Below are 144,179 nucleotides of genomic sequence, written 5' to 3'. Positions count from 1 at the left end.
ATAACGAATTTTCATAGTTTTCTGATTTTGGCTCGAGCCTAGTGCTGCATTGTTTCGTTTTCTTTGTGGATAATGCATTCTTTTGCACTAGAAATGTGGTGCTACCGAAGATTGATGAAAATTAAATGCATAGACCGTGTGAGTAACGAGTAAGTGCTAAGAGAAGTGAGAGAAAAGAAAAACCTTCTGAAAACCTTGAAAATAAGACTTATTTAGCCAAAAATGGTAGTTTCCTTCATCGAAGAAAACGAAAGGCATTGATTGCGATTCGTTGCCCATGATTAGTGTATTCATAATATACAAATTATTTGGTTTTAGAAATCCCAGTTTAGACGAATGGCAATGGTCATTGTTAACCGCATTTGAAAAAGGCCAGATTGGCGCCCATGCGATGTCACTACACGTGACGTCACAGGTACCTAGTTTCTATACGAGCAGATAGGAGTATTAAATCGTCTGAGGTTACCAATGCATGCATGAGGCACAGAGCTCAAGGAAACATGTCTTAATAATCACCTATTAAATCTGGCTAAGGTCGGAAGGTTTCCTTCGTTTGATAAGGTATTTATAATCCTTATTTAAGCCAAGCGCTACCAGCTAGCAGGGTACTTTGATACCTGTTAGCATCCTGCGTCGTATCAGCGCTCAAAGCCTCGCCCCAAGGTCACCTCACTTGCGGCAGCGGGAACCAGACTGACGTCACACGGGCTTTTCCCAGCATTCATATTTAGCCGTCGCGTTTTCGCGCGCTTGAGAATTTTCACTTTTCATTTAATCGCGATAAATAGATATCGCCATTCAAAAATCTAAAAGCGTGAAATACGTACTCCAGGAGTAATAATCTTTCGATTTAGGCAATAAAAAAATAAAAGGAAACCACCCCATTATTTAGACCATGTATCTTTCTGAACGGGCATGAGAATGTCATCATATAACCACCCTTTATTTCCAGGTCCAACGGAAGCTATAAAATGGTGGAATATTCCCCAACAAAGGGAGATACTCAATAAAAAATCTACGAGCGTGAAATACGTACTCCTGGAGTAATAATCTTTCGATTTAGGCAACAAAATAATAATAGGAAACCACCCTATTATGAAGCATGATGGCCTGATGAAGACAACCGTAGCAGGTTGGGAAGACGAGTAAGAGACGACCCGAATAAGTTTCATATGAAAAGCTATAAAGGATATCAAAAAGAAGAAATACGTCACTATGAAAAGTCTAGTGGATAGGAGAGAGGAATGGAGAGCTGCGTCAAACCAATCTTAGGATTGTTGACTAATAATGATGATGATGTGGCTAATGTGTTTTTTACCTCAAACCATCCATTCATATTTTAAATATATTTTCTGCCTTCAAAACATTATTATGATTAATATCGCTAATTTAAGTTATTCTATCTTGTTCACTCCATTTTCTTTGCCTCCTTGAGTGAAATTCGCGGTTTCGTAAAAGCAATCATTTGTATGTCTCAATATCTACACGCCACTCCAAAGTTGGGAAGGGGTTTAAATCGGTCATTAGTACGGGGGTGAGAAAGAATTTTTAGGGGATGGTGGGTTTTCTTTTTCATCATAAAATTGTAGGGGGTTTTTGAGGGGGTTATTTTGTGTCTAAGGGATCAAGGGGAGAGGGTTAGCGGAAAGTTGTTGTAGGGGAAAGGAAAACTGGGGGTAGAAAAGGTTAAAAAAGAAAAAAGTGAAAGATAGCGGGACTATTTGGTGTGAGTCATCCCTCACACGTAATTCTTTCTCGAGAAGAAAGCGGGTAATGTTGCAGAGGAAAGGATTCTATAGTTAATTTGCATTTCGATTTTATTGGCGGAATTAATTCTTCTGGGTTTATCAATCAGGTGAGGCTAATGTACTGACGAACGATTCTCCTATCCACTTAAGAGCTGCACTTCCATCTGTTTACTCCAGGTCAAATACCTTAGCATATTTTTTCGTCACAGGCGGTAAATATTGGGAAAAGAATGTTTTTCACAGCGAGAAATGGCAGATCTTTTTTAAAAGTTTCCTTAACTTGATATTTTATTGACTTAGGTCATAGCAGGTTAATTACCTCGCAACCGTCTTGATAATGTCAAGAAACTTGCCGAAACCAGGGTGGCCCAAATAAAATGTTGCAGACATTTATGCCATTGACATTTTGTTTTGTTTCACATTAGCGTAGGTACAATAGGGATTATTCGGGTTTTTAGGCACATTCTCTCATCTTATATCGCATTTTTCCGTTTTTGTGGCACACCCTGCGCTCATATTTAAATAATCTTTTCTGCCAGCTTAAATAATTATTTGTAATGCCGTTTTCTCAGGTTTTTCTCGTTTTTTCATTCTAAGCTCTTTGTTCCTTGAAAATGATGTACGTGGTTCTGTATACATACTCATTTGTGTGCTTCGTTTTCTATACGCTCCTCAAGAATCTCATTTTTTTATTTTAAGGTGGTTGCAGTGGGCGGTTGTTTTGTGTCTGAGAGGGTGAGGAAGAGTTCGGAGGCTTTTGTGCGGGGGAGGAGAAATGAGAGTGGGGAAAAAGGAAGGTAAGTTTGTGAGAGACTTATTTTGGTGTGAATCACTGTTTAATGCAAGGATTTCTGAGATAGAAACCTATGACAATATATTGCGGGTAATATGTACAGGAATGGATCTTTCATGATTTCATTCTTTTAGACGAATAACAATTCAACTATTTTGGGAGCACGTTATAGGTCAACGGAAACGGCAGTGAGAACATAAAGAAGAACATTTTTAGCATACGAGGCTTTCATGAACAAGAAGGAGCTAATGAGAGGATATTTGGGTGAAAGATAAAAGAAAAGGCTAGTTAAGAGTCTTATCTGAAGTTTATCTCTTTACGGTGAGGAAACGTTTACTATAGGAAGGAGGTCGAGAGAAGACTGGAGGCATTCGAGATGTAGGTGTGGCGAAGAATGGAGTAGGTGAAGTGGACGGAGAGGAGGAGGAGGAGGAACGACGAAGTGCTGGACATGGTGGTTGCGGAGATGCAGCTTCTAGATGAGATAAGGAGGAGACAGAAGGTATGGATGGAGCGATTACTTAGCTTAAATAAATAAAAACTTAGAAATAAAATCTTGGCCCAATTCCGGGAAGGAGTGTTTGAGAATATTTAATCATCATTTAAAAAAAATTATTTCTGTTAATTTATTTTTTGACGGGGTTACATTTCGTAGAGGTTTGATTGGAAAGGACATACTGATCACCAGATCTTCCAAACATTACAGGGGGATTTGAACCGCTACATCACCTTCTCTCGCTGAGGCCTCGCTTAGATCAAAGTCACTCTTCTGATGTGTACTTCCTCTTTTAAAAGTTCTAAAATTAAAATCACTATGATCACGTTTCATATTGAAGGGTATGATTCTTAGGACATTAAACCATTGCCCCACTAATTGATTCAGCCTTTCTAACATGTGAAAAAAATTATTATTTTCTACCGTAGGAAAGTCAGATATTTATCTCAATAATTTCCTTATTCGAGTGAAAATGTCGATGGCCTTCACGTTGCAAATAAAATATCTTTATACGGGAGTGGTAATATTCCCATGCAAAGGTTTTATTTAATTGCCTGTAGCACGCTTTGATTTGAAAATAATGCTATATATTATTGATGTCTTCATCAGAGTGCAAGTAGTATAATTTGCGTATTGGAAAATAAAATAAATTCGTGCGAGCAAAAATCTCCTTCAATTTGTTTTTCTCCCCTAAGATTAACCGATTACGGGGGTCAATCACGAGAAGAACCACTCATCTCCTAAAAAGCAGATATTTCGACATCCTCTCCTAGAGCTTTTGGTCGACTCCTTATCTATCATTTTGTCACAACCTTGCAGCCATCGTTTCTCCCACACTCTAAACTAGCAAAAATGCCATTTTGGTAACAAGGTAAAGCTCTCAGTCGGTGTTATTTTTCCGGTGTTTTTTGGATCGCATGCGGAATTTAGGGGAGAAACAACAACATCGTAAGCATTTCAAGTTGCGACACTCACTATGAAGGGACGATTATGACTGACACTAAGCCGGAAAAACTTAGTTTTGAAGTTTTAGTGGGCGAGAGACAAGACGATCGCACGTGGGGACTAAAAGCTTCAAGAAGAAGCGAGAGGGAGGGATTTGAGGGCGGTGGGGAAAATGAAAGAGAATACAACCCCTCCCTCACCTCCCTCTTCCCTTTCCGAAAGAAAAGTCTTCAAAATCCCAGGACCTCTGCTAATCCCGCGTACTCTCCGGACTTAAACAGACCGTTCTGTCTCCGAGGGGAGGGGAAGACGATAAAAGCCTTTAAACCCATTTCCGTCCGCTATTGGTGGGGTGAAAAGCAGTTAGGGGAGAGTTTAGGCATGGACACACACACTCCTCATGTCCCCCCGATACGAAAACCCTCTTTGGAACCGACAGCAAGGCACCACAATAGACGCCGTGAGAACCATTCAGATACCACGTGAGGGTGACATGTGATACCCTCTATGGTCAAGGAATAGGTAGTACTCCCACTATAGCTCACGTAAGCCTCTATCAATGAGAGGTGAGCTAAATGACTGAAAGATACCAAAATATAATTCTTCGATAGACCATGCGAAACACAGCTCGCTCTCTTTCTTTACGACGTTCTCAATTCTGGTGGATTTAAAAGAAAAGTTGACGACTTATTTCTAAATTTTAAGAAAGCTTTCGACACGGTAACTCAAAAAAATAACCTTCACACAAATTGCAAACAATCCTGTTTAACGAAACATTGGTAAACTGTATACGCGACTTTCTGAGTGATCCTAAGCAAACATTAACTTCACTGAATTAGCTCTCATGTAGTTTAAGTGACATCAGGTGTTCCACAAGTAATCATAATCGCCCCCCCCCCCCCTTTTGTTCATTGTAAGCATAAATAGACTCTGCTCCCAACTTATAAGGAAATGCGTATATTTGCTGACGACGCTGTCATCTATCGCGATATAAGTGACCACTCTGACTTTGAAATTCTATCATTGGATTTTAACAACGCCCATAAGTGGAGCCAGGAGTGGGGACTAGAACTTAAGGTGAGCAAATTCACGGCGGTACATTTATTGCGTAGGTCATCCAAATATCCTCGTAAATATGTTTGGATTGTGTCAAAGTGAAGGCGACAAATCAAGTGAAGTGTCTGGGAGTTGAAATCACTTCGAACCCATCATGATAACTGAATTTATTGGCAATTTTTTTCGATCAAATGAGAAAATTTAACCCACGATTCAGCAACGCCCGTTGGCCATTGCGGCTTTTGCTTAAAAGAGATCATTTAATTATTCCTAAATGGAGATTAGCAAAAAAAGAGTCATGGTTTTTCTCTTTGATTAGAGAAAAATAATGCCAACATAAGCACCGATTTACTTGCGATCTTTATTTTATTTAAAATAGTCCTTTTGAAAGTCATAGAAATTCCTACTCTGCCTGAACTTTTGTTTTTGCTATTTTTATCAATGACTTGCCATTTGTATCCGACTTTAAAAAGAAATTTTAGAATACTTGAGGATTTAACTATGCGTATTTGAATTAAACTACCATAGGACAATCATATAATGAGCCCCTGTTCATGTGTGAGTATTTTATCTTCTGATCGCCAATTCCTGTTGATCAACAAAGTAATATTATTGGGTAATAATAATTCTAAAATTTATACAGGAAATTATCTCACTCCTTTTTTTACTAAGTGCTTCATCCATTTTGATTAAAATCTCAATTTTATTATTGTTTATCAAAGTATTCTTCTTCAATTGAAATATACTTGAACAAGTAATTCAATTAACGACCTAGTCACTGAATTTTCGAACTCTAAATACATTCCAGCAGTGATAAAATTTAGATTCATTTATTTGCTCCTTATATTTAATTCATGAAACCAGTGGCGTAATTATAAATATGCTTTAGGGGGATGGCGACCCCCCCCCCCGCAGGTAATCCGGGGGGTCCGGGAAAATTTTTGAAAAATGACATGCCTGGAAATACCTTTATACATCATTTTGGCCCTAAAATTTTAACTTTAAGCAGTTATTATACGTCAAAACTAGACAATAGTTCTGAACATCCTTTTTTTTATTCTGAGGCTTTGGGAGGAGGGATCTATCCCCTCATCCCTCCCTGAGTGAAACTGTTTTATAAGTAATCCTTTAATCCATCAACGTTTTATCCAACGAAATATTTCCCGTTTGTAAAAGAAACTCTATTGTCGAATGTGATTCAGCGTTGCGGCCACCTGGGTGGTTTTCTCTTTTGTCGAAGTGTTTTCCATTGCTCGAAATCCAACTCAATGGTTGGAACTTCCGACTAATTATCTCCTTCCGGTAGCTCGATGGGAGCCGATCAGTAACTACGAGGGAACAAATGAATAACGATTTGTACGCATTTTCGGGGGATCGGACGAAGTCTTTCATTTCGGTGAGAAAATCTCTCCAAGTCACTGTCTGGGCGCAGGAAAGCCGTTGGATTTATGCAAGCTCACGCATTTTAGCCCTTCGTTCGGAAGACGCGACAGTGAAGGTACCTACTCTTTTTACTCATTTTATTTCTCCTAGAGAATGGAGATAGTAATTTCACCCTAGTTGCCTATTTTTGCACGTATATTGCTTTTCTAAGACCCTCGAAGCTGATTATAAACGGCATTTTTAAGGTATTGTTGTAAAGTTTGAGATGGCGGGATATTCGAAAAATGATTTTTAGTGAAAGATTTAGAACGAGAATTATCGACCATTTATTTCAAATCGATTTTCTATGATGTCACGTACATCACTTTTCTTCCGCCATCAATTTTTTACCGTGAGCTAAATTTATATGGTATCGTCAAGCCAGTTCGCTCAGAGATCTGATTATTTTGAAAATGGCATCTTGTAGTATCAAGACGTTCATTCGCCTTCAAACCTATTAAGTTTTATTTTGCCCATATAGGGAATTGAAGTGACGGGAGAAGTAAGAAAGAAATTATCAGCAGAATAGCTCAGGCGAAGAGAGCATTCCACCAAAAGAGAGACCTGCTTACAGCGGGAAACTTAAATATGGAAGTAAAGAAACAATTTATAAGAACCTACATTTGGAGTATGCTCCTGTACGGAAGTGAGGCATGGGCAATGACCGCAGCGGAGAAAGCAAGGATAGAGACATTCAAAATGTGGTGCTAAAGAAGAATGATGAAGATCAAATGGATTGACCGAGTTAGTAACGAGGAAGTCCTAAGAAGAGTAGGAGAGAAGAAAAGCCTCATGAAAACCTTAACAAGAAGACGGAACAACCTTATAGGCCACATCTTGAGACATGATGGCCTGATGAAGACAATCGTCGAGGTACAAGGTGGAAGGCAAGAATGGAAAAGGAAGACCTCGAACAAAATATATGGAACAAGTAAAGAGAGATGTGAAAGAGAAGAAATACGTAGGTGTGAAAAGATTAGCTGATAGTAGAACTGAGTGGAGAGCTGCGTCAAACCAGTCCTAGGATTGTTGACCAGTGATGATGATAGGGAGTTGAAGTATTACATTAGAACAACTGTGGAAGTAGTAGGTGAATCAAGGGCATACCCAGGATCAAAACTGGGGGGGGGGGCAAGCCTTGGTAGTTCATGATTTAACATTTTAGCATAGAATAGGTTAATGAAACAAAAATTTTCAGAAAATTGTGACAGAAATTTATCATTTTTTATTATTTTTTACTTGGATAAATAATGATTTTTACTTTAATTTTCCTTGTCTTAATGTACTATATGTACTAATGTACTATATGTGTATACTTATATAATTTTTCTTCGAAAGAAAATTTGTGCAAAACTTTCGAATTGAACTAGATATATTTTCGCATCTCCTGCCCCGCACTGGGTGCGCCCATGAGGTGAATATCTGGATAAATTTTGGGCTCTATCGCATTCTCTATCACGCAAAATAAATTCTGCAGACACTTAGTAATAGAACTATTTTGATTACCTACCGATTCCTTCCTCCCGGCCACTGAAAAGTAGAATAGATGACGGAACTACGCGCTCCAAAGTGGCCATGTGGAAATCACCCGCCCTGGGGCACCGTGTTCAGTCTTAACCCACTAACACATCAAACAACCCTCTGTGATGAAAACTGTAGTTATCGACGGAAAAGATATGAAATGAATCGGATAGGAATCAAGAAATTATTGTTTGCAGTCAGAATTGCCCCAAGCAACCTTCGAATTTGGTCCTTGAGTTGCGTTGAATACGGTCCGCGATCCAGAAGTTACGATTGGCATTTTGGGGAGTACGACATACATTTAGGGTATCAGGAGTTTGCATCACATCGATAGACACTCCGAATTTTCTGCAATATGTATTTTGGCAAGCCTTGCCCCACAAATGTTCAGGTTCAAGGCAAGACACTCGAACCATAACCGGAAATAATTGAATGCTTTTTTAGTCGATGGATATTTGTTACATCCCTCGTTCTTCCGGTAATCGCGCAATGCTACCCGATATGGTCAATGTCTACTCCCACTAATCTTGCCACTCTAGACAATGTATCGACTTCTTTCGCAAAAATTGTACAATACGGGAACCTCCGCGAAGCTCCCACAAATGTTAATTTATCCTATCTGGTGCTCACCAATCTCTCCTGTCTCTGACTTCAATCAGATATACAATTATTTGCTACACCCTAAATTCTCAATTCGACATGCTTGATACATATTATTTTCTATCATAAACATAAGGGCACCTTCCCGCCACACCCGTTCGTACTCCACATACTCAGGCTATTAATAATCAAGCTTTCTATTTTCAACCGTATTTCCGACCTAACAAATTCTCTCCAGACTAATATAGATTCCTTTTCTTCATAAAGTTATATTTCCTGAGTTTGTAATTTCTCATTTAATAAAAAATAAGCAAATCACAAATGAGTGTGGTCACTGTATCGGTTTGTTTCTTGGTTTTCAAATCAGTTGATGTGAACTTTAACTAGCTTCCTGGTTTGATTTTTATTTCAATACGTGCATTAAAAATTCCAACCCAAGTCCATCGCATCCAAGCCTTCTATATCTGTTTCTGTAACTTGTTATTGGTCGTAATCGGCAAGGGTTCTAGATGTTTTGAGCCTCAGAAGTTATGTGATTGCTATTCCAACAGGTTATACATTGCTCGCGAATTTTTGCCTCATCAGTCTTTCTGGATATGGCCCAGGTTTAGGTTTCTTTTTTTTACTATTTATAGTTATTTTATACTTAATCTGAAATTATAAGACATTTGAAAATTGAATATTAGTGGCGGTCTTTCACATTACAATAATTTTACCTTACCAACGATTTCAATGCATTTTGTTTTTTTTTAACTTTTAGTGACTTCTTTATAGATTGTTGAATTTTCCAGTTATGAAAAAAATTCTCTTTTCCTCCTTCAGCTAAAAATTTCAGTTGAGTTTTTGGTTACAAATTTTTCATTAGTTTTCGTTTTCATGATAACATCCATTTTTGTGGGGTGCGCAATATATGTATATATCCTGCAAACAAATGCAAGTATATCTGATTACTATGCATGAAATTCGCAAGTTATTAGAAATATGGAAATACCAAAAGCTCAAATTTACATCCCTAACAGCCTGTTTGGTAAGGACTTGTTAGTGCTAGCCGTAAGATGATGCACTGATACAGCCTTCAACTTTACCTGGAGATGGTTGAAAGTTCTGGTTAACTGGATGCTTGACCTTGAACAGTTATTAACGATAACTTCTAACCACGTTTGGGTGAAGCGGAAGTCTGCATCTTTTTATTGTTAGCGATAATCAGTCACTTTGAAATGGGCCCTAAATGTATTGAAACCGGTCGTGGAGTGAAATTCAAGTACCGTCAACTGGAGTAACCTTGTAATGATTTCTTGGAAACAAACAAACTTATGAGATTTTGAAATTAATAATAATTTATATAAAATGGTTAAAATTACTGACAGATCATGCAATTTCAATTTAGGGCTGTTTCTCAACCACTAGCAATTTTAAGTGTTAACGACAATGATTTTTATTTTTTTTTTAATTGGGCCAAAGATATTTTAAATTTGGGTAACATTGGCCGAACCTAATAAAATCATAAAAATGTAGTTATAAACCAGTGGTGTCATGGTGCCGGAATACCGTTCCGGTACTGTTTAACAAAATACATAATAGTCAAATAACACTCTTATTAACCCTTAAACAGCGGAGTTTTTTTTCGGAGTTTTATTTTGTTTTTCCGTTATAAACTGCTTAATTACTGCCCAAGCATTCAGATAAACACTTAGTTTTAAAATTCTGTTGATTCGTTCTTGCTAGAGGGGGTGTGCCCATATGGGCACGCTAGCCGTTCCGGCCACCGGTCTGCATTCTGCAGAAGAATCGCTCGAACCATCATAATTCTCATTTTTATTGTGTGATACGCCATATATTTTTGCATTTACCTATAATACTTCTTTTATTTGACAATTTGAAGTAATTTCAAATGATTATACTTTATTTTTTTTAGGTTTAAACATTTTTTGCTGAAATTAACAGTATAAAACTCAGTTTTGAAAAGTTATCGAATGAAAAAAACATGTTATCAATGAGTTTATTAACATAATTAGTCCTATATTGCTGGTAGAGTCTTTGACAATTATAAATTGGGTTTTTCAATTGCAGAGTATGATAGTCAGAATTCCATTGAAGGTAAATAACTGGGCACTTAGCACATTCTGAGCGCTCACGGGAAGAATATTACTCATAAGAAAATCGACGTCTATGAAACGGGACAAATTGGGTATCTCTGCCATCATACCTTATGTCATCAGACTTTCTATGATTAGTTGCACTTGATTGGGAATGTTAAATACGACCACCAGGTCTGGGAAAGGTACATCTTCGTTACAAAAACACTTGTGCAATCTCTCGCCTAAGGCTTACTGCGGTGTATTTGAAGCAGAATTTTCCGTACAGATCCAGGCATTTACAATGACAGCATCAAGGAGATAGCTTCATGTGGACCATCACCATGTTTTCCTCTGATAACATTCCTGTATCTGTTGATATTTTGATCCGTGGGATCAGTTCCGCCCATCTAAATATTGTAGCTAGAGACCACTGCTGGCTGCCTAACTTGTACAGTTTTTGAGGTAACACGTGGGAATCTCGTGACCTTTGTGAGTGGGTGTACACATTGGCAAGGTGACTTGACAGTCACTACCGAATAGTCATTCTATCTAGCAACAACAATATCCCTTTCTTTCTCCCGTGCGAAAGCATGGGAGCAGCGGGGCTGCTTAGCTAGCTGTTTTTTCGATCAATGGGAAAATTTTAGGTATCCTTTTTCTCAGAACCCTCCCTCATATCCTTAAGATTTTAACTGACTTATAAGAGGGAAGCTAGTAAACCAATTGTCAAAATAAATGGAAAAGATTTGTCACTTGCTCTAGTAAATTGTCCAACATGATAAGCTAATACGAAGAGCATTTACCTACGAATTTATGGTAGTTATTTTTTTCTTCAACACTCAGTCCCTGCTATATGCTGAAGTCCACCAAGTAATCTTGAGGAGTATTCAAGCACTCAATACTATATTTTAAAGGCGAAACTTATAGGTTCACCCCGTATGAACTGTTAGCAGCCATGATTGCCAAAATATTTTATCATGGATTTATGGTATTTTACCTCGGGGGTTGGCACATAGTTTTCTGAACAAACGTACTTTATCATATTTATGAATGGCCTAAGTGTGCACATTTTTTCGCTGTTATCGTAGTGATTATTAGCTGCACAGTGAAAAACCCTCATTATATTTTGCAACCTTGTGAATGGCATTATACACCACAGTGTTTCGGACATCATCGCCACTCTCCCAAAAATTCTCTTCCTTCAGACAGCAATAACCACTCAAAAAAGAATTGAATAGAAAAGAGAAAAATAAATTTCTTCCGTCACGAACATTTCGGAAACCTCAACTTGGAATTTACCGGAAATTCAGCGAAATTCATTTCGAGGAATATATTCTCAGCGAATGACACGTCATCTCGTGCTTATGTGTACGTCTCGGTCATTTTACTGTCTCCTCCATCCTTTTCAGGACTAAAACTGACGGAGCTTGAAATGGTTGCTAGTTAACTTTCGCCTTGATTGTCTCCTTGCGACTTACAACCAGGGATTGGACTTATTAGAAAATTTGACCACGTGTTCAATGTGGTCGATGTGATCAAGGTTCAATCTACTTTTTAACGTTACAAAGTTTTCTATGCGATAAAAAGCGGTTCACAATGAGCTTCGCAATTGTATTTATCAAACATCCTTTCCCCTTCCACCATGCCCTCGATTGTTGGGTATGTATACCAGTGGTAGAAAATAGCCCTATCATTCTTCATACTAGATAGTTGAGTAAAGTATAACGTAAGCACGATGAATAAAAGTGTTGAATAGTAAAAAATATATTTTTTGTACTAAAAATTAATGGAAATATTACAAAAAAATATTGATGCCTATAAAATCAAGTGACATAAGAAAAAAATGAAAGATTGACAAAAAATTAGCGTTTTACATCGAAATTATTTGATAACAGACCCAACAACAACGTTTATAGCGAAGGACACCTGCCAAAAAAGACACCCCCGGCTACCGGCTAGCGTGCCCATATGGGATCACCCAAAAATAAATTCAAATTCCTTGTCTCATACGAAAGATATCACTATGCTTGCAAAAGAAACCGAAGTTGACAACATTCATTATGAGGATAAGATTAAATACTTAGCCGAGTATAAAAAATAAAAAGGAAAAAAATCGCATTTACTGAAGACACATCGCCATTTTTTCTCTTTTGCCTCCTCGATCAGAGTGAGTAAGAATACCTAACCTGCCACAGTCAACTGCTGGATTAAATGCTGGCCGTAAGCACACGAACCGAATAAAGTGATGCATTGTAATCATTTTAGGCAAAAACAGCATGCTCTATAATATCTGGGTTAGAATTTATACGAAATTCTTTAGACCACTGCAGCTGTGCCCATATGGGCACGCTAGCCGTTCATGGGTTAATTTTGGTGCCTCAAAACTTCTAATATTTTTTTGTTTTGGTAACATTCGTTACCAAAACAAAAAAATTGTAATAAAATGTAAATAATAACAGTAATAAAAAAAACAAAAATACTAATATTTCACTTCTAAAAAAGTTACGGAAAGTGCGTTCCGTCACTGCTAATTTTGCCATGACGTCACTGTTCTAAACCATGAGTTTGAGCAAAGATACCCCACAAAAATACCTCTTACATTAATTTCTTCTAGTACTCCCTTATTTCAACCTGTAAATTTTTAGTATTCGGGTAAAAATGAGTAATAAAAAACGACATTTCTGCTAGGAAAAATCATTACATTGCAATGAATCAAAGCATATGTAATCATTTAATGTACAAAATTTCTTCTATTCCATAGAACTGAAACCCAAACTAATTCAGCAGTGAAGCCAGTTCGGCTGCCTGTTGACTTATGAAAGAACGAAGTCGATATAGCAATGTAAATGTCAAAATACAGAACTATCTATCTTTTTACGTCTCTGGGCCACCGATACCTGGAAATGATCAAAGTTACCCCTGTTGACCACATTGTGAAAAATCTCCGGTAACTTTTAATTTACCGATTTCTTTCTCGAGTTCGGTTGTTCAATCGGCTGAGACCAGCGTCTTCTAGAGAGCAAAGGGTGTGGAAATCGTCATGAGCAAAACCTTTCCTGGAGTGAGCGAGGATAAAGCTCTTCTTCATAGTTACGGAATTAGGGATTTCGGTTGAATCCAATGCGTGATTCGTTGAAAGCGAGGACTATTTTCGTCTGCGGGAGATCGCATGAAATGTCGTCGACAACTGCGAAGTTGCACGGCTGAATACTGATTCGGGATAAGAGGAGGACGATAAAGCTCCCATCCGAGATCGTTCACCCATCAGGGTCTTGGTCTTCCTCCTGGGTGATGCTCCTTTGCGAAATCCACGCTGAATATTCCAGGCTTGACACCATCTCTACTTTCCTCCTTCAACTGCAAATTTCAGTTGAGTTATTGGTTTCAAATTTTGATTGAGTTGGCTTTTCACAGAAACTTCCATTTTTGTAGTGAGTACAATACCCATGTATGTATCCGGGGCCTACAGGCTTTCCCACCCTGTAGGCCAAGGTTCGAATCCCGGCGGTGGTAGAGATTTTTGAGAAATTTCCCGATCACTGCTTAAGTGCTTTTTGGAGGACACTTCAGGGTCAATATTGCATCCGCACATAGGGCCATTCTTTCCTCGTGTTATTAAGGAATTAGAATTGGTGTCTCGATCAATAACATTAACGACGTTATTCACTCAGACACACATTGCATTTTTTCAATTGTATTAACCTTGCATGGATTTGCCATAAGAGTTAATGACAGTTGGCAATTTTCGCCTTCGCATGATTGAGCATGTCTTTTTTGTTATTATATTAATTATGTTTAAGACCGTATGGTGTGCATATGAGTATCTTCTTTCATGCTACAAGCTGATGATTCATCATCCCTTGCCAAACACACTAGAGGTGACTCGTAGAATATTATCTAGATGTGCAATTGTGCTTGTATAAGTTATTTTGGCTATAAGTCAGATGCCAGCGTTGTATACTTTTAGATTTAATAAGTGTCCACATGGTCTCCGGTGCTCTTCAAATGCCTTCCCAGCTGTCCTCGATTGATTCCGCGACCTTGCCCTGCCAAATAATCAATAGCCAAGTGCAATTCCTTACACACATGCCACGAGCAATATCTCCAAGTTGTCACGTGTTGGTCATCCAAGTATAAGTGCGATGCCCTTCACCACAGCTGTGTGGACTGTTGTGACCCACTGGCAGTGTCCATGTGCACGGCCGATGGGCGTTTCGCCCTTGGCAATGCAGCCGGGTGTCTTGCAGTCGCCAATACGTTCGGCCCGTTAGCTTTGGCCCTCCCACGCTTGCTTTGAGCCAGGAGTCGTGCTTGGAAAAAAAGAAGAGGTGTCCCTGGAACGCCGCCGCAGTTATTGGGGATGCAATTTCGCACCCTACGCGTCAAAGCCATAAAAATTTTCTCCCGAGAAAAACACATTATGAAAGGGTTTTGCACCCTTCTGTGAGTTATTTTTTCCTCTCCCGAGCTCTAGGAGGTACAACCACGACAGTTCGTTCAAGAAACATTTTGCTCAAACATTTCAATAAATTAAGATGGATTTCATTCTTTCCCGTTGAATGGTAGTGGGTGTGAATGTTTCTCGGGCTTCCCACCGTGTTTAGACACTCACTCCATATCTGCCGACGCTTAGATGAAAAATTAGTTCATTGAAACGTTCTGCAGAAATAGAGTGCATAACCCGGTGAGAAGCCCGAAAATCTTCTCACAATCAGTTTCAAAAATTGTCTGAAGCCACTTCATTGATGGCATATTTTTTTAAATTTTATTTAAAATTCCAAATTAAAAATTACTGCTCCAAAAAGAGGGCATTTAAGGCTATTAGAACGATAAAACTTTCAAATAATGTTAGACGATCACAAAAACCCGTGCCCTGGATAGGGAAATCTACCCACGTGGGACTCGTACCCGCGACCTTAGGTTTGGCAGGCGACGTCTGTACCCCGCCGCAGCCAAGGCCGGCTACGTATAGCGATATACGATCATGTTTTTCGGGTTTCCACGGCGTTGTTTGATGCCTGATGACAATACTGCCGTAAATTAGAAATTCGTAGTTTCTGTTAAGAAAAGTGACATAAAAACGTTTTCAATAAAATGTATATTGTATGAATGTAACTATGCGTTTATGCGAGAAAGTTTGTTATCCTTGTGTACATTTTTGAAATATCAAAAGTGAATGGAATCGGTAAGATAAAAAATCACTGAATGCAAAGAAATAAATTTACTTTTCACGTATGTTTACACCAGACCTATAAAAAGAGTGTAAGATGGTAGCCCCAAAACTATTCAATAAGGGGTACATATATACTCCACAATTATTTAAGTGTTTTCTAATGTAATATATTTGAATGTAAATGGAATAAATCTATATTATTATTTTATCCCGCGCGAGTCTTCAGGTCACAATGCCGCTGTAACTGTCTTCTTGTGACGTCATACAACACGGTGGAAATCCCGATAATATGATCGCAGCCGCCTCGTAATCTTTCGCAAGAACATATATCGATTTAACGTGGCAAATTCAGCGTATCTATCAACAAAATATGTCAGTTAATGTGTGTTTGAATTGTTCTTTTCCAGATGTCTGAAACTGCATCATCAGACATCATATAAGTTGCTACGATACTAGTCGTTGGAAGACAAATATGGTCGCAATAGATAAAGGATTTCATCCCGTAGAAGGTTGATTTCTGTGGCTACTTCGGTCGTTTTTCAATTTTTTAAATCCACTTTTATGAAATGTTTTGCAGTATACTATTTGTAAGCTTGGAAAAGCATTGAAAAGTCATGATTTTAATAGATCCCATGCTGCCCTTATTACAGCTTATTTCTTCGTGAAATTCGAATCTTTTTGCCCATCGGCGACATGAGTGGCGAAGTTTGAAAACCTAAAATTATTGTGAATGGAAGAGGGAAGTACATGAAGGGAGGGGAGGCTGCCAGAATGCTTCTCAAGTACTCAATTGAAACCTTTCTTAGTCGGTAGAATGCAATAAAGGAAAGAGAAGTCTATCATAAATAGATCCCATATTCAAAATCAAGTAGCACTATAACATCAAAGAAACCTGGCATATTAACCTTGTAACCTCAGAATACACCTCGCGCTCGCAATACTACTCAGCGCGCCGCCCGGTCGGTCTGGCGGCGGCCGCGGCAGCGCATTGCACCGTTCAACATAAAACCATCTTGAAGCCAAATTCGCGAATAATGGCAAGATTTTTATTTTTCTATAGACTGTTTAGACTATATTCTTTCAATTCGCGTCAAAATCTCTGGGGGGCTCGGAGGTTCCCAAAACGATATTGCTATTTATATTTAAAAATTCAAGTAAAAATAGCATAAAGGTTAAACATTTATATTTCCAACTAGAAAACCATGTAAATTTTAAAAAAATCACCAATATATATACGCGAAGGTACCGATTTATGCTCTGTATTTTTTTAATGTTCATAAATTTTCTGAAACCTTTATTTTATGGAAGTGAACTTCTCTGAAAATGAGTGATTTTACGCCCCAGGCGTTTTTATCCCGGAGGACTCATGTTTGTCCAGTTATGCAAACTACAATGAGCCACGAAATAGCCGTAGTACTAGACAATATCATAGATCATATAGTGTAGAATACGAATAGTACTTTTAAATTTCCTTCAAAACTTTCGAAAAAATTATTTTCGGCCAGCTTTTTCCGATTTTGAACCACTGTGCGGCGTTCCGTGCGAAGCAACACAACATTGGAAATCAACTCTTTCACGCGAGCAGCGAGTCAGATACATGCTACTAAAAGGCGCGTCGACGGCGCTTCGTTATCTAATAATGAGAACGTCACTCCGACACTCCTTGTTGTCGGTTCTGCAATTAAAGAATTCCGTCTCATTCAGTGCCCTATCTCGAATCGAAATTCGGGGCCACGCGTTTCAATTCATCCCAATGTGCTGTCGACGCTCTGTCTCCTGAATCACCCGCTTGCTAACTTATGTTTTGCAACGATGCAACTTCCAGCCGCCGCCTCCGCGAGGCATGTTTTGTAAAAGGGAGATTATTTATTACCTGAGGCCTTGACCTCATTCACAGCTCCATGGCACCTGGATCCCGCATCTATATCAGTCACCTCCATTGAACGCATAGTATACGTCCCTCCTAGATTCATTTTGTATCAGTTTTAATCACAAATATTAACCCATTTTCGCCCAGAAAACTTTCTGCTTGGGATTATGAAGATATTTAGGTAATTTTATCCCACGGTCGTCTCAAGTAATCCCATGAAATATTTTGGTGATACATCAATTGTGTCTTGAAAATGTCCAGTTGCCTTGTAGCTACACTGGGTACTACGTCAGAATCTAATGTTGCTCGTCTAGTTTCTACGAGTGGCCTAGATAGGAAGGATGAATCTGCAGGGCGAGATATTTTTATATGAAGGGAAGTTATAATAATCTATGCAACGCGGGTCCCTATTTAATTTTATAATACTTGCGTAAAATTTACAGAAAGTAGGCGTTCATATTGAATTTCGGTTACGCCACCATCTCTTTTCTTCAGTGGACTTATTTCGACCGGCTTAAAAAAATATACTTGTCAGTGGATTTATTTATCGCAAGCTTGAACAGTAAAAATGTGAGAACTAAACAGCATCGAGGTATGCAAGCTTTCTTATAGAACTTCATTTGCTCCTTTTCATTTTTTAGGATGTAGCCTCATGGCTACGGTGGGAGGAAATGGGTAAAAATAGAGGCAGGCACGTAGCCAAGAGAGGGGCTTTGCCCTCTCCCCTCAACACTAAAATTTTTTGAAGTAAGTGATCCAACGTAGAAATAAATTCTCTTTCGTGTGCTTATTGTTGCATTGAAATTGATTGTCTCGTTTAGACGAGAGAGCTCTCAAACTCGGGTGTCTTGCTTTTATTCACAGAGAGTAAACATCGTGGCGACTATCGGCGGTACATCTGCCATGGAAGCCACTGGCCCAGGGGCACCTACCCTCTGACACTGTTTTTCGATATCTCCTCCTTCTTTCTTTTGCGATTTCTTTACAGCCCTTGATGAAGAGATTACACCAAGTCTTATGCCGCAGATTATGAGTTTGATATTCAATGAAAAGGGAAAATTGGCTGTTTTTAAATACATTTTTAAATAAATTTTATGCTAAATCGATTTCGAGTGTTTTAGGATGATATTTATGAAATCTTACCTGCCGACCTGCGGTTTTACGTTAAATTTAAAGAGACTATGAGCTATCCCTACTGGAAGTCTGGGGAAAATACGTTTACTATGAAACGAGACAAGATGTTGTCACCGTTGAGCAACTCGAATGTTTTCTTTCAAAGCTGACTAAGGCGCTTGGATTCCGTTCTTTCGAAAACGGAAATCTATCTTCTTCCTCCTTTTCATCACTACATTTTTTTTAAATATCGCATGCGCCACTTATTTCTTCGCTCGCTGAAATAAACGGAGGAAAAAATTGAAGAACGCGGAGCGAATAGCGGACGATGCCCTGAAGTATGAACGACGCGATTGCGCGGATTTCTTACAACACATAATTACCTTCAAATAAGTTTTTCTCTTAGTAATTACGGTGTGTTTTCTGTGCGATGCACCACGGAAAAGGTTTATTGACCAATCGATGATTTTCTTTTTTAATTTAGGAATTCTTACTTTGAGTTACATTTCATCCATTGAGTTGCATTGAAGTTAGTAGTTTGGTGGATTTTTTATCATGCAGCTATTTTACTTCACGCAGATTGATGCAATTGAATAATGCGTCGAGACAATTTTATCATAATCTGATGGGGCACAACTTAAGAGGATTTGAAGATGAGATATTTTTACATAGAGTTTTAGCATTTCTTGGGTAAGTCTTGAGAGGTGGTGACCAGATTAAGACAGTAGTCGAAGTACAGGTAGACGGTAAGAACGTAAAGAGAAGACGTCTGATAAAATACGTAAAATAGTTAAAGAAGCATGTGGAAGATAAGAAATTTCATTCTTTGCCACCGCTTCTACATGTTGACCCATAGAGGTCTCTATAGGTGTTTCCGAGAGACATAATTCTAATGTCGTTAAAGCTGTATTTTAATACTTATTTCACTTATTATAAGTGTTGGACGATCCATCTAAATAAGAAGTAGCGAGAATAATATACCCATTTAATAAAATATAAGCCCTTAGGATGGATGTCATTGAATTATGAAACATTAGAAGAGGATGATTTTTAAATCACCCGAACTAACGTCCTTTACTCGATATTTAAATGCATACATAAATCAATAAAAATCCGCCCCCACAATAGCACAATATACCTTCTGGTTAAAAAATATTTCGGCGAAAATTTATCGTTCCGATATTAAGTAGCTATCGTAATCGCCGATTATCGATACTAAAAATCTTCGTAACCCACCTGAAATATTCAATTCATATTTATTTTTCCCTGGCCTATGTGGACGTATAGGTACACAGAATGCTCGTCATGAAAAACTGAAGGATTTTCGAGCAAATATTGTTCCGTAGCAACGCATGTTCTGTTTACACGATCTAAGGCCAGTATAACCATTTGAAAGCCAGGCATTTAATGAAGATGGATGCGGTTGCTTCGGCGAAGTCCGCATTTAAAAATCCGCCTCAGATTAATCGATCAAAAAAAATCACGATTTATCTTCCGGTCAAAAAATATTTCGCCCGAAATTCATCCTCCCGATATCAGTTATCGTTATCAACAGTTAACCATGTTAAAAATTATCGTTGACCTGTATATAATGTTCAACATGGCTTATGCGGACTAAGTTGTCCAGAGAATGCTCTTCATCAAAAAGTTAGGCTTTTTGTGTTTATATTCCTCCGGATAGCAACGCGTTTTCTTTGTACACGATCGAATTTATTTACAATAGAAATCCAGAAATTAAATACAGATGGATACGGTGGCTGCGTCGACGTCCTGAGGCCAGTAACCATATTCTCCCTCCCCTTCCTCAAGTCAAAGAGCAACTGAAGCGTTCGCAAGAAGAAGAAGGAGAGGAAGACACTCGCGAACTAATCATCGATACTCGTTCAATGCCAATGATCTCTCTCCTCAATGCCTACCCCCTCACTGTCCACTTCGAGAAAAAAATTCCTGGAGCAGCAGCTGCACTCGGCCGTACGGACGGATACGGGTAAAAAAAATCAACTTAATTAAGTCGCACGGCGAACAAAAAAAATCCTCCCACTCCTCAAAGATTTCCGTTAACTTCTTTGAAGTTCCTTTGAGTGTGGTTGGCGGCGGACATTCCCTGCGATGTGCACTCTACCGTGGTGTATCGCGGATCCGTGCCGAGGGGGATTGGATGAAAAACACGACCTCGTTCTGGCACGCGCCGGAACAGGCTCCGGCCGCGTCCCAATCCAGAAAGGTGTACCCTGCGCCCTGTGCCCTATCCGCACTTCGTTCTCTTTCAACCGATGCTAGCGCCAAGGAAGAAACTGGCTACTGCGAGAATCATTAAAAAAATGAGATACGGTTTCCAAAAATGCTGATTTCGTGCTAAATCAACCATTATAAATGTTTTTGATTATAAAAATCGTTTCAAAATCGTCTTTATTGCGGTAAGAAGATAAAGATTAAATACAAAATAACATGGACAATGCATGAGCTGTTTAAGTATTAATAAGAATAAGTTGTAAATATAAAATATTCACTCGTGTTTATCAAATGAAAAGAATTCTTTGGTTTAATAAAAGGCTTGCTAAGGTGCCATGAAGGTAACAGCCGTCTAATTTTACAGACTATGGTGAGGTTTATCAGTACAGCAGTTTAAATGCGGCGTAAATGGTAATATATATATACGGTGATATAGCATTTCACTATCCAGTACCACTACCCTCAGAAACCACTGCACTTGATTATTTGCACTCTACCGTGGTGTATTGTGGATCTGCGCCCAGGGGGATTGGACGAAAAACACAACCTCATTCTGGCACGCGCCGGAATAGGCTCCGTCGTCGCTTCCAAAGATTGATAACAAATACGTTGTGGACTCCGCTTTACAATGGGTTCGAGTTGCTATGGATTCAGCATACGAACTGAACTGAAGATGCGCGCGCTAAAGTTAAAATCTCGCCGATTTTATTTCCACTTACATTTGGAGTATGCTCCTATACGGAAATGAGGCATGGACAATGACCGCAGCGGAGAAAGCAAGGATAGAGGCCTTCGAAATGTGGTGCTACAGAAGAATGATGAAGATCAAATGGATCGACCGAGTTAGTAACGAGGAAGTCCTAAGAAGAGTAGAGAGAAGAGAAGCCTCATGAAAACCTTAACAAGAAGACGGTACAACCTTATAGGCCACATCTTGAGACATGATGGCCTGATTAAGACAATCGTCGAGAGATAAGTTGAAGGCAAGAACGGAAAAAGAAGGTCTTGAACAAAATATATGGAACAAGTAAAGAAGGATGTGAAAGAGAAGAAATACGTAGGTGTGAAAAGATTAGCTGATAGGAGAACTGAGTGGAGAGCTGCGTCAAACTAATCCTAGGATTGTTGACCAGTGATGATGAGTACAATAAGAAAGAAATAAACCTCGAACTGAATAAAATACAAAGGAAATATGCTTGACTCGTCAAAAACTGCTAAGGGCGAACAGAAAGCGAAATACAAATGTTGAAGGAATTAGCCTTGGAGCCAATAGAGACTCGGAGGCAGCGCGTTAGGATTAGAATGCGTGAGCAATTGATAATAGATACCTTTCACAGCGAGCCAGAACATAAATTGAGAACACTACTGCATTTCCATGTGCGACAGATAGGTACGATAAATTGAGAGACATATTTTGCCGAACGAATAGGTATGGGAATTCGTTTTCCTCCCGAGCAAGAGAGTATGAGGGTTCAGGGCAAAACCGTCAGGGATACAACCCACCGGGGCCAGGAACCAAGCCCGTGGCCTATACGCCCGATCACCCAAGGATCGGGCGTATAGGCCACGATTGTAGAGAAAAGGAAAGAGGCGCCGCGGCGATAGGATCCCGACGACGCCTCTGGGAAAGGATAGGAGCGGAAGGAACGGGACGGGGAAAACACCTCAACGCTATAGAAGCGAAGAGGACCCTACTATAAGCGAAACCAGTCAAATCCATTAATATTCTAACGATTTTTGAGGATCATTCTATTAGGAAGAATGATCAAACGATCAGATCGTTAGATAAAGCCGAGCAATAAACGGCTGAAATAAATTATATGCGGAACTTTGGTAGAGCATGTCCTTTTTATTTGTCAACGGCTAGTATCCTGTCACCCCCCGCCATACGCCAGTTGAGGTGCTTTTAAAAGTAATGTGTAGATGTAGGTATGTTCATTTGATTAGCGCAATGGAGGAAAACGGATACAGCAGTAAGGATATCAGGAAGCGAACGTGCGCCTTAGGAAAGGAGGTGTTCGTGAATAGGTTATAGTTTATGAGAGGATCGTTATTTAAGAGTTTAAAGAAAATTCTAGTTAAGAGTCTGATCTGGAGTGTAGCGCTTTACGGTGCGGAAACATGGGCTCCTAGGAAGCAGCACGAGAGAAGACTGGACGTTTGGATGTGGATCTGAAGGAGATTGGAGAAGGTGAATTGAACGGAGAGGAGGAGGAACGACGAAGTGCTGGACATGGTGGGTGAGGAGAGGCAGTTCTAGATGAGGTACGGAGGAGGCAAAAGGTTTGGATGGAGCGAGTTCTTAGCGTGGTGGGGATTTTAAAAACATTTTTAGGAAACAAAACAGTGAAGAATGTTGGGTAAGAGGGAAGAGGAAGGAAGAGAATGGGATATTTAGTTAGAATGAAAGGAAGTAAGTCTTGTTGTGAATTCAAGAGGGAAGTCCACAAAGGGAGGGAATACTGACAGAATACTTCGTAAATACTTCAAGTAAGCCTATCTCAATCGGTGAAATCCTTTAATAATTATACAAGAAATATGTCGTATAATGTGTCATCTAGTATGTAATTTTACGATTTGCTTACAAAGCAAAATGTTTATTCTGTAGTTATAGACTTCATTTCTGCATATTCCGTTTTTTGTTACAACAGAGATATCGTAAAACGCATTGACGTTGTGATAATCTTGGGATTTTTTTTCCATATCATTCCATTTCCCCTTATGTCATACCCGATTCTTAACTTCTTCCGCTCCTTTACTCAACTTTTTGTAGCTCCATGTTCCGAAAGCTTGATGTAAAAAAATTGAGCTTCACACAAAATTGAACCCAATTCAATTTTCTCAATTTTTGCTCTCCGTTTTCCTTCTTGTCAATTAGCATGTCCTTACACCCTTTACCACAGCTTGTGTGGCGGTTACCAGAAAATTATGTAAATGCACAAGCCTTATTTTCGTCTTCCTCGTCAACTTTACTGCAATGGTGACTGGAACTGCTGAGAGAGAGGGAGAGATTGAGAGCAGAAATAAAATCCTTTGAAATCTCTTGCCGGCTTAATTACAGAAACCGGTCCTCAAAAAAAAAAAGCTCTGTAGACATCTCCGTATATCACAGCATTTGCCGATGTCGGAATGAGGATAGGACGTTGAAGTGAGTGTTGCTGGGTAAAGGGGTGATTTGAACGGGTCACGGACCTCTTGAGATTCGTGTCCCGTGATGCCTTGCGTCGCGGTCCTTTTCCCGTCGTGCTGAGACTCCGGAATGGCCCCCAGGTGACGCTAGAGGACGTCGTTATGCCAGACTTCAAAGACGCGTCGTTGGAGAAATTATTATCATGAGGCATTAGGCTGTGGGGCTTCTCTACTTTTTAAATTCTATCCCTTTTGAGTGCCGCGAGCCACATTTATTTAATTGCGTTGAGGAAAAAGCCCGTCGCTCCTGGGTCTCGGATGGAAAATTAATCGTCCCTGGATACGAAAATACTGTCCATTCTTGGCGCTTAAGAAACTAAATCACCCTAGTTGAGGTGTTTTATCACCGAATATAATCAACCAATTTCAGTTTAGCAAAGAGCTTATCGATGGCTAAGTTCTAACAACATGTATATGATATTCGATCAGATTGAGACAGGTATCTTAAACAAAATGTAAGAGCATTTAAAAAAAATAAAATAAAAGCAAAGAACAACTCTTTATTTGCAAATGAATTCTTCTTTTTCAGTTTTATTAACTTTTGGCTTTTAATTTCAGTGTGCAAGTAAAGAAATTAATCGTTTTTTCTGCTCTCCTGAAAAGTTGCTATTTTTGAGATACGTGTTGTTAGAACTTAGCCATCGATATTGGGAGAACATTTAGTTTTACGTTGAGTTGTATTTATTTATTTAAATATCCGCTCATAGGTGTTGTCTTATATTTAATTTTTTCTTGGAATAATACCTATGACGAATTAACTGTTATTGTATTAGCATGATAACATCATTAAATAGCAGTAAAGGTGTGTAGGATTTTGTTTTTTTCTTCGGTGAATTTATGGGATGATCGAAAGTAATTTCCCGCGAACCTACACAACCATTTATTGTTGCGAGTTGGACGAGCGTTTTGAGGTATTATACGGCCATTCGAGTTTTTCATTTCATATGAAATATGTCTGAAAATCAAAGTGATCTACTTGTTCTATCACCTAAATTTTGGCTATGAATCGAACATTTTAATCACATTTAACTCTAATTAACCTAGGTGGACAAAGATTTTCGCGGAGTGATTCGTGAGGCGTAGTTCATTTCCTGGGATATTCTATGTTCCACAGACCCATGTTCCCTATTTCAAATTCGCCGGTGTTTCAAATGGTGTCCTCAGGCAGGATGCAATAGCGTAGGTACTTAATTTGCACCATAACAGATGACTCCCACGAAAACTTTTCAAAACTGTCGTTTGAAACGAGCTGACGAGGAAGAAATCCCGATAAACGAAATAGTTTTTGAAAGTTATTGGTAATTTTCGGAAAATGCTTTGATTTCACCTCACGGCCGTCACTTTCCGTACTTACAACTGTCGTTCAATTAAAAGCTAAGCGTGGCGTTGCAATCTGTGTTAGCAGCTTTGCTTTCTGATTGGCTGAAGGACGGTACCTGCGAAGGTTTCAGCGACGGAAAACGGAGCTCACACTTCATTGCTTTTTCGTGAATTTTTGTTCAAAACTTATTACGACGCCCCAGACTCCATATTCCCCAAACATGGCTCTGTACGACTTTTTCCTATTTTCAAAAATAAAGTGAACCTTTTTACAATCCCATATGACATTGAAAGCGAATCGCTGACAGAGCTAAAGACTATCCCAAAGATCGAGCTTGAGAAGTGTTTCGAGGATTGGAAGAAGCGATGGCACAAATACATAATATCAAGTGGGGACAACATTAAAGGCGACAACATTTATGTAAAAGATACAGTGTCTGGCGTGATACGGTGGAAATCTTTGATATTCCGATTATTAAAACCTCTTGTCTGTTTCCACACACTTTTATTTACACCGGCCATGGTTTCGGCAACTTGTGCCGTATCATTAAACCTTGACAATGGCACAAGTTGCCGAAACCATGGTCGGTGTAAATAAAAGTGTGTGGATACAGACAAGTGGTTTTAATAAGCTGAACATTTATGTAAACGAATAAAAAGATTTTTTTAAATTAAAACTGCCTATATTTTCTGAACACACCTCGTAATGTTTATTAATACGAAGACAAGTATTATAAATCAACGTTTTATGGTGCAATTCATCTGAATTAGGTGTTTGAGAGTGAGATCTAATTATAAGTAAAAAATGATCTAAACAATTCAAACCTTAACGCTCAAATTGAAATCTAGTTTACATTAAACAATTTATTTTAGTGAATTGCTCATTTTCCTAAGTAGTATGTACTCTTCGATTATTTTGCGTAACCTAGCAAATATTGAAGATCAAAGAAATACAGAAAGAGACCGCGGAAATGCAGAGTCAGAGGTAAAAACCGCTTGGAAGAAACGGAAGGCAGTTACGATCAAGGAAACAAACGAAAAAAAAGAGAAAAAAGGCGTTTTTTTTCGTCGCCGTAAGCTTTGGCGGCGGAAGAGAGACGTGAAAAAAAAGATGACAGTCGGTGAGTGGTGGATTGAGAGTAGGTCAGGTTTTATTTCCTACGAGCGCGCCAAAGAGTCAGCCACCTTCAGTCAGCGCTTTGCGCCCCGTGAGTAATTTCTAATCCGATTCTAACCTGGACACGTCCGCGACGCGGCGCTGTCGTCGTGAAACGGATCCGAGCTGCAGTTTGCAGTTAAAGCGCGGGAAACGTGGGCGGGCGCGCCAGGGAGTTGTTTTGCGTTGCAGATCACGTGTGGCCGGTTGCCATGCCCATAGTAACGCATCGGAAGTGAGAACAATGGGCGGTGGCCCAGTCATATATGTGTGTCACCGCAATTAGTCACATCACTCGTGCGAAACGCATTTACGCGTCACCAGGAAGTCGAAATGGATAGATGGAATTCGATATATCGTAGCCACCATCTGTTGATCTTGGTTTTCTCTTCAGAGTAAATACATTCCACAAATTGTGGCCCACAATGTCCGACTGGGCTGCGATATAATATAAAGGCGAATTTGGAAACCTCAGGAAAACATGTGACATGGATTACGAGGTACGACTAATAGCTGAAATCAATCGAGTACAGCGCAGGGCGGCCAGATTTGTGGTGAGTTGTTACGACAATAAGTGCAGCGTTTCAAGTATGTTGCACGAGTTGGGAAGGGAATCTTTACAGGAGCGTAGATCGAAGTATAGGCTTAACTTACTTAGGAAATTCGAAGAAGATATTTTCTCAGATGGCGTGAATCATATCCTTCGTTTACCGTCGTACCAAGGTTCTCATAGTAATGAGCAGTCATTTATTCAGTATAATTTTATTCGGTTTTCGAAAATGTCCGCGACGCGGTTAGTCCACGATGCACTTTAAAAAATATATTTTGCAGGACAAGGTTTGTAATTGCGAGGAATACCTTTGAGCTTTTATGAAATTCATAGATCACGTCATCATGCATATACATTTCGGTTCACCCACCTTATTTCCCCGTGAAAAAAAAACAATTTGTCCGTCAGCGACACAAGTGTCGACTTTTGTAAACTTTGTATATTTTTAATAAAGATAGATTTACTTACTAGTAGATACTTTCTCGATGACGGAGTGTGTACCTTCGAAATGGTCAAGATCGACGTTGAAAAATCGACTTTGGTTCGAAACTCGAATCGATCTTGATTCCTCGATCTTCAATCATTAAAACTCGATTCCCGATTTTAATTGAAATCGATTATTCTATCACTGAACCCATGCACTCATCTCGAGTTTGGATTTGAAGTCCTATTTGACGTCAATCGTAAACCAAGCATTACTGTTCTTCGCTGTGTGAGACGTCAATTGGAATCACACGTCAATCGGAATGTTTCAATAATTTTTATCTAAAGTGCTTATTGCGCGCCTGGAAAAATGGCAGTGCTCTCTCTAATGTATTGAGATTTAAAATGAGAGAGAATTGGTTTATAGAATAAGAAGTGCTGCTGAGTAAAATAGTTCATGTTTCTCGAACTCGGCCGCAAGAATGCTGTAGGAATCGTTTGAAATTTTTATTTTTTTCTGTAATAATGGGTAGTTTCCTTCATCAAAAAGAAAACGAAAGGCATTGATTGCGATTCGTCACCCACCATTAGTGTATTCATAATATACAAATTATTTGGTTTTAGAAATCCTAGTTTATATGAGTGGCAATGTTCAATTTTAACCGCATTTAAAAAAGGCCTGATTGGCGCCCATGCGATGCCTCTCCACGTGACGTCACAGGGACCTAGTTTCTACACGAGATGATAGGAGTTTTGCATCGTCTGAGATTACGAATGCATGCATGAGTCACAGAGCTCAGGGAAACATGTCTTGATAATCACTTTTTAAAACTGCCTACAGTCGGAAAGTTTCCTTCGTTTGATAAGGTATTAATAATCCTCATTTAAGCCAAGCGCTACCTGCTGGCATGGTACTCTGCTACCTGCTAGCAGCCTGCATCTCAGCGGCGCACACATCCTCGCCCCAAGGTCACCTCACGCGGAGGTAGCGGGAGCCAGAATGACGTCACACGGGATTTTCCCAGCATTCATACTTAGTCGTCGCGTTTTCGCACGCTTGAAATTTTTCACTTTTCGTTTAATCGCGAAAAATTGATGTCGTCATTGTAAAATCTTAAAGTGTGAAATTCGTACTCCAGGAGTAATAATCTTTTGATTTAGGCAATAAAAAAATTGTAGGAAACCACCCTATTGCCTTGAATTCCGTCTAAAATTATATCAATGCTTTCCATAGTGCATAAATTATTAAAATTTTAATTGGTGCATAAAATTTTGGGCTCAAGTTGACCCCAATCATAAAAAGTAGGCACGGGGTGTTTACGCACGGGGAATTTACAACAATCCCACTTTGCAAAGCACCTGTGGGAAGAGGGACATCATAGTGACTTCGAACCGGACATTTTACACAGAGAAAAGAAGGGGAGGAAGATGGACGTCCTGGAGGAGTTGGAGATAAAAAGAAATTTGAGTTTGTGACATGCCCTTAATGACATCGTCTTCCTGAGAAATTCACCTCTCATTACCACTGCACTTAACCTTAACAATTTACCCCTTTCCAAACCGACCCTTTCCCCCGGCAGAGGAACCTTACCTGCCTATCCTAGCGTGGGCATAGTCATGCTTACCAACCATTCCCTCCCACTCCTCCCCAAATTTGCCCCCCCTGTATAACCCTTCTCCATCCCCCCCTGCCAGAATTTGGGTATTTATTGGGCTGTCGATGTAAAAAACAGTGTACTTGAGAATGACGCCTCAGCGTCGAAACGCGTCGTACCAATAAATAATTTTCCACTGAAAAGTTACCAAGGTTGTGTATTTTCATTTCCACATGGAATTTTACAAAGTAAAAACCGAATCAATTGAATTCTAAAGTAGTCATATTGAGTAGATTTATTTCGCTCTGTTTTCGCTTTGAGTGCCAGTGGCATCTTCTTTTTCTATTTCCAGATTTTGAAAAAAACCCTTTGGTTGCGACACCAAGCGGATATGAGCTCTTGCGATATCATATATTTTTAGCACTCATCGCATGAACCAGAATCCTGGCCTTTTATTTTATCTCGCCGCGGCGGAAACAGAGTAGTATCGCTGGAACATGCGAATAAGCGAGTCAATTTTTATGTCAAAATAGAATTATTAAAATAATATCTCATCCCTCTCCCCAATTCGTGCGCATCTTCACTTTCACCTTTACGACTGACACGGAGTGGGATGCGAGACGGAGAGAGAGAAAGTTCAAATCCATTCTTCCGCGTGGATTCCAAAGGGGCGTCGCGTCGGTCGCTTTGCGAACGCCGTAATCGTTTCGCAAAAATTGACTGGAAAAGGAATCTCACGGCAGATGGAGCGTATTTACGTAAATGGACGGTATTGTGTGAAGCTTGGTAGGCGCGTATTATTTTGAGATATCCCAGCATTCGATTGAAAAATTATTATCATTATAAGTCAACAATCCTAATATCGGTTTATCCTTGCTCTCCATTCCTATGTCCTATCTGCTAACCCAGTGGTTCCCGAAGTGGGCGCTACCGCCCCCCTGGGAGGCGATGCTGTAGTCTATGGGGGCGAAAGGTGCCAAGGGGGCGGCAGGGGGGGCGCCGGAGGGTCCTGACAATGTGACAAATGCGAAGGTTCCGTAACCTTCCTTTTGTCTTCGTTTTCAAGCTTCGCTTCTAAAGTTTACTTTGTTTCCCGCTTATGGAAGTAATTTAAACCATGCGTTTTCTTACATTTTAAAGTAAGAACTGTTGAAAAATATTTCCAAGCCTTTCTTGTGCAAGGGAAACGTTTGAAGGGGTTTAGTTTCATTTGGTCTATCGTTGGTACAACTTCACGACACAGAGAACTTAATTATTTATTCGTCATTTAATTAGTCATTGTTTTTAATTTAATTATTACAATGTTCCTCATTTGGTTAATTAGTATGTGATTCTGATTATTATTTGAAAGATGCCGATTAGGGGGGCTTAGAGTATAGGTTTATGGATCCAAGGGGGCGGTGGCTCGAAAAAGTTTGGGAAACACTAAGCCAACCTTTTCATAGCTACGTAGTTATTCTCTTTTATATTCTTTACAAATAATGGAATACCACAAAGTTAATCAAGAGTTAGTGAATTTTTTTCCTTTACAAACTGTCCTATGCAACTCATTCGGGACCGTCCCTTACCCTTCCTCCCTTCCACCTGTCTTTCTACGAATGTTTTCATCAGGCCATCATGTCTCGTAATGTGGTCATCTAAATTGTCCCGTATTCTCCTTTCAGTTTTAAAAAGACTTCTCTTTATCATTATTCGGCAGCATCACCTTTCGAATGCAACTTACAACGCTCTGGATTGGTGAGAGTAGAGCTCATCCCGTTCTAAGAGCGAATTAACTTCACTCATTAAGGGTATAAGGACGAATTTATTCCACTAAGCAATCTCGCAGCACTTGTTTGATTTTCTGTTCGGGTTGTCCGAAGGCTTTCACCGTAATTTGAACCATGGCCGCTTCGAACATCAGTCAAGTGCTTTTTTTCAGCCAGTTAACTCCTCTTTTTGGTCTATTGCAGCATCATAATATGATTACACAATTAGAAACGAAATATCGCATTAGAAGTTAGAATTTGTGCGTTAAATATTATTGTAAATCTCTTTAAGAAAAATTGAAAAAAATTACTTCAAGCAATTTTCTAAAAACTTTCCATGCAATTTATATTTACCCATAACACAGACCGATGATAATTTGAGCAATTTTTAGAAGAAGGCTAACTATCTTTTTATTTTTATAGTTTACATTGCCGCTAAATTGATTAACCCTAATTTGTAATTTATGGTTCTTAAATGCAATGTCACGAGGTCAACGTAGTTTTAATAATTGCGTGCTCCTGGAGGACAAAAATTTCCGTGTCAACCACCCTAAAGGGGATGCTCAAGGCATAAGGGGTGAAAAACTGCGTGATTCACCCCTTTAATCCTTGCATTCAATTAAAGCCAATTCCTCAGCGGGAGAAGATAATGCTTATGAGTAATGGAAACAGCAGTATTCCCTAAGGATAGTTTTAGTAATTTCTAGCCAAAAAACCTTTGAACTGTACGCCAGAGCATAACGTTGTCTAATTCATCACGCAAGCTATAGGCAACTATATTCCTTCATAGTTAAGGCAGCGTTTGCCGCTTACGGTAGCCATCGATTCGTACTGCGTTCAAAGTTGAACTCCTGCACTTACGATACTAGATGGAATCGAGATCGACCAGGACCTCTATTGATTCGTATACTTAATCTTCGCAATCGTTATAAGCACTAAAAAGTTATGGTACTTTTTCACTCGATTTATTCAAGACGACCGGTTTCGTCGAAGAGGCGACATCATCAGGTACATAAATCGTTATTTTTACAGTTATTTTGTTGTTGTTTATCCGGTTGCTATTACGCGTTGGTAGGGGAGGGTTGCGTTGGGGTTGGAGCATTACTCAGCTTCAGGGGAATTTCCAAGAGTGGGGAATAGTTGACAAAAATATTCTCATTTGCTAAAATTCCATTCCTGCTGTGCTTCCTAATCTTCAACTCCTCCAAGCAGTCCATCCTTCTTCGCTTTTTCTCAAGGTGGAGAATTTCCGGAACAAAATCGCTCCTGTGGTCACTCTCCCATAGGTACTTCGCAAAATGCGATTTTTCTATCTCCCCGTTTCTCAAATGTCTTCCGTGTTCCTCTGTTCTTAATCGGAACGAACGTCCAGTCTGGCCTATGGGTCTCACAGTCACTGCACTTGAGTCTGTAAATGCCACTTCTATCATTTATGTCTATTTTATCTTTCGTATTGCATAATAACGCCCCTAAGTTAGATGTGTTATAATATGCAATTTTAAATTCTTCTCTAGGAAAGAGGTTTGCGGTTGCCTGTGAAATATGTCCGTAATAACTCAGTTTGCACCAGCGTTTCTAATGCTCATTATGAATGGATGATTGGTATAATATTAGTAAATAGTAGTATTAGTATTGGTATATATTGGTATTCGCAATCATTGTCCACACGTATGAATCCAGCGTAATAGTTGTCTGCTATAGTATTCAACTTTGACGAGTTTACAAAATTATTTCCTTCATTCACATGTCACTCTTCTTCTTTACTTCATCGCCTTATATTTTCCTTGATGTTGGCGACGGCAGCACTATCAAGACGGCTAGGCCGGCTCGCCAGCTTGGCTGTGTGGCGTATGCTGAAGTTGGAGGCGAGTCTCGCGCCAGCCGCACGAGTTCACCGGTGGCAGGCAGTCGGAAGCAAGACAGTCAGTCGCAGTCGGTCGCAGTGGTCGCAGTCGTGCGCCAGTCGAGCCCCAGCCGGGGGAATGGAACTCGCCACAAAACTGTACTTGTGGAATTAAAGATTCTTTCGTTCTGAACTCGGTGCTTATGCATTTCTTATTCGCAACATTTTGTTGGTCCTTCGGGCCGGATCCATTGGCCGCATGTTAATGTAATACGTTTCGTAGTCACGTTTAGTGCCGTAATTCAGAATCAATTCGCAAATTTTTCATCACTTCGCATATCAACAGCTGATTTCATCGCATCACGTCCATACCTTCGGTCAACGAGCTTCGAGCAGCTGGGGCAGCCATTTGCATCGCATACTCATCATCAATATCAACTTCAAGCTGGTTTCATTCAACGACGTTGGCACGCAGTTTGTGAGTTGAAAGGTCTCCTCGTTTCGGTAAGCAGTGAGTGCTTCCCTCTTATTATCTCGTTAATTCCTCTATGGTTTTTCCTACCACTGTTACCCAACCTATTAACCCAATAAGGCATATGCTTTCGTTGTAGATGAACTTTGGGGGCAGTAGTCATATCACCTGTGTGAACAAGTTACTGTCAACTGCCGTCATATGTCGTTCAAATGGAAAAATTAAGGGAATTGACTTATAAACGTGGTCAGATTAAGGCTAAGCTGACCAGATTTAAGAATTTCTTAGATACCAGTTCGGAAGACGTGGATCTTATGCAATTAAAGGTACGCTACGAGAAATTGGAGGAAATTTGGCAAGCATTTGAAGCCGTACAATCAGAAATTGAACTTTTTCAAGAGGATACCTCTACTGAAACTAATGAAAGAGACTTGTTTGAGGAGTTATACTATGAATTGTCTGCTCGCGCACAGTCCGTTCTTCTTGATTCTCAATGTGAAGAAAATGCTGGCAAGTTAAATTCCCGACGGTTAACTGATCAAGTCAAATTGCCAGTCATCAATTTACCATCCTTTTCGGGAAATTACGATGAATGGATGAATTTCTATGATACTTTTCGTAGTTTAATACATGAAAACGAAGCACTCCCGAGTATTCAAAATTTTCATTATCTTCGTTCAGCCTTGAGCGGAGAAGCATTTCAAGTTTTGGCATCATTGAACGTGTCAGCTGAGAACTATAAAATCGCATGGGATCTTCTGACGCAACGCTACGAAAACAAGAGGTACTTAATAAGCAGGCATGTGAAGGCTCTCTTTGACATGACAAGAGTTGAAAGGGAGTCATCATTTTCTTTACGAAAATTACTTGATGAAACTAATAAAAATATCAGAGCTCTTACGGCTTTAGGTCAACCAACGCACAGTTGGAATGCGATCATTTTGCATTTAGTTACCAGTAAATTAGATGCAGTAACGTACAAGGATTGGGAATCCACACTTTTCGGTAATGAATTGCCTGACGGTGACGCACTGATAAATTTCTTACAGCATAGATGCCAAATTTTAGAAACGGTTGACGTCCAGCGTGGGACTAAGACACCTTTAGCATCGTTCAATAAGAACAAACGGAGCTCATATGCAGCGCATGTTTCAATTAATTTAAAATGCAAACTTTGTAGCAAGACTCACCAGCAGCTCGATTCTGTAAATGTCATACCTGTGCTTCGCGTGGTTCGAACCACAGCGGAGTTCTCACGCCTCTCACCGTGAAAGACGTTCAAGCGATCCTGTAAGCCTGTGTCGTGAGATGTTTGACGGATTGCGAACGATCACTTAAGTTTCTTATGTTGGTAGCTGTGCGGACGCGAGGAACGAATCAGAATCTCCGATACAAACTTACTTCAGCGGCCAACTGCAACTTCAGTTACCATAGAGAAACATATACAATGCCGTGGAATATTCACTCCCAAAGTAAATAATACTTCTTTACTCAATTTTGAGTGAGGTCTTTTCTTTTAAAAGTACCTATTATTGATAAGTTACGGTTGCTTAATTAGTTTGTAGCTATAAACTGTATATTACCTCTTTTATATGTTGTCAAGTGCTGCGTATCGAAGTCAGTTATCACGTAGCGGGCTCGTAATTGCACAATTAGCTCTTATTTCCTCATAGTATGGAGCTAATGCTTACGCGGAATGATAACAAGTGTTATTTTATTATTTAATAATGGTTCATTCTCGTATGCGTTTGAGCTCTCATCATTTCAGTGCATAATTTTAAATGCGCTGTGGTGCGTATACATATGTGTCTGATTGTGCAAGCACATGCCACTATTCACGATTTATACTGATGAAAATGTTTATGGCGCGAATACGAGTAGATTATTAACAGTTTCTGCTAGAGGGCGAGATGTTTACATGTCTTAGTATTTCTATTGTGTCAACAGAAAAACGAATCATGTTGGTCGTGTTACTGAACGGCAGCAATAATGCATGGAAGAGATGGAATAGATGATCAATGTTTATCTTAACGTACTAAAGTATGCCCCGGCAAGCCATCTAATCGTCTACGAATTAATCGTGGTGTGAACTCAGTGATCCATCGCCAATCTCACGTCTCGCAGGGATTGTTGATATCGCGTATCTGCCGCCGAAGTATGTGCATCTATTGCCTCCGTCGACATTGATGCTCATGCAAAAGTAGCGGAGGTATGTAAAGAGCCTCCATTCTCGTTAATAAAAACAAATCGAAGGCTTGAACTTACGAAACAAATATTAAATAAATCTGTTAACATTCAGTACCGCACAATACTTTTACCATTGGTTCTACTCCAAATTATTATGAACATTAAGTTGTGAGTATTTTACTTGTACATTATAGAAGATGCACAAGTATAAGATAATTGTCAAACCCTCAGCGCAAGGTTTAACTTCCCACCAACTTCAATCGCAATGAAGGCCAATCAATTTAAATAGGACGCGAATGTAAATTTAACTTTACGCATTTCTTTTATTTGTTTTTAATACGTATTACTTATGGGAAGTGACAATATGAAATAGCCACCATCGTAATTAATGAATAATGTGCTATTAATTATCAATCACAGCGTAAATTCATAATGAAAAATTAGAGCGCATTGCCGCGACGAAGCTACCACGGGCCCTCTTGGGCGTGAATACTTTCACGGACGCGGCTGTGAGAGTGACGTCACTAAAAAGTTTCAGAATCGCTCCAGCGTCAAAGCCGTGAATACATTGACGAAATCCGCTTGTGACGGCCATATCACATTTACAGAATCGAGCTGCAGTTGTATCAATGCAAATCATTTTTGAACAAATCAGTTCCAGATAGACTTGCTGATGCCAAACGATTAAATTTATGCATTAATTGTTTGAAATCAGGTCATCATATTAAGGATTGCACGTCAAGCTCATGTAGGACTTGCAATCAAAGGCACAATACGCTTCTTCACCTCTCTCGTCAACCATCATCAGGAAACAGTGATGTTCAAGGTGAAGAGTTAGTCACAAAATCTCAGCCACTGACTACATCATCTCAATCAGAATCGTCTTTATCATGCTTAACTCATTCTCAAGAGAAGCAGAAAACAATACTTTTGTCGACTGCTGTTGTTTGGATCTATGATTTTCAAGGAGAAAAACATCTTTTCAGGGTTCTACTTGATTCAGGATCACAAGCGAACTTCATTTCGGAACGAATGGCACAATTCTTGCAATTGAAACGAAAAAAGGGCTATTCATCAGTGAGTGGTATTTCAGGTTCGGAGACAAAGGTTTATCACATAGTTAATGCAACACTGTCATCCAGAATTGGTGGATACAATGTATCTTTGGATTTCTTGGTATTACCCAAAATTTCACGAGATATTCCCTATCTTCACATAGATATATCAAGGTTGCAGCTACCATCAGACATTCAACTTGCCGATCCAGATTTTCACCGCCCCCAGAGAGTGGACGGATTGCTTGGTGCAGAAGTCTTCTGGGAATTGCTGTGTCCAGGAGAATTCAGGGCTCATCCAACCATACCAACACTTCGGAATTCAACATTGGGCTGGATATTTGGAGGAAGAATCAACAGCAAAGAGGTAATTAATGAAACCCACAGCTACACCAGTTCATTCATCACCATAAATGAACAATTACAACAGTTTTGGCAATTAGAAGAATGTCCTACAATGCAACAAGTTCATTCACCAGAGCAGTTAGAATGTGAAGAACACTTTATCAACAATTTCAAGCGAGATAAAGAAGGGAGATTCATTCTAAAATTGCCCTTAAAGGAATCTGTTACACAGTTAGGTGAATCAAGAGACATTGCCATTAGGAGATTCCTGTTGCTGGAGCGTAGATTACAGAGGGATAGAAATTATCGTGCTGCATACATAGCATTCATGGATGACTACGAGAAACAACTTCACATGGAAGTCATACCAGATCCAGAGAGTAAGGGAATCACATACTACATTCCACATCATGCTGTCATTAAACCCAGTAGCTCAACAACCAAGCTAAGAGTGGTTTTTGATGCTTCCTGTCCATCATCTGGTGTATCACTAAATGACGTCCTGATGGTGGGACCTTTGGTCCAAGATGATATTTTTTCCATTTTGAGCAGATTTAGACTGCACCGTTATGCAATAACTGCAGATATTAAACAAATGTATCGCCAAATTAAGATAGATGATGATGACACAAATTTACAGCGGATTATTTGGAGGTCTACTCCAGATTCCCCATTGTTGACTTACCGGCTAAAAACCGTAACTTATGGTACATCATCAGCACCATACTTAGCCACTCGGTGCCTTCGGCAGTTAGCCTACGAGGAAGCAAGGGAGTTTCCTCTAGCATCAGCCATTGCATTGAAGGATTTTTATGTAGATGATTTAATAACCGGGGCTGACACCTTTGAAGAGGCATTGGAGATACATCAACAAATTATTAGTATGTTCAATCGTGGCGGATTTCAGATTAGAAAATGGTGCACAAATAATGTAACATTGTTATCAAGAATCCCTGAATCTCTTAGAGAAATAAATTATCATGTGCATTCAGATGGTGACTTCACAGTGAAGAGCTTAGGTTTAGTTTGGAAACCAGTTCAGGATATTTTTTGTTTTATTGTAAGGCCAATTATTCGACAATTTCCATTCACCCGACGCTCAGTGCTTTCAGACATAGCACACCTGTTTGATCCTTTGGGATTTATAGGACCTGTTATTATTAAGGCTAAGATATTTCTTCAAAGGCTATGGGAACTCAAAGGTGATTGGGATGATCCTCTTCCAGCAACATATCATGCTGCTTGGTGCCAATTCAGGGAAGAGTTACCATTGCTGGAGAAACTTAAGGTGCCTCGCTGGGTGGATTTTGCAAATTCAAGGAAAGGATCAATGGTTGACCTACATGGTTTCTGTGATGCTTCTGAGGGGGGATATGGAGCATGTGTATACATCAGAACTTCCTCTAAAACTGGTTATAACGTACATTTATTGTGCTCCAAGTCCAAGGTTTCCCCCTTGAAGAAGATATCAATACCACGTCTGGAATTACTGGCAGCTAAGTTATTATCCAAACTGATTTACTCTGTTTCAAGGGCTTGTAATTTCGAGGGAAAATTTTCACTGTGGTCTGATTCACAGATTGTATTAACTTGGCTATCTGGTCCTTCATATCAATGGACAACTTTTGTTGCTAATAGGGTTACTGAAATCAATGAGCTAACAAAGGAATGTGTTTGGAGGCATGTCCGAAGTAATGAGAATCCTGCAGACCATGTATCAAGAGGCTTATCACCTCAGGAAATTCTGACAAATGACACTTGGTGGAATGGTCCCCCATGGTTATCATTACAGGAGGATGCCTGGCCTGCAGCTACAATTTTGGTGTCACCATCTATTCCTGAACAACGGAAGAAGACAACAGTCTTCTTAACCACTTGCAAGGAGTTTGATCTGCTGCATAGATATTCATCGCTAGACAAGCTACTAAGAATTACAGCATATTGTTTAAGATTTTTTCATAATTCGTCAAGGTCATCAGTTAGATTCACTGGTCCTTTGTCCGCACAAGAGGTCAATCAAGCCATGTTGCAGTTAATTAAGGTGGTGCAAAGACAGATGTTTGCACAGGAGTTTAGAGAATTATCTAATGATGGAGAAGTGGGAAGAAGATCGAGACTCAGAACACTCAGCCCATTTCTTGACACCAATATGATAATCAGAGTTGGTGGCAGAATCAAGGCTTCTGAAGAATCCTATGATACCAAACATCCAATTGTCTTGCCCGGTAATGATTACTTGTCGAAACTGATCGCGATGAAAGAGCACCTCAAGCATTTACATTGTGCACCTCAAGCGCTGTTGTCATCACTTCGATTAAATTTTTGGCCTTTAAATGGAAGAACTCTCGCTCGAAAGGTGGTTCACCAATGTCTTAAATGTTTCAGATGCAATCCTAAGGTTGGTGAACAGAAAATGGGAAATCTTCCTAAGGAGAGAGTTCAACCCAGTCGTCCTTTCCTGAACACTGGAATTGACTACTGTGGTCCTGTCTACATTAGAAGTCGTAATGGTAGAGGCAGTACTACATTGAAGGCATATATTGCTGTTTTTGTTTGCTTTGCGACAAAGGCAATTCATCTCGAACTAGTTGGTAACCTGACTTCTGAATCATTTATTGGATGTTTGAGGAGGTTCATGGCTCGACGGGGAAAATGTGCCAATTTGTACTCTGACAATGCTACTAATTTCAAAGGTGCACACAAGGAGTTGCACAAATTGTTTACTTCAGCTTCTCATGAGGCTAAACTCAACAAATTCTTAATTGAAGACAACATTAAATGGCATTTCATACCTCCCAGAAGTCCACATTTCGGAGGTCTTTGGGAGGCAGGAGTTAAATCTGTAAAATTCCACTTAAGGCGTATCTTAGGCGAGGCTCATCTCACCTATGAAGAAATGTATACTTGTCTTACATTAATCGAAGCATGCCTAAATTCTCGTCCTTTGTGTCCTTTATCATGTGACCCAAATGACCTTAACCCATTAACCCCAAGTCATTTCCTAATTGGTACTGCACTCACTGCTGCTGCTGATTCTGACCTTAGAGAAGTGCCACTAAACAGACTTTCTAGGTGGCAATACGTCCAGCAGCTGCATCAGCATTTTTGGGGCAGGTGGTCCAAGGAGTACTTAACCGGTCTTCAGCAGCGGACATTGTGGATAAAGAAGAAACCAAATCTAAGTCCAGGGGATTTGGTGATGCTGAAGGAGGAAAATCTTCCTCCTTTGAAGTGGAACTTGGGCCGAGTCATCGAAGTATATCCCGGAGAGGATGGACTAGTTCGAGTGGCTTCTGTGAAAACTGCTTGCGGCGTTTGGAAAAGAGCAATATCCAAACTGTGTCCCCTTCCCATTGAAGAGTAATTTCTTGTTGTAGTTTTTTTTCATTTATTGACAGTGTTATTTATATTTTCAGTCGCCATCCTCTAATTCGCTCAGCTTGAATCGAGAGTTGCAGAATTTTCTTTGAAAGCGATGCTTTCAAGGCGGGCGGGATGTTGGCGACGGCAGCACTATCAAGACGGCTAGGCCGGCTCGCCAGCTTGGCTGTGTGGCGTATGCTGAAGTTGGAGGCGAGTCTCGCGCCAGCCGCACGAGTTCACCGGTGGCAGGCAGTCGGAAGCAAGACAGTCAGTCGCAGTCGGTCGCAGTGGTCGCAGTCGTGCGCCAGTCGAGCCCCAGGCGGGGGAATGGAACTCGCCACAAAACTGTACTTGTGGAATTAAAGATTCTTTCGTTCTGAACTCGGTGCTTATGCATTTCTTATTCGCAACACTTTCATTACCCAATTTCTCGACAATCTAGTTTTTTTTTACCAATATCAAAAAGAAACAGTATCAGGGAATAGGATTTTTTAAATATCAATACAGTAATGATAATATAACCCGCAGCATGTATGAGTTTTACGGCTTTCTGAGTGGAATTTTATTCTTTCTTACACTATTCTATGAGCAATATTTATCCAATTAAGTAAAAGAGATTAAAGTTAAAAATTTCTTTGAGTTCTGGGGGGTGTTTTATCCCCCCTCGCTGCGCCGCAGATTAGCACCACCTTGTCCTGAAAAATGAACTTTTCTATCAACGCGTTTTGCCTTCTTCATAAAAACTCATACCGACAATATTAAATTATTTGGAAAAAATTCGTCGTTTTTTTGTTGTAAATTTGTTGTTAATGTGAGCGGTTTTTATGGTTCAGATACCAGAAGGCTAACACAGGTGATTACAATCCAATCTTGTTATAACGGGTACGAGAGTATGCTAAAAGCTGCTGGACATGGTTGTAGAGGAGGAAACTTCCAGTGGAGATACAAGGGTTGTAGAAGGTTTGGATGGAGCGAGTGCTGAGCGGGGAGGGGATGTTGCAAGCCTTATAGGAAAGGAGGAGAGAGACAGGGGAGGAAGAGTTGATGGTTCATGGATGGAATAAAGAGTGGAGTTGGTCTTAACGTGGACTCTAAAAGAGGAGGATAGCAATGGTCTATTCCACGTGGATAGTGTACACCAATGAATGAAAATTCGAGGTGCACTGTAAGGGAGGTGCAGAAGGAAGTGTTTCCCTTGACAGATAAGGGAAGCAAACGTCTGAATGAAATTGAGAGTACGTAAAGGGGTGTCTTAGGACTTTACGTTTACAGCAGCTTAACTTAATTTATCTTGGCTCAAATAAGGAGGTGAAAACTTGGGATGGTCATTAATTGAGGAAATCACATATTTTTAACTAAACATTTCCAGTAATAAGGAAGGTGAAAAAGTGCAATGATAGTCAAATGAACTCTCAGAAGTTCTTATAAATCAATTTCATGATTGAAAGACGGTCTGAGCTGTGATTAGTGGAATCTTTCACTTATAGCTCTAAGAAATATTAAACCAAGTAAAGTTTTTGTGAACGGTGCTTGAGTCTGTCACGTGAATCTCTCATCCAATGGCAATTTGGCAATCCCTACAAGAGATCTCATTTTGCACCAATGTTACAGATGTGATGTTATTTTTTCACATTGATCTACTGCAAGTATTTTTGCCTCGAGGCTGCGATTTTTTCTAAAGCCCTTAGGTAAAAAAAACTTGAATGTACCATGACTGAAATTCGCCGTGAAAAAAATCATGCGAATCAGCCGGTATTCGAACCCGGATCTTCCTTTTTCCAGCGAGTTATCTTATTCCATCTTCTTGATTGCCACGTGCAATGCTATCGGGAGATCCGTGTTTGAATCCCGGCGGAGCTAAATGAATTTTCACAGGCGAATTTCATCTTAGGTGCATATAATTTTGTACCTGTACGCCTGTGCAAAGTCACTTGTTCTATGCAGTGCTTAAAAAATTATATTTGGCAAACTCTTTTCGGGTTTTCTCTCGGGGACAATGTCTCCATGGAGGCCTCAAATATCTCGTGTCAAAATTGTTAATTACTGTTTTAATCAGAGCCGCCATAATTTTAAGTTGAGCAGCATCAGTCGTGTTTAACATTGGTAATAGATGGTGCTTGCTGGAACCAAAAGATAATATCGTTGGCACATTATAACTTGGGTATAAAAATCTTAATACAGCATATTTCCTTATTTAGAAATAATAGCGGGCGGCATATTGATATTTTTGGGCAGCTTGTTGCCAGAAGATGATATGTATTCCGTAAAAAAATTGGAGAGGAAGTAAATATGTTCGCTATTATGTGTGTAGAGCGTATGATGAATTCTCAGAGAGTTAAAACGATGCTTTAAAGTAATGAGAGGTAGAGGATTGTTGGATAATTAAATGTGAATGAGTATTGAAGGAAACAGAGGTGATGAATTTTAAGCCAAACCCGATCGAAATCGTGACTGTTGCAATATTGTAGAAAATTGTTTTCGAAGTAACATCATCATAAATAATGTAATAATGTAATCTTATGAGTCTTCACTTGCTTCCATATTTGGAGCAAATATTTTTCGGCGAAATGAGTCACCAAAAAATAATTATATTATTTACAAAAGGTATTAAAAAAAACTATATCTTCCATTCAAAGGTCACTTTTTTCTTTAATTCATCACCTTATTTTGTCGTATTATTTTCCGAATTCCGATAATTCCTAGTTTTTGTTGTAAAGATAAAAAAACTATATTGGTTCTTATCAAGCTGTCATTATTATCATATTTGATAAAATTTACTTCAAATCACCGTTTGCATTTTGTTCCGGTTAACCATTTCCTTGTGTGTCTGTTTTTGAAAGGGAAGCTGAACCTCTCCTAATTGGACGTTACATGATAATGATAATTGATATCAAGCTTTCGCTACTGGACAGGGTAGATATATACTTCCCATGCCACACAACTGGTCATGGCTGCGGAATACCAAATCGAAATCTCGGGAAGATGAAAAACGAAAATATCATCTCGCCAGCGATTATCTGTGTCTCACGGACGTGGGGGGGGGGAAGGGAACACGCACAGCATCTTTTTCAGATAAAAGAAAATTTTCCCCGTTAGGAAGGAGGAAGAGGATTCCAATTAGGTTAAAAACAAAGAAAAGCTGTGTCTCTCCCTCTCTTTCCCCTATCACTCCCGGGGTTGTTTTTAAGTCGGACAGTCGTGAAAGTGCCTGCCCTAATCATAGATGCTCCTCGCGAACGCTGCGATGCCGTCTTTTCCAATTTTGCCCGTCTCTCTCCGCTTCGCTGCAAAACTGGATGCTCCGTCGCTGTGTATGGAAGCGGTTGACGAGCGAGCTGACAATTGAATGGCGAATATAAAAAAAACAAGAGACGACTTGTCGCCGTCGTCATCTTTTTGGGTCAGTTCGTCTTGAGAAAGTTTTCTTTCTATTCATCCACCAACTGTGTGTTTTCGTTGATTTCTTAAGAATTTTTCAGTCGGCACTAGGTTTGGGGAGCAGAGTCTGATGCTAAAATGGAATCGTTCGTTCGAGCACCTGCAGAGAGAGAAAGACTTTTTAAGTTTTCAGAGCGTGAATGGTTATTGTTTCGACTCCATCATTTTATTCGCTCACCCCCTGCCGCCCGCATCTCGGCGAACAACCAGACAATGCCTTTGAACAAACTGCGGGGGTTGTTCGAAAAGTAAATCTCTAATTTTTCAGACAATTGTGGAGCAGCAATTTAGCAATTAAAAATAAATGTCATTACGGACTGTTAGTTTGCGCAAGATAAAGGCGTAGACCTCCAGGTTTACTTTCAAAATAATAGATATTTATTAATGATACTAACTCGGGTAATTTGGCGTTAGGAGTTAGGTAAAAAACGAAAACTGCATATCTGTAGGGACTATCCGAATCTTATGAAGAGGGAAACAGCATCTTTGTTACATACATTTATGCCTTATCTTACATATTTTTTGTTTTGAATAAATTAATATACTAATACTGTCCTTAGTTTTCATTTATTCCTATTAATGGAAATTGTAATAAAAGAATTGGGGCATTAATTATTGTCTTATTACTCTGATTGAAGGTAATAGCGGCATTGTATATATATTTCATAATATAATTAATTTTTTATAACTCATTCTATCGAAAAATTCGTATTCAAAACAGAGAAGCTTGGTATTTTTAAGTAACATTATGACACTATTTGAACTGATGTTACATCGAGAACTGGCCCTTCGAAACATAGGCATCGAAATAATTTCTGTTTTTAGCAGCTTTTGACCTCTCAATGGATAATTTTGAGGCATTCGGATTTCATTCTAGGCTCCTCGCTGTCACCCATTCTGTCATCAGCAGTTTGACTAATTCTGCTATCTAAAATATGTTTACTTTACGCATTTCAAAGTTACTCTGGCGGTATTACTTTCATCCATCCTTCATTTCCAGTAGTACAAAGTATGATTTATCAGTATGAGCTTATTAATTAATCAGCCAATCCATTTATTTTATACCTACATATTGCTAAAAGTAGGATATCACCTGGTGGTAACATGAGAATTGAAATAAATGAATGAAAAGCCTAAGAGGAAAGTAAAGTAACAGAAAATACACTAATAGTATACAGACAAAACACTAGTATGAATACTATAATACTTAAGAACGAAATTTTAACCAAATTACTCATTTAAATTATACAACGATCCCTAATGAATCACAATGATATCAACCAGGAATCGAAAATCATTTACTTTTAAAAATTTTAATATTTTCGGGACAGATCTTAAAAATGTCTTCAGTTAGGTCATTACACTCCTATATTCTCCCTCTCTGCAGGAAGGATTCCTTCAGAATATCCTTTCCTGCTTCTTGCCATTAATTTTGAATTTGAGATCGTCCTTCCAAGTTTCATTCCAGCTTTTGACATATTACCCTCTAAAGCAGATCTTTTTTTAAATGCTTTGTAGACCCCAACATAACCTAATAATGATTATCCTTAATTTCTTTGGTTTATATACCGTAGCCTAATATAGCTTAAACACCCTCGAAAATCTGTGACACCGTCCCACTTTTATGCATCCTTAGAGTATACCTAGCTGCCTTTCTTTGAACTTATTCAAGGTTTGAAACATCTATTTTACTCTGAGGATCCGAAACTGGAGTAGAATATTCTAACACAGGACGAACCAAAGTTATTTAGACATTTCTTTTGATTTTTTTTGCACTCTCCTTCATATTTCTCATGGCCCAATGCAGCTTTTTCTATGAATTTCCCACCACCTTATCAAACGTGGGGGTATGCTACAGAGCAACTTTTCTATAACGGTTTCCATTCGTTGGCATTGAATTAATTTTCATGGTGGAACTCTTTTCGTCCGTATTTAAATACTCTTCACATTTATTTTACCTCCACACTATAACGATGTGAGATAGCCAGCGTTTCTATGTTTACATTACTCGGGGAAATCAGGAAGGGATAGACAACGTATCCTTTATCCAATGTTTTTATCTCTAACACTCTGGAATATCATGCACGCATTTTCCTACGCAGGAAACATATCCTATGCATCCAAAGTAATGTTTTGTGCGCGATGTGGCGAATTACTGATTGATATTCAACGAAGATCCGCTTAGCATTCTACTGGCAGAAACGGATAAGCCGCCTGAACATTTTTGTACCTGCAGATCCGATATGTGTACGATTCCAATGAAGCTCACAACTGCACCATGTATTTGCTTTTATTCCATGTTTTGCATAAGTTTTATAAATTCTACCTTGAAAGCGTGACGGTTCCGCATTGAATAAAATATAAGCGTTTTCTTCAAGGCTTTCTTGGGCACAGAACCCATCTACCGAAAGCATTATCCCCTATCATATATTTTTAAGCGGATTAATTTTATAGATAGGTGGACATTAACAGCTATGGTATTATGCCTAAGTTACCTGCTAATATAAGCTGTATTGATATTTGTATTACAGTATATTTCTAGGGATAATTACTAATGTATAAGAATACAAAGATCACTAATTTAGATGCAGATGATAGCGTCGTCAACAAATACACATATTTTTCTCCTAATTCGGGAGCAGAGGTCAAAAACTGGGCCGATTACGCTTCCTTGTGGAACACCTGATGTCTTTTGAACTACATCAGCGTTAATTCCGCCAGCAACTACTATTTGCTTTCAATCACTCAGAAAGCAATTAAATGTGATGAAATAGCAAAATAATTGAGTTTCTGGAATATATAGTTTTCATTTTACTAAGGAAAAAATGCTATTTTTGCTGCAAATCATATTTTTCCCTAACTTTAACTTTACCCTCAATGAGGCAAAGGTTAACATAATCGTGTTGAGATGAAACTTTGGCAGTGTCAATTTTACTCTAGTAGTCAAATTTTAGGAGAAATATCGGTCAAATTAGGAAATCAATCGAAAATTGGTTTTATTTTGTGAAAATCCTTACGTATCTTACTCCAGGCGAATGAGAACCAAATCCTCACGTGAAATGTGATCCTTACATCTCTCTCCTTTAAGTTTTTTTTCGTACCTCCCGAGAATTCACCACGCAAATCCGTATTTCCCAATGAAATGGAACTGTGATTCTCGTGTAGGGATGCCAGACTGATGCACTCACCATTTTACCGTTGCTTCCCTTATTCTCGTGGCAGTGTTTGAGGTCGCACAAGAAATAATTGTCATGGCGGAGCAATCCATCGAGGATGGGAATATGCGAGTGAAAAAGCGGGCTTCGGTAAAGTCACTAAGCCGTAACGTTTCATTTCATCCCAGCTCATCTGGTGTAATTATATGGGATTATTCTGATCTCGGTCGAAAATTAAATCACCATTAGCCTTCCACGAGCCATTTATACTCAAGACAATTGTCTTTAAATAATAATGTATGCTGTGAAATTTCTCCACTATTCTCCACTCCAACTGGTGAACTAGATTAACCTCAAGATACAGAAAACGGACATTTTTAAGGAATCCTCCCAGCATATCAGAATAAAGGTGTGGAATTAACAACCTGAAGAAATTTTTAAGATCTTCCCCCCATTTTAAAGAGAAATTGTTCCTGGAATCTTGGTTTATGTCATTTTGGTTCATTAGGGGGAGTTGGAGATTGGGTTATTTGGCTCAAATGTTTTTTTTAGTAATATGGTATTGGTTTTAGGGTATTTTTTCCCTATCATTGATGTATTTTCTGTTCATTCACTTTGTTCGTAGGTAGGTAGGCAGGCTTTTCGTTCATTTACTTTAATGTTCATGTTCAGGCGACAGCCTATTCGTAGCAATTTGTATTAAAAAGATAAAATACTGCAGCCTTTCATATCTCACTCTCCTGAGCTAGCCCTTCCGTCTCGCGATGCTCGTTTTCCTTGTCTCTATCTTTACCTTCCCCAACTAAGAGACATATTCTGAAATGAAGTACCGTTTCGTTCCGTACTCCACTGCAAATCTGCTGTCGCTTCTACACCTGCGTACTCTAGTCTCCATGTTCTCGTTCATTACTATCAATTTGCGCCACTTTGATTGCTTTATTTAATTCAGCTTCTTGTGTGTGCATTTAAAATTTTTAAGACAGTTTCTGTATTCGCCTAAAGTGGAATTAGGATCCTATTTATTCTAAATAGATTTTTTTACGTGTGATAAATAACAATTGATTGCAATACCGAGGACATTGAGCCTAGGGAAAGCCGAGGAATCGATATTTTATTATGACCTATTACCACCAGGTTAACCACGCATCTATTATAACATAAGAATAAATATACAAATTTGTTTTCAAGGGCTCGTTTTTTAACGTTTTATCCTCGAGTTATTCGTGTAATTCCATTCTTAAATTAGTCGTTCTGTTCATTCGTTTGTTCATGTTCCTTATTCTTTCCAACGAGATTTCAAGCCAGATGGACTCATACATAGAATGAGACTATTTTCATCCACCTTAATGACCTATCTTGTGTTTTAGTACCGTAATGCGATTTATCAATCGTATTATTATTTTATTATTCATTGCTGCAAGTAGGCTATTGCCTGGTGGCGGCATTACATGTACATGAATGAATAACAAATGTGTACATACCAAGTTTCTATCAGTGTAATACAAAGTTTAGAAACAGAATAGACACCCATGGTAAAAATAATACACTAATTCTAATCTCATACAACTAAGAATTTAACATTGTCCCAATTAACCAATTTCAAGCATCCCATTAAATGCATTAATTCTAATATAATATAACTAAAAATTAACATTGACCCAATTTCACACTCTCCCTTTTAAACCACAATGTAATTAATCAATAAGTGATGAGCACTTCTTCCTAAAATTTTTTGCATTTGCAGGGAAGATCTTAAAAGTAACTTCAGGTAGGTCGTTCCACTCCTTTATTCCTCTATGTAGGAAGGATTTTCTCAAAATGTCTGTTTTCTGTTTTTTAAACTGTAATTTTGAATTTATGATCTTTCCTTTCTATGTTGCAGGGTGAGTCCAGCTTAATACCTATTTCTTTCCATACCCGTATAACGCAATATGCCCGATTAACGTTTTTTAATCGTCGGGAGGAAAAAGTGGACTACATCACTGAAAAGTGCGTCCATCTCTTTTAACAGGTATTAAAGTTACTGCATAGTAATTATAAATATATTTTATTGTTCATAATGGCTTTTTTGCAGAAACATAGCACTCATCAATTACATGCATACAACTCGCTTTGCTCGCTGGGGGGGCTCTGCCCCCCCTAGCCCCCCCCCGAAAAAGGCCTGCGGCCTGTTTTGCTCCCTGTGGGAGGTCTTACACTTTTTGTTTGCTACTTGTTACTTAAGGATCGTTTACTTTTAAGCTGGCTAGCTTAGGTATAAGCAATATTTCCACTTTCACGTAAAACGAGCGCATGGTACGTAGGCTACAATATGAATGTAAATATTTATAAAGAGAAACGTTTTTCTGAGGGGCTAAAAAAGTAAAATAAATTTCTACGAGTTTCTCTAACTTATTCAATTCAAATAGAAAAAAAAATTGAGACCACGTTCCACTGTAACACCCAATGCATACGTAATATCATAACATAACGACTTTACGAATTACAATGAAAAACACGTTTATTAATTTTTTTCCACAAAACTCAACCAAATTCTTGATATAAGAATAAGATGTAACAGCTGTTCCCCTTCGTAAGCGAATTACGTAGGGACTGAATATCAATATCTAGAAACAAATGCGCCTTAGCATGAATTGGGGCTAGTATGACGAATTTTATCGAAATATTATTGATCGTGATCGCGAATGATTTCACTTCAGAAATACCTCTATTTAAAGTTTTAATGAATCGGGATACACAAATATCTCAGCTTTAATATCCAACGCAATGCGCAATAAATCTGGTGAGTAACGGATCACAGCCTTTGGTGAACAAGACATTGTGAATGTCAAGATTTCGATAATTTTCACAGTTGAATAACTTAGTCACTCAAGGAAACGTGATTTTCGCAAGACAAATAATTGAATAAGAAATACCTTTATTTGCACTTATCTTCCATATTGTTTTATTCACTGCCTATTCACTCCTGCAGCTCACGGATAACATTGTACATTAAAAAAGACATTAATGGAAAAAAGAACGTAAACAAAAATAAGAAGTTATCACCATCACAAAAAATGAAAATAAAATCATTTTTACCTACCTATATTATGTAAGACTTGTTTAAAAGTCTTTCTACTACAATCGTGTATCGCCAACAAGATACGAACTATAGTCAACAGCACGAATCATATTTCTAAATTGGCATTTAGTGCACTTGTTAACTTTGAAATTAATAAGCACCACTTTCCTACCTTATATTTCTCCGCTTTTCATTTGAATGCGCTTTGATTTAAACAGATGTTTGTTCTTGCGGAAAGAAGACGCAAAGAAATAGACACTTCAAATGTTACTTTTTAAATTTCCTACCTTATCTTTCTCATTTTTTCGTTTTAATTCCTTTATCTTCTTTCCCAATTTAGCTCCTCTTGTTTGCATAAACAAATATGTTGCTATGATTATTCGTTTGTATGTCTGCCGCGCCGCCATTGGAATTTCGTGGCCATTATTTGAACTAATCCCCATACTCAATTTTATATGAATAGACACATAAATAATTGGAAATTTATTGTTTTCATAATTTTTCCTGGGGTTTCAGACAGTTTTTGAGGGGGTCTTCGTAAGACTTTTTGTCGTATCTCGTCTCGTTCACCCCAAACATTTGTATGAGTGAGTGAATGAATGAGTGGTCGTTAGGGGATTTTATGATGTATAGATGATACCAAGATTATCTTTCAATGAAAAGTTTATCGGTTTGATATTTTAAATACAAGATGTTTTTCCACAGTTTAACAACCATGCTTCACTAAAAATAATCTTAGATGCTTTTTTAAAGTCATTAATATTGGTATTTTTTATTATTGGAGGAAAATAAATATTACTATACAATATATATTACTAGAGTAATAATCTAGGCCTTTCTGTTAGAGTTCTAACTTGTGGGAATTGACATTAATTTTATTCATCCTTCTTGTGGGATGTAGATGAATGGAATTATTTTGGCTGTATAATTTCATATCATGTTTTACAAATATTGCATTTACATAGATAAAAAGTCACGGTATTTCAATATTAAATAAAAAAATACGCTTTTTAGGTTAAAAATAATTCATTAAATGCTCTTTTGATAATTAACAGTTTGGTAGATGAACCCCAAAATAATATACCATACTTTAGGCCACTGTAAGCATGAGCATTATAAAAACTCATCATAAAATCGTCAGCATACCCGACTTCCCGACCCGAGGTACCTCTTATGAAATTTTTCAAGGAGTACTGTGAAGACGTTGTAGGGTATCTTTAACGTTTCTTTAAAATGTCCTGGAAGCAAAAATAATCTAAATCCAGTTAAAATACCGGAGCCACCGCTATTCAAGGGGGCCGTTCACAAATATTGACCTTCCAGCGGCGGATTTCACCCCTTTCTCCAGGGCTCTTGGCCGTTTCACTTATCAGAATAAAATTTCTCTGGGGAAAGGGTATCCTGCGATAACATTCGCAAACTTACTTCCCGCAATGTGTACCTTACGTTTCCTATCGTGGGAGAGTGTACCCTCCATTCCGCATCAGCTAACGCCTTTCTATTCAATCGGGGAAAAATTTTACCCGGCGTTTATCTTGGAGAGAATATTTCTCCTGTTGACAAAGGAAGACGGGAAAAATTGAGACGTTCCCTTAAGGTTGGGCTCATGTCTCAAGATTACTCACTTCCCTCAGTCCTCAAATGTTCCTGACCGTGCGAAGCGAAAAAGCGAATTCTGCGCGATTCAAGAGGAGGAAAAGAAAAAATCCTTTTTTTCTTCGCGATTCGTTCCAGGAATGACCGATTTGATAAGATGACATGCGGAGAATAAAAAAAGGATGATGTGAATGAACTTGAGTGTACGTCGCCTCAAAGGGTGGAGTTTTTGTGGGAAAAATATGTGTCGAACCCCGCATGGCTAGCGTGTAGAAGAAGAGATGGGAGCCTATCCAAGAAGAGGAAGAAGAAAAGAAAAAATCTTTAAGGGTACCCTAAAACGTCTTCCCTCGGACCGCTAGGGTTTTCTTCGGAGGGGAAAAAATCCCTACCATCGTTCCTCATCCCCGCTCCACCCTTCCAATAAACCCATTTCACTTTCTTCGCCCGTTTTTACGCCGCGTCGCCGTCATAATAAACTCCACTGGTCGCAGTCAGCCTCCGGGCGTGTACGTCCCGCTAACCATGCATCACAGCGCGCTATGGGAAACTGGCCAGCCCTATGCGCTATGCGGGAGAGGGTTATAGTCGGTGCAGATGCGCCGGTTGGAGTGAATAACATGGGAAGAAGACGGCGTGGAAGGCACAGAACCAATCGATCACCGAGTGTTTTACGTTTTTGGTCGGGGGGTTAGGATTTTATGCATCTGCTGGGGCTTTTGGTTACGGGAACATAAAGCTGTCCATAAAACTATAATTGTGCGTACAAAGTGTGCCTGGAAGGCCACATCAAGGGAATCTGGCTGCTGAAGTTGAGATCTCACATTCATACACTACTATACAGACTACTAACAAGTTAAATTTTACTAGGCTTTATATAATATTATAATTCCAACAACTGGCTAGAGGCTATATTTTCGCGGGTACATGTCCTAAGTATGTGACCATACCATTAAAATGAGCTTAAAAAAACTACTCAGTTCTAATTTATTTTCATGGGAACATATTCCCTTCTTTAAATGGGTATAATGCTTTTCAATAAATTACCCTCAATAACATTTTTATCCTTATAGTTTTTGCCCTTTTAGTTTTTGCCTAACACATTGCCTCCAATCTGTTGCCTTACCATGAAGCTTAGCATCAGACCTGACAAACCTACTAGTATTAGTATTAGTAGTTGTCACATCAGAGTCAAAACTCGCAGTTGGGTATGAATGGGTGAGGTTGAGCTCACCCCAGACTAGTGCACAAGCGTCGGAATTCTCAAATTCGTGGGAAGGGGTCCAGCTTCTTTGTCTGTGCCAAAATATAAGATATCTCTCTGAACTCTAAATACAACTTCATGGGCATATCGCTCTCGTTGATTTTTCCAGTGTAAACTGTTTGCTTTAGCCAATTATTGACGCATTTTCCTTGGGCCTGACCGCGATAATGAGCCTTACCTGCCTACTCAATGATTCAACTCGAAGGTTGGTTTGAATCGGCCAGGGTAGACATCACCCCAAACTAGGCGATAGGTAGGTCGAATCCTCACATTTAGGGTAGTGGTCGAGTTCAGCGCTCAACAACCCCTCTTTGCGGACACTTCTTTTACTTGTGCTCCGTAGGAGCTTCACCATAGGCAAAAAACGAAGTGGAAGGTGGCTTTTCCGAGGATCATCCCCTTGCACTAGGGTTGTTTCTTAATTTGCAAACGGTATTAGTCGTAGTAATTAGGCTATAGGATGCGTCGGGGACTAATACCATTTTGTACCACTGACTCATCGGAAGAGGAAAGAAAATAATAATACTTATAAAAAAACAAGTCTGGTATTGAAATGATTTAAAAAATTTAAAATAGTTCCAATCATATTTTATTGAAGAGGTCAGGTGAGTCATGCAAAGCGTAAAAATCTGATGAGTCGAGTGATATGTTCGGGGTTGTCTCCTAGAACATTAGACGTTTCGGAAATTGGAGCTTTCATCAGCGACCTTCATTGATTAATTCTTACCCCTAATTATGGAAAATATAATTCATGAAACGTCGGCCAATTAACTTTTTTATCCTTTTTTTACAAGGACACAAACTGGAAAGACTGATAAAAAATGATTTTATGGATAATGTTAGCTCAATGCAGACACTATTATTTCGGGCTCAAGTATACCTTCTTATTTCAATTTAGATTCGTGTTCGCCAACAATGCGACCAACCGTGGGCATCATTAATGACTAGACTTGGCTTGCTCCCTCTTGGTGGCTCAATACAGAGTTTTTCATGAAATTTATCAGATATTATAGTTAAAATTATTATAAAAATATTAAAAGTTATTGAAACATTTAAGTAAAAATTAACATTTTCACAAATAGTTTTTTTATGCATTTAAATAATCAGGCAAGCAGGCCAATCGTTATTGTCATAATGGGTTCGTTTTTCAACCCTTTGAGACCATCAAGTTTTGTGGCCTCCTGTGGTTAAAATACAGGGTTATCATATAAGTGGTTTCAGTAATTCTTAGGAGAATATTAGGTAACAGGGTGGCAGAGATCCTTGTTTGATTGGCTTTAGGAGGGCAATTCCAGTGTAGCACTCCGTCCATGGGATTGGACGTTAAGCCATGGTCCTCTTGGTGCCTTCCGTTAGGAATAGGTTAATGTCGACGCCGGGTTTCCCTCTTTATGAGCGACTAATGGCACACTTATTGAATTTTTCTAATTGTGTAAAAAAACTGTTTGAAACGACGAATTCGAAAAATAAAAATAAACCTTGACTGTAAAAAAAAACTTAAAAAACTTAACTGTTTTCAATGAAACCATGGTGTAATTCATTTGTGATAATCCCATAAAAATTGTAGCCAGAGGTAGAAATCGACCTCGGTAATCAGCCAGCGTCAGTGGCGGCGGGTGTAAAGTCCTCGCGTACCAAACAGGGGGTCGCGGGTTCTAGTCTCGCCTGCGTAAGTTACCATAATCCTGGGCATGGTTGTTTGTGTACGTTAAATTGTTAAAATGTTAATTACCCTGATGTAAAAGGCTGTATAGAGCAGTTTTCGGTGGTATGGAAATAAATAAATGTATATTGCTGGCCTCGGTGGGGTAAAGTCCTCGTATGCCAAACATCTACATCTACACAATACCCCGCAAGCCGCCTAAAAGGCGTGTGGCAGGGGGTGTTAGGACACCAGCCATATACACATTAAAAATGAAGTGCTCTAACGAAGTTGGGACTGGCGTTTATTGAAGTCCTTTATGGTTCGGGGAAAAAACGAATTCCCATATCTATCCGTTCGGCAAAACATTTCTCTTAATTTATCGCTTCTATCGGACCTGGAAATATGATGTGGCTCTAATATTATGTTCTCTGTGTCGCTCTTAAAGATATCCCTTCTCAATTGTTCAAGCAACTTAAGCGTAGCGCGCAAACAAGTGGTCGCGGGTTCGTTTCCCGTCTGTGTAGGTTTCTCCTTTCCAGGGCATATCAATCTATCCATGGTTGCTCGTGTCATTGTTATCATTTTGAAAACCCCGATGCAAAAGGCCAATGCGTGCTGTTTTAGATGGTATGAGAGTAAATAAGAGAGTCGTATGAGAACGCACGCACGCAACGTATTTCACTTTCTTTATGTTATCAGTAGTTCCCAGCCAATGGCTGTCTACTACTCGTTTCTATATTTATCGTTTCCGGCTAGATGTGAGTCATGGTAATTCCGTTAATGAATGAATTAGGAGGAAGGGATGTGGGATGGAAGGAGAGCGGTTTTTGGGAGTTTTTGCTTAATTTTATCAGGAAGGTTGTAATCCCATAGATGAGCGATTAGTTCATTACTTGTTAACGGCAGTGAGTTCGCGAATTTGTGAAGAGAGCTCTTCAGACGGTGCAGCAATTAAGTGATCTTCAGGTCGTTTCGTAGGTTCCGGTTGCTGATGAACCACGGAGTGCCGACTATTTTACGAATGATGACGTTTTCGGTGGTTTGTAGTCGTTTTAAGTGAGATGCAGCAGTGTGGAGCCAAACTGGAGATTCATAAGAGAGCAACGGCTTATGGTGAGAATAAAATAAAAGAAATAGACTGCAAAACAGAGAGATTTAAAATGTCATTCTTCCCTCGTTCTATCAAGGATGGCAACGTTGTCTCAATTGATAGGATTAATGGCATCGCTCGCTAGGATCACACATTGCATGTTTTTTCATAGTTCTAACTTTGCATGTATTTGCTCTAGGAATTACTAACCATTAGCAATTTTTTTATGAATAAGCACGTATATTTTTCTAGTGTGCGTAATATTTCTATGACCGTGTGGTGTGCATGTGGCGGTCCTCTTGTATGCTGCATGTTGGTGATTTTTCACCCCCTGCCGAACACCCTAGAGGTGGCTCGCAGGGAATTATGTAGATGTAGCTGGAGTAAAGAGTCGTATGAGGAGGGTTTCGTTCCCAAACTTCCCCGGCCAGCTCTCGACCGATGGCGCACACCTTTCCTCGGCTGAGGCTCGGCCACGATTGAACTGGCGGATGAAGGCTCCCCTCGCCTACCTGACTTCCCCTCCATCCCCCATCCCCCTTCTTGCCGTTCCTCTATCGCTCTCCGTTCCACTCCCACGCTTCCACCCCCACCATACACCCCCTCCCTCCCTCTTCCCTTCCAACCTTCCCCCTTCCCCCCAGCCAGCGCACACTAATCTTCCCAGCCCCCTTCTCTCGAAAACCCCTCGGGCCTCCACCCCCAACTTTTTTCCCAAGCCGTCCCTCTCCCCCTCCCCTTACCCTCCCCCCCTCTCCCCATTCCACACCCTTCGAGGCGCGGGAGGGGAAGTTGTGGATGGCGCGCGCGCTCTTCCTATCCGGCTGGCCTTACGCCCTCGCCGGCGGATCCCATACGATTCAGTACCTCTCCTGCCTTGAGCGCCGAAGGTTCGCCGACACCCGTGACAATCGTCTTTCTCCGCTGTGTCGTCTTCGCAGTGTCTCCACGAAGGACGTCACGATCACGGCAGTGCTCTAAGGCTCCCGGAAACTTCCCTCCTCCTCGGGGTCAACACTCCACTCCGTAGTGCGAGGACTTGAGTGAAGTTTTGCCGGTGCTTCCCGGTAACCCTTCGCGGGTCTTCGGAGAGTCCTCCCCCGCCGGTATCGCACCGAGTTCAATAACACTGGTGCGCGCGGAACGGAGGAGTTGGTGGACTTCCAAGTGTTGAGAAAAGTTTTCTCTTTTCCCTATCAGGATTGTGATTTATTTTGACAACATCCCTCATGACTGAACAGATATATCCCCGCCGGAAGACTCCACAAACGTGAAGATGATTTGGTGCGAGGAAGTTTAAATTTTTTTTCGTTTTCTTTTTTTATTCCGAGGAGGTTTTTTTTAGTGTGGACTGGTCTTGGGATCGAAAAGACCGCTGAGGATTTTTGATGACTTGGTTCATTTTTGTTTTGTGAGATTATTTTTTGGTTTCGAGTTTTATATTTTCCTCGCTGGAGGTTCAGTGTTCGTAAGACGGTTGGTTAACTTCGGCGATCACTGACAGATAAGACGTGTGTGTGAGTGTTCTTCATTGAGATTTTGTGCGGACGTCTTCCCGCGATGGAGACCTCGGTTCGAATCCTCTCCCTCGCCCTTCTGCTCATCGCGGGCAGGATCGACCCTTGTGCGGGACTGTCTCAGGATGTGCTCGAACCCCCGCCCACCCGCTCCGGAGTCCGTCTCGTCGGCGGAGCCTACGACGGATTGGTGGTGGCCGTGGACGAGGGTGTCCCCAAGGAAGAGTGCAGGGCAGTGCTAGAAGGATTGGAGGTGAGTTGATTCCTCTTCGCTCATTCCCATCTTCAACACAAACACTCCGGCACTCGGAATTTTCGGAACCGACACGGAACGTAGCTGGACTCTTACCAGTTACGGAGAGCGAGTCACGGCTTCCTCTTGTGCGACCAACATTGGTGTTTTCGCTCAACAAATTTTTAGTACAGATGTGTGTCTCACATGAAGAAATTATCAGTTAAGACACGTATAGCACCACCGATTACCATAATTGTCACTCCGTTATTTTTCCCATAATCCGACAGTATTTTCTCGCACCATTAGCTTGAGATGCCTCCTTTGGACATAGTCATACTTAATATATTCCGAGCCTCGTGAGTACTTCATCTTTGTACTGCCCCGGACTAATGTTGAGGAGACGATTGGATTGAATGTTTTCTTTGAATAGATATAATATACATACTATAGTGAGTGTCATCCTTGATGATGCAGTCAGTATGTAGACGTTAGTGATGCCTATTCTTGATGGTCTGTTTTTGCCCCAATATTCGTGCCTATGTTACGATGAAATTCCATAGCTTTCCATTGATTCATTATTTCCAGCACTCACTACATGTTATTGTCACCGATAGCATCGCAAGTTTTATTTTAACTAATTTCGAAACATAACGCACGCCTGTCATAAAAGTACTGCCTATTTCAGATGTGAATACACTAGTCAATTATTCTGTTATTGATTTGATATTCGTCATCGGTTTATTTTACGTAGACACCTCACGTCACTGGGTATGCTCGCGAGGACCGTACGGTTTGCCATAGTAAATTTTCAAGATATACGGGCACATCTCATGAAAGTTCGTGAGATTGTCTTAGAGCGCGTGATCCACTGGAGACTGGGTTTTTCTTAGTCTGGGACATCTTTCAGAGCGACTATGAGTACATTCATCATTTTAGGTCCCAAGTTAAAACTACATGTCCGATAGAAAGGAAAACGTGATATAATTAAGGGTGCGTATATACAGAAGGAGTTGTTTTTCCCGCGGACCGTAAAATCCACAGGAATATATACCAAACGAAATAGAACTAAGATCGCGCGACTACGAATCGATTGAAAACTGCTGGCCCCCGAGTGTAAACAAATATTTGGTGTGGGTGGTTTGGGAAAATTCATCGTTAGAAATGGATGTAATAGCTGAAAATTATTTTTATCTCCCAGGACTTGCTCAAAATCTCAAATCATTCCAAATTCACTCTCCATTGCCAGCGCAATCCTCCCAAGGGTCAGGAACCTTTACCCGAGCTATACTTCTTTCCTCGTGTCACCTTGCAAGACGACAATTTCGTGCTTATTATTTCTTCCGCTTTTCGAAAGATAATGAAGAACGTCTTGTTTTTAAATCAGAGTCTGCCTTAGCTCCGTGTTTCCTCTTGTTGTCTCCTCCGTTCAGATTCCTGCTCTTGTCATTCCCTCGGAGTGTTTTGAAACGTCCTCCGTCTTAATGTTCTGAGCAATAGTCCTCGGCGAACTGTGCATGTTCTTCTTTCGCCGTCCGTGTAGTTATTTACCTCCATTACCCGCCTCATTGGTTTCCCCTTGTTCTCGGCGTTTGTTGGATCATTACTTATGCCTTCTTCTTCTTCATCTTCTCTTTTTTATTCACGGAATCTGTCGAAAAAAGATCTTCTCTGGAGAAGAGCACTTTCTTCCTCGGTAAAAATTATACCTTCTCGACTGCATCGGTTGATATTTATTGATCTTTTAAGCCGTGGTCGTGAGTTCCCCTTCTATGCTCGTTCATGCGTGTGCCGTGCCTTCATTGTCACGGTATCGAAGCGTGTTTTATAGTGCTTTCCGAAGTTCCAGCTAGCGAAATTTTACGAGCGTACGCCGAAAAAAAATGTATCCAGGTTAGCCTTACCGATGCCTTGAGAGGAACACGGTCATGAACTTAACCCTTTGCTTGACCTCGGACCGTAATTTCAGAACGTCAACTGATGAAGGGAGGAATTTTTATTGCTCCCTCGACGCGGACTAGTGCCGGAAATATTTCTCGTACAACTTACGGCAAAATAGGAAGAGCTGTACCCCGTCGTGGAATGGAAGTCGTGGAATGTTCGCCGTTGAATTGATTTGTGTCTCAATAACATTTTAGTGAGGTCTTGAATTGGTCAGCTAGGAATACCTAAACTTCGTGGCATTTATAGAACACACTTAGGGCCTAACCCTCTAAAACCGAGTGATATTTTGTGGGTATAATAAGTGCAGTATAATGTACTCTCTGTGTCATTTATGGCAAAGACAATATTTTCGATGAGCATTCATTGTTTCCGAAGATGTTGTGGAGCTCAGCCGATAGCTGTGTGTTCAATTACATCATTGTTTGCAATTAACAACGATAGGTAACGATGATATTTCCATTCTATTCGGGTTTCTTCACCGCGTTTGTTGTATTTTAAAGACAACAGTTTCGCCGGCGTTACAGTCGGCGTCTTCAGGTCAAAGGTAAAATTTTAAGACGCCGACTGTAACGCCGGCGAAACTGTTGTCTTTAAAATACAACAAACGCGGTGAAGAAACCCGAATAGAATGGAAATATCATCAAACCAACGCCGCGAAAATCTTCGAACCTACATTACAACGATAGGTAACGTTCAAAATCGTTAGTAGTTCGTAGCATTTTTTTCTTGCGTAAGAAAAGTATTCAATTTTGTCATTACTTCCATACTCTCATTTGGTTATATTTTTAGATTACAAACCCGATGATTCAGGGGGACATATTTGAATACGTGACGCGTATGGCATTTTGATAAATGCGCACGGAGGTTTTTGTCAACTCGGAATGTAATCCCTTAATGTTTTTATTCGAAAATAAGTTGATTGCAGCGAAACATTTTTTCTCAGTTTGACTTCACGTAGCAATGGATTCATTCATTCCTTTGGTTTGTTGGTAATTGATCCGGACTCCTGACGACCAAATTTGTCGCTGACTAACATGAGCAAGCCCTTGGGTCAACATCCATTTGGTGGTTGGTGTCCCTTCGTGCGTCTATTCCGTTGTGCCCTGTAAAGGGAGAGAAATCCCTTCCTCAACCCCGCGGGTGTGTAAGTGGCAGTTGCCCAGGGTAAACATTTCACGCCGGTCACCCCCGTGAATTCAAAATCCCGCTAGACGGGACGGGTGGGTAGGCAAACGCCGTCGAAACGTTAAGATACCGGCCGGTTTTACCACTTGGGAGGCCGACTGTATATTGCCTGGTTTCCTCCGTGCAAGCTTAACAATGGTTGGGGGATGACGGGTTAAGAGACTTGCAGTCCGTCCGATTCGAAAGATAAAATGCGTTGGGTGACAGTATTTGCGATAAATGTATTAGAATTGATAGGTATATGCAATATATTTATTTTGTACTTAATCTCTTGTTTATATTTAAATATGGACTCTTGAGGTGTAGGTCGCTTATAAAATAATATATTTTCGAACTTTTCGGAAGTTTATTTTCCTTTTTAAACGCCTGTTATATGGTAAAAACAGGGATACAATAGGTACAAAAGTGATCAAGTGTTAAATATATTTATTGTGCCTCTCATATTTTCATGCAATAAGCCTTCAAAATGGAAAATAAATTTTCCAAAAGACGGCAGATGTATTTTTTATCAATGTTTACGATATGCTACGAAGTTACCAAACTTATTGCTAACTGCTGTTGCCACTACGAAATGTTGAAAGGAAGAATACCGGCTGATTTTGCAGGTGCTTTGAATACTCTGTGTTTAAATATAACCTCACCGGCACACATTTAATTTAATATCATGTACTGTTTCCTTCTGAAACAGCTGCAAAAGGATTCCCTTGATCAATCAAAATAATTCTTCAACTTTAATCCTGTCGCATATTATTTAGTTCATGTTAAATAGTTCTTGAAGTGTTAGTCAATGTATGTTATGCAAAAAAGTTATATAGCCAACGTTTCTGTTTCAATAAATATGTACAAAGTTAAGCCCTGATGATAGTTTAAAATAAACAGAAACGTTGGCTATAACTTTTTTGCATAACATACGTTGACCTACACTCCAGGAACTAATTTAACATGAATTAAACGAGGTCAAGATAAGGAAAAAAAATAATTGTATTATTTAGTATCATTTCCATTATTTAGAAGGAATACAACGGTGCTCTAGGATCGGGTCGAATTGTAGTGTTCTAGTGTAGTGGAAGTGAGGTAATCGTCGGTGGTAGTTTGGTCAAAAATTTGAGGATTCCTGTGAGCATTTTATTCCGCTATGGGTAGTTGCCCCCAGGGATGCCGTGTGCCCATGTGTTTGTGAGCGCGTTACCTTTCCCACGGACTGTAAAAGACAAGGTCGCGTCGGTATTTTCACGAACACTCCTCTCAAGAGAAGCCTCCGCTCATTCTTGGCTGGACTGACTCTCTCCCAGGGCGGTATCAAGGTGAAGGGACACTTCCCATGTGCACATCTACCGAGTTAACACGAAAAGAATGTGTGATTCTCCAACTCCTACTTCCTTGTGCCCTTATTTTAGAATCTTTGTCGCCCGTTTTGGTGTCATTTCGAATAAAAAATAGCTTAGGCAGATTAGATGTTGTGGATGGGCATCCTTTGTCAACGAAAAATAGGTTGTTCTTTTCCACAAGTTTATTGCATACCTTACAATTCGTTTCAACCGCCAGGTCATTCTCAAGTAAATTGACTTCGCAAGTCTTTTTACTTCTGAATTACAGTGAGGTTGTTGTATTTGAGAATGATCTAATGGTCGGAGCACGTTGTTATATACGCAATTAAACTTGTTGAAAAAGTTATTTTTGCTAACCCAATTTTTGACTTCCATACGGATAAAAGTCGTTAATTTTAATTGGGTGTTCTACGAAGTAATCTTACGGCCTTAAAATTATTTCACTACAAATTTATTGGCAAGTTCTACTCAAATGTCAACCTTTATACTGACTTTAATGACTTTTATGTGTAAATTTGTGCATAAGCTGTGGATAGCACTGCAAAGGAGGTCAGGGAGATGGGTTGGCATGGCATGTAGACACCAAATTTAGTCGACAATATTGGTTGCAAAGATCTCAATAATGTGCTGTGCTTCACGGAACATAATTCGTCAAGGTTTGCTGCAAAAATCGTGTGTTTCGAATGCTATATTTGCTCAAGACTGCGCGATTTCGTAGAACTTATCATTGCACTCCGCTCGAGTTAAATATGCCATAGAATTGAGGTTAAATACGTAAACTAATTTGCAAAAAGAATCGTATTTCAGCTGTCTGTTCCTGGAGGAAAATGCTCATCATATTAAATCTATGTCAGTGTGGTCGTCTATCATTCCCATCTAACACTTCGTCCCCGCGGCTAAGTCTTGCTTGTCATTTCCTTCGCGAGAACTTTCCCGGAATACCTCAGATCAATTAGACTCCGTTTCTCCATTACCGAACATGCTTCGGCAGAGAGACATCATTTGTCCTCTGATTAACTTCCCCGTCTATTACTGTATAGTTTCATCTTTCCTAATGATCTAAAAGCGTTTACCTAATGTTACATAGCTACTTCAAACTCCTTTAATTTGTCTTCTCCTTTGTCATTTTATTTTCTCCGTTAACTTGATAATTATTGTCGACTAATTATAGTGTGTCTAGATTACGTTAGCTTAATCCTCTCAGTACTTACCTATTAAACTAGTTAAAAACTTTCCGCTATAACTATTGTCAAATGATTTTAAATAATTGTTGCGGAAATTCACGGGGTCATCAATGCAAACTCGTGAAGTCCAGGAAATAGCGCAGTTAAGCGTAACGACATGATAAGTCTGGAATGTTCATGCATGGGAAACGCATTAATTCCCTTCTGTTAATGATGAAGATCGTTCTTGGTGATATGCTGTCGTTCATTTGAGCCGTGAAATTAAGTGGAAATTAAAGCAATGCAGAGGAGGACCTCGTGAAGAGCCATTTAATATTTCGCAATCAACTGCGTCGAAAACAGCTGACTATCGTAATTATGAAGCCTTCAAGTTCCTTGCGACAGTGCTGGATTGCTGGATTCCTCGGTGTTACGTTATGCGAAACGATGTCACTCAAATATGCGTTGTGTTCCTTGATTTAATTATGTTTACGGGATGCGTGGTAGATATTCTTGACGGAGTTAGTACCTCAGGCAGTCACGAATGACAATGACGAGCGCTTTGCGTGTTGATTTACCTTCTCATTAAGATTCATAAGAATAGAGATTCACTCTGTAAATACATTCCACACGTTTTGTTTTCCATAATAGTGTTCCGCCATTATCACAGCTCTTTCATAGGGACTGACTTGATTATTGACGGCAAAACTACGTGGTAAATGTGTAAGGAGCGGAGTTTTCTTTCCTGAGACAATTTATTCCACATAGTGAAATGTGAATATTTAAATTATAATAAAATTCGTGCTGAAAGTATCTCAGTTGATGTAAGTTTTTAAATCTTGATTACTTTGTTGTGTATTTTTTGGAGAGCTCCATTCATAATTAACCTTGTTAGTAGGCGTATTCCTGCTTGTAGTTTTTTGTTTCACTAACTGTTCTCGTGGAGATCGCGAACAACTGATTCCTTTTGACGAAATTTTAATATTTTCGAAATATATTCGTAGTTTTTTCTTTGCCCGGCGCGGTTATTAAGCTGGAAGGAAAAAATATGGTAAAGGTATATGAACGGTTTTCCGGGCAAATATCTCGTTGGAGATCTCAACAACAGCTCCGCCGCCGTAAGAATTCGGACGTGAGGGGTCAGAATATTTCGAAATGCCTAATTTGTTACACAAAAAAAACCTCATCTTTACCTACCATCATGAAATGCTTGTTTAAATTCACCACTGGGTTCCAGTTCGAATAGCTAAGTCTCTATATATGTATAATTCGTTGAACTCAGAGGTTGTGTTGAAGGAGTGTGTAAGTCATTATCACTGGTCAAAAATCCTAAGATTGGTTTGACATATCTCTCCACTCATTTCTTCTGTCAGCTGATATTTTCACAGGTAACAATTCCTCTTTTTCACATTCGTCTTTACCTGTTCCATGTTTATCTCATTCGAGGTCTTCTTTTTCCGTTTTTTCCGTCTAATTTCGTACCTCTACGATTGTCTTCATCATGTCTCAAGGTATGGCAGAATGTGTTATTCCGTCTTCTTCTCAGGGTTTTTCAATACCTTTCTCAGGCTTCTTTCGAATGCTTTCGTGGATATAATTGATGCAGTAATTTTCCCGGGTTTCCATCGCGTTGTTTGTTGTCTCATGAAGATAGTTTCACAGGCCATCTCGACATCATATCTGACCTGAAGATGCTGGCAGTATTAGCGGAGAAACTGTCGTCATCGATATTCAAACAACGCGGTAGATGCCCGGAAAAACGATCGCATCACATTACAGGGCACTTATTCATAGCTCTCTCTGTCGACGCATCTGTTTTTCGTCATTCTTCTGCAGCGTCACATTTGGAATGCCAAGTTTCTACGCTCGATCGAAATACATTCATACTCCAAGGGGGTGACTAGTAGTATCTCATCTCCGTCACGAATTTCGGCAGTTAGTCACCCTCGTGAGAGTCACGGTAGCGTTCGTTACCGCTGACGTTCAAATTGCTCTTCCGCCGTCTCGCGGCACTGGGACAGCGACCTCCTTTCTGTTGCGGCCGCGAGCGAAACAGATGACTCGCGCGAGCCGCCGCCGCTGAAGCCGCCTACGATTCGGAGAACGTAACCAAACGCGCGTTCATTTAGACAATGCATTGAGCGATCGTAAATTTACTAGTATATTTATAAAGGACGATGAGTGACAATATTTCCCTCCCTATAAATGTTACGCAACTCCCACAAACGTACGACCACAGCTCTTACCTACAATTCTCTCTCCGCCTTTTCTCAGAAGAGCTTTTATGAATGATTTCTCGATAAATGAGTGTTAGAAGTTCCCAATCCTCTGCGTCCCTACTTAAGCTCCGTCGTTATACCTTTGGCTTTGTGACTCCTGAATATGAATTGTTCAATCCCTTAAAATGAAACAATGGAAGAATCATTACTTATTTCATTCCAGCGAGTAATCTATAAATATGTTTACCTCAAACACGTGAAATAGCATATTTTTTGCCTCCAACACAATCCACCCGTCTTTCTTACATTAAGGAGATTTTCGTCTATCGTAGAAAATCCAGTAAGATGCTTGTTTCTCGGTGTGTGCTAAGCCAATTCCATAGAGAATTTTATGCTGGTTTTATAATCATTTGGTTAAGTTTTTCCGTTTCATAGCGGATAATTCATGCATCACTGTTCTGGGAGACATTATCCACCCAATATTAAATTACTACTAAGTCAAGTATTGTGCGAATATCATAAGTTTGCTTAAATTAACATTCAGATATATAAATTAGATCCTTAGCTTTCCCCTACATTTTTCCTAGTTATCAGTGGCAGATAATACCTGGCGGTACAACGTTGCGCAACTGTTTGCAAATAAATACCTAGGGAAAGACACTAGAAAGTTCCGAGTGTTCGTTTTCTTCATCTATGTTGACGCAAGGCTAATTCATCTAATGGATAAATCCAACCAGTCATCTTGGAACCAAGCGTTCAAAAGTTCAGCCTGTTTCTCCGATCGGAAATATGGTCGGCAGTTAGCGAGAAATAGCTGAGTGCGATCAGCGAAATGTTGAGGAGAGGTATAAGAGCCTAGCTGTTGGCGAAGTTTTCGTCATCGCGGTGAGTAGCGTTCTCATGACTCGTAACTTTTTTTATTTTCCTTCTTCCGAAATCGTGTGATGTAAACCCTACCTTGGCTCTTCGGAATCCGTGAGCGGAGCGGCGCGGCATAGCGGAATATCTTTCTCTCTGGCCGCCGCAGCCAACCAGCCGACCCCGAGAGGTCACGGCGAGACGGGAGAGGTCGCAGCCGTAAAGGAGAGTCACTCCCCGCAATGCGATGGATCGACTGGTTGGGCCCAGCGTGTCTGTATGGGTGTGCGCGTGTGTGTGTGTGGAATTCTGGCTTCTTCTCCCGAGCCGGAGTGGATGCTATAACGGGAGATGGGTGTATGGAAACTTCAAATAAAACGACGTGGATTTTAACAATGGTCTCGCCGAACCACAGACTAGATTGGCGTACAAATGTGACGTACAAAAGAGCTAGTATCGAAGAAAATGCAACCTTATCTGTATTCCGATCGATATTATATTTTTTTCGGCTTCGTTTCTCGTATTTAAAATCTAAATTCAAATTACGTACTTAGCTGTTAAAGTTATCACCATATTGTAAACTTATTTTTGTGCAGGCTGTTATAACATTTTCTCATTCAAAACGTATACGTTATTAGATGGATTGCCACAGACCACGAAATAAAAATATCACTATAATTTACCCACTGAGTGATTCAATCTAAGGTTAGTTTAAATAGGTTAGGGTAAAGCTCATCTCGAACTAAACCACTGGCTTATGAATTTCACCTATTCAGGGTGGGGGGACTAATTGCTTTCCACTTCACATTGGGCCACAAGAATTTTTCTTAGGTGTGTCCGAAGACGTCACGCGGGGTTTATTAGTACTGCGTTTTCAAATTGAAATTTCCATTTTCTGAATCGCGCGGTCATTCCCACAGTCCCTTTTTTCATCGCTAATTCCGCCATTTTCTGCATTTACTACTCTCATTCAATTTAAGGCAAACGTGGCGTTACAATCGCTATTAGCGGCTGTCATTGGCTGAAAGACGCTGCCAGCGATAATTTCAGCGAAGGATAAAGTCACATAGCGAATGGTGGAAAAAAGGATGGGATTCCCATCCCTGAAGCCATCGCGGAAAATTATTGCGTGAATGCATCATTTTGCGCCATCATTGGAGCTATCGCTGGGAAGGGACTCAAAAAATAATCCTGTGATTCAGGCTTTATGCATATAGCACCGTTATGCGGATTCGGGATTGAGTGTTAAATCTTATATGGTTTTGAATCTAGTCTATTGGAGTGAGAAGCCATTGGTCTGCTCTATCCTTCCCACAAAAACCCGATACTCATCTTTCATTCTTTCAACACGTCCTCCTTTTTCTCCTTTTTAATATTCTCCCGATCACACCCGATCCCCAGGACGGGCAAGAACCATTTCGGCACTTCCTCGCGTTCCCATCGGTTTCGAAGGCGTCTCGTTTTTCGTTTGGTCGCGTGATAAACCGTTGCGCGAGATGGGAAATGTTATACTTATCGAGGTGGTCTTGAGAATACGATCCACCGCAGTTGGAGGAATCCTCGCTTATCCCGTGCGATCACCCTCCTCCCCTCGACCTTCCAACCCCCTCCCCACACGCTCTGATTCTCCCCAACGTGTGCTCTTCTTAATCGTTAACACGTCCACGCAAACGCCTTGACCGCCGTGCGATGATTTATCCTTTCGATTGCGCTTCAATGTCTCCACGCTTTACGTCACCACGGTGCGGTGGCTCGATTGTTACGAGTGTATGGACGTCAGCCGTTAAAATCTTTTCGCACGGGGTTCTATTCTGTCATTTACCTCGTCTTGTTTCCCGTATGAGTTGGTTGGTTGCCGACCATGACCGATGTTTCTCTCCTCATATCATTGTCATTCTGTTTTACATTCGAGAAAATCGGATCACTAGCATGTTTACCTTTATTTGTAATCATAATGTATCCATGGGATAACTTCAATGATAAGCATACATTTCATTGCGTAATTATTCAAGAATTTAGGCATATTTCTAGACCATGGAAAACTTCAGTGTATTGAATGGAATAAACCTGAAATTAATGCATAGAATTCTTGCAGACATTAATCAATATCAGGATCTTATGATCTTGTATAAGTGAGAAACTAATTTGGCAGAAGGTATCACTTTTAATATAAACATGAATAAATTTCTTATAAAATAGAACATAAAAGTATTAAACCCGTTAAATGTATTGATTTCTCATGAGGCTGTGGGTATTTGATAATCGGGCAAGGACAGTTTGCAGATCCCATGATTTGTGTGATATATAATTCACATATTCATTCAATGGTAGGCATATTGTGTATTGAAAAAAGCGCGTATTTGGAGTTATTTCGACGCCATTTACCTTGGAGTCGTAAGAATATATAGGTATCCTTTGGGGTTTTTCCTTCAACATCCCACTTTCGGAAAGAGTTCCTTCGCTCGTGTTTTGTCAACACGGTGTCATACGTGGGAATGCCTCGGTTATTCTTCCTTCTCTGCCATATTTTCCTCTCTCCTTTCCCGTTCTTTCCTTCGCTTCACGTCATTCCATCTCCAGTTCGAAATCACGGCCCTTTTCGTGTATGCATTCGTATAGCAGGAAAAGGAGAAGAAGAAGAAGGAAAAAAATAGTGTGGAGAGGAGTTGGGGTTGAAACGAGGGACGCTAAAAAGTTTCCTTGGAGGTGCGAGGGAGAGTGAGTGAGATTGTTTGCTTTGGAGCCGAGAAAAGGCGACAAGGGCCCGACAATGATCTCCAAATCCAACCTCCCTCTCTTGGCAACCGCGTTGTGTTTTTTTCTCACGCTTACACCGACCGCTATATATTTACTATTTATTACGTGCGATAGTCTAGGTGGTGGTGGAGGCTCCGAGGTAAACGGGAACGCTCCGATTTTTCAGGTGAGAACGAGGTAATTTTTTCTCTACCCAGCATATTATTAATGGCATTTATTTGCCATGGAATTTGGGACAATTGTTTCTCCGAATCTCATACCAATATTAAAACAGATGAAATTACATGCATTTAATATAATGAGAGCGATAGTTTATCAGAGTAAGAGTGAAAAATACCTGACAAGATGCTTGGGAAGATCGATGTTCGTTCAGCATTGAAAAAACGAGATCAAAGTTAACATGATGATAGGAAAACGTTTGTATGGACCGCATTTGTTTATTTTCTGGCCCTCGTTCGACATAGTACGTATGACATTTCTTGAGTAGGTAAAACAGCACACGATGGGAGCTCATTTGTGAAATTGTTTGGCAGCGGAGATGGTGGTTATAACATTTCAAAACTTGAATTTTTATTTGTAGTTCAGAAATAAAGTATTTGTCTCTCAAATTCTTTATTTCTAAACCGGATTTTGCAATTTTTGGGGAATGCAATTCAACACCATTGATAATGAGTCACAATAAAAACCTTGGTTAGCTCCGAAATGTCATTTATGTTGGTATCATTCCAATGTTGGATGAAGGTCGACCTATTTATGCGACATACCCTGTAATTTGCATTCTTGCCTTGGTGAAGGACGGATCTCATTATATTAAATTCCTATTATTTAATCTGGTTTGTCAAAATACTGGACGTTCTTTGAGATTGCGAGACGTAATTGTCCCAATTGACGTTGTGATAGCGCAGTTATGCAAGTGTATGCTTTTCAGGTCTTCAACGTGCGTCATGCTTGCTCAACGTGCTTTTATTGCTCTGGCTGTAAATGAATGTCGCGATGAGGAAAGAGATGGACTTTTTTTATTTCACAGAGATGAGGCCGCGCTCAGAGGGGCGTTCTAGTACGTTTTGGCTCACCTCAGAAAGAGAAGCCTGATTAGAACGTCCCATGAAGTTTAGTCAAGATCCAGTGGAGTAGAAAAGTCAATGGTGTGAGGCAGAATATTTAGTAGTTAAGCTTAAGTAGACGGAGTGATTTCATGTCATAATTCGGCCCTCTTGTTCATAAACATCATTTTATTTAGAATGTTCTTCTCAATTCTACATTAACCTCTAAACAGGTTTTTGCAATTTTTGGCGAAAATAATTCAACAGCATTGATAACAGCTCGCAATCAAAACCTCAATTGGTTTCGAAATGTAATTTATGCTGGAATTATCAATTTATGACCTATTTTTTTATATTGTGATCTTTGCTTTTTGGCTTTCTATGAAGGTATAACTTCCGAATGAGTACATACTTAATGAATCGACGCAGTATGCGTTTATTCGACCTGATCTTTACAAGGCGCGCGAAAAGCCTTTTAAGCTGGGCGCCCTTTTAAACACGATTTCCTTCGCGGGAGCCATTGTGCTCGGGCGTGGAGCTATTCCGGAGAAGTGGGGGCGTTATAAAAGGCTTTCGAGGGAGAATGAGGAGCGTGTGTGATGCAGCATCCTTGGTATCTCGATGGTGCTGCCATCTGAGCCATTATGTTCCAGCTCACCTCTATGGCACGCGGGCGAAAGTGAGTAAGTCTCGTGAGCTCACGCTCACGGCGCTGTATAGAGCGCGTGCGCCCCCTGCCCGCGTGATATATGAGTCGACACGGCAAAACTCAGGTCCGCCTTTTTATTTGTGGCGGTCGGGCAGCTAGAAGATACAGGCGCATACGGCGGAGACTTCGCAAATGAAGACACAGTATGGCCCGAATCGTACTCGTTAGTCGTGATTTTTCTTCCGACGAAGCACGATTTCAAGCCGGTATCCAAGGAAAATCGTAGAATCATTTCTCGTTTACAGAAAATAGCGGGTGTTATTTTTTGAAAGTGTAGCATTTGCGCAAACTATAGGCTAGGCAACTGCTTCTTGAAATGCAATTTATTTTCGTCTTGGTTAGATTGCTGTATCATTTTATTTTATTTCCAAACCACCGAATACAGCTGATAACAAATTTAACAATTCCGCTTAACTAACAACCATGCCCTGGATAATGGAAACTTACCCAGGCGATACTCGAACCCGCGACCTCATGTTTTGCAGGTGAGTTCTTTACCTCGCCGGCACCGAGGCCGGCAAATTGGTGTTAAGACCTGGTTATTTAGAGACTTGAATACGTTGTGACTGGCGGAATTCGTGTCGTTTAGAATTATAGCTAATTTCAGACTGAATAAAGAAAAATCTCCCTTTGTGGTGCGAAGAAATGCAATGTAGAAATTGGGACAGGTGGGGTTATAACGTAAGCAAACATTTCAGTGTCCTTCGCCATGTAAGCATGCCTTATCCGGTTTATAAATTATATTAACAATATTAGAGGCAATATTTTACCTTAATGCTCTTCTCTAGACTTTTTGGCTCCCTGATTGAAGAAATGCAATCTCACTTTATCGCAGAAAATTAATACGATGCGGAAAAAGTGAAAGTCGGTTGTGTTATAAGACTAAGATTGAAGCGTCCTTTTCCAGATAAACATACCTTAAACGGTGTATTACTCGTAACAACTATAAATATCGTAATATTTCACCCTGATTCTCTGCTTGCGCTTCGACTCTCGGTGAATGGGCCACCCTCTTGCAGATGCCAAATATTTACAGCCTCCCACTACACCTAATGAGGTCGAAGGATGTCTGGCGAGCGGTAAAGAGAGGCGGTTTTGCAAGCGCCTCTTCACATGTGCTCAGCGGACGAGCGCAAATGGATCGCATATCACCTCCGAGAATCATTTCGCCTCCCCACTGATGGCAGCGAGCCTTCGCAGTCCGCCTTTCTTTTTTTTGTTGTTCTTCTTCCCTCCGTGAGTGGCGACGGCTGCGGCGTACCCGCTCGCGTGCTCGACGACTCGAATCCAAAGGCGTTGCGAGTGTGTGTAATGTGTGTGTCTTATCTTCCTTCCCTCCATTGCTTTCTTCTCTTGAATCGGCTTCTACGTCGCCTCCGCGGCGGCTACCGTATTTCGCCCGCGTCTGTGAGTGGGAAGTAAATCGCCAATCAATTGAATCGATCTGGGGTATCACTGTCTACGTTTAAGGAGCTGCTGGCCGCCCGACTTTTTCCCGTTCGTAAGGAATCGCGTTTATATATATTTTTTTTGCTCTATCGAAGATTCTGCTTTTTCCTTCGATGACTTGTGAAATTTTTTTGGAAAGTAAAAGTGGAGCCCCGGACGTGATGCGTTCAAAAGCATAAGGTTTTTACCGTTATATTTTTTCGAAGACTGACTTACTTGATTGCTCGCGAAGTTTTTTGGTAGTAAACGGTGGTCTGCTGGCCGCAGTATCGTGGCTGATATTACTCTAGACTTGAAATAATATTTAACCCGTTTGAATCGCAGTAAGTTTTCGCTTGTATCCTCTTTAGCATATCTGAAACGCTACCTTTTAGTTACGTCAGTTAGTGACGTCATTAAAAGTTCTGGTTCATTAATTCGTACAGAGACCCAATTTTTTACGAATAGCATCGCTCATTTCCGTTAATGATCACCAACCACGTTAGGAGTCCGAGAAGTTGTAGAGAAGCGGTGAGTCGCTCGGTAAGAGCTTGTTACGTCATAAACTGTTCAGCGAAAGAAAAAAAAACTTGTTAATATTTCGTCGCGAATTTCTCAAGTAGTCGGCGACGGTTCGAGTGTAGGAAAAGCACGTTTTTGTCAAACTCCATCGCAATCAGCAGTAATACAAAAAATGTGAACGAGCCAATTGTTCTGCGGAACTGTCGGAGACGTATCATGTCATCTTCTGAATCTTCTTGAGTCGTCCTTTTCTTCGCTGAAGTCCCCTTTATCGTCGCACCCAAGGTTTCTTCTTCTGGCCGTAATGAATGCAATCGATGCCCGTCATTCCGGTTCAAGATGCGATCCTCACGATCCCTTTTTAAGGGCGTCTAGTCGTTCTTATGGCCCTCATCAGCGCAAACACTCGAACCATTTGCGTATATCGATCTCTTGAGTTCGCATTGTGCGTCGTCTTTTGTTTCGAATGTCGCCCACGCGCGCTTCTTCTCAACCTTGCGGAGGATTTGTGGCAAATAAAAAATGGGCGTCGTTCATTGCTCACCCGTTTATCGCCGCATTGTCTCGCAGCCACTCCCACGAGCAGCAACTTCTCCGACATCCAAAAATCGACATCCGTCGTGGAATCAGGCTTTTAGAGACTCTATACATAAATTTCCCCCTTCAAGTGTCTTCAGGTTGAAGGTTTTTTTATTTAACGCTCTGTGCGGATTTTATCTGATCGGTGTAATTGGTCGGGCGATATGGACACCGGCAGAGACGCGGGAGTAGGTATGAATTTTATCTGCGCTTTTGTCGTTGCGCATTCTGCCCTTCAATTTATTTTACGATCGTTTCCATGGGAGCACGTAGCGACCCGACCAGCTGCTCCCGCCAGCAATCGAGAGTGGAGATTTCATCACAGTGTGGACCATAACGAACAACAGGTCGCCCTGACCCCAACACTCTCACGTATCTGTTCGATAGGTGACCGGGTTTCGTGTTCACATAAAATTATGATTTCGGTTAGATTTCTTTTGGATATTGAAAATTCCGCTCCAGTGTATACCTGATTCTTCCTAAATTCTATGTTTTTCATAAAATATAATCTGAAGTTATTCGAGGACTTATAAAAAGCGGCTGGTATGTTTCTCTTTTCTGCAATTATTTCAAGTTTCGCTATGGTTGATTTTATGACTTTAAAAGTTGAATCTATAAATATATAGAATGCTTTTAGTTATTTCATTGAATAATTTATTGGAGTTTTTAATTGTCTCATTTTGTTGTACAAATCTTTAAAAAGTTCTTTGTACAATGTTTGATGCTGTAAACTTGATCGACTAGAAAATCAATGCTTATCAATCTTATTTTACAGTCTTTCACTTGTGGTGTATCCACTGATAATTATATTAATGGTATACTCCTCTTTTTGAATATTGACACGTTTGAGCAATTGTTTCTTTAATTGGAATTCCATATGGCCCGCATGCCCCCTCCGTTGCCATACATGTGTTAATGAAGTTTCCTTTCCCCATTGTAAAAAATAATAATGTGATTGCTCCTTCTCCGGTGACTCTTCTGCCAGGGCGACGTCACAATGGTTATGTCGTGGGCGTCTTAGGTGGAAGGGATTATTTGAAGAAAGAAAATGGATCCTCGAAGAGGGTTGGGGTTATCCGCTATCCGAGCGTGTGGCTACGCCCACATTCAGCCACCTACTTGGACCAGGAGGAACACAAAGGGAAACAGGGGGGGGCGGTGGGGCGAAAGAACTGCCCCCCCTCCTCAGCCCCCCGCTGGTCTCTCTGTAGGACGTTCATCGTCTTCTTTTCCGGTTACGCGTATTGGAATCCATCCTTTGGGGACTCTATGGAAACCTCACTCTTCTCTCAGGTAGTTGGGGAGTGGGTGGACTTCTTTTCGGGAGAAAAAAATGTAGGTGGCAGGTCGATTCCACTCAGGGGGTCCTTTTGGGATGGTGACAAAACAGCAAAGGACAGGGGACGGTTAAGGTCTATGGATGGAATTCATTCTCTCCATCTCTCACACATACACCCACAACATAACAAGGACGGAAGGGGAATCTCCGGCCGCGGTACTTGTCAAAAGGTTTTCGGTGGTAGCACAAGGTTCGGTTCTTGGCCCTTTGCGATTTTCTCACGCTCTCCGTTCGTTGGTCTCTTGATATTTTTTTCACGTGACATGACGAGCTGGCGGAAGATCTCACACACACACGCATTATATACAAGGAGAATACGAGGAAGAGGTTGACTTGGGAAAATTTTGGCCAAAAATATGTTCGTGGATTCTCAACGAATCGGAATTCACGCTATCCGTCCGAATCTTTCATAACGACCTATGTTGTGGCATTCACGGTCCCTGGTCCCATTGTTTGATTCATCACCATTAAGCCTCTATACACTGTAGACGTACTCTGGGATTAGAATTCAAATTTTTTTGGTAGAAAGTTCAATTTAAAACTCCATATTTCTTAAACTTACCTGATGATTACGTGTTAATTATGACCATAAGATTGGAGAACCTTTCCTTCATCCCATTCTTATGACAGAAGGACCAGTTTAAAGTCAAAATTTGTTGAGTATGGTTCTTGAAACTTTTATTGTGTCTACGGAACTCCTCTCTTTCTTGTATTAATTTTGCGGCAATATTTTCCAGTGAACTTTTTTCGCATGAAGGTAAATTTGGAAGACTATCTAACGCATAGATAGTACTCTCTGTTGCATGCGTTTATTTAATTTCTGTATTAATTGAAATAGGCCTTCTGTTATATATCGGCAACGTTCTTCCTGAGCCAAGTGTCCTCGGTCCATTTCCATTTTCCTTGCTTTCTCCTTATCCAGGAGTCAGTCCATTCATCCCCTTTCATATTAGTCTGCTATTTTTTTTTCACCGCGTCGGAGATGCCAAATAGGCAAGCCACCAAGCGTGCGGAGTTGTATCGTTATGGCGCGTAACCATTTGAGGAACATCTTTGGTTCAACGGCCGGATGTTTATGTACACATGCATGCATGCGCTCAAATCTAGGAAACAGTTGACTGCGCTCGAATACAAATGCGCCCGTACCTGTTGTCGCCTCCTTTGGTGGACATTTTCCCTCCGTTTCGAAACGGATTCCTGGCGTTTTATAAGGCAGACAGGCCGCGAGATGCGTGCGACTGACACGGTTTTGTGGAAGTAGGTTCGGCCGACTGGGGAGTATAGGTACGCATAGTGGTGTGTGTCACGGCGGTAGGAGGGGGGAGTGTACACAAGAAGTGTGTGCCTCTTACAGTTTGGCCGCTTTGCGAAAGGCATGCTCGCGGGGACGCACAGGTGGCGTCCAGTGTGACAGGCGAAAGAGCTATTTCTATGCTTTGCTTGTATGTATTATTCGTTTTCGTGGCGATAATATTGTTACAATTTTGATTCATCACAATCACACCTTTTGAAAACGGGGATCAGTAGGTTTATTGTGACTTTTGAGTTTGCTGCTCTACGTTATTCATTCGCCTTCGATTTCACACAAACGGAAGAGTACTGACGTGCAAATCAGCATTTTGATTATTATCTAATGCTATTATATAAAACAGTACTTAAAAATTTTATTCAGGCGTAAATAAATATGTTCGAACAATTTGAAATTTCTCAAACTCTACCAACTTCTAAAAAATCTTAAAATAAAGGTCTCTTTAGGTGTCTCTATGAGAATAGCCTCCTAGCCGGTAAATTTATTGTGTTGCATGCCGTACAAACTTCTTAACTACTATGCCTTGCTTATTTTATTGAAAAAATGCTTCGGGTAATATTTCATCTTTACCGAAATTGAAAGCTTTCGTTGACCATCACAGGTCTCAGTGAAAGAGCGAATTTTGAATTTATGAATACTAAGGCTTGGAATTGAGAATACTTCCTTATTTTCCATCAATTTCGAGATTTTGGTTCTAGATATGTTATCCTAGTTGCTCTCTCCGCGAAGTATTCTGAAATAATCATGTTATTTCGCTCCAGCCGGGGGGGCACTGCGAAATACAAATGAATTTCTAAGATTCCTTGCATCAAAATGCCTCTTTCTCAAAACAAATACGATCGAATCCATTCACTTATTTTTGGGAAAGAATTCCATTAAGGTTTTAAAGTAAACATTTCAATGCGTCAGACAGAATTTGAGGGTCGAAAGTGTATGTTATTGAGGTCAAATGAGTGTCCTTCGCTGTTGAGGACAGCAAAGGTTCCTCACACGGTACGAAACGTGATCAATAAAGTTGCCTCGGGCACCGATCCCACCTATTCTGGTCCTGGAAAATATTTGTTTGGGTTTTGTCTTCGTAGAATCTTAGCGGAAATAACAATGATTTCTCCTCCATCAAATTTAAGTGTCTTCGATTGTCTTCTCTCTTTGAATTCGTGGGAAAATGATCTTCCTCCTCAACTTTAGCATAATGTTTATCAAGGTTTTAATTCTTGCAGGAGTTCGTGGTTGTATTGGAAGTGACATCATTTCGATTTCCTCCAAATGTAGTAGACGAGTTTTATTTCTGTAAACAAGTTCGGCAATTAGTTTTCGGTCCCTGAAAACCGCTTTTAAATTGTCGCGGGAATATTTTAATACCTATTCAGCTCAGCTTATGGATACCTGATTGTTATAAAAACAGGAAGTTAGATAAATTTTATGCCTTAAAAAACCGCCAGTGCACTACTTCGTATTCTTAGAAAAGATTTGTTTGGGAAGGAAGTCATTATGAGTAAGAAAACTTAGCTTTCGGGTTGTTCACCTTTTCTTCCTTCTGGGCCTTAAAGTTAGAATGGGATAGCTTCCTCGAAAACGATTATTTTAAGTAGGGATCCACCACCGCTTATGTCTTTCCTTTTCTTCTCCTTTTGATCCGAAGAAGTAACTGTGAGAAGTGGCGTCTCAGTCCTATGAAAGTGCTCATGTTTAAAATCGTATGCTCGTCGTCTTGGCAACCGGACAACAAACCAACCGTCTCATCGATTTCTCTCTCCCCCCCCCCCACCCCCTCCCACCCTCTCCCACTCCGTGCACTTCGGTTCGCTCGCTATTAACCTTTCCCCTTTGCTGCGTATCCTCTGTCAATGTATACTCAGTTCCCACGCTATTTGTAAATCGAATAATCGAGGAATTTATAACCGAATAATGAGTAAACCGAATACTCGAAACTGAATTTCGGCCATAAATGATCATTTATTAGTTGTAATAATAATCAAAGGCATAAACACTATAATCAAGTTTTATAATGGTATAAATATATTCTTGAAATCGGTATTTTTTGTTTTCACTCAATTTTTTATTTTAGCCTATGGAGTAATAACGGACAATTAAACAATTCTTAAACGAGGCTTAAAAATCTATTCCCCTAAAATCGCTTCGTCTGTTGCGTAATTTTTTTCCAAATTTTCAAAAACATTTGGAAACGCGTTGGATAAATTTCGAGTATTCCTGTATTTTGCAAGAATATAGTCCCGTGAGTTTGATCCTGCTCTGGCCAGAGAAAGAGGGCCGATTTCGAGAAACAAACTCCCTTAACCAAATGAATAGGTATGTTCTTTGAATCACTAGAATGGTGGGTGGATATTTCATTTAATGAAAGGCTGCGAATGATTCTCTCAGCATTGAGCAACGTAGTTGAACGTGCCCGTGGCCCTAGCAATTTCTGTCGCCGCCTCGTTCCCTTTCACAGTTCCCCTTAACCAACATCACTTCTGAACTTGGGTGTAACAAAAAAGATATGAAATGCCAGAAGTTTATTTCGAAATAACTTCGCCAAGAATGAGTACATCTCAGTCGGCCCATGTAAATATTTCGGGCATAAGGCTTTCTTTCCTCTTACTTTTCGGTGAGTTATTATTATTTTCCATTAAACGCTTACAATATTAACCCTTAGAGTGCCGGGAAAAGTGCCAGAAGCGCTATCGCGCTCCTCATGCGATGTCACTCTTAGATGCTGATAATTAACTAATCATACAATTGTCAATATTCATTTTATTCTTACATTAACTATTTTCTTTAAATTATAAAAATTAATTCATATTACCAAAAATTCGTCAAATAATATAATGAAAAGGTGAAACCACATGTAATAAAGATATCCTAAAGTTTTTGAACGTGTACCTTTACTTGTTTTTGAGACCTAATTTTTTCCCCTAACCTACTGCAAAATCAGCAAAAATGCCTCGGCACTTTTGGAATAGTACCTAGAAAATCGGTTGGCAGTCAAAGAGTTAATCATCGAGTAGACTTGAAGAGGGCTGTGTAGTTGTAGACTGTTGCGCATGTCAGTGTATTTCTTTAATAATCGCGAACTTTTTCCTCCTTAATGTTTGAAGCTAATGAAACGGAATCAAGGTAAATTTTTAAACCGAAGGCTGGGATTCCTTGCTGGAACAGCTTTGACCTCTTTCTTAACTCTTGCAGTATTTTGAGGTTCGTTCACTCATTCATTCTCGCCTGTAGCTTCAATTAATACGAGAGAGGTTCCTATATCAAGCGTACGTTTCGGGTCTCCAGTTTGAGCGTTGCATAGTATGAGAATTTTTTGTGTCGGGACATCGTGGGCTGCGCAGGGGGGCTTCGGGCCCCTCGGGGTCCTTCCGTATCCGCTTCGCTTGGCTTCTCGTCCGCCTCTATTTCGAGCGTCCGACACTCTATATTGGGCCATCAGAACCTGCGTTGGCTTCCGGCAATTTCCGGCGACAGCTTCAGGTTACTAGACGGTTGATTCAGCAGGAAGGTAAATGGAGCGTGCGGAGATATAAAATAGAATGTATCAAATTGCTGACTTTAACAGTAACATAATTTTGTGTAAGCTTTCTTTCAAAATTCCGTAGTTCTAGAGGAAAAAAAGTAACGGTCCTATCACTTAACCACAAGAATATTTCCTTTACATCCCATTGTGTAGTCAAAGGATGTATTGTGTTTATTTACGGCTGTAACTTCGCTCATTATAATTCGATGTAACATCCTATAAGGCGCATGACGGATGCTCGTAATACCAACAAATGAAGTCTCTTCATTGAAGCAATCGCTCGTCATCATCGAGGCTTATCTTACCTATCTGTTGCGTGCGCAAATATCAGTGTAGTTTGTTGGAGTATACATTAATATTTCAAGTTAAAATAGGGTGTAGGTATGAATTCTTTTAATAGCTTAATCCTAAAAATCACATCTAAATCACTTATTTAGTTCTAAAACGCGCGAATTAGAGTATGCCCAACATAAGTCGATCGAATCACGTGTGGTTTTCCGAATCGAAAATTTATTCCATCGACTTCGTTCGAGTCCCTCGTATTCCATTTGTTTCGCCAAGCAACCAGTGTCCTCCAGAGTTTTAATGGGTTTCGTCTCGATGGTCCGAAATACGATATCGCTGCGTTGAGGCGAGAATGAGCGTGAAGGCCGGTCGAAATATACGAGTTGAGAGGTCAAAGGGGAGGCGATGCATGCTAATTGCTTTTTCGGACAAGAATTTTCCATCGACAGGCATCGGCAGTATTACCCAACATTCGAACCGGGAACGAACAACGCCTGCGTGAATTTCATGCGCGAGTCGGGTACGCCCTCTTAAGCGCGTGGGTATTCCTCGTTTGAAGTGACGAAACAAGTTTATGTAAAAGTAATCGAATCACTGTGAAAGATCACATATTTGGCAATTTTTACTTGTAATAGATGTATTTTTTGTATTTTTTATATTTTTTACTTTTAATTTACTTCAAAGGTCGTGATAATAAACATTTACTTCGAATGCCAAATGAAAGAATTCCAAAACTAGCGATGGAATATGAACCATTTGGCAAGAGAAGTATAGGAAGACCAAGAAAAAGATGGTAATGTGGAATAGAAACAGGCTTAGTAGCCCAATCCTGGAAGGAAGAAGAAGAAGCTCGTGATAATTTTAATTCCACGCGCGCTCATAGAAGGCAGTTCCAGCTACATTTACCTCATCCACATGTGTACGTTTTTGGCAGAACATATTTATTTATGCATTGAGTGCCTAAAATCAAATACTTTAATTAATTTATGCGATTTCATTAAATAATAATAAAAATGCTGGTTTGGATGCTTGTAATCCCTGTTAGAGAAAATATTGATGGCGATTACAACATACTCAGGAGCAAAACTAAAAGTACTTGCATTTGTATTTCTAATTCTACACAGTGCCCTTACAAAGGATAATTTGTGATTGTAATGAATTAAAAATTTGACAGTGCAATCGGTGATTGAGCCCGAAAACATTTCTTAATCCTATTCCCATCGCTGGTTTTCGTCTTTAAGAAAACACTGGTTTCTCTGGGCATTGCCGTCCCTCGCCTCTTACGACACGGATGATTCATTTCTCTCCCTCCCTTCTGAGCGATGATTGTTAGGAATTCCAATCCCGAGACGTAGTTTCTCCATCACCGATTCCCTTTTGTCTTTCCTTGTATACCCACGCGTCCAATTTCGCGGTATATATACCACGAAACATTACGTGCGGCTCCCAGAAATTCTTTCAAATCGACGAATACCTCCCAAAAAATTATTCTGTTACCCAATTTCTGGGATATTGTGTTTTAAACGAAATTTTATTTCTAAAGTGAAACTTCTTGACGGAAAAAATGTGCAACCATCATTAAGTGTTCTTTTTCTTTGTTTTGAAGTAAATGAAAGTTGGAGTGAATTGAAATATAGGGGTTTGGAATCGAGTTTTTTTAGCAGGCAATCGAGGTTTACTTTTGTAAGTAACCAGATGAAGCAGCTGTCTGTTTATTTCTCCTGAGGTTGTGAGGTACGCTTGCTTGTTTAGGATGGTCATACGGTTTGGTAACTGTCAGCGAAGAGGTGAAAGTTTCTCTAGCTTTTGAGTTAAGAACCAAGAGTCGCCTATTGACGTCAGGACAGGAGAATGAAGACCTCCATAATTCTAAAAAATACCGTGTGCGCGTGTAATAACGTCTTTTCCATTCGCGATGAGGGACTACTTTCTAATTGGGAAAAGATTCATGGACCCCTTTCAATGAAGCTTAGGCGTGAGGGAGGTCGGACTACCCGCGCGTTTTTCATTAATTCTTTCCCAATGCTTTGACCTCCTCGCTCGATCATATTTTCTCACCCATGATTTATGTTTTTGCGGTCAAATTACCATGTGTCGGGGAAAATATGAGCAGAACATTAATCAACAGTTCAGCTGTCCTTGGAGAGAGGGCGACAAAATGATGATGGCGTTGTCTGTCCCACATAATTTGGGCTTCTTATGGGCATCATCTTATTTGATCGGTCAAACGCTTTTATGGCTTGAGAATTCGAGGACTCCATCAAGGGAAACTTTCTATCGAAATCATTCTCATCGTTGCGTGTCGAATCGTTCGAAAACCACAATTTTTTATTGCCCTTCGGAGAAATAACGTTTTACCGCAGTAGACTGCTGGTGAACGTCAATTAGTGCGTTTTCTGAAACATAAACAAATTAATGAATCAAATGAGACAAAAACTCTGGTGCAACTCGCATCATACACCCGTAAGCATGTCTAATATAGCATCATAAGTTTCGAAACCTTCGGGGAAGAAATATATGAAATATTTCCTCTTGTGTTTCTCTGCGAGTATCAATCTAAGTTGTTTACTTGGAAAGTCCGCGGAATGCGTTGTTTATTCCCGCTTCATTCGCTCAAGGATATAGGATAATTCAGTAATTCATTTGAGCGCTTGCATGCAAATCAAATGCATCTTCCATCTTTATGGAGGGCGAAATGACTGCTATTATGAGCGTGGGTGGAGTTTGTGAGTGCATCATGAGGGAGCGTCGCTTGGCAACCGTCCTTGTGGCGGTGACTTCAACGCTCCATCCTGAGCGCACTTCATTCCGGAGACCTCAACGCCCGCCTCCACCGCCAACTGACTTCACACCAAAGGCCATGTCCTCCGGCGCGAGCAGCTAGCCACGCAATTTTCTCAACAGCAGAGACATATATCACCCTCAGTTCCTTGCAGGATAGAGATTACCCTACATTCTTACGACGCCAGACATTCTGGAAGGAAATCGTAACGATATTGAAGTGCTTCCACGAGGTGTTTCTTCTTCAAGGCCCTCACTAAGTATATTCTCCTTGAGTTTCTGAACGCTCAACTTCTGTAAAGCTTTTTTGAAGATATATTTGGCCTTATTCTTCTGTTGCATGAATGTTAGTGTAATGAAAATGTTAACCATGTGAATCGAAAAACTGAACGTAATTTGTGTGGATGGATAAATGGGAAAAATCCGTTCAAATTCGACACATTTTTTGTATATTTAATTCACCGTGTTTAATAAGCCTTTACACCTAAAAATGAGGAAGAATTTATTTGATTGATTTACCGTACATTTTTCGATAAATGTCTCTACTATACTAATTTCAGTAATGAGGTAAGCCTCATTTTCCAAAATATTCCCTTTATACCCATCATCGAATAAAATGCGTGTGAATCTTTCTGCTTTGGGCTTGTGAGTGTATCTTCTGGAGCTTTAGAGCTCGCTGTCTTTCGCGAGGCTTCACTGCCTCGCGGTGAAAGCTCGGCGGGAAAGGTCAAACTCACAGCTTCGTCTCTTTTGACCTCGGGAATCCTCTTTGAGTTAATTTTTTGAAAGAACTCTTCGCGCGCATCTCGCGAATGGGTTGATGGTTACGCGCATTTAAAGAGGAAGATGAGCAAAGAAATGCTTTCATCTGGACGAATGGTGTGAGGTGTTTAAAGGAGAATAAAAGTGAGTTGGAAAGTTGGAGCTTCCGCGTGAGCTCATAAATGCTGGCCGCTCGCTCTTCTCCGTATACGGTAGTCCCTAGAGAGCATAGCATAACCTTTGCGAATGAGAAAAATCCGAGCTGAGTTTATTACTCGTCTGCGTAAACCCACTTCTTCAATGTTCACCGCAAAGTATTTGCCTTGCCTATGTATGAAGTTAATGTTCCATATGAAAGCGTTTCATTTAATTTTTTGGAAAGATTTACAAGCGATAATACTTGTCCATTCGCTTAACTGGTTCAGCATGACCATGATCTAAAGTCACCAGTGCCCCATATCTGATAATCATCAGCATTTTGCCTCAAAGGTGAAACTATTATATTTGAGATTCATGTTAACATTTGAAATCAATTCCATTACTGCGGAGTGTAGGCTATACATCATGATATAGCATGGTAAACGATAAGTATTAAACAAGTAACAAGGCGGGATAGGAGATCGGTCGAGTTGGAGCGAGTTCAGACAGAAAAATTAGGTTTCTTTTTCAAGAAGTACGCTTTTTAAAAGCGGCCAGTGCTTCCTCACGCAACTTGTTCTAAATATATCTAGTACCAGATCCTAATATAGTTCATGCTTAGTTATAATTACTTAATAAATAACTGAACACAGAAGAAACGGTCCATCTGATCCTTTTATCTCATATTTTTGATGATGCAGCTCCGAAAATATGATTTTCATTTGAGGGTATTTAACTTACTGGAAATAATTTATTTTCAATAACGCTTAATTTCCCCCTTTTTAACATATTTTTTGGTGGAACTTCATTCTTCCACTTCATAAATTTTATGCTGCCAAATGGCTTCTCATCATTGTATCTTAATCCTTTGTGTTTAGAGTATTTCACCGTAAAAGTTTTCTCCCCCTTCTCTCATTTTTACTCAGCGATTCAACCAGAATGTTGGTTTGAATAGATGAGGGTAGAGCTCACTCTGAAAAAGACCATAGATTTGTGAAGAACACACATTGAGTTTAGGGGATGCAATTCCAGGAATTTGTTCCGAGGTGTCCTAATGCTTCAGTCGGGGTTTGAATCAGAGACATTTTGATTAGCTGCCAAGTGCTTTATCTGCTAGGCTACTATGCTTTCCCTCATTACATAACTATCCGAATATATTTATCCATTACGACCCGTGTGATGCCTTTTACTTTTCAATCCTTCCCGGAAGAGCTACCCTGCTCAGTGCTCACAGGTCGCGATACATCTTCATTTAGTTGCTGCCTCAGTTTTCGCGTTTGCGGGATATATCATACCCAACGCTGTGATTAGGCCTACCTCCACCGATGGCTGTTGCATGTCGGAACGTAAAAAATCGCCGCCTCCGCGTTCGCTTTTTCCACAGCTCGTCGCGATGGCGAAACTCTTCGCTGGATTGTCGGAGATGTTCTGCGGGGCATTCGTCTCGCCTCCCCCTTATTCACTCGGCATTTAAAAGCCATCGCTGCTGCTGCAGACGGTGATGGCTTGCAGAAAGTGAAAGCGCGCAGAGTCGCGCGGGCTCTTCTTCTTTTTCCTCGCGGTGGTGACCCGAATACCTCTCTCTCTCTCCTCGGCTCATCTTCGTCTCTGGCGGGAGCGCCCCAGCATCCCAACGAATCCAACATCTCCCTCTCCCTCGCCACCCACACCCGCTGCCTAAGCAACCCGCTCCTCCGCCGTCGTGAATTGCGAAACCACCGCAGTCTCGCCTTCGAAAGAATCCACAAGCTCTCAAGACTATGCTCATCGCTCCAACTCGACCGGTCTCCTTTCCCGCCTTGTTACTTGTTCAATACTTATCGTTTACCATCCTACACCATGCTGTATAGCCTACACTCTACAGTGATGGGATTGATTTCAAATGTTAACCTGAATCTCAAGTATAATAGTTTCACCTTTGAGGTAAAGTGTTGATGATTATCATGCATGGGGCACTGGTAACTTTAGATCATGGTCAACTCAGTATTTATCCCGAAAATTTTACGGAGAAAGGGTAATCGTTTATCAAATGAAAAACTTTGTAATATTCTACCTATTTATTTTTAGGTTAGATTAGTTTCGACGCAGCGGCGTCATCCACAAGTAACCACTGCGTCGAAACAGGGCCGCTACGTCGAAACAGTATTACCATTTAATAAATGGGTGGAATACAGCAAAGTTTTTCATCTAATTAACGATAAAATTAACTTTCACAAAGTTAAACATGTTAAAATAGAGACAAGACAAAGGGTAACTTTTGGCACTATGATGTCCATTACCTGAAAATTTTCCCAGGAGGAGTCGACTAAATTTACCAAAGTAAAAAAAAATTGTTACGCTCCAGGCTTTACTTCGCTGTTAAATGTTGTGAATTTCTAGCATGAGAGCTAACGGAAGGATTATCTACAACATGATTCCCTGTAGTGACGACCAAATTACTATGGAAATGGAGTGTCTTTCAGCCTCTGCTTGAGCTGTGAGTTTTTCTCCGGGATCACGTCGCTGTGCGTTGCGACACCGCAGAGAAGATCTACGAGCGGCTGAGCACTCTGGATGCGCGCGAAGCATCTCGGGAAACCTTGAGCGTGTGGCAAGATGAGAAAGAAATAGCATCCTGAGCACATTGACGGTTAACAGCCGTGACTCTTGGATGGATCCAAGTTGCTCGGTTATGTGTTTGAGGTTCTCTGGCGTTCTGCATGGCGAATCACAATTCCAACCATTGTTTTCGTGTTTAGCTCACCAATAGCATTTGCGTTTTTTTTTGTCGGCACCCCCCGATGAAATTTGTGGGTAGTTACATGATCTTCACCTGTCTTTTTTCCGAAAGATACCCATGTTCATTCTCAAATTGTCGAGGTGAACTTTGAAAATTGTTTTCACATCAAAATATATGCGCTTTATCGTGATACTTCGTGTTATTTAAGCTCTACACTTTTTCTCAGCTACTTTTCCGGTCATCACTCATGTGCGTTGGATTTTGTTGAAATCTTCTTTGAAATGTTTGCTTCGCTCTCACGATTTTTACCTCTATTTTCATCTCTTTCTCAATAAGGACATTTTTTTAAATACGATCTCATGGGTAATATTTGTGTGTGTGCTTTTCACGTATCTATTTTCCCTGAATTATCTTATGTTTGAATTTTTCTGGCTCCTTTCGGGTTTTAATCCGCGTACATTTTCCAAACAGACAGGAGTTTTTTTTGAGTCTCCTGTATGCATCTTCAGACTGAAGGACGAATAGCCATGAAGATTCATATAAATTCTCAGCAACGCAGCAGTAACCGTAGATCTCATCTCATAATCGCTTAGATTAGGGTGAACTTTGAATCTTTGTATACGCATCGAAATCCGTGTGATCCGTCGTGTAATTCACGAGTAGTTATGCTCTTTAGCGTAACAATTTTCCTCGTCGTTACCTGCTCATACACGTCGATATCGTGTGCAGCGTTTCCTGAGCTTCGAGGTCTTTGTGGTAGCGGGATGCTTAACCGATGTTGTGAGAGCCAACTTATGCTAATGAGACCTTCCCCGGCCGCCTTTTCCGCAGGCAGCCCGTTCGAAACGATGAGGAAGGCTTTTTTTTATCGAGATACGGCTTCTCACACCTTAGAATACGAATCACATTTATGCAGTGCGACCCTAACAGTTTTCGTGAATGAGGGGTTATGCTAAATCCACCCAACCTGGCGGGCCTGGCTACCGCTTTTTTGTGACTGCTGCGCGTCGGAAAATATAGCCAACTATTTGGTCTCCCTCTACGACGAAGCTAATATTCAGAGCTTAAAGAATATGCAGAGGGTTTTTTTTGTAGTCGTGGGGTTTGGTTTGGCTAGGATGAAACTGTATGAGCTGCACATGCCATCGCAATAACCATCCGCACTTGCATTAGGTATATGTGAGATTTCGGATGAACCTTTTACCCCAATCGGAAATGGATGTTATTAGTGGCTAAAAGAGACACCCAAAGTCTTGTATTTTTGCCTACGTCATCCTGAAATTCGGCCCGTGGTTTGAGCAATTTTCTCCGTAATTGGCCATTCTTGCATGACTCATGATTTTAGTGCACGGAAATTAAATTTGAGCTCTCATGTAATGGATTTGAGCTTAATTGAGCGCTATTTTGTGGAGAACAATAGATGCCCAGTGACACTTTCTCTGGAAAATGATATTAAAGCCTAAGTAACGCTTTCTGTATAGAATTCGTGTAGAGTTCCTCCTAATAGGTCTCACATACCAAAAATGTCCTCTTTCCGCCTGAAAAGATTGAGTTGTCTTAAGTTCACTTAGCTTTTTCTAAAATCTTATGCGTGTTTTTATTGTCCTCTCTTGAAAATGGTACTTTAGCAATAATTCTCTTCATTGCTGGAAAAGGAGATTTTTCGGCGTGTTCTCCATTGAAAAAAAACTTCCCTCCTCTCCTGTTAGTCCAATCAGTAGCATGACTTGCCGATGTCTCCTCTCGAGATGTCTTTCTATTTTCTTTTTTTCCCCGTACAAATCTCTTCTTTCATATCGCTTCTTTTTTCCCTCGGTTTGTCTCGAACGAAATGAGAAAGTTGATGAGCACTTACTGGTGGGAGGGCGTGACAAAAAATATGGGGGGTTGGGAGGGGGCATTTTTCATCCAGGAGCCTTTTCAAGCAGTAAGTACCAGCTTTATTGGTTTACCTGGCGTGTGGAGTCTTTGGCGGTGGAGGACGGGAGTAGTAAGTGGCGAGGGGGAGAAGATTAGTCTAAGGCCTCCCGCGCGTCGGAGAGTCGCTGGAGCTAATTTATTCCATCTTTGGAGTCGACGCCTTCGATCGCAGTTAAGGGCGCGAGGCAGAGGACATTGGCTATTAGCACACCATCAGCTTGGAATTGGAAGTTGAGGAAAGTAATTGGAATGAAAAGGAGTCGAAACGTAAGTTGATGAGGTAGCGTATTGCCATCATCGTAACAGATCATCAACTTTTAGAATGATTGACGCAACATTACACCTCACCCGTCTGTTGGCTAATTTCTTCTCGCATAAAAAGTCTACACAGTAATGTCATCGACCATGACCTGGGCTGTTTAGAAACGGTGATTCGCACATATCACACAGTGTAAAGTTGTAAAATATTAACCAAATAAGGCCTCCTACTCTACCCTAATTTTGATTTGATTCGTTTTTAAAGCACTCTGCTCCAAATTGACGAAGGATCCCGGTTAGGATTTTCCAATCAATATTGGTCTGTTATAGAATATGTTGTCTATATTTCAATTGCCCCCATGTCCATATGCTGGCAGGTGGATCAGCTTGTGGACTTATGCAGTAATTGAAAGCGCTGCGTTTATTTCATTTCTTGTTATTAAGTATTTGAAAGTGAACAAGCGTTGGTATCACGGCAAACTATTCCTCTGGCTTGGTGACCGCTAAAAGTTTCGATGAAAATCTAGTTCTTATTTTGTTTTTTTTTTGCTTTGTTGCTTTGTTCAAAATGATAAAAATACGGAAAGTGTCATGCTCTAGTACATGTCAGAAAAATAAAAGAAAATGTACTTTGGAGATGCATACTGCGTAGAAAATCAAGAGACCATACAACGTTCCGTTGTTTGACTCGTCGTCATGGAGATAATCAGGCGTTATTTATTGCGTTTTAAATATATTTTTTGGTGTGATGTTGGTTTGTTATAGTGATTTCATAAAAATATGTAAAAAAGACCGAAGAAACTTTGCGGGACTCATCTTACAGAGACGTAAGTATGTATTGCGCCCCTTATTACGTTTTAAACCCAGCTTTTGTTTCGATTTTGGATGGACTCAGTCTTGGGATTAAAATAAGCAGAAGGTGGGGACCGATGACGCTGCCTTGATGGACTCTTCATTGGGATGAGTATGTCCGGAGGCGTTTGTTGCGATGAAAATCCAGTTCTGTTGTGATTTTGAATGGGTACTGTCGTTTGATTAAAAAGTGGTAAAGGGAGGGGTCCGTTGTCGCCGCCTTGTGGGACTCGTCATCTGGTCGGTGTTTTCTGGGATGGTGTTGGGGTGGGAGGGGGCAGATGCGGGCGTCCGTGGGTGGGGTGGAAGACCCTGAGGGCGATGCCGTGCCAGAGGATCGAGCACGGGTCTCGGGTTTCCTCCCTCGATTGGCTGTTCGCCCGCGCAGATGGCACACGCGTGCGCCTGCGGTCGGCCGCAGAATGCCGCCTCCCATACGCCACCACCACCGACTCATTACCTCTTTTTGCCCCAAAGCATTGTCTCGAGGAAAAAATATGAGAAGATTCGATTCTAGCTCAATCGCAAATGATTCTGCGGAATTATTATTTTTTCTGCGGTGGATGTCTTCGTAATTGAGGGATGAAAAAAGGAAGCAATCTCTTCTCTCTCACAATCAAGTCACTGATTTCGTCATTGCATGCTCTGGATTGTACGATTTGGGTTTATTTGGTGGTCATGGTGTTAAGTCTGGATTCCCCAAGGGTCTGGATGCGAACTCGTCTATGTGTTTCTTTGGGGAGGACTTGTAGGTAGTAAATAGTTGAGCTGTGAAGTGTGAGCACGTTGATGCGAAATTTATAAATTAGAGTATCGGATTTTCGATGCCATTTTAAAAGTCATTATTTAATTTTAGGATTATAATCCTCGATGGATGTAATTACTTCTTTCATATTGAATTTTGCATGTCATAATAATGAAATAAAAAATTAACCGAGTCCAGAATTGTGCCTACCATATGACATAAAATAATAAAATATATCCCTAAAAAATATCTTCTTTTTTAACAGTATGAATTTTATATCAATTCCTATCATTTACGCTACATAATTTGCAAACAGTGATTCACTGCTTTGTCAGTGGTTTTTTTATCAGCATGTCCATTTTCCCCTTCAAATTCGATCTGGCTGAGCATTTGGCGTGGTAGATGTTTGCGAATATGGTAGAGAACGATAATCGACTGGGGGAATTGACTTCTCGCTGGCAACCTTCAGAAAAGGCAAGAGAGTCGAAAAAAGCGCGTTTCCCGATCCGCTTTCACGCTCGATTCTGCGCATAACATTATTATTTCCCCTCAAAAGCTGCGTGTCAAGTCTGAGGTAAAAAAATATGGGGAGATGGTAAGAAAATATCGCTCCCCTTCTGCGAGCCACTTGAACCAATTCAGACGAGGCGAAGCAGGGTGAAGCCTTTGAAGGTATTATCCCCATCCCTCCCCCAGTCCACATAAGAGCACCGGCAGGGACTCGGGGCTTTCCTCTCAAGAGCTGGGACCACCACGGCGGGCGTGTGCATATCTTGGACATTTGAGAGGGTACTCTCCGATGAAGCGCATGTTTTTTTCCCGTCATATTATTTTTTCCCCTTCCGAGCCCATATAGACGAGCGAAGCATCTTCCGAAGGCCTCTGGCTGGTTTCATCCTGTTCCGCCATAAGGTACCGCACCACCATCGCCTTGAATAGTTTTGTTCTGCGGATCCATGAATCTTATATTTATGGCATTCAAAGAGATTCGTTTGAAGATGTGATTGCTTCGCAGTGACAGGAATCTAGAACTTCGTTATTAATTGTCTGCTTTCGCTAAACGTACTTTGGAAAGTCCCTTAAAACTCTAATCCTACTTTCGAGATGAAATCATATTAGGAGGTCCTAAGAGGAGGCCCCCCTTATTGGTGATGCACTTAATTAACAGTTAAATAAGGTGTTGAATCATCATCAGCAGTAAGCAATCATAAGGCTGTTTTGACTTAGCTCCCGTAATAATTCTCTTATCGGCTAATCTTTATTACTCCTATATAATTCGCCTGCTTTGCATCCTTCATTGCCTCCTCTATGTATCTCATCCGTTGTCTAACTCTGCCGTTCTCCTCTTCCAACTGTTCCTCACGGGTGTTTTCATAAGGCACTCGTGTCATTTTGGCCAAATAAATTGTCCCTTCTTTGCTCTTAGAAGTTCCACGTTAATCACATCAATATTTTTCATATTAAAGTAGAAAATTCTACTGCGTTAAATATCCTTAGATTTTAAGGGAATTCTTTGTAACACTAGGGAAATATCGATAATTTGCTAGTATCTGTTAAATAATCCTATTAAATTATATTTGAGAGAATGAATTTTTTAGCTATACATATTAATTTTTCACTTGCTTTACCTTATTTTATTCGCCGAGTAGTGTTACACTGGTAAAGTATTAAACTCACCATTTTGATTCAAATAATTGAAATCGGTGTTCATAGATCACTTAAGCTTTTTATAGTCGGTGGTAAAATAAAATGTGTCATCAGACTAGAACAATATTTCCGTGCGGTGGCTAAGTTTCGCAGTCGCGTTTTTTGTTTCTCTGATCGCATCGGTGCGGATACAGGCACTGCCTTGCGTAGGAATTCGTGTTTCGTAGCGATGAAAATTACAAAATGCGTCACCGTTCTTGATCAACTTTTATTGCTAGACTTCGAGTAAACCCAGAGGCGTGGGATTTTTTCTTTTATTTATTAAGTTTCCGCCACTTTTTGTCTCTTTCTGTGAGATTGAATGGTTTAATGCATTCGATCAGGCGAAAATGTCATGCTTGGATGTTTATGACCCATAATCTGTTTTGAATCACGTAGTATAACCTTTTCCTCATTATTAAATCGTCGCTATGTTTCTATGAAGCTTCATTATCATCTGGTGTTCTGCCTGCTATCTGGTCTCATACACCTCTTCAGATTTCATCCGCTTCGCTCCCGACCTTTCTTCTTTATTTCCACATAGATGTGGATCTTCACCTGATCCATCAATTAAATTCTTCTCCTTCCTCTCTCCTTTAACTGTCCCCTCTAATAGTTATGTATTATACATTTCCCACTCCTCATGACCCAACCAGTTTCCTCTCCTTTTACTGAATTCCTTAAGGAGCTATCTCTCTTCATTTACCTAGTTCGCACAAAACCATCTATTTTCCCATCTTTCCCACCCACCTTACTTTTTCTATCCTCCTTCACACCCACGTTTCATGAGCTTTTACCTAATACCCTTTCTTTCCCTCTTACCTAATGCCCACACTTCACATCTGTAAATGAAAACACTCCATGAATAACACTTAATTTGTCCCCTTCTCAGCTCCAGATCCAGGCTTTAACTGCGGAGCAAGTTTTTCTTCTGGCTGAGGGCCCTCTAAGGTCTATCACCATAGTTTCTGGGAAACGGTAGCTTTTTCTCTTTTCCTATAACTACTTTCATTTTCACGCTCATACAATTTTCACAGTTTAGTGCCATACCTTGGTCTTTCCTAGATTTATCTTCATTCCATATTCCTTCATCTGAGCGGAGCATAAAAAGAGGCGATGGAATATTTAAAAGTGCAAGAGGGAGGTTTCTTTAAATAGCCGTCTCATTGCGTTGAATCTTCACTCCTCCTTGCAATACCTTACCTCACCCCTTTGACTCCCCTCCCCTCGCCTACCCTGTCGTACGTCCCCCGAGCGGCATCGCCTGGAATGCCGCGCCTCACACACCACCTCCCCCTCCTTTGAGGAAGACGCCTCTCCGCCTCCTTACGCGTCTTACGGTAGCCACCGTGGAGAGAGGATGACGAAAGACCCCTCCCCTACTTCCCCCCATTCCCCCTCCCCATTCCCGTAACGTCGAATCCCCCACCCCTCTTTCCCCTCCCCTCTCGCGGCCTTTACCATTCCGACACTCCCCTCCACTGTTTTTTTATATACATATTCCTCTCCTCTCTTTCTTTCTCTCTCTTTTCGGCCACGCAAGCAAGACTACGAGTTTTCGCCGCCTCTGGCATCTCTCCCCCTCCTCCCACACCTCCCAAATCTTCTTCCGCCCTCTCCTCATCTTTGGGGGCCGCGGAATGCACGCGCCCTCCAGCGCGCCTCCGCTCTCAAAGACGAGGAACCTTTCTTTCTTTGGGCTCGCGGAGATTAGCCCGGGTCTTCTTCATCTTCGGTTCCCCTCCCTGGCGGTGGTAATTGCTGCCACAACCACTAACCACCTATCGACGATAACTGCTGCCGACCATCTCGCAAAGGTCCATTTATTTATCTGCCAAAACTTAACACTTTGAAGCCCGTGGTACTTTCATGTGCGGGTTGCGAGAAACCCAGGGCTGTTGTGGTTTTTTTATAAAAATCATTGCCTTATCAGAAAAAGAACATTTAACCAGAATTATGGCCTACTTGTGACAATTTAATGATGATAATAATAATTTAGGAGCCGCTAAATGATAGCATCTTCCAAAAAAGAAGACCACATAGCTAAATATAGAGGCTAAATGTTTGGGACCTTAGAAAAACGCACTGAATACTTTTCCACGGTGTCAAGTACGACAGCTATAGCTCTACTGGGGCTCCCTTGTCCCTGGCAGGAAATATACATCCCGAGGTATACTCGGTCTTGGGTTTCAAAGGGTTTAAGATTTGAACTTTGTTGTTTTTGTGCCAAAATTAAAGAAGTTATAAGATGTTATTCAAATGAATCCTTCTTTATTATGCTGCAAAAACATTTCGCTTTCTACCGTTCATATCACTCATTGGCGCATTTGAGTGCCGTCGTGTAATTACTCGAAAGTGGACACGGAAAATAATTCTAATTACAGTAACTAGGATCCTGAATATATTTTACCACACAGTTTAAGAAAGTATGTACCAATTTGACTCATGGTTACAATTGCTACCTCGTGAAGTAGAGAGTGATCTGTTTACATTTCATAATGCTTTGGGTAAAGGTCACTCTAAGATACTGGCATTAGAAAAATATAACGCATTATTTTTAATTCGTGACCTGCTTTTTATCACACCATTGCATCATCAGATCTGATATTTCTGTCTCCATGATGGATACACTCATTCGTGCTGCCCCTGGGACTGTTGCGTTTATAGCGCTTGGAAGTAAAAGTACGCGCAGATCCGCCACACATATACCGTGTCAAAAAGAGAGAAAGGAAACGAGACAATCGTCCATTATCTTATTAATATCCTTCCTGCGCTCCAATGCCTCTAATATCTATTCTCCGCCTCGCTGTGTTCCGCGTGTTTTTCTCATCCTTTTCCTCGTGGTCTGTTCCGCCGCGCGACTCTTTCCGCCGTTGTCGATATCTGCTCTCGCTTTTCATGCACTCAGGCACGCGTGGAAGTCTCCACCCCAAAGGATCGAAGAAAAAAATTGCCCATCGGACCCAACGCTGTCATTTCGCGACATGTTTCCACTTGGGGCAACGTAACCTCTCGCCCGTCCCAACCCTTCCGCCTGGTCAAATCTCCCTTCTTAACCGCTTATCCCATTAATCTTTCAAGCTCGTTTCCTTTTTTTTACATCTTTGAAATTTCCCGAATTAATATTTTTTTCTCTGTCTCGTCCTTCGTTTTTAATTATCATCGGCCTGTTTCCTCCACGTATATATTTTTTTCCAACGAGTTCAAAAATGGAGAATGATACGGTGCTTTCCCGGCGAATAGACTGAATAAGGTTTTCCCTCAAACGGAATGTGTCGGGCCTCGAAACGTTGGAGAAAACAGGCACTCTCACTCGGATAGGAACCGGAGAAAACCTTATTCAGAGTTAAAGATGTTTCTCTCTTTAACCAGCTTTCTTCGTCTTTTTCCGTTCAATTTAGGAAGACAAGATCAGTTTTTTTCACAGTCAGTGACAGTTCGTATTATATCTTCATGCTTAGCTATTCCTTGAGTCTCCTCTGTCAGAAATATAATTGAATCCGGTTTGGTCATGTTTTTCTTCGTTCCATCTATTACGTTAAGGAATTAGTCGTTAATAGTCCACTCTGAGCAATGTATTACGATACCAGGTTTTGAGCACTTTAGTCTTTGTCTACGATTCTTCCGCCATATAACATGGTGCATGGCAGTTGATCCTAGGATCGGCGAATCATCTATCATCGGCATGGAGTCCCATTTAAGTTACACCTGCCACCATCAAGTCTAGCCCAAGAAGCTAGATACCATACAATCTGCTTTGTTGGGGATTAGTGCAAAAAATTGGCACGTTGCGTGACTATAGTGTTGGCGCACGCGCTGCCGTGATTCAACTCCCCGAGGCGCAGTGCAGACAAATTGGCGTGGCGATGGCTTTGGTGTCTGCTCGGGAGGAAGCCGCATGCCCGTGCACAGAAGCCGTCTCGCGCCAAGTGGCTTATGCGCTCCCCCTCTTCCTGTCGATGAGTTCCCCAGGCCGTCCGCCGCCCGGTGACCTCAACGCTCGCAAAGCCCTCATACACAATGCTCAGCCAAGCATCGCCTCCTGCGAAGAAGAAGAAGAATCGGAATTTTAAAGCAGAAGACGGCGGTGGAGAGTGTTTCATTTTTTTTATTCTGCTCCCTCCCCCGGCCTCTTATATATTCCACCCTCTCTTTTGATTTCCACCCCCTCCCCTAGAGAGCCTGCTACCCCCTCTCCTACAGCGGCAATTATCTCATTCCGCACCGCGAAACTACGGATGTGTCTGGTACTCCATCCTGCTTCCATCCTGCTACATTCTTTTCAACTCCTTCTGTCCACTGCCATTGCGGGGGGAAAACACGTTTGCACGCGCTAACGTGCAAAGAATTTATATATAAGTCGGACTATTGCAATGATCTCATTATTTTTATTTGCTAGATAATATTCAACACTTTATATCTTCTTACGGAGTGACTGATGACATACCTGTTTTTACTTATTTACTGCCAACAGCATAGTATTCATAGCCAGATAGCATCAAGATATTGACTATCTCACAGATTTAGATTCTATTGCAAATTTAAAATGCTCTTTTGTAGTACATTTCTTAGAAAAACTTCTCCCCCAAATTCAGCCGTGAAACGTCAGCTTTAAGCCCCATTAAAAATAACGTAATTTGCCTTAATTTAGCGTAACTATGGAGAAAAGCGACTTCTGGTTCACAACGACTTAAATTGGCTGAACTCTTCTTAAAATAGTTATTAGTCGAGAAAAGGTCAACATCAAGATGGATGTAGCCTCATGCGACGGAAGTAATTGTAATATATATCGGCAACCGTTTGAATTACTTAAAGCTGGTACACAGTCTGAGCTTTTATTGGTGGAATATTTCACATGCAGGTAGGGTGGTTGATAATTCAAGAGACGCCAAGCTAAGTTTTTGTGAACTGAGCTTTATACTTTCTCTTTTCCTGCGGTGAGAACCCGGGTCACCAGGATCCAGAACCGTAGCTACCGCACCAAAGTCTTACAAATTCGTATTCCAAGGGTTGCTATGTAAGCGAAGGCGAGATTTTCATTGGGCCCGACGTGAGGGCTTCGGATCTTCCGCCTCATCGGATCTGCCCGTCTCCAGCATTATGCATACATGCCTCCAGTCATTCAAGGGAGATCTTCGCCTCGGCTTTCCCATAATCCCCTGCGGCCGGAAGAGGTCTACCCCCTCCCACCTATATCCCGCGGGTCATTTTGTACACACAAGGCAGAGGCGCAAGCTCACAATCGTAATCTTTCCTCCCCGCTACAGGTGCATTTTAAAATCTTTTCCACCATTGTCGCTCTCCCCGGCCACGCCTCCGGTCATAAATCACCCCTCAAACTTTTTTCTCTCTTTTTCTTCTTTATCGTCCTCCACTCCTTTACACCCGTCCAGTTTTTTGACTGTCGGGTCCTTCACGAGAGGCCTTTTCGACTTTCCCATAGCTCCGAGTGTCCACGGTTGGATCCCCCCCGCTTCCCCACCCGTTCCACAGTCGAGTCGGCCGTTATCACACCAGAGGGACCTCGAACTTTCTCCCTCCCACCGCCCAGGCGGCGGTGCTATCGCTCACGTGGAAGAAAAAGTTATCTCGCGAGGCTTATCAAAGCTGACGGTTTAAAAAAGGAATAAGAAAGCCCGTGCTGGAAGGAAGAAACCCGTTAGCGGGAAGGAAGCTATCTCTTCGAAGGCGGGCGGTTTACTTTCCGTCTTTTCGTTGCTTCGGAGTGAGCTCTTCGGCTCTTTTCAATGTTCGCGGAGGAATTATCGCAATTGCTTATACTTTCTGCTAGCGAAACCGTTTGGTTGGTCAAAAATTGCCTCTACAACGCATGAATTACACAATTTGTGGTGCATGAACCTTCCAATATAGGTGCGTCACGCGTTTATTCATCGACAGGGTAACCCTGCATTCGTTTTCAAATGATATTACTAGGCTCCTTGTTCATCGGCCTTGCTTTTACTCCACAAATGTCTTTGAGGAAACTTCTTTACCTCTACACCAGCTATTTTACTTTCTTCAATCTTTCATTTCACTAAGATTGGGCGAAGGGATAGTGTTAAAGTCGTTGGTTGCTTCTTGGAATGTAGTTTTCCTTTTGTTTCAACGAATCACAGCCGGCGATTCGTCATTTCCTCAGCGTCCATCTCTCTCTCCCTCAGAGTGTGTCCCCTCCGTGTCTTCGGGTGCCACGTCTTGAGTGAGTGGGGTGATCACGTACGCAGGGCCCGCACGCCCCTTGGGGCGAGAATGCTAATGCGGAGGCCATAAACACCGTGTGATCTACCGCCAACACTCTCCTCTCCGGCAGACGGATTAAAAATATTCCGGGGAGCGCGTCCGGCCGGACCATCGGAAGAAAGATCGTCTCCACGGACGAAGAGAGAGAGAGAGAGGGAGAAAAGCTCTTGAAATTTTCATGTCGTGTGAGTGTGAGTTGGGGATTTTGTGCTTTTTTTATTTCCGTCCACTCATCGCCGTCGCATTCGGAAACAACCTCACTTTTCAAGGGGATTATTTCTGGTATATTTCACTGTCTAAATCCTCCTCCACGTAATTTTTTCTTTCCTTTTTCGTTCTTCCCCTGGAATTGTGGGAAAAGAACAGGAGATGTCATAATTTTGTCGCTGCAAAACTCGTTAAAGATTGGAAGAGATAATCCACCTCTGTGTTATTTTTTGTGTCGTGATTCAAAAGGCTTTCACAGATCTCGGAAAGACCGCCTCAAAAAAGATATTTACAATCAAATCATAAACATTAAGATTATTTGATACGTTTTTACCTTTTCAGGCATTTTTAGTCCCTTTTAGATTAACTTTTTAGATGCCCCATCGAATCTTTACTAACTTGAAGCACGTTAAATTTACAACTGGTCCCGATTTAACATGGACATTTCACTTAATATTAAATTTTAATCCTCGCGCAGTATGTATACAGTCCGTACGGCATTTTGTTGATCACTTCATCTCTTGTTATAGTCTATTGATGCTGAAGTTTATTTTGGTGGAAGAGTTGCATTATATCCTTTTTCAGACCATCTGATTTCGTTTCTTCCTGTTTTATAATTGAGCTTCAGGCATAAGTATTACTCATATAAAGTATTCTGCTAAGTTTTCAAAGTCTTCTCCAATCATTATTTTTTAAATTGCAATGGAACCTTCTCAACTTCAGGAACGTTTTGCTATTTGACATATTGCTTTGTCGCCGACTCAAATGCTCAAATGTGTGACGTATCCTGTATTGTCACCTCTTAGTGTTAGATACGCATCAGGAGCAGAACGAGAGCTCTTTAAAGAAGCACATAAGTAAAATGCCAGTCACGCTTATGCGCTTGAGACTTAAGTCATCTCATTTCCATGCATATTTTTTCACATTTACGCTAAAGAGAAACCGGAGAAACGTGAGGAGTGGGAGATGTGTCTCTCTACGCCTCCATAATCCGAAAAAAGGTTAAAAAAACAAATAAAAGGAGGAGTTAGTTCCACTTTTCTTTCTTCCACCCTTCGTCGGTATTGACACGAGGACGTCCGGCGTGTAATCGCGTTGCTGCGGGAGGCCTAAGGAGAGAAGCACGTCCCGCGGAAAATAGCACGTTATGGTCTGCGGGAGTCATAACCAGATTTTACGCCACCGGTCGGCGGCAGCGCAGCGCGGGGGTGAGAGGGTGAGCCAGATATAACACCCGCAGCCGCGCAAGATATCGCCCGGATGGGCACGTCGAGGACGTGGCTTACGAATGTCACAACCAAAAGGGACTTCGCAGAGGAGACAGTACGATGAAAATGTTTGCTACAAGAACTCATATAAACTTCAGTACATTTTAGAATTTATCCTTAATTTTAGAAATTCGTTAACAATATCGGGCAGTATAACAATCCTCGTTGTTGTTGTTGTTTATGGCACCTTTATGACAATGCATCGTCATTCGTCAAGTAGGTACCTTTGTCAGCAGTAACTGATTTCTGTTTTATAAACTCCATATTATATTTATGGGACACACAAATATGGAGAAATTGCGTTTTATTTAATGTTATTTAATAATTTTTGTCAAGCATAAAAATTTTATAATAGTTATTTTTTGGGAGACTTCAACGCGCGTGGACGCAGCCGACCTTTAGGCTTGAATCTATTCTTTTTTCATCTTGAGACTATCCACCTTTTTACTTCAAAATTTGCAAGCATTACTTATTCTTTAATCTCTAGAAAGGCACCATTTTGAGCACATGGCTACTATATTCTCTTTGTGGTAAATGATTTGTATATAGTGAAACTAACTTTTTGTAAACATGAATAGGGATTGAAAATACAGTTCAAACATTTTCAATCAATGTTTTTGGCTTTACTTGCCAGAAAACCGGGTAAATGCAATCGATTTTAGTTTAATCAAATTATTGTCCTGTGAAATTCGGATTGCTCTACCCTCAGAGGCGGGAGTGGCGACTGTTGTAAACTCATTTTAATGCTACGTAGAGACTTGGATATAATAGAAGTTTGCAACAGATCTAGTATTTCAGTGGAGCATCCTCTATATTGTAATATTAGTTTCAACGGGACGGAGTGGGGATGGACACCTCCGTGTAGTCCCCCTGTCATGTGGAAGAAGGCCTTTTTCCGCCCATCACGAGGGCATTATCGTCCCCACTCCCTCTTCATCCACAGAAAGGAAGGTGTAATGCGCTCTATAAAGATCCCGTGCCGTGATTACATGCTCCCGGTACACGTCCCCCATTCTCCCCTTCCTCCTTTCTCGCACTCTTCTTCTTTTTTCTTAATAATCAGAGCCGGCTCCTGCACATGTGCGGGGGTGGCTGTTGGGGTAATAATTGTGAGCGCCTTGGAGGGTGGTTGGGGGCTGCTTCTTCCCTCGACGCGCTACTTTCACCGCCTCCCCCCACCGCAGTAGTTCCACCTTCCCCCGCGCACGTCTCTCCCGTCGTGATGCGATGTGCTTCCGCGATCGTCCTCGCTCCTCGAGTGGGAGGCATGAGATATTTTCGTGTTACGCGATTGCTTCCAAATTGGCCTCTCTCCGCGTCTTACCGGAAAGAAAAGGTCGTAGAAAGGTGTGATGGCAAACTCCGTTCATCCCGAGTTCAATCTCGGGTTAATACAGTGCTCAGTTTTTTTTTCAGTCACAGAGGAGGAAGCAACTTTCAGCGCAAGCGAGTTAACACGTCAAATTGCATTGGGATTAAATACGTTGCATCGGTTCGTGCTTCAACCAAAGATATGATTGCTGAAGTATCAATTTTGAAATCAATAAAAATGTTTTCATAATAATTCGTCAAAACTTCCGTAAATTTTTGAGTTGAGATTAATCCTTAATTTAAGAAAAAAAAATTCAGTAACTCTATTGGGCAATTAAACAATCTTCGTGGTTAATGTTAAGAGCATCTTAATGCCAATGTATTGTCACGCGTGAAGTAGGAACCTTATCCGGCAGTATCTGCTTTCTGTTTTATCAATCTCAATATTTTCCAACTGCAGATCTTTATTTCTAAAATGTACATGCGATGAAAAATATTTTTTAGGAATTTTATTCTATTCCGAAAATATTGATCATTATTTTAAATTTGTCTATCTTAACAAATATTTTCCGTGAGTCTCAATGTGGTGGAGAGACTCGATGCAATGGCATGTCCGGTTGGTTGTGGGAGAATTTATTCGGACGGTGAATGCGGGCTGAGTGATTTTCTTGGACAGGTGATGTCTGAGGGAAAACCACAAGCGGCGGCTAAAGGGGAAAGAACTTAGTGGAAGCGGTGCGAGCCAAGGCATTTCACACACCGCTGGGCCCGCAGGAACTCGCGGAGACTTCGACGCTCGTCCACGCAGCCGACCTTGCTTCAGCTATTGTTTAATACGGAGATTCAAATACCTCTCCCTCACTCTCAAATTTACATTGAATCGCCAACCTTACGATTATCAAAGGTCGAAGTACCAATTTCAGGCTATGGCAACAACGGTGCATTATTGGTAAATCGAATGGTGGAATGAAGGTAGTCGTTTGAGATCTAATTTGATGGAATGACATCCTAAAATTGCCAGATTTGTTATTATTAATGAATGGTTGATAGTGAAAAAAGCTGCTGTACTTTTAGGGATTGATAATTAGTGAAGCATAAAAAAATGCAGAGTAATTTTTTTGGGAAACTTCAACACTCGTCGACGATGCCGAACTTAAAGTTTGAAACTCATATTGTATCAACTGGAGACTCTATCCAACATTTCATTTTAGAATTTGCAGGCATTACCAATTCTTCATTTTCTAGAAAGGTATCAAGTTGAGCACATAGCTATAAGTTTGTCTTTGTGGTAGTTGAATGGTGTGTAATGAAACTTACTTTTAAAAGGCAATTATATGGATTTTAACTAGAGTTACTACTTTTAAAATCAATATTTTTGGCTTTACTTGCAAGATACTCGGGTATGTACAATCGATTATATGTATATCTGAGACATATTAACGTGGAGCACTTGTGTTTTATACTCTCTTTTCCTTCATTTTTTGGGATGAGAGGATGTTAGCATCTTGTAACGCATATAAATTCTTTTATCTCAGTTTTAACCCTCAATAGTTGGAGAGTACTATGATATTTGCTTAGTTTGTGCTTGAGAGAACTACCTTACTAATGCAAAGTTTTCAGCCCCATCTAATCCCCAAATTCGCTCATCGAACTTAAGTAATGCGTTTAAAAAGCGCTATGAATTTATCGTATAGCACTCGAAACCATAGTCAGTCTCATTACCGTCAGTCCGAATGCTGGCTAATATGGCGTGTCCCCCCCTAACAACCTCTCCTAATAAGCTTTCTTCTCTCCTGAGTGGCAAGCAATTCATTTTTCGTCCGAGACGGCCAACGAAGGGAGGAAGGATGGCGAATGAGAGGAGTTCGCTCGCGGGGCACCCTCGACTCCCAACACTCACTCCATCCGCAAGATACTTTCAAGGTTCATTTTGTCAGCCCCTCCCCCTCCTCCCACACTCTGCCTCCCCCCACTCCCACCGCCCACTCACCCCCTCCCCTCCCCCGCCTCCCCGTACCCACAATCCATTGCGGTTTCGCTCGGATCGTCCCGTGGATGGAAGATGGGTCTTTGGAGTAGGAGGAGAGGATGATGATGGTGTTAGAGTATGGGAGGGGAGGCGAGTCACCTTTTTCCCATAGCGTACAACACACACACTCGCTCGCTCACCTTTCGGCTCCGCTGGGAACATTGGAGTGGGAGTAGAAAAAATTGAGAGAGGATGAAAAAAAATAAGTTTTATTTTTTCTTTTCATCCTCCTCCGTGGCTCGTATCCTGAGGGCGCCAATCCCTCATCCTCCCAACTCTGCGCCTCACTCCCCTCCTCCTCAACCTTCCCCCTCCCCTCTCCCGGTGGTCCACCAGGTCCTCGTGCTAATTTTGAGCAGCACAACTACGCCTACATTCTGTCTCGCGAGCCTCCTGAAAGGTGTTTGGCAGGGAGTGGGGTTCTCAGCAACGTGCAATGCTCTAGATGCGGCTTGTTTTTGTTGTTATCGCATTTCATGACGTAAATGAGTATTGAAAGCTTTCCATGCATCAATAACTCGTCTTCACCCACTCTTTTTCCTTTATAATCGAGGAATTTCATGTGGTCAGAAAGGACTGTTATTTCAAGCGTATATTCTATGGAGTTCTTCAAGGATAGGAATTATTTTTTCACATTTTACAACTAATTTCAAGGTAATTGTTCCTTTTAAATACAAGCAAATTTATCTTTTAAAGTGTGCTTATCGATATCATGACTTTAAGGACTCTTAACTATTTGCTGGAGACTCGGGGGAATCATTAAATTAACTTTAAGATTTATTATAACTTTTCCCATTCTTTGCAGAAATGTGTTAATTTTGTAAACTAATATAAAAAACAGCGATCAAAGCACTAGCTTCTGCGAATATTTTTTGTTAGTTTTTTTTCCTTTTCGCGAGTTCGCAGAATTTTTTTCTGATGTCGAGTTAGAAATGGTTTTATAAAGGAATAACCTTGGATCTAAGGAAAAGAGGGCCCTTGAGTGTGGAGAAATTAACGCGTAATAGCACTTGAGGACTGAATTCTCATTTTTTCTTCTCTTGAGTGCTGAAGAGACGTGATTCCTCGCTATCGTGTCGGAGGGGGTTCGATCCCGCGTCCCGCGGGAATGGAAGCCGTCGATCGATCACGTACATCCACTATCCCCATCCTCTCCTGCTGGGCCGTCCTCACCTCGTCCGTACATCACTCCGCCGTAATCTCTTCAACTCCTCATCCACCACCATCACGGTTCCTCCCCTCCCATTCCCCCCCTCCCCACCTCCCCTCCAACGGTCCTCCACCGTCTCTCTCCCACGCTGCCCTCTGAGCCTCGAGGGCCCCAATGCCTCTAAAGCGATGGGAGGAGGGGGAAGATTACATGGTCCGCTCTCTCCACCCACTATTCCACCTGCTCCCTCCTCCTCCTCCTCCCCCCAGGATTTCCCATCATCCTCTCCTCCTCCCTGGAGAGAGAGAATCTTCGCGACACCCTCCACCGACCAACAGAACCAATCCTTCACCATACCTCCACCTGAGGATAGATCCCCGTAGACGTACGAAATAAATCGCCAGCCAAGAATGTGTGGTTTCGTGGCTATGTGTTGCTAAGGCCGTTTTACATTAGGTACGTACTTGCACAATCTGACGTGTGTGTGTACGAAGGCGCAGTCAAAATTGCGTCGTGTAAAGTGGTGAATTGCTGGAACGCATGCGGGAATGCGGTGAACGTGAGATGGCAACTTAGTCACAATGTTCTAATTTCGTGCGTGCATTCGCACAATTCAATACCTTATTCCATAGTATTGAATAAAAAGTAAATTCACCATGCCTTTACCTATGGGTAGTTCCCCCAGGTACAAAGTAAAACGCCAGCCGAGAATACGTGGTTGCGTGTCCGCAAAGACTTTCCAATATTGGAAACGGGATTCGTATCCAGGTGAGAATATGTACCTGAAGGCGGTTCCCCTTAGATACAAAGAATACGTCACCGAAAGATCGTTGTGTAGCGATGTGGTAAGAGTAAGGTATAGGACATGCGGGAGACGGAATTCGTTTTCCAGTGAGAGAAGACTTGTCGCAGGAATAATATATGCCATCACGTCCCACGAATCGTGCGGAACTTATCGTTTTTGAACGAAATTATGTGAGAGATGAAAACTCAGCTTAAGCCACCGCGATAAATTCGTTTTTGAGCGAGGTGAAGTTAACAAAGGGTGGAGAGAAACCTGGCGTCGATGATAACTCAGCCAAGACTATCCAGGAAGCAAACTCCTACTCTATTGTGTAGAAGTTCCTTTATATACTGGAGGCTGTTTAGTCTGCCTATCTTTCCAAGGCTTTTTCTCCTATCCCTTTGTTTCTCAGAAAACTGTGGGTATTCCATACCTTTTTCTGTTCCATTTCTAATTGATAAATTTCTTTGGTATGTAAATGTGTATATATTCGCGGTATTCAAAACCGCATTTCTAAGCAAATTATGAAGAATACCAGCATAAATAAAAATTGCTCTAAAGTATATTCTCGTGCAATGCTAGTTTCTTACTTTTACGAATAATTGGAACGTAGTAAAAAAAAAGGCAAGGGAATAAAAAAGCACTAAGGAGAAGCTATCAGGGAAACTATTTGTGTCGTAGTAATTACGTGCCTTTCCGTGCTCTTAAGGATCAGCTGCGGGCGGCTGTAACTAAACTTGTTCTTCCTTTTTCTCTGACAGTTAAAAAAAATGTGCGCGGAACAGTGAAGAAGTGCAAAAACATCCGAAAAATGTAAATGCCTGTGGGGAGGGAACGCGGCTTGTAGTCGGCGAGGAGTCAGCGTCTGACTGATCCCCCTTCCACCTCCAACCTCACCCCCCCCCTCCCCACGCCTCTCGTCTCGTGGGCAAGTGGAAAAGACGGTGAAAGCGAAAGAAATGGCTCACCAGCGCCGCTCTACGCCAGCTACCTCAACTTCGCCATCTAGAATCCCTCACAATGATCGATTAATTGAGGAAATTATTGATAAATATGGCCATCCGTGATGCGATTAGGAGGTAGGCATGAAAATTCACTAATATCTTGTGTCGACGGCCCTATACTGTCATTGTTTACTATTGCATAGCAATGGTGACTAAGAAAATAACCTATATATCGTATATCTGATGGTCACAGGAATCGTAGTTAATTCTTGGAAATCGGAAAATGATGATCAAATGTAATCAGCGACTTAGGACCGTTAATCGATTTCTATCGACAATTCTATCCCATTTCAACCAATGGATATCGATTATTGGCAGCCAGTGACAATAAATGAACCATAAAATTTGATGTGATGGCGATTGATAACAATGACGGACCGAGCGACCATCAATGAATGTCGACAATCGCGAGCTCATTTCAATTGAGAACTAGCGACCATTTTCAACTTTGGAAACCCACTGAATTCGTTAGTATCGATTCGACATTCGACTTTTCTGTTCCCAGCCGTCGAAAACTGCGTATATCGATTATTTTTCAGCACTTTAAGATCGAGTGAAATTCGAAGATCCATGAAATTTGAGAAGCAGCGACCATGGACTTCTTCGACTGTGGACTGTTCACGACCAATGGAAATCGTTAATTATCGATTCAAAACTCGATTTTTCGGTTCCTACTCTTCGGAAACTCAGTATATCGATTAGTATGCTCACAAGGGGAGACCACGAACCTTGCTTCGCCTTTTTCAATGCCATATTTTTATGGCCTTCGGAATGGTGAACACATCCCTGAACTAGTAGTGGTTCCGTTGAATGGGCCTTAGTTTGGCTGTAATGAATTAATTTTCATGCTGTACTTTTCACAAGCCGCCCATAGTTTCGTAATATCTTTCCATTCAGTGGATGGTTCAGGTGGGGTAATGGTAGCGTTCAAGGCTACCACCCATGGGACCATAGTTCGTGGCTTCGTGCTGTCTATATATTTTGTTGTCTTCATTGTGATCATACGGCGTCAACTTTTTCATTAATTTTAATTGCGACAAGCATAGACATGAGACTATTTTTTTATCATCATAATGGCGTTTAGGTATTTAAGCAGTGTCATTTCCAACGCGGAGAAGTGAAGGCTCCACTTGCTACTCTCCTCAAAAACATACCGAAAGATTAACGGGGGGCTGTAACAGTTAGGGGCGCAGCTAGGAATTAAGGCTGGGGGGGTTTAGGTGCAACTAATACCGGAGTGTGTGGGGGTGTGGAATACCCACCAGGATAAGCGGTAGGTGCGAAATTAATACATCGCGGAATTTTAAAGATAAATTGTTCAAAATGGTTAGTTTTACGGCTTTCTGAGGGATATTTTATTGATCCTTACACTATTCTATTAGTAATATCAATCCAATTAAGTAAAATGGATTAAACTTAAAAATTTCTCTGAGCTCTAGGGGGGGGGGGTTTATCTCCCAAACCCCCCCCTCGCTGCGCCACTGATAACAGTGGCTTCTTTTCGAAGAAATGACATTTGTTGGTGGGCCTCTCGTTATTATATTGGAAGGTTCGTGGTCTCCCCTTGTCAGTATATCGCGCTTTAACGTTGATTTTTGTAAATGTTTAACGTGGGTGAAGACCTTGCGAGGCAGAACCGCTCATCCCTCCCGGCCGACCTTTCAAAGCGCGCCTGGAGTGGTGAGTCTGGTGTGAGTCTGGAGTCCGGAGTGTGAGGCATAAGAGTTTAGTGGTCCTTTTTTTTCGGTTGAGTGGGAGGGGTGAGACGGAGAGCGTTTGGACGAAAACCCCGAAAAGCCGAGGCATCTAATCACGTCCAAAACCTCAGCGCCATCACCTCGGCATCTTTAAGCCCTTCCCACAATTCCCTCTCCTCCCACAAAACCCTTTAGCTCACGAACATTCCACCCGCATAGCATAACAGCGGACACTCAAGACGTAACCACCCATTCCCTCGTCCTCCCAGACTCCCATTTTCCATCTCACCAACCCTCGGAGCGAATTGCATCCCTAACCACTATCACTTATTCACCCCTTTGGAGAGAGAGTACGTACGTGTGAACCACGGTTGCTCCACGGATTCACAAAAAAAATGTCCGCTCCTTTGCAAGAATTTCCGTTTCCCTCTGGTTTTTAATCATGAAAATATTTTACTTATATTTTGACACCTTTTTCGTGGAAAAAAATTGTTGGTCTGATACTTTTAGACGTTGCTTACTAAGCTTACACGATTGTTCATATTTAAAATGATATTAATGTTTTTATGATTAACTTGAGTTTAGCGCTCTGCCCAATCTACGCCTTAATGCTGCTCCAACGGTTCTGCTTTGAATAATAAATAAAGGAAATAAGTAAAATAAGTTAAGTATTTTCATCGCGGACTTGGCTATTGTGGTCGCAAAATGCCCAAAATTGTGAAAAAATCGAATTGATTTTGGAAAACATTGAATTTTTGAAGCTACAAAAAATTATTATCACCACCTCTCTCACTTTTCATTCCATATTTAGCAGTTTTATCCAAATCGTCTGCTTTTCATCGTATGTTTCTTTCGAGTATTCTCTACGTTGAGTAACACAATCGGAATAGTTTCGATGTTTGAGAAAATACGTTTGCCGATACGATGCTCGCCTCAAAATAGCTGCTACAAATTCCGTAGCGTAGTGTCGTAAGTTTGCGCATTTAAATAAAAATCTTCGAAGAGGTTTCCTAATCCGGTAATCTCCGTCTTCTTCTGTCTTCTTAGGTTTCATAAAATACGAGTCGTTTTTCTTTTAAAGGAAGGGTTGTAACCTTTCTTCTTCATCTCCCGGGTACGCCTATTTCCTTGTACTCTGCGCCTTCCGATCGCTTTTTTTTTAGGGAAGGGACGCTTTGAGTGGGTGCTTAATCATTCGAGGAAAGAGCCAACCGAGGATTATGGCGCTGTGTCCGGCTGAGAGGCTCCAGCTGATTCACTGCTCTCCATCGCGGATGCGCGGAACATAGTGTCCCTCTTATTTTAACGCGCTGAATCCAATTTATGGGACAAAATGCCTTTCTTCTCTCGGTTAGAAACGTTTAAAATACCCTTTTAGGTGTCGTGTAGACGGAAATGACGGCTTAAAACTTCTCTATATATGAAAATAATCAATTTAAAAAACTTTTTTCGATGATTTCTCATTGCGTCTCATAACTTTTATGACTGTAAACCTTTTTTTTATTTAAGGTAAGATAATTTAATCTTGGGAGGTTAAAAATTCAATAAAATTATGTCCTATGTTATAATTATTGGTATTGGTGTCTTATCTTAGTAATCACAGTTATGTCTCCTCTGATTCGAAACGCATTTTTTTAGATCAATAGGCGCGATATTTAGCTTTTATCTGATTTTTTATATGACATCTAGGTATTTACTGTTTTCAAGTAAATGAAAGGGAAAATGAATTCCCATCCCAGCCTCACTGTCAACCAGTGGCGCTGCGAGGGGGACGGTTTGGGGGTTAAACCCCCCCCCCCCAGAGCTCAGAGAAATATTTAAATTTAATCCATTTTACTTAATAGGATTGATATTACTAATAGAATAGTGTAAGGATTAATAAAATATCCCTCAGAAATCCGTAAAACTCACCATTTTGAACCGTTTATCTTAAAAATTCCGCAATTTATTAATCTCGCACCTACCGCTTATCCTGGTGGGTATTCCATACCCCCCACACACCCCGGTATTAGTTGCACCTAAACCCCCCCAGTCTTAATTCCTGGCTGCGCCCCTGCTGTCAACTGAATCTTAAAAGAGGGCCATAGATTTGTATAGTGTCACAAGGGTTGAAAAATCTAGTCGGCCGTCTCCCCCTGCGCCATCGCCTTTCCTCCCTAAAAATCTTCACCCCGCTCACGAATTTCTTCACCTTTGAGTCCCACCCTTAAAGGCAACGTGTGTGCCCACGGCAGCTATATTGTATATAAGGCCCTCCTGGCCCATTTTTCACCCTCGCCTCGTTTATGTATCCGCTGCTGCCACGGTTACACGTCACGGTTTCCGTGCCTTTCGGTCATTATAGTCACCTTCCTCGCGGCTTCCCACCTTCTTTTCTTTCCTTCTTCCCATTCACTGTGCATTATGAGGCGTGACTGAAAAGCGAGGCGGGGGTGCGAACGGATAGGGATGGGGGTGTTATTCAGAGCCCGCTACAGATCTCTCTCTTCCCGAGTGATGATATGGTTTGAATTCCTCGCGCCGCTGTTACAGCGCTCCACTATTCTTCCCTTACATTATTCTGCGTCCCGCTCATCTGCATTCCTTTGCGTCTTTACTCCGACCCTAAAAATGCACGCTTCGACCCTGCTTCAAAAACCTAACTATACAATTTTCTCCAGATATATTAAACAATCCTCTGTCATCTTCCCTGGAGAATCTGGTAGGTGTGGTGGCTAGTGTGTTGGCTTCCGCCAAGGAGGTTCGGGTTCGAATTCCTACGGTGGCAGATATTTTCATGAACATCCTTTATAGTGTCCTACAGTTTTTATGTACCATGCTAGTTTTTCAATTTTTCTTGTCATGTCATCTCAAGTGATAACACAAGGTCATTCTCAGGAGACGAATAATATAGAGGCCGGATAGAAATAAAAACTGTGTAATTTTATAATTATAGCTTAAATGTAATGGAATTCCAAAAAATCTTTGGCGATGTTATTAATGTGTCTCTGAGGAATTTTCGGTACAAGCTGTATACGATATTTATAGGTTGAAACCGTTCGTACCATTTAAAAAAAATTGCGAACTATAGTGTAGTTCTTATTTTGTTTTTCTCCGTATGATTTGTTTTCGTTTGATTACCTCCCCTGCTCGAGGTGCATTGTGGGGAACCGCGCTAATAAACCGCTTCTCCGCGCGTGTCCGCTCCTATCCCCCGCGTTACGCAATTTACTTCCCCTCTCCCCCCCCCTCCCACTCCACTCCACTTCTCCCCGATGTCTCCCCTCCTCGCCCGGCGCGAAATCTCCCGAGAGATGGCAATCCAGGCAGCTGTTCCCTCAGAGTCCTCTAGATTACACTCTCAAAACTACTCCATAACGTAGTCGAGTCGTCGCGTACCACTATTGCTATGGGAAGGGCGGTGTGTATTTTTTGGCTAAATGCCATCGATTATCTGATAAGTAAATAGACATACATCGGGATTTTATTTTAGGTGTGTAGAATGTATGAAGATCTTCGGGCATTCAAGAAGAATTGAGATGTTTCCTTGAGCCTATAAGACCCAAACTGCAAAAATTTTAAGATTGGCAACAATGGAAACGTGGGAATTAAAAAGTGAAAAACCATGAAACTCAATGATAGAGTGAATAGAAATGTTTGTAGCATTCTCAATTTTCAAACGAATTGTCCGTTTCCCTTAATTTTCGATTGAAAAATTGAAAATAAACTAATTCCACTCGTCTCGACGTCTACGCTTCAACACTGTCCGCCATATGTGTTGCGTGGCCGACAGTGGTAAGCTGCTGCGACTCTACTCTGTAGTTGTTATGAGGCAATCTTGAGGAATCTGCTGTTCCCATTAAAATCGGCGAGTGGTTCCTTTTTTTATTATTATTATCGCTATCGATGCGGTGATGGTCCGATTGGTGAAAGGGAGAGAAAGGATGGGTGCTTCGTCTGTAACTCGTTTGTATTTCTTCTTATTATTTTGTGCTTCGTAAGCCCGTGTTTCGCAATACTCGCGTGCAGACGTCTATTCGCTCAATTATCGCTTCTTTTGAGTCGTTGTCTCCGGTCTTTATTCTTCATTCCTATTCCCTACTGCTTTCGGTGTATACAAACACGGCCTCCGACGCCACACCTGTGTGCTATTTCTCTTCAAGGAACTCCTATCTCACTCGGTATACCTTTTTTTTATATTGCGACACTGACGCTAACGTTTTTATTTGGCATTTTTTTGGAAATTGCTCCTCACCATTTCAGTATTTTCCTCCATCTCGCCGTTATATTCGAACTTTACATTTTATGATGACTGATTTATAACTGAAAGCCAGTCGCGACGGATATTTCTAAAGGCCGTTTTACACGGGGCATGGAATTGCGCAGGTTAGAGCTGCATTGATTTCTAAAATGGCGTGGAATTGCGCGAATGCATGAACGAAATTGGAACAGGGACTATTTTGCCGTCTCGCATCCACGCATTCTCGCACGTGTTCTAGCAATTCACCGCTTTACACGACGCAATTTGATTGCGCCTTCGCACGTACGTCAGATTGCGCAATTCCGTGTACCGTGTAAAATGGCCGTTAGAGTCAAAGCCAAAGGGAAATTTGAATTTTTTTTAATAGGAATATTTTCCTGAAAGTATCGCACATATTTTTGCCAAACTTTTTCCTTTAGTGTGGACATATACCTTTTTTTGGAAACCAATTTAAGGAAAAATTCTCTCTTTAATAATGATATTGCCTTACACAAATTTCTGCCAAAAACTTCAGTGGATAGTACTAATGCCGGTTATTGAACTTCACCATCCTCCAAGTTGTCTCCAACGAAGTCGTGTATTCAATTGCATGTTCTCTGAAATTGATGACAGTGTCCGTTTTGAAGTAACTCCTCTAGGCACCAGGGCCGTGATCTATCCGCTGGAGCAATGCCCTCGTGCAGCATCTATGTACAATGCGATCACTATCCGTAATCGACTTTCGTCAGCTCACGAGCCGCATCCAATTAATGCATTCGAATTCCTTTCGAAGCTCACCTTCGTAAAGAAGAGTAAATCACTCACGACGTGGCCAAGGGGCAATCATCCCTCCTCGATTATCATATCCACCCCGGATAAACAGATGAAGCCCGTGGAGCGAAGGCGCATCGCATTGGACAAGATGAGAAATGGATCCGACCCAGGTCGCCATGGTGATGAACGATTTCGATAGTGACGTCACGCGCCTCCAGCATCTGCGGAAGGAACTGGTACTGTTGAGACAAACAGAAATGTCATTGGATGTTTTCAGGGTTATAATTTCCCCGGACATTTTTCGGGATTAGAAATTTCATTAACTCATTTGATTTCAATATCAATTTCAATCAACTCAGTGCAATAGAACTTATTTTCGTGGACCAAAAGAGATCCTTGTGATAAGTGAATGCTCTTAAGAAAACGACTAGAAAAAAATGAGATATAATTCAGGTATACTCATGAAATCAACTCCACCTCCTACAGAACTAAATTATTTCCACATTTTGTGCCCATGTTATCCTTATCCATAGCAAAAACTTCTCTTATTTACGATGCTTCAAATTTTTGTTTTCCCGTCGGTTAAAATATATTCGGCTTCCCAAAATTTGCTCATTCTTATCGATTGCGCTACTTCGACCTTCAACTGCGTAATCGTCAATAGGACGAAGGAGACTGTCTTGTGAGGATGAGACGACACAAGGCAGGAGAGGAAGAAGGCGGAGCCGCGGCTCTCTCCTTGCTCTTCACAACAGTGGGCGAGGATGTGCCAGGAGGAGGAAAAAAAGAAGGGAAGGAGGAGGACGTGAGAACAAGAGGAACACTACCAGAATAGAGATGGGGGATAATAGAGGGGGTGGAATAGGAGAGAATAGGCGGGGGGCGCGAGAGAAGGAAAAAAAAGTGCCCGGGGCGGAGGGGAGGGGCTTGAGGAACTATGGGAAAGTGGGGACAGTCAGTACCTGGGCGGTACCATTCCCTCCCTCACACATACACAAGAAGAAGAATGGGAACGGGAAAGAAACGAGGAACGAGTGTAGGTACAGGAGAGAGGAAGCGGCGGGAAAGGAGGACTTGGAGGTAGGAAAAAAAAAGAAAGAAGCACAACACGGAGCAAATCAGCATTGCGGTGGAAATCTATGAGAACTATGGGAAAGGGGGTCTCTTTGGGAATCGATTGTTGTAAAAAGGGATGTGAAAGATGGGGAAGAACGAAGAGGAAACGGCGGGGAAGGACAAGGAAGACAGAAAGAGGTGGACAAGATGTGAACACCAGGATGGAGGTACCATGGAGAGGAACTCTCTTTCTGGATGTGTTGTAAATTGGGGCGAGAAGAGCGATAGGGGTGAGGGAGAAAGAATGAACAGCGGGGAAGGACAAGCGGAAAATAGGGAGCAAGGAAGTGTGACTTATGATCCTGTAGTTGTAGGGGATATCTAAGGGAAAATCGGTTTCTTTGGTGTCACCGCTATTTAGATGAGTAGAATTGCACCGGAACAGGAAATACAGATAATAAAACGGCAGTAAAGGATAAATTTTACTTCCTTACTCTGGTCTCCGGTGGTACCTGGTCTCTTCTACGCAGTCTTGGTATCCTACCATTAGGGTTATTAATAAAAATCTGCTTAATCATGCTGGCGTTGTCAGTTCTCAATACGTGGCCCAGCTATCTTACAATTGGGAGTAAATGATAAATATTAGGGGAGTAAATTTTGTGACGTATTTTCACATAAATAGGGGACGATGCCACTCTTTCTGAAGTCTACTAAATATTATTGGATTCACAGAGGAATATTCTTTATCACATTTGCTGAGAATGGTGAAGCTACGGTGAATGAGAGCTGTTAATCCATCGTTGAGGCCAATGAAATTAATCTGGGGCAATATCGAATATACTATACTACTAAAATAGAAACAGCCAAGGACAGTAGTTGCATGAAGCTCATTGCGTGAACTCACTAGTACAAGATAAGTCTAATCCATGGTACGTGAATAAAAGTAGGAAGTAGTCAAAAGCAACGTTACATACAAGTTGTGGAAAATTTGGGAAGGAAAAACCGGAGAGGAAATATCAGACAAAGACATATAAAGGAAAGGATATGGAGTACGTTATCTTTGCTCAAACATGAGGGCGGGGCTGAGGGCACGAAGCGGACAGGAATCGTTTGGACTAGGAAGTACACGCAAAGTGAAAAGGAGGCGTTGTGAGGAGAGCAGTTCGTGGACAAACGAGAAAGGGGACGCGAGTTGAAAGAGCGGGACATCTAAAGGGACCGAACGGCCGTGGAATTCGAATGGGCAGGGTGAAAAATGTAGTGACCTTTGGAGTGAGAAGGAAAGGAAATACTGCTGAGGAAATGGAAGTATGTGTGTTGGAAGGCGGTTGGAACGGAGGCAGGAAGACGGGAAGAATAAGGGATTCGCAACGCGGCCGAAGTAATTGTCCGGGAGTGAAAAGTTTAGCGCGCAACGTGGAGAATGCGAGGAACAGCGGAATTCTCCACGAAACGGCTTTGAATAAGTGGAGGAACTGAGAAGACAATTGCTTCATGCGCACCGCAACATCAGAACAGCTTCGGTTTGATGAGAAATGTTCCCAACATCTCACCTCAGAGGTGTTGAAGGAGGGTCGTCGACATTTGGTGCTCAGTACGGAAGCTAATGCAATGATTTTTAATCCTCTAGGATAATGGTTCAGCTGCAGTATTGAATAATTCAATAGGTACTGACATTATATCCATGCAGGAGAGATGAGGAAGTTATAATTGTGCTCTTACCTTGGGTATCCGCATCTGTAATCACCATTTGGAAACGAAAATACGGTTTAATGACGGTCAAGAGTTTTCATTGACATGTCATTGCTCCAATAGTTGATGCGCTTAAGGTTTGTCACTATAATAACATTGCGATTCATGTCTATAATGTAGAATGAGCTACTTAATATTTGATTGAATTCGAGTTCACTGAGATAACTTGAGATTACTGCTGCCGTTGAGCCCCTTTCATTTTCATTGCAAATGGAGCCCCGGGCTTCCTTCTCGCACTACCGGTTCCAATATACATTCGTTTTTTCCACTCATATGTATTTAAATGCACGTTTCTGCTCTGTTTGAACAACATCTAGGCCATACCCGCAGGTAATTTTTGTTTTTATCTTTTCGCCCGTACATGCGGGCGTCGAAGTCTCCCGTTTCTCTTCGGAAATATCAGAGAATTTATTGTTTCGTCACTGAATTCATGTAAAATACTTCCTCTTTTGCTCTTTATTTCATTAAAGTAATCATTTTCTAACAGTATCGATCTATGCTGGTGGCTTTAAAGCGTCTAGCCTCAATGTATGATAGTAATAATGCAAAGTATGAGGGCTTTTCATTGTTCTTGGAAGAATGATGTTTTCCTCGGTTTTAATGTGTAGTCTTGTGGTTGTAATCCGTGTTTCTGATGCTGAAAAAAGACAAACTTTGGAATTAAATAATTGAAATGTCTAATTTTTCAAAGTATCACAGCCTCTTGCACTGAAGCATTACAGTGTTTACATACCTCGATTTTACTCGGTTAAATTGGTCATTTTTGTTTTTTTTGTCTTCATTTTATTTTTCTCGTCGTTTTAATGACTTCCAATTTCTGAAATCATTGGCTGAGGAATTTTCACGGGAATTTCTCCGCTCGTATATGCTTTTCGTTTGAAATTCCTCTTCTGTCGTCCCTTCTCGACTCATTGGGGTTATACCCTCAGGTGATCCGAGTCCTCGACCTTTTTTTTATAATTCCCATCCACACACATATGCGAGCGTTGAAGTCTCCGCTCTAGAAAGCCCACTCCTCATGGATGGAAAGATGATGGCCCATGGCAAGTTTCAGACGAAGAGAGGGAGAAAAAAATAAGTTTTCTCCGTGGGCCTCCACTTGAAAATCCACGCATCGCATTGGGACCAGATTCACCTTCAGATTTCCACACACATCGTCACGAGAGAGTCAGCTGCGTAATGAAGTCTAGATTTCCCTCTTCTTCGCTCCGAAGTCCGAAAAGAGAGGCATGAATTTTTTTTTGATACGCATTAATAATCACTTTGGCTGTCCGTGAATTCCGTGGAGTTTTTTTTTTATCCAATTCCCCCCATAACGATCCACGGCCTGTTTATGCTCATGGGAGCTGTTAATGGAGCGGCCGTCCAATATGTGAAGGTGAAAGGAAGATTCTTCTTCTTCTGCCCGTCCGTCGTCTTTGAAGGGAAGAGTGAAAAAGAGTTGGCTGGATTGATGAAGTGAAGTGCTTCGAGTTTCCTCCCCTTATTTTAGTTCGTGCTCACGCTAACGACTGTAACCTGATTATTCATGTAAATTAACTCCACGAAGCACTTTTAATTGCCTTTTGATCGACTAAATTTGCATATGTTAAGGGACTGGCTTGGATTTTTTTTAAACGCGTGCATCAACGTGGTAAAATATGCGATCATCCTTAATATTTATTGATGGCTGTTGTAAAACGTGCTGACCGTTTTGCTTTCCGAGTCAATACTCTCTGCACCCTTCGATTCTGCGAATCAGAGCTCATTGAAAGTCATATTATTTGCTATTTTCTGAAATTCCTTTCCTCAATAAACCCTTTGCAAATTTTGAATTATATTTTATACTTTAATTTATCGAATGAATTGATTATCTCCCAGGATATTAAGAGTGCGTTTATTTATTATTAATTTCTTAAACAAGGCAAACGTATGTGCCCTTGGTGTTAAACGGCTGCTGTTACCCACATTTATCGTTCTAGAAGACACCACATAGCTATAGCGCTTGAAGTACTCCTGTGAATTTTGTACGAATGCCGCGGAAGTTTCTGACTCTTCACTAGGGCACTTCTATTATGTCTTCAATGCAACGAACGGGATCGATAATTAAATTTCTCGGAAAATTGAGTTTTTTGAACGGTTGGGATTACACTCCATTTGTAAAGGGATAAGATTAAGACGTCCCTCGGCTTCTAGGAAGCGCCATTATCCCGAGTCGGCCGTGGTTGCGGACAGGATGGAAAAAATAATATGGTTGCGCCGTCCATTGTGTTCGCCGCATTCTCGACACTATTATATTCCTCCTCCCGACGCAATGGATGCCGGGAACGAAAAAAAATGCTCTCTCTCTCCATGACAACTAACACCCATCTCGAGTCGATCCCGGAAACGCGATCTTTGCGCGATCAAAAATTAAAGTGCCGCACCGCGTTCGTGTTTTTAAGGAATCATCGGCGTAAAATGTAAAAGGTGATATCGAGGGATGGGGTGAACGGATCAGAGGAGAGGGAAGGGTGAAAGAAAAGGTGAAAAACGAAAAGAGAAGATTGTCACGTGACGAGGCGGAAGGTTGATGATGGAGGGATCCGATCGGGCGATGAGGCGGGCAGTTTTCCGTGGGAGAAAAGAAAGGAATCGTCCTCTTCTGGACAAAGGAAGCCTCAGATTGAGGAGTCCCTTGAGTGATAGAAAAGGGACCGGACAAAAAAGGTTTATATCTCGTGGGCTCTCGGGAGAAGACGTAAAGGGTGGTTAAAGGAGAGGAAAAAAGATGCTGAGAGTTTAAATTTCGCCTTGGTGGGAAGGGTGAGGGAGGGAGGTGTTACGGGAAGCAATCTATTTCTCCCTTCTTCTTCGTCGTGGAAACGATTCTTGAGCCGAGGGTGCACGGGAGACCGTGCTCCAAAGGGTCAATGGTCCAGAGGAAAGAGAACACTTGTACCGCGGTGATTACGTCCGAATTCCTCGAGCTACCGGTCTCAACGCAGGCGTAGTATCTCTTGAACGTAGAATGCCCGTTCGCCAAACTTAATCACCCGGAGCAGTCGCAATAAAAAGTTACCCGTCGTAGTGTCACTGGCACGAAATGGGAAAATTCCTAATCTTCGCTTTGTAATGTGCGATTGTTTTTCCTCCATGGAATTTCTAATGGAGTTTTCATTTTTCACAATGGAGAGAAGTCTTTTGGGTCCGAATTTCAGATTTAAATTCGTACTACATTTATTGGAAACTTTTGGAATCTGCCGATTTTCACCTTCTTTCTACGCAGAAATCTTCACGGTGTCTTCAGCACTTGCGAAGGTGGAATGTTATCAAAATTTGTTGGATCAGAATAATTGAAAATTTCGCGGATCTTTCATTATCAGCTCTAAAAGTATTCACCGATCTTATCGTATTCTTTAGTTTATTTTCTATGTTTCCCAGTTTGTACATTTTTCTGTCGAATTTGGAAGCAACTCGGGTAAACTTGCACCAATTTTTATCCCCAATATCCAGGATATATAAGGCAACTAAGTCGAGGACAAGATTCTTAGAGCTCTTGTTCTTAGAATATGTTCACTTTCGTCCATTTCATTGCATGGCTCCATTCTTTGGGTCATCTGGGAAGAAAGTGGATTAAATTTGTGAATTAAATTTCAAAATATGAAAGAAATGCGATTGAAATCCAATGCTGCACTATAAGCATTCTGTTTTGTTTTCAATTTAATCGTCGGGGTATGTAAATGGCACATTTGAGATTGCTGGAGCAGGCTTTATACGGTCTTAATTGAAATTCCTCACTCTCATGGAGTTGTTTTTGCATCGCATAACATTACGATTGAATTTCAAAGTCCCTAATTTGCCATTTGAGTGAAAGATGGGCGTATAGACTTCATCCTTGGTCGAGCTTTGAGGAGATGTATTATGGCTTCAAGCCTGCTAGAGCCATAAAGACCAACCCTTCATATGGTGAATCATCTATTAGCATATGCAGACACTAATCTCATTTTAATGACGAAGGGGTCGTTTTGATCCTCCCACTAGAATCCTCCATAGTGTTCCAACTTTGCCTCCATTATTTTTTCCTGGGCCGATTATTTTTTTTTGGAACGTGTGAGGTACATGCTAATTTGCTTTGTAGGATGAGTGTCCTTTAGCATACATTAGGGACACTTAAACGATTTAAATGGTTGTATGGGAGGGGAACAGACTTGATGGAGGAATGGAAGAACCATGGCTTAAGGGAAGGAAAGAATGTCCTTGAATATAAAACACCGATTATGCATAGTTGTCTCATGGTAATATGGTCCGAAATATTCAAAGAAATTGTTTTTATGTTACCATTTTCCCTTCATCATCCCCATTGCGTTACTCTGTGTTGATAATACTTATTTTTAACTCACTAAATGCTAAACTCATAGAAATTATTGCCTTCACCTGTTTTCACTTGTCTTCATCGGACCTTATCCTGTCTTAAGGTGAGGCCGATCACATCATTCCATCTTCTTCCTATGATTTTCAGAGGACTTTGTCTGATTTTCTCTTCGGTACTTACCCATTTTTCACTCTACCAGTCCATTGCATATTAAATATTTCTCTGTAGTACCACACTTCGAATGCTTTCCACCTTAGACTTCGATGCTGTCGTTGCCCTTGTTTACACGATGAAGTAGGCTGCTATAGAAGGCTACTAAAGCAACTATGGACTGTGACTGTGAAGAGAGTATGAATCGATAGAGGTATGCTCTATCTTGATTCGATTTATTAGCGAAGTTGAAGCAGCTCAACTTTAAACGCAGTCGGAAATGATGGGTAATGATACATTGCGAGCTGGAAACTTTTTTTTAATAAACAAGCGAAGAATATAGTTACAGCTTGTGCTAATGTAGGAAAAAATAAATTTTTCGCTCCTGAACCCTAACTATAACTTATTTCTCCTTGTAATTCGGATCGCTCTGCCCTTCAGCGACGCAAGTGGAGATTTTGTTAACCCGTTTAAATGCGCTTTAGGTAACGACCCAACTGAATCCACCATTGTTAAGATTGGTGGCTATAGCCGTCTACTTCGACGTAAACAGGCTTCATAGCAACGCCTAGTTTGACTTTTTTTCGAATCGCATATTGTTTGTGCCGAAACGTCTGCCGTAATTCGTAGAAACGTCCCCTTCCCTCCATACTTTCCTCATACAGTCCGTTTAGCACCTCAGCTTGTTTGCGAGGGAGGCATTTCTTCGAATTAGGCTCAATTTATTCCCCGGCACGAAGCAAGCGGAGGCCCGTCCATGGTCGTTAGGGCGTAGGAGGCGATTCGCGTGGAATCCGGGAGTTCTATACGTACCGCCAGAGGGCACGCAATTCGCCACCGTGAACGAGTGGTGGTGTTATTGGGAAGGCACGGTAGCTCCCCTCACGCCCCCCCACCCCCACCTCGAGGCCTAAATTACATCCACGAATATTTTTCGGAACTGTGCTTAAATATTCCCACCACCTGCAAATCATTTTGTTCCTTTTTTCCATTCCCTCCCCGAAGCTTGATGATGTCGGCTGGAAAATTCTCCACGAAGGAATGGCACGAAAAATTTTTTTTCATAAGATTTGGTGGCTGAGAATAGAAACGAGATCTATTCTATGTTTAGCGGTAAGAGATCATAGTCTACATGCAAATTTTAGGTGACTACATTTTCTTAAAGTATCCCTAAAGTTCCATGATGTTATGTGAAAATTACCCTAAAATGAAGGACCATTCTGTGGGATTTGTGGGTTGTGTTTACCGAATTCCTCATTTTTTGTTTCATTTTTATCTATTGAAACCGATATATTGTGTGTCATATTAAAATTAGACTCTAAAAACTCCTCGCCGAAGTTCGAAACCGCGACCCTCTGAATCGGCCACTCGTTGAAATTTTTTTTTCACTGCCAATCTCGAGACTCGAACACAGACCATCGAGGTGAGGAGACGATTGTTGACCTCGTGACCTTCCAAACGCTGATTAATTCAGCGTCGTCCTTCCATTATTTTTTCCACTTTTACTCCGTCCAATCCCATCTCGGGGGACCTCATTCTGCATTCGTCTTAGCGCTCCACGGTTTTCTCACGATTCGTCTCGAGAGAGGGAAAGAAATAGGGAGAGGAGTCGACCCTTTTGGAAAAAGGATCGCGTGAACGATTTGACGTCACGCCCCACCAGCCCCGAGGGGAAGCACATTAGAAGTCGTCGGGGAGATATATATTTGAGGTGGGGATGGGTGGGAGGCAAATCATTCGTTATTCCACGGTGGGTTAACGGGGGGAGGGGTATGGGGATGGTTTAAATGAGTCAGACCTTAACCCTCGGAGGGCATTTAAAAAGGAAGAAAAAAAGACAATCACGAGGCGAGAAGAGACATCTTCGTTGGGATGACGCAAGTCAATTTTAGAAGCAGTCCATACGTGTTGGGCTCAATCTGTGTGTTGAAGTTGTGAAGTGGCTTTTAAGTTTGCGCGCTGGACTACGGCTTGGAGTATCTCGGGTTTTATCCCGGGTGAAGTCTATGGTTGCTCCTACCATAAGTCTCCGACGCGCGAATTTCTGGCTTTCAGAATCTCGTAAAAATCTAGATGGTCTCTGTAAAGTAAATGGACTTTTTTTACCTAGATTGTGTGGAATTGTTACTCTCATGGCTTATTAAAAAGGCCAACTCTGGCCTCATCTATCAAACCCAACATCGGGTTAAACTAATGAGCGTCTGATCTAAATTATGGATTGGAAAAATTTGCGACATTTGGCTCTGAAGGGCATGAATGAATTTGAATCTTTGCAGTGCAGTTTTCCATTGAGTGTCCAATTGGAATTAAAGGTCGATACGTCGGAAATAATGGCTTGTCCGTTGGTGCGAGATTCATGTGCTTCTTGTGTCAGCAAAATAAGGATATCATCGCTATTGCGGAGAGAGGTGTATTTTTCAATCACCACAGACAAGAAGAACGCCACAGGTGGGGAAGGTTGCTGCGCAGAAGCGACCCATTAAAATTGTAGTGATGCCAATTAGCATGGCTTTTCAATCGGCAACTTTCGTTATCCATTTTATCGGCACGGTACAAAATACAAAATAAATGGAGTTTCCTGTTGTTCCTGCGTTGGATGTGTCTGATTTATGCCTTCCGGAGTGGTCTGGTGGATATTTCACGGTGGCAAAGGGACTTACTGCATAGTTCGTTCTCCCTCGTGGTGGGAGAGGGGTCCTTTTAAATGAATCGAGTCTGTCCCCTTGGAGGGAGACAACGAAGAAAAAAATCGTCGGGGGAGGGGAAGTTTGTCTCCTCGCCATATGGAGTGGGTTGCATGAATGAAGGGAGGAAGGCCGAGTGTGTGGATGGCTTCCTATGCTTCCTTCCCGGAGAGTCACTTCCTCTCATCCCAAAGAGGCAGGTATGAACGCCACATTACAATTTTGGACGGTCGACGGTCTTAGATTTGCACTGTATGCCACCGTACACTGATGAATAATGAGGTGAGTTGACGTTAATAGATAGTTGACGGCCATAGGAGTCATGGATAATGGCTAGACATCTCATAGCAACGAGCATAGGAAGTTGATGGAGAACGCAAACCGTCGGTAATGAACAATCGAGGACCAATGACGATAGATTTCTATCGACAATTGTTGACACCCATTTTCAACCAACCGACGTCGAGTATCGACGACAATCAACATGTACCTACCGATTTCCGACGACAGTCGACTACGATCAACAATAAAAATCTCACAAGAATTTATATCCAGTGACAATTACCGACCACAATCAATCAATATCTGGCGACAATTTGATGGATATCGACAATCGGAGTCCTATGGCAGTGTAAGAAGAGCGGCCATCTTTGTCTGTGGGCCGTACGCGACTCTGTTTGTATTAATTTGGGTCCAAATGGGAAGTTTGTCTTCTTTACCGAATGGGAAGAAGGGTTGATTGTGTGAATGGAGGGTGTGTGTGGTGTGGAGGGCTTCAGGGGGAGTCACTCACTCCTTCACTTCCTTCCTCGCTTTGAGGAGAGGAGTCGCGGCGTCTGGCTTTGCGTGTCCTCCCACCTGGCTTCTTCGTCCGCCCAATGCAATGGCTTCCTTCCTCCTTGTGCCTCCAGTCCGATACGGCTTCACCCCCACCAACGCAACTTCCTCTTCTACGCTACACACCACGTCCGACGCGACACGCACCCTTTTTTTGCCCCAGCGAACGCACTTAAAGAGCAGCCCCTGCCAACTAGTAGGTTTAAACTCTGAGGAAGTGATCCAAATTATCATTAGGCTAAAATGAAACATTTTTCGTGCTCACCCGTTTTTGCTACATTGAAAAAATCCCATGCAATTTTTAATAACGCCCTTTTCTTTTCTATGTATCTATTAATCCCATTCCATTCCTCTCTCGTACCCGCTTACCCAACAATCATCCCTCTTAACACGGATTTTAACAACCCTTTCCCGCTAAGTACTCCCTTCGTCCAAACCGTCTGAGCCCTCTTTCTTCTTCTTACGTATGACAGGAGCTCCCTTTCCTCGTTACCATTTCTAGTACCTTCTTTACTTCTTTATAATCTCGAAAATTCGGATATGTTCTAATTTTATTCAATCCTACTGAATCATAAATTGACTACCAAGAGTGATTGTTGATATTTGTTGAAAATTTACGACAATCGACAAAAGATATTTAATACTCTTAATGAATACGGTTTTCATAACAACTTACGGTCATCAAATCTCGACTTCGAATTAGAGGAATAATTAGTACTCGAAAATTTAGGATAATCGAAATGGTTCGAGCGTTGGCTCAAGATGAAAATCGACAATCGTCGTTTGTCAAACTTACCTTCTCATGATCCAAAATTGACGGCTAATAAAAATAGATCACCAACCTCGTTATTTTCCTCCCCAACTGCAGTCGAGGTAATAAATAAAAATAAGGGTGAATTTAATGAAAATAATTGGTTCCAATGTGTGAGGGAAAACAGCGCGTGTCGAGACTTGAAGGCAAACAAACCCAGGAGAAGACCCACTCCGGGATATAGGTTAGGGTTTGCGTCAATGTGTTTACTTACATTCACGATTCTTTCTATTTATTTTTAATAAGCATTTTCTTAATTATAGCTGCATTGAACATCCTCTGCCACATGTCTTTTATGATGGCTCGCAGGGTAATTGGAACTCACTTTCTTCCTGTACCCCTTGCAATTAACCGAGGCCGTAAATAACCTCAGCGCATTACCACCTCCTAATAAAAGCGTATGCCAATCTTAATTCGTGCAGACGGTGCGGTGTCGATCTTTATTCGCTCACGCTCAAGAGCCTTCTTTTCTTCGTGTCGTCATCATTATTATATTTTTAATTGGACTCGCCTCCTGTAGAGGGTGGGGGGCAGAGCGTTTGTTGCTAGGGTGGGGGAAGGAGTGTGGAGGGGGGTGAGGGTCAGCTGATCGTGCTACCGGAAGGACGCCCCCCTCCCCCTTCCCCGAGTCCGTTAAATACCCCGACCAGTTTGAAAATCTCGGAGGCCCCGTTTCCATGCCGATATTCGCCGAAAAAATTAGCGCGTATTAAACTACGGCAGCAGTCGATTTTAAACTTGAGCACTTTATTAGTTGATGTCCGATAATGGAAAATAAAATTAGCCCTTCATTCTATGCCTTCCGTTAATTTATCTTTCAGTTGGAAATGAAACCGGTAAACGCCCCGCGTGAATCAATAGAGATGATCGGAGTCATATCGCGGGGCTTTTATCGGCGTCTACCATTGATGATTGCTATGGAACGTTCTTTATGCCACTCCTTTTTAATGGCAACCTTTCATCATGCTCGTAATACTTCGTTAAATTTCAAGTGTCATTGTTGAAACTGTGCATGTTCAATGTGAGTTAAATTTCCGGCCGACCAATAAAAATTCCTCCAACTATATAGTCAGCTATAAACTTAATGGATGGAAATAAACAAGTCATCGGTTCATCACCTCAACGTTGTTGTTGGTTTTCAAATTTAAAAATTATTGCTTCTTTCAAGAACCGCGCAGATAGGACCACGGGATAAGAATGCTTCAGGGATTTATGAAAAAAGTGTCAAATGTTCGGTACCACTCATCTCGAATGAAAAATATGTGCTCTCCCATATAGGTAAGTTTTACGTCATCATCGTATTCCTCCGTGAGGTGCTTCGTCAATCCTTCGAATTTTTAAATTTCAAATCTCGCATTATACAGTCGAGTCCGAGTGTGTATGGTATACCAAAATCCCTCATCTTTCATCGGGAATCCATGTGAGGGTATGTGATAATATCCTCATGAATAATGAAAATTTTTAGGCCATAAATTAGCAACTTTTTTGAAAAACTTTTAAGCCATTCCGAGACAAGGATGGTGAAGCGAGGATTTTTTTTAACTCTTGACGGTGAATATGACGACGGGTACCCTTCAAGGTAAATAATGTTTGTCTTCAACTCATTCGCTGTTGATTCAAACGCTCGTTTATCAAATCGCCAGATGAAGCAGCACCATTGTTGAGCTGTTGCTTTTGTTTTTTTCCATGGATCCGGATTTTGATTCTGGACTGTTTTTGGAGATTAAAAGCCGAAAATTGACGAAACGGAAGTTGGCCCGGAACGAGGATTTGCACGCTTGTGACGACAAAAGAGTTACGATGAGCACGCGAGGAAGTTTAGATGAGTGAAACAAAAACAAGGTTTGAATGAGCTTACCTGCGCGAACAAAAGACAAACGCCTTTTCATCTGTAAACAAACAGCGATACATATCATCGACGAGTTTATTTCGTGTTTCGGAACTTATATTTCTGTTATTTTCTCTCTACCTTCGCACATAGCAAATGCTGGAAACCCGTGTACTACTTATGCCTACGTATTTTTTACCTTTTTGGCTTTAATCAGAAATTTGTGCCAGTGAACATTTCAACAATGCATGAATTTGATTGTTTGGCACACTATTGCCATGACTCAAAAAAGATTGCAATATTTCGTGCGCCTTTTTCTGATAGTTCTCCTTTTTTACTTGAATTATTTTTTAATTAACGCACCTCCTTAAAAAAATGTACCTATACTGATTTCTTACGGTGCAAAAATGAATCACTCTTACGTCTGATTTAGTCGTATTTGCTTCATTATTATGACACAAACTTTTGATTTTATTTCCTTTTAATCACGATGTGTCTTCTGCTCAAGCGATATGATTATTTTAATTAATATGCGAAAGCAAAGACATCAATATAATATGCTAACTATTTTTTATAAACCAAAGGGTAATAATACCCTGTGGTAAAACATTTTATCATAAAACTTTTATTAATTTTTACGATTGAGAGAGTGAGAATATATATTCAGATAAAATGAGTGTATTTCTCATGCTACTATGAGCCTTTCAAACAATTAATGTACCTATCTTTCTCATCTTCCGCAGAACGCTATCACGGATGCATCGCAGCGCCTCTACTCTGCTTTGGGGGGCCGCGCCTGGTTCCGCTCCGTCACCATCCTGCTCCCGGATTCGTGGACGGACGCGGGTGCGGAGGAGGCGATGTTCGGCGAGTCGGGTGCGGCAGGAGGGCGCGGCACGGAAGTGTGCGGTCGCCCGGAGGTGACGGCGGCGTGGGCGCGGGGGGAGAGCGCCGCCACGGCCGACATCCGAGTCACCGCGGTGCCGCACCCGCTCTTCGGAGAGAACTCGTGGACGCGGCAGAGCGGCGGGTGCGGTGCTCCCGGAGACTTCATCGAAGTGACGCACTCGAAAGTGGCCGAGAGACACGGAGACCTCGGTGAGTGAACTACCTTCCGTCATCAGGGTGAATTTGGGCCAACTTTTCATGATTCATTGGAAATAAACAAACTTATCTAATTTTGAAACTTATAAACAATGAATTCGAAGTTATTGAATAAAATAAAATAACTTTGTTTTATTCCACCCTCTATTTTAAATAGCACGACCCGGGTTTCAACATCTAGTGATACCCGTAAATTTGTTATATTCAATTAATTAAATTATAACACTAGATGTTGAAACCCGGGTCGTGCTATTTAAAATAGAGGGTGGAATAAAACAAAATTATTTTATTTTATTCAATAATGAAGCAATTCCACAAAATAACGCCTGAGACCGTGTCTTATATTAAATTCAAAGTTGTTAAAATTATTGACAGATCATGTATCTTGAATTTAAGGCTGTTTATTCAACCTCTTGACTGTTTTAACAACCAGTATTTTGTTTGCAAAAATTTGGGTCAAAGTTACCTTGAATTGGGATATCTTTGGCCCTATCCTATTAAAGCATACAAATCTAGTTCTAAACCATGAGTTGGAGCAAAGATACCCCACAAACAAATATCTCTTATTTTTTCTGTTTTCAAGTGCTCCCTGATTTTTACCTGTAAATTTATATTTTATTATATTTATATTCAATTATTTATATTATAACTACAAAGGTAATGCTTTGACGAGCAACCCAGTGCAAGTTGCACCGAGCATTTCTTCCAGTCTTTTATTGTTTGGGGAAAAAACAAATTCCCTTACCTATCCATTTGGCAAAATATCTCTCTTAACATATGGTTTCTATTGAACCTGGATTTATTGGGGTTCTTGTATGATACTGTCCATGTCGATCTCTCTCTATCTATTCTCAACTGTTCAAGCAATCTAAGCCCAGTGTGCAGCCTACAAGTCTCTAGTGGCTCCCTGGGTTTTATGATTTGGAAACAGTTACCATCCCTGATAGTATGAGGCAGTGGTGTAATTATGGGGGGTGGGGGGATGAAGGGATAGATACCTCCCAAAGCCTCAGAGAAACAAAACAAAATATAAACTATTGTCTACTGTTGACATATAATAACTGCATCTACTTCAATTTAAAGATCATTCATTAATATCATGGCAGTAAGTCATTTGAATCACTGAGATGAGTCATTTTTCAAAAATTTTCCGGAACCACCCCCCCCCCCCCCATTTCCTGGGGTTGGGGGTAGACCTCCCCCAAGGCCCCTTCATTCTCCCCCCCCCCACCCAAAGCATACTCCAAACTTCGCCACTGGTACTAGTGTAAAATTTCATCTTAAATCTCTTTGATCTGCATTGCATTTCCTTCATAAAACTAGCCAATAGACATCATTTTCAAAGTTTCCATTTAATTATCAATTCATCCTCTGGGATTGTAATATGGGAATTTATCAGAATGGAATGTCTTGCCATTCAAAACTGTGCCTGACAAAAATTTTATTCGTTCATCCGCAGGTGCCTTGCTGGTGAGGGACTGGGCCAAATATAGGTATGGAGTCTTTGATGAGGCTGGCATTGGAGGAGACTCTGTTTTCCCTCTTTGCTACCGAGGCCAAGATCCCACAACGTCTAAAGTGACTGGATGCTCTGATCTGCCAATCGGAACTGCAGGGTAAGTGGGGGAAATTTTCTAAGAGCTTTAAGCTTTTATTTAATTGTACAACTTGCTATTTCTTTGAATATTCCAGAATGCATTGATATCAGCAGATTAGTAGCGTTTGGTGATAAAAAGAATATACATAGTTCTCGTTTAGACATTCTTTTAAATATTGTTGTGTCGTAGAATGATGGAGATATGTCTATCAATTATCCTAAATTGATTTTCAGTATACTAAATAATTTACACTTTCTCCTACAAGGACATGTCAAATGTCAGTGTTTCATTTTAAATGTTTTTTACAATCTTTTAACTCCGTATTTCACTTACAATTTCAGTATTTATTGTCCCTGTCATACTAATTAATAATATGAGTATTAGGCTATAGATTTTGTTCTCATTCAAACCTTTGTTGAGTGTATATATGAGTGATGATTTGACTCACTTATTGCTCTTACAGCAATAATTAATTTTCCAAATACTGAAGTTAAATATGTATTGTTTTTTCTCCTTTCAGGCCGTGTGAGAAACTTACAGAGTATGGACATTTCTTTGGAAATGTGAGCCACTTGCTTCACGCCAACGCAACGTCATCCATCATGTTTGATCCGACCGCTCCACAGGTCACCAAGTTCTGCAACTCCACCACGCACGATCGCTACGCTCCCACAAAGCACAACTTGATGTGCGACAGGAGAAGTGTAATGGATGTCATTCTGCAGCATCAGGACTTTGCCAACAAGTAAGTTTCCTTAGTTTAAAATCACAAGGTATTCCTTACAATATTTATCAGCATGTATCTACAATGGAACATTCATTTATGAACACTTTGCAGTTGTGGAAACTGACTTATGGGTGCAATTTAACTCCCATTGATAATAACATGTTTATTCTCAAGGAGAAGATAACTAAATACATAAAGTGCTGTTCCTTTAACTTTTTAATGCTGTCAACTAGTCCGGCTATAGTGTCATTATAGTTCAATTCCAATAGAGTCATTATTGAGACAAATGCAATGATCACATGGGCACAATATTTTCATCAGTGTTTTCATTTGTACATATCCCTTACGGATAATTTTTGAGCCAATCAAGTCCTGTCCATGAGATTAGTTGCTATTTACCTATGCTCACTAAATTTATATATACTAAAACAAAGATGGTAATTTCATTTTGGCTGTCTACCTCATTTTGCTCTTTGATTAAGCCTGGAAGACATTCCACAAACAAGTGCCGTAAAAATTATTATAGTTATGTTATCTGATGCCTTTGATTTGAGGGTATACTTGAGTGGAAAGTCATCAAGGTAATGATAATTTTCCTCTCTTTGTCAACAGTTTGGAAATGGAGTTCAATTGGGAAGGAGGAATGCCCGTGGAGACAGTACCTCGCTTCACTTACAAGAGAGAGATTTTGACTCGCTACATTCTCGTCGTGGAGGACACAAAGCACATGCTGACAAGGGTAAGAACCTTTTTTAGTCTATCAAACACTACTCTGGCTTGCTGTTAAAAACTATTTGAATTTTTACTTTATGAATAGGATTTTAACATTATGATTGATTTGCGGATTAAAGGTTGATTCAGTTTTATCTTGTCATTCACCCATACAACCTATGTCAGATGTGCCCCAGATGGATGTATTTTCAAAGAAATGCATCAAAATATTCTCTCATTTAGAGCTATTTTCACTCCTTTATAATTTATTCATTGATTAATAAATAATTGAGAGGAATTCATGGGGCACCAACACTAAATGTCTGGTAAAGAGCCATTATTGAGAAAAGTCATGCATATAACTATGTTTTGTCCAATATCTTTTTCTGATTAAATTTTTTTTATTTAAATATTTGTAGCCTCTCAAAGGATGGCTTTAATAAAATTTAATTTGTGACTGACCCGACAGGAATCCTGGACTTTCCTCCGAACTGCTGTGAGGAAATTTGCCTTCCACGATCTTCCGAGTGAGGGTTCCGTCGAGGTGGGTCTGGTTGGTGCCACCGAGAGTGGCGCCACGCGCTTGCAGGCAATCTCTTCTCTGGCTGGTGCTGGAACGAGAGATGCCCTTGCTTCCTGCCTCCCATACAACCCTGGCGACAGCACCTCACACCTCTCGCCTCCAACTTCATCGTCGGCCTGCCTGCACTGTGGAATCAAGGAGGCTTTGGACGTTAGTATTCCACACTTGAAGCTCTCTAGCATGCTAATTTTTGTGATAGTAATTAATGAATATGTAATATGAAATTGCAAATGCAATGCCAATCGTTTGTTAGGTTCATCTTTTCTGAAATTTGTCTCAAAGGATGATAATCCAGTGAGGTACAAAAATTAATGCAAAGTTTTTGATCATTTGGAGAAGTATGTCTTCTCATTGGTCACTGAAATTTAAGACATTATTTTACCATTTTCATCGCAGCATCTTTAACCCAGAATGTCCCACAGTGCCTGGATTCTTTAAAAAATAGTACTTAACCCGTAATGAGCTATAAAAAAACCTTTTATAATGATAGTGAAATTAAATAAATTTGTTTAGCATCATAGGTTATACTGATTTGAATACAAATGGTATTTGATGCTCTGGAAAGAGGGTTTGCGAGCATAAAAGCATTAGAATAATGGAACAGCTTTTTCTCACATATCCATTGGTGGATGGATAGCTTTGCCTACTAGCATAAAATGGTGGATAGCCTTTATAATTTTTAACTATTGGTTCATAAAACAGCATAATGTGAAGTTGGTATCAATAAATCATTAGAAAGTTTCACTAATTTTTATGTCATAGTAAATAAAGCATTCTATCACATCAAAGACAGTGTATTTACTTTTTTGTTGTCTTGTGTTTGTAGATGCTGGAAGAGAGGAGTCGTGCTCATGGACCAGCTGCCTCTGTGATTGTTGTCGTGGCCGCTGGAATGGAAGACGAGAATTCCCTCCCCTCATCCCGTTCCCTCTGGACCCAGGTGGCACGATCCAACTCCATCCATGTCCCCATTGCAACAATCAATTACCCAATGATTGGCTTTGGGAGACAACCCTTGGACCCGCTCTCAGCCGCGACGGGAGGCCTTTCCTTCACCATCACGGAGAAGAGGCTGTCAATCCGTACGTCTCACCTCTCGGCATACATGGCGCTTTCTGGTGCCTTTGTTGCGATCCGCAACGAGTACCAGAGGGGAGGCAAGAATGCTCTGCCCATCGAGATTCACTTCAGGGAGATCAAGGATGACGATGCCGAGAGGGGAAGACAGTTGACTGCCGGTGGAGCCGTGGGCAGTGGGGCTGGGATCAGCGTCATCTCTGGGAGCTTTGTCGTGGAGGACACACTCGTCGATACGGTCAGCATGGGGTGGCCGAGGCATTCCAGCCCCGTCGGTAGTCGCTTCGCTCTCTTCATCCACAACACTGAGTCTCCCCTGGTGAGGAAGGTGGAGCTGGTGTCTCCCTCGAACCACGTCTACCGCACCCGATCAGATGCCTTGCTGAACATCCGTGCGCTGACACTTCAAGCTGCTCTCAATGAGGTAAGGAAGCAACAGATGTCCAGCATCAGAGTTCTCTATTGATACAATTATAATTATTGAATCACCACTTGCTGTGCAAAAAAAACACTTATTCACTTGATTAACGCAATTGAGCTAAACTCTTCATCAACGCATTTGAAGTATATATTTTCTCTATTTTTTCTTACAAGTAACAGATTTTAAGGGGCACTAAATCAATAACTTCTACAGACATGATGGGAAATGATGAAAAAAATCTAACTTTCATAGCCTTTAAATGGCTTGTATGCATTCATCGAATTGTTTTGCAACGAAACTTTCATTTTATAATTGTAATTGTAGATTCATTGCATAGCCTGATATCATTTCTTAAGTTAACTCTTGGTATCGTATCACTTACGATGTCTTTTTTCACCCCTACAGAGTGGAACTTGGACCTACACAATTGAAAAATTCCCTGGCAATCCTCAGCCATTGTATGTACAAGTGACCTCTACTCCAAGATCCAAAGTTGCTCCTGTCATCAAAGCACGAGCCTGGACTAGCACCAAGATTGTGAGACCAGGGACAGCTGAACCAGTTGTTATATATGTGGAGGTGAGTGTCTTGAACTGTGAATGGGTGTATACATCAATTACCAGTACACTTGAAAACATGGTTAGTATGTACTCTTTTTTAAAAATAAATAAATGAAGACAGAGAAGAAGGTTGAAGGATATACTCTTTTCAGTAAAACGTTTCCGTTGCGAAATACTTCAATTTTATATTCTACGATGATAGGAATCTCATTTCAAAGAAGCTTTTTATATCCATGGTGATATATTCATTAATCCAAAAAGTCTGTGGAATAGTGCATATATTCTTATATGGCTTGATTTTAATTAAAGAGTGCAATGCATGAAATGTTACTTCAAAATTTTCATTAGCAATGTGTAGTAAATACAACCATTGTCAGCATATTTGAAAACAATGCCTCTCATGAAAAAAAACTATGTTTTCAGGTCACCAAGGGCAACTGGCCAGTGGTGAGTGCTCGAGTTGAAGTCACTGTGAGGATGTGGCCTGCAAATGACTCCTACAGCTCATCATCCAGCATCGGTACCCACTCGTATCGTGAGAGCGAACAGAGGCGTTTCCTTCTGTTGGACACTGGAAGTGGAGACCCTGACGTCACCAAAGGCGATGGCATCTATTCCCGTTACTTCGTTCCTCCCTCATACTCCGGGTCATCTGATCTGATCTTGTACATGTTGGACATCACTGTGACTGATGATGGGAACACGGCTTACACTTGGCAGGCCGTTCAGAGCTCTTTACAAACTGGTAAGTACAAGCACACACAAAATATCTCATCTTTGAAACTTCTATGATTGGATTGTGCCATGAAGTGTTAAAAAGCTTGCCCTTACCCTTATCCCATTGAAGTTTAATCTGCTATCTGACAAAAAGCATTTATTTTGTATTAAACATTGCTTGGAATATTTCCTTTAGCTTAAAACTCTTTAAGTCACTCTTTCACATTGTAAGACTTTCCCTCACCATAATTACTTTAGGCTGGATAAATATGTATCAAGGAATTTCTCTCTCTTTCTTTAAATTCACAGATTTTTTTGTCATCAATAATAAATTTTTTGGCAAATTTTTCTCTAACTTAGTGTCTATTTGTACTCATTTGCGTGACTGTGTACTATGAAATGCTTGTTTCAGGCAGTTTCATGAATAGTTATATGTAGTAATGATTAATGGCTTTTTTATTTATTTGTAAATAGGCTCTTGCTGTGGCAGCTCCCTAAGGCCTGAGGCCTTGGCACCCCTCCCATCATTCCAGCGCATGCTACCTCCTGTAACACTTGGCGTCATGAAGGGAAGTTCTCACGGCCTGGGGATGACCGTCCCGCTCATCATGGACCCTCCCCCCTCAAAGGTGGGCGACCTGAGGTCGGAAGTCCTTGCAGCCGAAACAAGGGCTAGGCTCACGTGGATTGCTCCAGGAGCTCATGGAGACATGGGAACTGGTAAGTGTCATGCCATCGATTCTTACTGCACAATTTAGTCCTTTTTTATAAATGAGAGGAACGTGGTAGTCTGGTGAGTTGAGAGCTTGGCTGGTGATAGTGGGGTTCCTGGTTCAGTTCTCAGGGGAAGCCCTGAAATACCCCCAAAAAATATCTTTGAAGGGCAAGATGGCTCAGGGAAAGGAACTTTGATGAATGTGTCCACTTCATGTACCTGTAACTTAGTCCAAGATAAGTTCTACCTTTAGCTATCTCATCCAACCTTACGATTGAATCACTGAGTGAAATAGCGTGAAAATGAAATGCTGTACCCACAGAGTTTTGTCCTAACTATTTATGTAGCAAAGTAGTAGCCTCTCCAATTCTTCCATCTCAAAAGTGAAATTCTTTCATTTCGTATCATTAATTAAGATCAAAATTGAACGCTATCTGCAATGAAGCTACTGAAAGTTCAAGAAGAATGACTTTTTGTCAACTCTTGCTTTTCATCCTTCATAACCTATAGTCCCCTTGGTATTTACCCCTTTACTGGTTTCATTTAATTGTTTTATCTGTCTATTTTGCCCCATTTATAAAATCCTTTGATGCATTTGTTACATAAAACTTATACCATTGGTAAGATACAGTGTGGCTATGAAATAGGTTATTTTGTTATTCTGTGTTTGTCAAATACTCATAGATTAACTTGGGACAAATTTTCATCAGAGTGTCTCACAGAAATCTCTCCCTGGTTCAATTTGCAATTAGGCAGTTATTCAGACTGATTTTAAATTAGTTTACCTTAGGATGCACTCAAAAGATGCCTTCTTTTTTCCAACAGTTGACTCTTACGAGGTGAGATTCTCCAGGAATCTGGCGACAGTTGCCGACAACTTTGACGCTGCCACTCCCTGGGAGAAGGGACGCCCATTCCCATTGGCTCCTGGCTCCGACACATCCTTCACGTTGGACTTTGTGGGCGAGACGGCACTGCTCGACACGCCGCTCTTCTTTGCCATCCGAGCGGTCTCCTCCAAAGAGAACTCCCCCATCATGTTTGGACGTCCCTCCAACGTTGTCCGAGTGTTGGTTCCCTCCCCACCTCCCCCTCCTCCTCCCCCCCCACCCCCTGTGCTGCTGCACCCTGGAGGACACTTCATAAACGGAACCGAAGTCGACCCCAACGACTTGGTCGTCATACCGCAGAGAGCTGGGCTCGCATCTGGTGTTGGAATGGCACTACAGGTAAGCTGAAGTTTCTCTAGAACTTTTTTACTATAAGCTTGATGAGTCTTAGTTTTATTAAGCGTTTCCTTATTATTCTCGAGGCATTTTGATGCTATAATTTTTGTTCAGTCACCAAAAATGAAGATGATTCCTATAGCACCCTAAACTTTCTACATTATCGTATGCCATCTCAAATTGTGACTTTGATGTTAGAGCTCAGTTTTTGCATTCATCACCCAGATATTTTGTTGTGGTGTAGAGTAACTTTCCCTGAATGCTCTGAATAATAGTCTCTCTGAAATCAATATCCTTTTTCCATTTCATCAGCATATCAATCAGTGGTAACCAGCCATAAGAAGCTTTGCCACAAATATTAAAACTGCTGAATGATAGTAATAGGAACTAGTCTTTGATTTGTTTTCATTTCTCCCCAATCAAAGATATATTCTTGGTGTCTGCCTTAAAACTACATACATCCTGAAAAGGATATTTCAGTATTTAAACTCTGATTCTTAATTATTTAACTTCCCTTCAAGTCAAGTTCACTTGCTTATGGAAAGGTTTGTGTCCTTTCACTTTAAAGGAAACATTCTCAGTTCATTTTATGTATTTGTGTCTTTTGTATTTTCCCTTCTTTTCTAATATGGTACTCTTTGATAAATTTTTTCAACTGTTTAATTTTTTTGAGTGTCGATAGTATTGTGATCAGGGATGTTGACTTACAAAAAACCTTGCCCCGGTAAATTTTATAAGTAGTGAATTTTAAGTTTTTAAGCACTTTAGCAGGCCCCATGGTGTCGGCGCCACTGATTGTGATTTAGCTTAACACATTGCGTACCGGGGTAAGCCAATGTTTAGAATATAACTTTACCCAATCAAACGTTATGATGTATCAATTCATTATGAATAACGAACAACAACTGAAAACGTACTAACGAATACCTAATGTATAATTTAAAATTGTTTAGGTTGACGCGCCTAAATGATGAGAATCTTCGTCATCTGTCCGGAACGTTTGGGAAAAAATGACGAGAATTCTCGCCATCCGTACGCAACCTGTTGACTGATGTTTCTTGTATGGTATAACAATTTTTTCTCATTCTTTCAGGTTATCCTGCCAGCAGCTGTTGGCATATTGCTCCTCATTGGAGTTCTTGGCGTTTATTTCTTCCTGGTGGCGCAGAGGCGGAGAAGGACCGCCAAGAAGCACCAACACAAGCCCTCCATGACCACACCTACAACCACCTACGCCCCGACATCCAATGGCAACGGCAACAGGTCTGGCCCCATGCCAACCCCTCCACCTGCGTACGAACCACGCCTGATGGAGGACGGAATCAAGTCGGACAACCTCGTGAGGTGGATCGGCGAGAACGACGGCAGCGCCAAGCGGTTCAGTCTCGGCGACGAAGTCCCGCCCCACGTGACGACCTCTCCCGACCCCAGGGGAGCCCGCCTCTCAGTCATCTGCTCCAAGGACGGAATGGGCGGAGGTCCCATGTCTCCTGTCGGGGAGGGAGGCATGCCCGCTCGAACCCTAAGCCCTTACCAGTCGTGGACGGCCAGTCAGCTGCTTCACGAGCACGAGAGGCGCCACAGTCCGTACGGTTACGCTCCCGGACCCATGCACTCCCAGCAGCCCAACCACAACTCATCCTCGGGGGAAGAGGTTTGGTGCATCGGACCACCACAGCAATTCAACGGGTCCCAGGGACAGCCCAGCCTCAACGGGAGCACCCACTCGCACTCTGTGCTCGGGATTCCACAGAACCACGGTTCCAGGGCACCCAGCAACATGGGAGGAGTCATGATGAATGGTATGGATGGAGACCTGGAGGGAGGACAGTGGATTCCGAACCACATGAACGGGGATGCTTGCCATGGTATGAGCAAGGACCACTTGGGCAATCCCGTCGAGGGCTCGTTCCTCTCTCTGGTTGACGAGGGTGGCAGCAGTGGCGGGAGTAACGGGAGCACGGGTCCGAGGAAAGTGCCCCCGCCCACGGCCCCCAAGCCCACGTTGCACCACGGCCTGAGTTTCAACCAGGCGAGCCACCAGGGCTCCCTCACCTCTGTGCGGAGCAGTGCGTTGGACAAGAAAAAGCAGCGCAACGTCACGCAAGTGTAAACGAACAATGAATGAGTGCAGGAGGAGAAAGCGTGACGAAACAACAAACTACCGAGCTCGTTTTCTTAATATGTTTTGTTAAGTTTGTGATATATGAGTCTTGTTTTTGAGTGTGGTTATCCGAATGGTTATATATGCGTAAATTTTTTGATGATTTCCGTTCTCGACCACCCAAAGCAGACGTCAGCAGCGAGTGTACATATTGTTTACCAAAGTATTCCCTCAGTTTTGTGATGTGGAAATGAGATGTGTCAAAAACTTTCTATGAAAGGCGATGATAAAGTCTGTACTTTTTAATGTGTGGTCATCCTTGTCCGTCAGCCAATGAAATGAACAAGTAAGAGCTGGACTTAAGGTCAAGGGTGATTGTGTGGCACGGAGTGACAATCTGAAATGCACAATCAATGAATGGTTTCATATTTTTATAATTTTATAACATTATTCATTGCTGGGAAGTGTTCAAATTTCCTGGTCTGTATCGCAGTGGATCGTTCCAGTGAAGGAGTATTCGTCATGTAGTTGGACGTGAATAATTCATGCTATCTCAATCTCCAAGTGAGTTTTCCTTTAAGTGGTGCTTACGATAGCAATCAGTTAAGATCCCTATAAGAACATGATGTGACAGAAGTACCTGGTACAAGTCTACCAGAGGCATATCATTAGAGAGGAATTCAAAACGTAGGAAATATATTGCATTTCCTTTCCAATCTAGTCATTGGTGTATCTAAAGCCAGAAATGATCTGTACTTGTGAATGTCTAATGAGTGTCTTCTCTATTCTTGAATGTAAATAACTGCATTTGTAAACGTTAGTGTTCTCAAATCAGACTTGCAGATGTTTGTGTACATTTGAGGTACTCCTGTCTGAGTATGTATTCTCGTGGATGTATGAATTTTACCGACAATCGTTTGTCAACAGATGCTTTGTTTTATCGAAATACAATTCTGTTTCAATGATAAAGATAATTTTTAATTAAATCAAAATGACCTTGCATGTCCATTGACATTCTTGCATGTCCATTCTGCATTTTAGAGTTAGGGAAATGAAGAGTGAATTTTGTCTTCTGTGATAAAACTGTGGTCACGCCACCCAATGTCATTCCATTAAACATTCCATCGTGGGTAAAACCATTCCTCGGAAATCCCATGAATAACACTGTCTGAATTTTAGCACTTATTTTATGGGGCTTTGAACGCAGGTTTTTGCAGTGAGAGGCATCGTTGCTAACGGCTTCCGGGTGCAGCTGCGTGTTGCGCTTTGTCGTGCAAGCTTTCGCGACCGTTGCAGGACGCATCATCAGGCGATGAATGAAATTACGGAAATTGGTGGTCAATTAATATACTCGTCCTCCTCCCCCATCCACCGGAGTAGTGGGGGAGGGGGGCGGAGTTGACGTCAGCAGAACTCTCACCCCTGTCCTTGAGCGACGAGCGGACTCTTCTTATCTAGCGAATAACCTTGTTGGTAACATATTCGTCCTCTTGGCTGCTGGGCTCTGGATGTGATGAGTCACCTTCACACAGATGGGAATTGTATCAGAATCACGGCAACGCTGTAGAAAGGCTAGGGACGAAAGTAGCTGAAATTTCTTCTTCCGTAGATTTTCCAATCTTCGAGTCTTCTGGTGAATTTCCTCCCCGTAGAGGCTGGATAGCTTTCAACGTTTATTTTTTGGGGATTGGGTTGATGTGGTGGCTTGAGTGTTGCTTCTCATCCAGTGGGCCTGGGCTCAAATTCAGGGCCCACTTGTGGAGGGAAATAGGGTAGTTTCCTTCATCAAAAAAACGAAATGCATTGATTGCTAATCGATACCAAAGAGGAGATACCCACCATTAGGTTTTTCATAATACACAAATTATTTGGTTTTAGAAATCCCAGTTTAGACGAATGGCAATGGTCAATTTTAACCGCATTTGAAAAAAGGCCAGATTGGCGCCCATGCGATTCCACTCCACGTGACGTCACAGGGACCTAGTTTCTACACGAGTAGACAGGAGTTTTACATCGTCTGAGATTACCAATGCATGCATGAGGCACATAGCTCAGGGAAACATCTCTTAATGATCACCTATTAAAATTATCTAAGGTCAGAAAGTTTCCTTTGTTTGATAAGGTAGTAATAATCCATATTTAAGCCAAGGCAATTTAACCTGCTAGCAGGGTACTCTGCTACCTGCTAGCAGCCTGCGTCGTATCAGCACTTAAGCCTCGCCTCATGGTCACCTCACAGGGCAGCAGCGGGAACCAGAAATACCTAACACAGACTTTTCCCATCATTCCTACTTAGCCATCGCTATTTCGAGCACTTGAAAATTTTCACTTTTCGTTTAATCACGAAAATTAGATGTTGTCATTTAAAAATCTAAGAGTGTGAAATACGTACTCCAGGAGTGATAATCTTTCGATTTAGGCAATAAAAAAATAATAGGAAACCACCCTATTTTCAGACTGCCCAATCCTTGCTCGAGTTCTTTGTATAGGGCACAATTCAATTCAACACTACATACATATGTTGGGACATATATCCATGGCCCCCTTTGAGCTTTTTGAGGAGCAGGATTACATCTACAAAAAAGACTACATTTACAATCAAGCCATCAGCCACTTTAAACATTACATATGTGGTAAGAGTTGTAATGACAGTCATCCCAGAGGTGTAACTAGGAATATGCTTTGGGGGGGGATGAGGGGGCTTCGGGGGATTTGAGGGGGGTTAGTGGGGGGATGAAGGGGTTTAGTTGGGGTTACCCCCCCAGGAAGCGGGGATTTCAGGAAAAATTTTGAAAAATAACATGACTAAAAATGCATTTTACATCATTTTGTCACTTAAAATTTAACTTTTAGCAGATGCGGTTATTATATATCAAATCCAGACAAGATTTTCAAATATTTTTTTTTATTTCTCTGAGGCTTTGGGGGGGGGGGGGGATACACCCCCTCATCCCCCCATAGTTATGCCACTGAGTCATCCATTAGCATCTAATGATGGATCCTTCCTAAGGGCACAATCTATATAGTCAGACACCTCCAACAAATACTTGTCTACCGAAGTTTGTTTATCTTCATATGACTTTCTCTTGAGTGTTGGTCAAAAAATAAATTTCAATATATTTCTCTGCCAAGGAGTAGCCTCTCTTCAATGGCAACCTATTCCTGAGGCTATGCCCCAAATGTATGCAGGCCTCTTATGAAACTGACTTGATTTGATCATAGAGTGCTGACAGATACCACACAATTTATGGTGTAGTGTTCACTGATTAGCATATCGTGTGAAAGCTCAATTAAAAAAAGTATTCATAGATCTTGTATTTACAATCATACTTCCTATGTAATTCACTAAGCTATTGAAAAGACATCTTGTGACTCCATCTTGACAACAATATAAATTTCTATTTTATTTATACAAGACAGAAGAAACTAGGTATCACTAGCAAATATAAATAATGATTATTTTGAGTAAAAAATTGATATAATAATAATTAATGAACAAGTTTCTTTTTCTACTGTACTCGCCACTTTAGGTTTTCTCCTTCTTCTGCTGAATTTACCAAGCTAAACCCCTCATCAGGGCCACCATCTAACTTGCAAAAAAATTATTACTAGTATGCATAGGACCCCGAGGCATAGAATCAATTTTAAAATCAATGAGGCCATGGCTGGGGCTAGGGTTTCATATCCTTAAGCTACTTAGCTGGCCATATAGTTACAGTTGCCTGTGGTCACCTTGCATTTAGAGGATTTTGTTTGGGGATGCCCAAGTGTCATGGCAACTGGTAATAGAATGCTAGATGCATAAGTTAAGAGTGAATGCAGTCCTGAAGGGATCGACAAGACTAGGCACATATAAGAAATTATCATTAAAGTATTCTACCGATTAAGGTAGGTTTCCATGGAGTGCTTAAGAAGAATTCCGGGAGCCTCCCCTTACATCATGCACTTCTCTCTTCATTTCACAATACTTAATACCTACTCCCTTTCATTCTATCTAAAAATCCTATTCTTTTCCTTCCCTTCCTCGTTTACCTGACATTCTTCCCTCTAACACTGTTTTCAACATCCCATCCCCGCTAAGTACTCGCTCCATCCATACCTTCTGTCTCCTCTGTATCTCATCTAAAAGCTGCCTCTCCTCACCCATCATGTCCAGCACTTTGTCGTTCCTCCTCCTCTCCGTCCACTTCACCTTCTCCATTCTTCGCCACACCCACATCTCCAATGCCTCCAATCTTCTCTCGTCCTCCTTCCTAAGTTTCCACGTTTCTGCACCTTCAAGCGCTACACTCCAGATCAGACCCTTCATTAACCTTTTCTTTAAATTCTTACATAGCGAACCTTCCAGCACCTGCAAAAGCATGAGAGATGCATCTGGTTATTCTAACACAAGGCTGAGGCCTAGAGTTCGGACACAGAATAAACTTCTGAGAGATGACCACTCGCTGCAAAGGGAACAACTAGAGGGATTAAGTAATGAAACAAGCAGTTGGAAATCAGGTTGGAACCCACAAGACTCAACAGAGACGTACAACTGAGCACCTCACAGAGGCCAACAATTAAAAAAACTCAGAGGAGAGGGAAAACGAACTTGTCGGAAAAATGACCAATCAGAGCGCACACGAGAACACTTCTTCTATCAATTTTATGGTGAAAATGTGGGGAGATGCATTGAACCCCAAATCCTCTGATCAGTTGCCAAGCGATCCACCCACCAGGGCCACTACCCTCCCCTGGGAACATTGAAACACAATGAAAACGTGAATAAATCAGTGTGGGGCCCTGGTACCTGAGGGCAGGGGTGCAGCTAGGAATTAAGGCTAGGGGAGTTTTAGGTGCAACAAATACCAAGGTGTTTGGTTGTATGTAATACCCACCAGGATAAGCGGTAGGTGTGAGATTAGTAAATAGCGGAATTTTAAGATAAATTGTTCAAAATGCTGAGTTTTACAGCTTTCTGAGGGATATTTTATTAATCCTTACTCTATTCTATTAGTTATATCAATCCAAGTAAGTAAAAGGATTAAATATGAAAGTATACCGGGACTAGCCACGGTGATAACTTTTTACGGAGTCACCCGCAATGCACAAATAGTGCGAAAAATCCACAGAGGAAAAATCATTCGCCTTGACCGGGATTCGAACCCGGATCCCTCGATTTCCGGCCGAGTGCTTTAGCCAGTTAAGCTACCGAGGCGTCATTCTCCCCTGTGGAAAATTTGTGGACTATACCGGACAAGGTGGTATGGACTGCTGAGCATATGATGCGACTAGCAGTCCAGGTCGTGCGCATGGCGCCACAGCCGGAGAGCAAAGTCCGAACTTTGAACACTAGAGGTGTTCGCTCTGGACTTATGAAAGTATACCGGGACCTTGTCCGGTATAGTCCACAAATTTCCACAGGGGAGAATGACGCCTCGGTAGCTTAACTGGCTAAAGCACTCGGCCGGAAATCGAGGGATCCGGGTTCGAATCCCGGTCAAGGCGAATGATTTTTCCTCTGTGGATTTTTCGCACTAAAAGGATTAAACTTAAAAATTTCTCTGAGCTCTGGGGGGGGGGTTTATCCCCCAAAAACCCCCCCTCACTGTGCCTCTGCCTCAGGGGTCACTATGGGCCTGGCTATAAGGAACAGAAGGAGGGCACAGACATTGTCAGAAGGGAGACAGGGGAGTAAGATGGGTGTGAAAGGATCTAACTCCTACCCCACACCCCAAAAGTCTTTCATGGATACAGTTCTCATAGAAGCCGCTCCAATAAAAGCCCTTAAAAGTGACCCTCTCTCCTCATCAAAGTGAGCATCCTCACACAAAAATTAATTTCCCTGGCTACCTTTCCTTGATCTGTTTTTACATTCCACCCCCAAACAGTGACAGACATAAGCGGCAGAACACCTTTGACGAAAATAAGCCTCAATCATTTCTAAAGTCAAGTCCATGTCAGGAGTAATGGAGTCAAATACACTTCCATTATAACCTGGGTGATTCAGGGGTGTATTAATGGCCCTTGTTTTTCGGGGGAAGGGCGTCAGCTCATTACTTCCTCCAGCACCTTGGTGATATGCAATTCTTAAAGTTGGTTAACATCAACTTAAAATTCTGTCACTCCTTACAATGATCATCCATTAATTCAAGCTAAAATTTCAATTTAACTTAGCGGTCAGCAAGTCAGGTAGTCATATCAAACTACATATGTAGTGATAAAAATCTTAATTTTCTTTAGTCCTCCAAAATCAATGTCAGGATTAATGGACAGTTTGTTCTGTGATTGATAGAATAAGTCATTGATTGTTCTGATCCAGAATTTGTGATTTGAATTTTTTATGAACAAAGCTTTAGCATTTCATTACAGTAGAGCCATTGATGTGAACGCCGAAAATCTTGCTTCATATAAGGAAAAAAATTGACGTGTACACTATTTTCATTTATAAATATAAGGCCAACACTTCATGGTGAATTCATATTAATTCAAGTATTTTGATGCATTATGCACATGCATTATAGACAGCCCATTTCACACCAGGCAACCGTAAACATCCAAAGCAGAGTCTCTCCAGTTGATTTCTATTCCTAACACTAATATACTTTTTATCTAATAACCTTGAAAGTCTGAAATACATATATTGAGCTTCCTCACTTTATAATGTATTGCCCACACTTTTTTTCCAATTTTCAGGAATATTTGTGGCATATGAAGTACAGTAGAGATTTATTAGCCCGGATGCCAAAACACTGGACCATTCATTCAGTAGATTAGCTGTTATCTAGCGGAGCATAAGAAGGATGACCAGGAGCGCAGCTAGGAATTAAGGCTGGGGGGGGTTTAGATGCAACTAATATTGGGGTGTGTGGGGGTATGGAATACCCTCCAGGATGAGCGGTAGGTGCTATATTAATAAATTGCAGAATTTTAGGATAAATGGTTCAAAATGGTGAGCTTTACAGCTTCCTGAAGAATATTTTGTAAATAATTACACTTTTCTATTAGTAATATCAATCCAATTAAATAAAATGGAATAAACTTAACATTTCTCTGAGCTCCGGGGGGGGGGGAGGGTTTTATCCCCCAAAAACCCCCCCTCGCTGCGCCACTGGGAGTGACTACAAAATATATCCATACATATATACAGATCTGGAACAAGGGGCGGGCAGAGGAGTTACGTGCC

General features: G+C 41.0%; 2 protein-coding genes across 2 annotated transcripts; both read left to right on the top strand.

Moving 5' to 3' along the window:
* The first annotated feature begins 37,042 nt into the window (after window positions 1-37,042).
* Window positions 37,043-40,294, top strand: LOC124161449. The gene has a single exon (XM_046537771.1). The coding sequence runs from the start codon at window positions 37,043-37,045 to the stop codon at window positions 40,292-40,294; it is 3,252 nt and encodes a 1,083-aa protein (XP_046393727.1).
* Window positions 40,295-56,396: 16,102 nt separating this feature from the next.
* On the top strand, window positions 56,397-137,983 carry LOC124161517 (calcium-activated chloride channel regulator 2-like). The gene is made up of 12 exons (XM_046537869.1): window positions 56,397-57,312; window positions 126,215-126,569; window positions 128,035-128,191; window positions 128,694-128,918; window positions 129,513-129,639; window positions 130,081-130,344; window positions 131,021-131,695; window positions 132,098-132,271; window positions 132,676-132,997; window positions 133,444-133,689; window positions 134,510-134,913; window positions 136,004-137,983. The coding sequence occupies exons 1-12, from the start codon at window positions 57,103-57,105 to the stop codon at window positions 137,021-137,023; spliced, it is 4,179 nt and encodes a 1,392-aa protein (XP_046393825.1). The 5' UTR covers window positions 56,397-57,102; the 3' UTR covers window positions 137,024-137,983.
* Window positions 137,984-144,179: the final 6,196 nt, after the last annotated feature.

This window comes from Ischnura elegans, chromosome 6 (genome assembly GCF_921293095.1).
Source record: "Ischnura elegans chromosome 6, ioIscEleg1.1, whole genome shotgun sequence".
Taxonomy (NCBI): Eukaryota; Metazoa; Arthropoda; class Insecta; order Odonata; family Coenagrionidae; genus Ischnura; species Ischnura elegans.
This window is presented reverse-complemented; position numbering and strand designations above follow the sequence as displayed.

Excerpts from the sequence above, each read along its gene's own strand:
- LOC124161517 (XM_046537869.1), top strand. The coding sequence starts at position 57,103 with ATGGAGACCTCGGTTCGAATCCTCTCCCTCGCCCTTCTGCTCATCGCG. Across the intron at positions 130,345-131,020 it reads GAATCAAGGAGGCTTTGGAC|ATGCTGGAAGAGAGGAGTCG; the intron begins GTTAGTATTCCA and ends TTGTGTTTGTAG. Across the intron at positions 133,690-134,509 it reads TCATGGAGACATGGGAACTG|TTGACTCTTACGAGGTGAGA; the intron begins GTAAGTGTCATG and ends TTTTTCCAACAG.
- LOC124161449 (XM_046537771.1), top strand. The coding sequence starts at position 37,043 with ATGCAACAAGTTCATTCACCAGAGCAGTTAGAATGTGAAGAACACTTT.